Genomic DNA, 144,179 nt, shown 5'->3' on the forward strand with positions numbered 1-144,179 from the left:
TGTGGTTATTTGCCACTGGTCCTCTTCAGACACGTGAACACTTCTGTGATGCAGACAGATCAAATCCCTGCTACAATGCTATGTACTAAAAATGGGCCATGGCCAACAGATTCCATGCAGGAGTTCAGTGATATCCTATGTTTGCTGGAATTTCTTACATTTTGTGCAATCATTTATGACACTTGTATTATTCACCTGCACATCCATCAGAATGCTACAATTCAACCTTAATTGCTCATCTCTTTCTTCTTAAATGATAAATCTGATGGAAATGGCCATCTTCAAGAACAAAGAACAAACTATATTTTATACATAGGCACACAGACATGTACACACAAGAATACAAGAATTAATGAACTTACCAGACCTACAGTTTAAAGCAAGAACATGAAGGCTACTTAAATAACTACATCAAAAACTACACTTTTAATATTTTTAATATATCTTTCAACAGATTTTAGATTTTCTACAACAATTCAGTGTAAAAAGCCCCGAGACCACATACAAGTGTTTGAGATTTGGAGTTAAAAAACCAAAACAAATCCAGTTTGGGGGGCATCGGGACATGTTGCAACTTGTACAATGAGTTCCATTTGTCTTTTCCCCCCAAAGGAAGTTACCCAAAGAAATGGACCAGACAGAACATTTCAGCCTAAAGATTGGTAAAAACAACCCCTTTCGCCTCGATCCCTTTGCCACAACCATGGCAAGAGATGCCACAATCCAAAGTGAGTATTTACAATCCTCTTGGCATCCAGAGGCATTGGTGGCCACATGGGTACCACGTTCTCACAAAAACTAGCCAGGCTAACAGAACAAAACTAGGAGCATGTGCAACCACCAGGGGGAGCAATTCCAATTTCTGTAATCTCAGGAATATAAATAAACTTTCCCCCCTCAATCTACACTTCATGGGAAAATATGGGAATGTTATAGATAGCATCCAGAAACTGCCTCTCTCCCACTTTGCATTAAGAAAGATCTGAGACAAAAGCAACAGCAAAGCCAACAAGACATGAGGCTTTTTTTTTCAAGTGGAACCAGCGAAGTCGTCCCCACCAGGTTTTGATATTAATCTGAAAGCAACTGTGATGGTCATCTGCAGACTATTTTTACAGCATAAGCAGTTCTATTACTTCCAGACTATCAGAATTATTTGTCTGCAATATCTTTTTTTCTAAAAGACCTGAAATAGCCACCCGGAAATGATGGCGCTACACTATATGATTTTTGTAAACACACACAAACTGTCCTGTGTACACAGTTTTCAGCCTTGGTGGGGCATGTACACAGGCATTTTTATACTCAGCTATGCACACAAACCCCAGTACAGTAACATGAGCCTTATCTGTTAACAGTGATTATGACAAAGTGGTCATTCAATGGGAAGTGGGTGCCTGACTACCTCCCACATGAGAATATGGACAAAGGATGATTTACAGTAGTGCAAAGCGTAACAGCACTGCCCTCTGTGTGAAGGGCATGCATAATAAATGCTTCTCTCTCAGAGCCTCTGTGGCATAATGGAGATGATAGTAGGTAAGAGTTGACTGTCAGGCAACCCAACCTCAAATGCAGTAGCATTTTTATCAAGACCCACTTCAATCAGGGGTCAGGAGATGAGGACAACAGACAACTGGAACTGCAAAGAAAGGGAAAAGCCTACCAAAGCTGCCTGAGTATATTTGAAAATACTTGGGACTTTGTATGAGTACCTTTGTGGGCTAGGTTCAGAAAAAGAGGAGACAGAGAGAGGACGAATGTAGAGCAACAATGAAGGATTGAATTTCAAAAACTGATACTATGTGATGGGAAGAAAGAGAGAGAGAGAGAATGAGAGAGACTAGGACAGGAACCGGAAGACAGGAAAGTACAAAGTCAGTAAGTGAAGCAAACATGTGGGAATTGGAGTCACGGAGACCATTCATGTTATGCAAAATATCAGCAAAAGACAAAACAAGGCAAAGAAATGAAATACGAAGAAGAAATAAAGGGATGATTGAAGGAGACAAAAAAAATACAACGTGCTCTCTGATGATGCAGAGTAATGAGGGAAACCACAAAGCCCATACATGGAAATTTATTTATTGATTTATTTGATTTATTTGATTTTTACCCCGCCCCTCTAGACCATGTCTAGAAATGACAACAAGCCAAAGTGAATAACTGGGACATGTCAGCACAGTGGCCCGATGGGAATGGGACAGGACAGAGACTGACAAGACTGATACAAGGTAGTGCTTGGACTTCTCAATTGAGGTGGCAACCAACAAGGAGCAACATGGACAGGATTTACAGTCACATTATAAAACCAAGGGCCGTGGCTGGAAGTCAATGAGTAATGGCTGGAACAAAATGGCTGCCTCACTTATGAGGTAACGCAGGGAACAAAATGGTTAAGAATGGACAACAGAGCCAAAATGTGGAAGAAAAGTGGAGCAATATTATTTTTTTAAAATGTGGAGGTGATTGTGATGATTATAGGAAATAAACACAATAAATGTTTGCTATAGGACCAATTAAGATGTATGTGGAGGAGAAAACATGAAATAATACAATGGGATGGGCAAAATGGCAGATTCAATTGTCTTGTGAAATAAAGATTTGACATATAAAGAGTAGAGACAATATGCTCCCAGTCAACTTTTTGAAGGAATGCAGCATTAGGAACTTGTGTGTCAATAATGTGCTGACATGACACACATCCAGCCAGGCATGTTAGGTTTGTGTTAAAAGCATGCTTAGAACTGTTTTTAAGATGAACATGAAGCAAAGTCAGCAGTAGCACCAACAGTTTGTGGTCCAAGCAGGAGGTATGATTCACCTCAACATATTGGAGGGCACACACATACACCACTTTTAGACTCTAAGCTGCCCACGGTCACCAGGACAGGTGGTGGAAAGAGCCTGAGGCTTGAAAGTCTGACAGAAAGACTTTGCTTATCTATTCCCACTTGAAACCCTAGAAATTCTGTTTGTATGGATAGTTCACTACTTGACTTTATTCTTTTAGGGGTGATTGTAACAGGAGTCTAATCACTGATCGACCACTTCTAAGACTTAAGGAGGCAGCATGATAAAGTGTGAGCAACTGCTGTCACTTGACTCCTTTTTATTACAAGAGAGGGGATGGCTTCCCTATAAAAGCCAGACAGCTGTACATGCCCCAGGTCCTACCAGCAGGAGGCAGAAACTCTGGAACACATTCTGTTTGCTGTGCCTATATTTAGCACAAGTACAGTATTCTACATGTACAGCAGGGCACAACAGCTCGTGTGGTGAGGAGGAGGGCAGGGTCCAGCAAAAGCAAACACTTCTGTGAGATCCAACATGAAATGTCAGAAGGGGAAACCTAGCCAATAAAACTGGCTAAACTCTGAGCCTAAAAATGTGATTATTTTGTTGTGCCTTCTACCAGATTATATCCGGTAGATTTTTTTTTTCTGTCTCATGTGAGACAAATCCCACCTTACCATGTGGCAGGATGATACAAACCAAGATATTCTGAGATTATAGAACTCTACTTGAGGTAATTTGTTCAGCTTCAAGGACTATTTTGCTGGAGTAAACCCATAACATATTTCAGTGCTGCAAGAGCTACTCTTCTTCAAGGTTGTAATGCCTCATGTATGATTTGCCTTATGGAACCTCAAGAAAGCTGACTGTCCCTACTTGCTCATTCCCTGTCACCACCAGAAACCCTCTTGCACCCACATGTGATGACAGGAGGTTGTAGGCTTAAACTTAAGTGGGATGCATAGGAACATGGTAAGATTAACACTTTCACAGATTCACTCCTTTCCTCAGAGACAGGGAGAACTGGAATATAGGACATGACCAACGTAGCCAGTTGTGTGGGTGGAAAGCTTAGCAACTGAATTAGCTCATATTGAACATTAATGTAACTTTTTCTTCTTTAAGAGCAGCCAGCCTGGTGGGGACATTGCTTCGTTTGGCCCAGTTTTTGTCAAGATTCTGGTGTTCCAAATTCAGGGCTGGGGGAGAAGAGAAGCCATTCTATTTAAAAAGTGTTGGATTGCACACAGTCCATGTCTCACAGGATTCACACAGTTATCAACCTTCCACCAACTCTGCCAAAGTACATCACAACTGCTGGTGAGCTTTGAGACCTAATGGCAATTGGCGCATTATTAGCAAAGGGGATGCGGCATCATACCTTGCCAGAGGCACAGAGTTGCTATTTGTGAATGATAAAATGTCCCAGTTTTTTAACTCCATACTCAGAAAATACCCAACACAGTTATTTACAGAGTCAGACAAACTTTAAGAATATACAAATAATTAAAAAGCATTTGTAAAACTGGGAGGAAAAAAAAATCACAATCTAAAAAAGAAGAATCTTGTAACAAACAAAACAAAATAAAAAAGACCCCAATGAAAATGCTAGAAACCATCCCAAAAAGGAAGTATTTACATCAGGAGTTAGCAAGCATTTTTAACCCCACTCCCTGCCCACCCTTTTTTTTACAAATTCATGCAAGGACTAGAAAGAAGCTGCTCCAGAAAAGCTCATCAGGCCCAAGCTGGGGCATGGTTAAGCTGCCGCTATCTGTGTTGTGTTGTGTTCTTCAGACGAGGGCAAGGCCGGCCTTCAGCTGACTGTACATGGAAGAACAGGAAGAGCCAGGCAGACCGTTATCTCTGTTTCCCTGGCTCAGTAAGGCGCTTGGTGGTGACACTGCAGCCTAGTTGCTACAAACCACTCATCTGCTAGTGGTTCACTGAAATACACAGTAGGGTGAAGACTGAGAACAAGGCCACGGATGAGATATCTGCATGGATCTTGCTGGCATGCCAAAAGGAAAACAGCTTGGCTACTACAAACAAGATGCAGCACTTCTCTGGGATTAAAGCTAAACAACAGGCTACACTGAAAATCTTGCAAGCCCACGGCTCTGAAGGCAGGATCCCAATATTCTCAGTGCCACATTAGTGTCCAAAGGCATGAGATTATCGTGGGCTTGTTGCAGTTCCTGCCACCCCTTACTCTTCATGCTTTTAGTCCATTGCCTCTTCTCAGTTGGACTTCCAACACTGCAGAACAGCCAACTATTATATCCCTTTAGATATCCGTGCCTGCAGAAGCAATCATGTCCCAAGCACCCGGTTCCCTCCAATTAAAGTCATGTGCGAAGAGGATTGTGGAAGGCACGGGTACTTGTGCAAGCAACTATAATGAAAGTATCACAGGAATCAGATCTGAAAGAATCCTAACAAGGCAGTGTCACAGCCTCTCCATTAAACAGAACAGAGTCATTTATCTGCACCCAGCACAAGTGAGGCTGATTCTGAAGGCTTTTGGCAGCATTGCTTCTGATGTTTTGCAGCCCCTTTCAAAAGGGCTTCTATTACTTCCAGGTACAGATAGCAAGCAAGTCCACAGACTGGCATACAAGGACAGAAACAGCTGCTGCTGCTCTGCACCTGCAATCTCATAATCCAATAGGTATTTTTATCTTAGCTGATCTTCTGTCTGGCTCACCTGCTTCCTTACCTTCAAATTTAGAGAACACCAGTATTTAAAGCAACTCCTTTGAAAGGAGATCAAGTGCCTAGGTTACATTGGTTACCTTGCTTGTGGTTGGTCTGGGCTCAATATAGCCTGAGACTGTGTCAAAATAGAAAGAATAGTGGAGGAGACATTTTCAATTAGCAACCACCATGCTCAAGTTTAACCTAATGGTTTAATACATTCTGAAAATAAATGATGACAGCAGTGAGGGGGAGGCAGGAGAAAACTAAGCTTGCTTGAATAGTTGTAGGAATTCTCATTGTTTGTCTCTTGTAAAACAGTTCTATGTGTCTGACAAAACATACACACAGATTATTACACTCCAGTATTGCTCCAGCACAAGCAGCTTGTGCAGGGAGCAATCAACCCTTCTGCCTGTTGGTGAATTGCTCCAGCCCAGCCCCCAAAAGTAATAGCCCTACAGCTGGTCCGAAAAGGTCCAGTTTGGGCTTGGCTGGAGAGCAATTCTCCGTTATGTTGTGTTATGCCAGGAAACAGATCACATCAGACCAGCCCATAACATGTCAAAATGTGATCTAGTTTTCCGTGTGATCACACTCTATATTAGTCATCTTGGACCACTATGATTATGACAACAGTTAAGCATAAAGCAGACAGGAGGAGAGCCATACACTGCTCATCAGATATGGTATAATAGCAGGTTAAGAGTATATTTTGACCCAATTTTGCTTTTCTTATTTTTAATCAAAGTTAGTGACACCCTGGACAGAATGACAGGCATACGAGTCTGTCCAATTTCTCCACATCTTTTTCTATGCCACTTTAGCTGCAATTCTGTGTATGCTTCATCAGAATGAAACATTACTGAATTCAGCTAGGCTTATTTCTGAAGAAAGACACAAACGCAGGGTAAAAGTGCAGATTCTCCCAAGGCATCTTCCTTGCTAGAAATGGCAACACAGATCTTTGACTACAAGTAGGAATATAACAGGTATGGGAGGCTGCAGGAAAGGCAGGTGCTTGTCACCGGACAAGAGAATCACAAGTAGAGATGGGACAGGATTCCACCAGCATGGCCTTGATCTCTGTTTTTGTTTATAGTTTTCAAACAAGCTCTGTTCAGTTCTGACTGACATTATAAAATAAAAAGGTTGCGTGCATATTTTGTCATCAGTTTCTGCCTCTTAATAAAATATGCTTGAAAGTATGTGAACAGTGGGTTGAACTGGCATCTTTCTTCCTGCCTCCTTCATGTCTAGGAGCGGCACAATAAACTAGGCAAAATAAGCAAATACATTTAGCATAATTTGTATATTGCAAAATTCAACTTAGCTTCCTGGAGAATTTAGGTTTTCCTTTTCGTTCTGTGTGTTCTTCAACTCTAAGGATGTCATCAGGTTGGCAGGGGGAATAGTTTTCCTGCTGGCAAGTTTTGACTTCAAAATAGGATATCATAGACATTTATTTATTGCCACAATGCCAAATTTACTAATTATTATTAAATTGAACTGGGAATTCCTGGATGTTATCACACAAACAAATTGAAAACATTATGTCACACTAGTGAGGAATGTAAACTAAAATAATAAACTGTGAAATATAAACTCAGCAATGTATTGAAAGTCAGCTAAAATTCACACATGTTCCAGAAGGGGGACCATCAAAGAAAATAGTTAATTGCAATAATATATGAATTTGAGAAGTTCCACCTTTTATATTCATTTAAGATTGCTGAAGCATCTCTCCAACCTCAGTAATGACAGAGGAAGAAAAAACTTAATATTCATTAATTAAGATGGGATATTTTAGTCCCCAAGGTCATGGTTTATCTTAGAATTCACACATAACTAGACCTACACGTACAATGCAGGTATTCCATGGTATTGTCATTTGCACAACTGTGAACAATGTACCACAAATATCAACCACCTGCCATGCAGGCTCTCCCTTATAAATAAAGATACATCTGTCACTAGTCATATCCCTAAATATCTACAGTGGTACCTTGCTAGACAGTTACCCCGCATGACAGTTTTTTCCCTAGACATTGACTTTTTGCGATCGCTATAGCGATTCGCAAAACAGTGATTCCTATGGGGGGATTTCACTGGACAGTGTTGGTCCCTGCTTCGCAAACCGATTTTCGCTAGACAATGATTTTGACAGCTCCCTCTGCGCTCGCAAACAGGTGTTTTCGGGACCTAAGCTTCGCAAGGCAGCTATTTAAACAGCTGATCGGCGGTTCACAAAGCAGCTTTCCTATGGCTGATCTTCGCTAGATGACGATTCTTCCCCATTGGAATGCCTTAAACAGGTTTCAATGCATTCCAATAGGGAAATGCTTTTCGCTAGACAATGATTTTGCTAAACAGCGATTTCAGTGGAACAGATTATCATCATCTAGCGAGGCACCATTGTATTGATTTTTATTTTATTTATTTATTTATTTGATTTATATCCTGCTCCAATTGGCCAACAGAGACGGGGATTTTTCGCCTATCTGGACTAGGAGCGTTGGCTTTGCGAAGGTGGTAGCATTTGGTCACACGGGGCGGGTAGTGCGGATTCAAAGGTACTGGATATTGTTTTATGCCAGGGGGTAATTTTTTTCTCCTTGCTATCTGGACAAAATATTGTCACCGGCCATTTTTCATGCAAACCATGTTGTAGCAGAAATGTCACGCTCTGCTTTTAAGTAGGTTAACCCTCTTCAGGGGCAATTAAAATTTTCTCCTTTGAGAGAAACAACCAGTTCCCTGGCATTTACCAAGGTCAAGAAATGGTCCACAATACAAGTGTATGTGCTGGTTTGTTTAAGCGTTGTCAAGCTGCATTCAACTTATGGCAACCCTACAAAGGGTGTCAAGGGGTAGGAGATGTTTTCATGGAATTGTTTTTAGCAGTGCCACTCCCCGGTGACTTTCTATGACCAAACAGGGATTTGAACCCAGCTCTCCTGAATCCTAGTCCTTCCCACTATATCATGCTTGCTCTAAAGTGTTATTTTACCTTTTTTTTCATACCTAGCTTTTTCTGCCTCTCGGTGTTTAAGAAAAAAAAATTCTTGAACATGCAAATATCTTCTGGACATGGTATATTTTTATGCCCTAAAATACACTGGAATTTTCACTGGTGTCAGAAGATTCCCCCACATCTTACAATTTTAAAAAATATCCTAATGCAGAAAATTTAATCTTCTTTATGGACTTAGGATAATAAGCTATTGTTTTGTAGTAACAATATTATCTAGCATTCCAATATGGATCAGCCAGGTTGCTGCACTTCTACTCAGAAACATTCCTTCCTAACCCTCCTGAAGATTGATATACAAACTTTAAAAATCAACATGGTACAGTCCCTCCTGTGACTATACCATGTCAGAGTGGAGGTAAGGCATGAGGCTTGGTTACATACTCATGTCAAATATTCCCTGCTTATGAAAAGTTAACAGCTCCAGGAGAGTATTCCAATTTAGTCTTCTCCTCGACATTTACATGTTCCATATGCTAGCAATTTTGAGTAGTGTTCTAAAAACAAATTCATGGAGAAGCACACAAGCTTCTAATCCCAAAACTCTATTCTCAAGTAGCTGAGTCCTACAAGGATTCTCCCTTTGGAAAGATAGCGCCTAAGAAGCTAATGCTTGGGCCTGCTTGTGCTCTACAAAAGTGATATAGCTCCAGGTAATAAAATAGGCAGCATCTGATGCTGAGGGGATCTGTTCCACGAGCATTTTCGGTTCCATAGGAGCGTGACTTAATGAGAAGCTAGAGTACAGGGTTGTTTTTCAAGTACTGCAAAAACAGGAGAAGCATCAAGACACTTTCATCCTCAAAATCCCTTAGCAGAAAAAAAATTCAGGGAACAAAAAGAACCATTGCTGGAGCTGCCGAGGTTCTCTGTGTAAGCAGGCAATGCCACAAATTAGAAGCCAAAGATTCACCAAACTAAGAGGCACCTTTGTTCTGTGAGAGTATCACAGGAACCAACTGTTCAATAAATGGACCATGGTCTGCAACAAATGGAGATCATGACATAAGAGAAACCCTGTCCTGAGATGTGAAGCTGGCCCACAAGCCTCCCAGGGATTTGGAATGTTCAATACCACAGAACAGTGCCTCCTCCACCCATTCACTGTTTCCCTGGTGTTTTCTTTCTATTAGACCTGTGCTTGCATACCGCAGACATTTCCCCCTGAAATAATCATTCTTCCAGATGCCTGTTGGTCACTGAGACCCTGAGAATTCCAACAAAATAAACAACAGAAGTGATTTTCGTTAAGAACAGTTGTAGTTGTCCAAGGTGTGGTGAGGGCAGAGAGAAATAGAAATAAGACTGGGTTTGGTGACACAGAGTGTTTAGTACTCCCTTTCTGTGAACTCCCCAGGCTGAGCAGTACCCTGGCCAGCCAAGCACAGAAACAGAGGCTGATATAACAAAACAACAATTGTTCTAAGCTACAAAGATGACATCAGTGGCCTAAAAAGGAAAGCTCAGCTCTGTTTATACATTTTAGCAACTATGGGAAATTTGATGCACACAAACAGGAAGACAACACAGGCCACACTGGCCTGGCTGTTGTCTCTTGCACCTGGCCTGCACAAACGCAAGAAGGTGTTTGTTTTGCGCAGCGCCTTTGTTTCATCAACAGTTGACACCACTGCTTATTTCTATAAGACCATACTGCACGCCTAACTGCCGGGTAGCAGCCCAGGAGTGATGGCACAAGCTGGCTGCACATGTGGTAAAACCATCCATACAAACTTAGTGACAGAGCAGTCCTGTGGTGCTCCCGACCTATTTGTACACAACACCCTAAAGACTGGCATTATGACAGCATTTCATCAGCAAGACTTGAGAACAACTTCCAAGTCCTCTCTCTTGTTTGTACACCAACTCAGTATCTCATTATGGGAAACTCCTTTAGCAATGTTGGACTTAAAGAGTTCTTAAGGCTTTGAAATCAGCTCTCTGGTGTTTTTGTTTCCCTCAGATGAAGGCAGGCAGGCGAGCAGGCGCGGCTGAGCCATTTCACATATACTTCCTCACACTCCCTGATCCCTCCCACTGTGGCGCTGGTTACAGCGGGAAGAGATGCATCTCCTCAGATTTGAAGTCTCTCTCTCTTTCACTCGTACATGCAAGTGCAGACATCTCACTCACTCGGGGGCCCTGTTTTCTCTTCTGTCCGGTTGCCGTCAGAGGGATGCAACTTGCATTTGGAAGGGGAGTGGCGGACAGCTGAGCGTGATGGGCGAGCGAAACAGGAGGTCAACGACTGGGAGCTGCAGTCACAGGCAACATCCTGCAAAAAAAGAAGAGTGGCATGATGACAAAGAAAAGGCATTGACAGAAGAGTGGAGCCTGAAGCTGTTAAGAGTCAAAAGCACTGCACCAAAAACATCTCTCGGCAGAGAACAATTAGTAATACAACACTGATATTTACTTCTCTAGTGACCTGGCTACATCCTCAAATTTGCTCTGGTCTTCATAGTTCCGGAAGACTCCCATGTGTGCACACACTGACTGAGGTTTCCTACAGCATGGTGGCTAAGAACATGAACTGCCTTCCAATTTCTCCTCAGCCACAAAAGTTTTCGGTTGGGTGGCAGTACTTCTGACTAGATTACAAAAATGTTACAAATAAGGCAAGCTTTTGGATTCTCCAGAACTCACCATGCAAAGATGACAAAAGTAGTCAAAATAGGTAAAAATGCTTACTTGCAAATTTTCAGTCATATTTGTCTGAGGAAGGTTTGTGAAGATATAAAAGGCTCCCCTTACCTCTAACCTTTCAATGACCCAATACAAGTATTAAAGAACCAAGAGTGCTTTACATGGTTACTTGTTATATCTGTTGTCGGGAAGTCTCAGCAACCAGCTTCCTACAGAGTCTTACAGAATGCCACTATGCCCAAACCCATCCTGGCTCAGAATGTGCAATAAGAAGATAACAACATACCTATCCCACAGGGATGCTATGGTGATAATGTATTTGAACCGCTCTGATAGACTGAAATAAACATTAGCAACTCCTGCTATGGATATAATGCAATAAACACTCTTGGCTCAAATGCAGCTTGATATGCGATCTGCTTTACTTCATGACTTCCATGCCCTTTTAGTTTACAATTCATCAAAGACAATCTGCTTGCAATTTCATTACTAAAATACAAGAAAGCAGCTGAATGGCTGCTGAGGTCAGCACTGCTTATTCTATACATAAATCCTGATTTGAACGCAGAAATGGTAGGGTCTATGACATGCTCAATAAGTCCTGTTGCTTTTGTACAGTCAAAATGGACCACTCTCCTTGGGTCTTCTTTATTTGGCAACCAGACTTTTATTTGTGGGGCAGTAGCAAAAACCCCAAATGGTGGAGACTAGAGATGGAGATATCCGTATTTGTAAACTAATATGAATATTCTCATTGGAAGTGTATTTAATGTGAGTCCAGCTCTCAGTGCCAGCCCATCTACTCACATGCCAATGCACAGCCAGCCTCCCGCTCTTTTTTTGCCAACCATGGAAGTAGCTCTGCTGTCTTCTGGCTCGGCTGGCCACTCAGCAGCCATGTGGGGAGACTTGTCCTCCCGCCTCCTGCCTGGAGTGGCTAGCCAAGCCAGGAGATGGTGGAGTTACTTCTGTGATTGCCGCAGTGCAGCAGCGCATGAGTGGACAAGCCACTTCCAAGGGCTGGACCCACATTAGGTGCACCTAGGATGGGGATATTCATATTTGTTTATGAAAACAAATATCTCCATCTCTAGTGGAAACTAGCAACATCCTTACCTCTGAACCATCCAAAATTCAGAAGATGGAAGATGTGCAAGGCTCACAGGAAGAGCCTGGGGGAAGGGATACCAGGTGTTCTCTGTTTCTAGGGTTCCTATGTTATGTCTTAAAACTTAATAAACAAATGAACATTACCTCATTGGCAATAGTCGCAGAGATGACATCTAGATCTTTGAAGGGTCTCTCCTTGCCACTTTGACATGGGATGGACAGCTTTGGTTCCTCGCTGCAGCTCTGCTTTGAAGGTTTTTTGTCAAGGACCTTGGAAGTGTTTTCAGATGGATGGAGCACAGCTGCAGAGGAATGATCTGGCTTCTTGCTGCTGCTGCTTTCTCCTACTACTGACTCTTTCTTCTCAGGAGGCAAAGTTGGGCTCTGAGTTCTGCCACACACATTCCGGAAAAACTCTTGCACAATCCCATACTTGGGTGCTTCCGATTTGACTTTGCTTTCCTGACATCCAGGCTTCCAGATGGACTCTGTGCTCCCAGAATGCTCCACAACGTTGAACAAGCTGGACAGGCCATCGTTAATGTTGCTCAGAACGGGACTGTCTCTGGTTGTAGTGGAGCGAGCCCAGGCAGACCCATTTTGTTTACTCTGATGGAGGTTCCAGAGGCTTCGATCTTTTGAGTTATCCAGCTTAGAAGATGATCTTCTTTGCAGTTTGGGGGAGCCATACTTTGGGGAGCAACAAGGGCGTTCAATCCTGGAGTGTACTTTGTCTAGTGATGTTGAGATCTGCTTGCTCCGCACAGACATAAGGGAGGAGCTTCGTGGGGACCAGCTCTTGCTACTGTGGATGCTGCCTCTGGGCATATCTGTCTGCAAACCAATGCTAACAGTCTGGATAGTCTGAGTACCAATGCTGGTCAACCCAACTGTTTGGCTAGAAGTGCTCTTAACCTTTCTTTCCAGAGAGCTGGAGCGGATAGCTTGCCGGACACAGTTGGTGATCTCCTTCATGTCATCACTCATGTTACCAGAGATTTCAAGGTTATGCAGGGAAGGTGGAAATCTGGGGACGGGGGCAACTACTTTCTCGCTAACAGTACCACTATCAAGCAGTTCTCGGTGCTGCTTAGAGAAGTTGCACAGCCACTGGCTGTACGTGCTTTCTGAGTTGTCTGACTCCTCCTTGGGCTTAGCCATTGTGAACAGGAAACCAGGTTCAACCATTATCTTCCCCTCTCTGTTGTGGACCAGGGGTGCTTCCAGCCTGCGTACCACTGGTGGGCTGTAGTATATGCGGATCCCAGTCTTGTCTGGGGCTGTGTGGCTCCTCTGCATATGTTTCTGGGTCTGGTCCTGCACAGAGAAGCTGCTCATCTGGGTGCAGTCACATGCAGAGTCACCCAACTTCTCTGCGACCAGGCTTTCAGATGAAGGTTGCTCACTATTCACATAGGCACAGTTCTTGGAGGTGAGTCCTGCAGAATCCTTTAAAGCATCAGGCAACACCTGTGACGCTGAAGGCCCTTTTTTACCGCAAGCATTGTCCGTGATCACAGGACTGGTTTTGCCAGGAAGGTATGGAGAACAGTCAAGCAAGCTTTCGAATTCAGACATTGAGGAAACGGACTTTGTCCTGGATGGGAAAGAGAAGGGAATGACTACACCTTACACGGAGGAATATTGCTTAGGCTGCTTTTTAGCATTGTCCTTTCTAAGCAGAAAGTTTTTTCTCAACTGGGCTATATTTATTTTATTGCATCAGAACCACTTCTCATGTTATTTTCTTATTTGTCTCTTAAGATGTCTGGGGGGAAAAGGGAATAATGACAGGGAACGTATGCCTTCATTGATGTCAGAAGGACAGAGGATAAATTGAGGCAAGGGATTTGTGGACCAGCTTCTGCTATTTTTCAAGTTCAGTACACCAAACATACATCTCCATATTTTTATATCCTTCATTATCCATCAAAACATGAGCAGGAAAACTAATGTTACAAATATGAACCTAAGTGCCATTGTTTACTATGCTAAAAGATAAGTGGGAGTAACTTTTAGTTGAGTACATTGCATGTTCATTTACAATGCAAGGAGTTTGAGTCATGTTAATGAATCAGTGGCTGATATCCTTAGTGGCTGATATCCAGTAGTAAGTCACAACCAGAGCAGCCCATTGAATCAGTGGGGATTTGGGGAATCAAGATTTATGTAAGTTCCACTGATTCAATGAGCCTGCTCTAGTTGTGACTTACCGTGGATTTCAGTTCATGTATGGAACTGGACTAAACAACCCTGGAGTGCAAGGATGAAATACTTTGTATGGGGTGCATACAAAAGATCTCAGCCTCAGTCCTGGACTCTCATCACTCCGGATGGCTATGCCTCCGTGCATGCCTGTGGAGCTCCCAGCTAGAGAAGTTGCTCTACTCCATGCAGTATAAAGAGGGGAAAATGTCTATTTTGCATGAAGAAACCCGTGCAATTGGAGTGAGCAAAGTACACCTCTTCATATGTTGCTAGACTGCAATTCCCATCAGCTTTAGACAGTGTAGGCAGCGGCCAAGAACTTAGGGAGTATCCTTTTGCTCAGACTTGGTTTAGATTGATTTGTTACACTTCTCAAAATTTCCCTAAATATTCAGCTACATGAGACACAATGAAAACTAGTGGCACCATTAAACAGCAAGCTTGTGGCACTTAAAAAACAGTCTCATTACCAAGTTAACCTGTTTTAGCCTGCCCAGCATGACCAACCTAAGGAATATGGACAGCCTCTCCCCCATTTTCTAAGCTGGAAAGCTTAGTCTCTTTGATTAAGAAGATCAAATAGTTGCATGATGACTGTAGGCTACACATTGAAACTAGCTGACAGCATTGCTTGAAGCAGTGGTTCCCAGCCTTGGGTAACCCAGGTGTTCTTGGATTGCAACTCCTAGAAACCTCAGCCAGCACAGCTGGTGGTGAAGACTTCTGAGAGTTGCATTCCAAGAACACTTAGGTCACCCAAGGTTGGGAACCAATATTGGGCCTAAAGCCTGGCAAACTGTGCAGTCTGGACCAAATGGGAACAATCTACTATCGTCTCACCAGGTATTTACACATGCCTGAAGCCTTTCTTCAAGAGAAGGAAGGGTTCCCCCCAGTTATGGCCCTCTTGTTCTGGAATGCTTGCCTGCACTTACACCATCATCTTTTCAAGTCCCAGGTAATCTGTTTCCACTATCTCAAGCATTTTTGGTATGTCAGTACTTTCTGTATTTTATACCTACTATGTTAAGCCCTGCAATGCTGTTCAACTCTTCTACTGGCTGCAATCTTGTTGCATAGTGTAGTAAGTTACAACTAGAGTAGGCCCATTAGAATCAATGGCACTTACAGAGAAATTGATTCACCAGTTCCCCACTGACTCCATGGGCCTCCTACCCTAGTGTGACTTGCTAGGCTAAGCAACAGGATTTCAGCCACTAAATGGTTTCAGCATGTGCAAATTTTAGTTTATGTACCCATATTTTATGTTATGTCAGTGTATGTCTATTGGTTTTTACAATATATTGGATTTTAAATGTTTTATTGTGATTCTCTCTTATTATTTCACTTCATTATGTACTGTTATTGCATTATGCCAAATTGAATTGTACAGCAGGGCAAGGAATCTACTTTATGAGACACTGAATAAACACTGTAAATAATCCTATATTCAGAACAGAACTGGGTATGCCACATTCTCTGTGGCATCAGAAAAAAGCCTAGCATAACACAGGAGGAGCCACATCCTCATTCCGTTCCATGAAATGGGAGTGCTCTCTCCTTGATTGTGCTGTGTAGGTACAGCAAGAATCTATTTTAAGATACACAATGAGGAGTTGAAGAAAGGAACAAAGCATATAAGCTGGTGTCATGCTTTGCAAGAACCTAGCATGAATCTCACCTTTTCAAATTACTTCCCTTCATGTCCATTTCAGAAACAGTTTCTTTGTCAGTGATTTTCTCATTCAGAGTCTGAAAAAACATCAGACAGGCCTTCATCATCAGCTGTTTTCCAAAACATTATGGCAGGATCGCAGATAAAGAGATAGGGTGCCATGGTTAAAAGAACTAGATAGTTATTAGCACAAGATGGCCCACATCCCTTCCAGCTTCTGACCCTTCCAATAATAATCATCTGAACTAAAGAAAGTTTAACTAGATCCTGGAATTTATAACGCTTGCCAAACCTGTGAGCACTTAGCAAATACAAAGAAAGGGCATAGAAACTCTACACATGCTTGTTAAATTCTCAATCCCATCAGCCTCAGAGAACATAGCCAGTGGTCCAACATTCAGAGGCCCACATGCTCTCCATCCCTGCCACAGGGTTAAGCAATTCATAGGGTTTCTGTATTTGGGAGAGTTTAGCCTTCTATTATTAAAATTTAATCCAGGGTCAAGAGTAACATTACACTGTTCAAACAGTTACATGGATTAAAACACAACTGCAACAGCAACAACAACAAAGCAAGGGTAAAGGCTCCAATCTAGCTTGGGATAGTAATAGTGGTAATAATGTGTTTTACTACTTCAGTTCCCTTCCCAAACTAAGACACCCATCCTCAGGCACCACTTGTACAGCATTGTGAGGAATGTCCCATTGATTCTGGTCTTTCATATATGATAATCAAGTTCCCACTGCATCTTCAGGAAAGAGGAATCACAATGTCTATGTGACCAGAATTTTCTCAACAAAAAGCCATGTGGCAGACACATTCAGTATGTAGTAAATTCCATGGCACAACACTACTGCAATACAAAAAGCTACACCTCCTGATTTTCTGTCTGCCACGTAGTTGTCAAAACCAAGGAAGCTCCTTTTAGGGATATACATCCCTAAACTACTCGTCGCAGATAGTAATGTTTTAGAAAGTGTCTGCTTGCATAAGATTAACAGTACACATTAACACATGGCTCACAGAATCAGATCCACTAAAGTCCTGGGCCCAAGAAAAGCTAGTCAAAGGCTTCTGCAAGGCTCACAAGCATAGCAAGCAGCCATTACATCCCACATGTCCCCACTTAATCCTGCTAGGATATGATTTCATTTCAGGCCCAACATTGGTCATCCTTGTCTCAGTCATGCAGATTATGATGAGGTGATTTTTGTACAGCTTACTTCTTTCCAGCTACTGCTGTGTTTCTCTATTTCAGAGTTTTTCAAAGGCCATCGGTCAATTCCCTTCTGCAACTGGAAGACAGCAAAGAAAAAGGAAGACATTATTCAAGCACTTAGCTAACACAAAAGAGCCTATTTTCCTTGGCATGTCACCAGTGTAGACAGTACCCTTATTTATCTCTGTGTCTAGGAACCTATTGCAAAGTTCACTGCCTGCAGGGACCTCCCACTGACATAGTAACATCAGATGAATATTGGTTATCCCATACTGGACCTATGTACTTCTAGCAGATGTGCTGTTCTAAAAATCAATCTCCATTACAAAAACTGGGACTTATTGGGGATGTCTAACTTAGGATCCATTTTGACAGAAGCATGCTAAGGACAAGTCAATAGAATATTAATTGCTGGTAAAAGAATGCATTCAGTGTGCCATTGGGAAGAAGCTGGACCTATCCAACCATTGGTAATCATGGAAAACCTATAGAGGTTGCAGTGGCTTTGCTGGAACATCTCATTTTATTTGCATGCCTCAGATATAAACCACCAAGTTGCAAAACATTTCCTTTTTCCTGATTTTTCAAGTGAGAGATTCCTTTTCAGGCGACGGCACAGATTGCCATTATCAGAGAAAACATAGTTAGACAGCAAGCATCTGCAACTCAAAGCAGTGTTGCTCTGAAAAATGAATAGGCTTAGGGACTGCCAGCAACATGATAGGACATGGCACTTTTCTTCTTCTGTAGGGTATACCTTGATTTGCTATCTGTGATGGGTTGCTTTTTCTGCTCTGATTCTTTGCTTGGGGGGATACCTAGCCAGGTTCACTTGAACCTCTTAATGCACAAAACAACCCTCTCCTCAGAACCATATAGTAGAGGAGGTTAGCCTGGGGCAAGGGAGAGAGAGAGAGAGAGCAGCCAAAAGTCACCCAGTGAACCTCAAGGCTAAGTATGGATTTAAAGGCTCAAGTGACAAATCTGACATTCTGTCAAATCCAATTCTCCTGCATCCATATATAAGTCTGCATTCATACACTGACACTGACATATTTATAGCTGATAGCCTGTATTGCTCCTGGTAAAAGTAATCAATATTCACACCTGCTAAATTAGCAGGATTTATATTTAAGATGCCTGATGCACGCTCTGTTCCAACCTGGTTGATTTTGTTCTGTAGCTCCCGCACTTGCTGCTCTGCCTGTTGCTGCTCATCCTTGAAACGGGCCAGGAGCTCCAGCTTTTCCTGGTTCCAGTTCTTCTCACTGATCTGCAGCTGCTTAGTCAGATCCATGACTGCGCTATACGATTCTGCGAGGAGGTGCTGATGCTCTTCTCGCTCCCTCTTCAGAGCTGTTTTCCAGTCAGAGAGGGCTCTCTCTGCCAGACCTTTCCCAGTCTTAGATTCAAGCTGTGGGGAAAAAACAAGAGTTGACCATGTCAAGAACCCAGTTATACCAAAGGAATCAGCTCCTTTGTTGGTAGGTCTGAGCTTCCTCATTTTGAAGTTGAGGAAAACCTGAGAGGGGAAATGGCCCACTGCTCATTTCATTCCCTACCATGGAGGTGAGGAACCTTTGTCAGTCTAGTATTATTGAATTACACCTCCCATGAGTCTTTATCTTTGATATGGTACCTGCGTGAGGCCCTGTTTGAAAGCTTCTAGAATTGAAAGCTTGCTCACTGTGGCTCCACCGTCTCCTTGCACCTGCTTTGGCACACTCCACAGTTGCCTCCTCAGTTCCTGATTGCCACACGAGGTAGTTCCAACTGGCTGTGACCATGGGGAGATGGGCAGTTTGTGTGAGTTTCACAGATGATCAGTTGAAGAACAAAAGTTGCAGGTAAGCAACCTGTCCTTCCTTATTGTGGTCTCTATGACTCACAAATGTGGGTGAATGACAAGCTGTTCTTATTGGTGGAGGGTGTCACACCAGGACTGCATAGTATAGTTCTACTGAAGGCTGCATCTCTGGAAGCTCAGGTATCAGTTCTGCAGTGAATGATGAAAGTCATCGACTTAGACCACATAGCGGCTTTGCGAATTTCGGGGGGGGGGAGTGCCCCACAGGAAAGCCATGTAAGTTGCCATAACTCTTGATAAGTACACGCTTATCTTGGAGTTGATAAGCTAGCTTGACAGTAGCCACAACCCATTTGGCTAATCTTTGTGATGATACAGGTTGCTGTTTCCTTGGCACTTGATAGCAGATAAATAACCTCAGTGTCATACAAATAGGGCAGGTTTGTGAGATGTAGAATGAGAGTGCCCAGCAAGCATCTAGCATGTGCAGAGTCCGGTCAAGAGGCATGGCAAAAGAGACTTGGAAGGCAGGTAGTATCACAGGTTGGTTAAGATAGTAATGCAGTGGTCCCCAACCTTGGGCCTCCAGATGTTCTTAGACTTCAACTCCCAGAAATCCTGGCCAGCAGAGGTGGTGGTGAAGGGTTCTGGGAGTTGTAGTTCAAGAACATCTGGAGGCCCAAGGTTGGGGACCACTGTAGTAACGGAAGAAGACCATGGGTAAGACAGTGAGTTTGGTACAGAGAACAACCTAATCTGGGTGGAATCTAGTAAATGGCGGCATAGGTTTCACTGGGTCAACACAATCAAGATGGTATTTGGGCCATCACTCCTGAGTTTGATCTGGTCTTTGTGGAGAAGCACAAATTGGGGTAACATGTAAAGAAATATTTTCTTCCAGGTGAAAAGAAAAGGACTGCTGAGGGACTGTTCCCTCTGCTTGTTCTGGAGTAGAACAGGGGATACTTGTTTTACTGAGATATAAACAGATTCACTTGGGGTTCTCCCTATTGGTGAACATATAGGTGGGGATGAGGCATTGGGTGGTTGGGGGATTGATGAGATGATTGAAGCATCAGCAGGGAATCAAACTCCTAACCTCTGTCTCTGTAGCCAGATACCTAAAGCACTGAGGTATCCATGTAGAATCATAGAATAATTGAGCTGGAAGGGGCCATTGAGTCCAAACCCCTGCTCAATGCAGGAATCCAAGTCAAAACAGATCTGGCAGGCAATTGTCCAATTTTCTTTTGAATGCCTCGAGTGTTGGAGTGCCCATAACTTTCTAAGGTAATTGGTTCCATTGGCTTCCTGATATTTAGCCTAAATGTGGCTTCCTGTGACTTGAGCCCATTGTTACGTGTCTTGAACACTGGGATGACTGAGAACAGATCCTGCCCCTCCTCTGTATGACTACCAAAATTCTTGGTAGATAGGACACTGGATATTTTTGTGGACCTCTTCCAGACAACAAAGATACCCATGGTTATCAACATGGGAGACCTTTCTGCTCCAGGCAGCACATATCTTAAAGAGGCCAACTGGGGCCATGTAAGTCCAGAGGGAAGAGGAGGAACACAAAAAACAAAAGGACGAACCATGTGAGAGAGATGAAAACTATTTACATGAAGTAGAGAAGGTAATTTTTCTTTCACCTTACAAGCTCCTGCTCTTGGTGTGGAAAGAAATAAATGGACGAAGCAACCATGAAGTGCACCAATTCAGGGAGAGGGTCAGAGAGATAGAGAAAGTGAGAGAGCGCACTTTTGATTCTAGAAGTTTCTGAAGAGGGCTTTGGGTCGTTGCTCTGAAAGGCCCAAATGAGGCTCTGAACCCTAACTAGGTCTAACACTGCATAGTTTCCTATTAAGAAAGAAAGCCCCAGCTAGCATTGGAACAGGAACAGAAAGGTTGGGCAGAGCCCAAGTAGCTTCTTGGACTTTGTAATCCAAAAACCTCACTTTTCCAAACTCTGTGGAAGACAGAGCCTACCAGAAACAATAAATTAGCAGAATTGTTTATCTCTATGTAACAGTGTCCATGAGCACAATTATCATACCCTTTTACCTTCTGCAGCTCCCACTGATAACACAGTGCAAAGAGAGCCCTTGTTTCTGAAGGATGCCATGCTCAGAAAAGTAGCAAATTAGCTTTCTCTATAACAGTAAATATCTCATAGAAGAAAAGCAGAAGCAGCATAATATTTGAAGCTCTTTGGACTATCGGCAGTGCAGCAGCCAGAACAACAGAGTAATACACAGTGGTACTATTGTCCTTGTAACAAGCATTCCAGTAAAAGGTACCAATGTCAACAATTCATAATTTCCAAATGGGAAATTGTTGTCATTGATAAAAGACTGAACTATGAGAGGAAATAGGTTTCGGAATAAATGCTGCCTCACAAAGTTAGCCTGCACCTAAACATTGGGTACAATAGGCTCAAGAACAGAAAATAACTTCCCTTTGGGACAAGTTAAGCCGAAACATCTTAACTCTCATCAAGTGAGTTCTTGTAATCATTTTACAATCAGAAACACACACAGGAATTCTGGTCATGGAGATGTCAAGTGAAGCACCAACAAATCTTTGAATATGATAGAGATGAGTTAGCAACCTTTGCCAAAACCACTTAGGAGTGTCTTGTAGGAGACTAAAATACTACATGTTCATGATGAGCAAGTCTATTGCATAATTTGCTATTTGGAAAGATTAATAATAAAGGGTTAATAGTCTTAAGTACTGTCCACCCATTGCTCCGTTTGTGTAAGATTGGGCAGCCACAACAGAGATAACAGCAAAAAAATTGCAAGGGAAGAACCTTTCAAAGCCTTTTTGTTTAAAATCTGGAATGCTTCTACATATTCACTAGGGAGAGGGTGGGGGTCTGAGTAGAGAAGCAAGTTGAACACAGGGCTCAGTAAGAAACAGGCCACGGCATTGCAGCTTCGACAACAGCCCCAGAGAACACTGAGCTAATTCCAGAAGTCCCAATTCCCAGGCCCCCCCTGGAACCTGACAGCTCAGACAGCTGAAGAGGAAATGATTATTCTAATCAGAGAATAATTGGACATGTTTGCTGTGTTTATGCATAACAGCAGCTCAGTGCAGATGCCATTCTGGGTGAATAAAGAGATAATGGGCATCTGGGGGAATCCACAGAAGATCTAATAATGGCATCTCCAGAGCAAAATGCCAGCAAGTGGGTTATTAGTTGAGACTTCCATCATTATAATCTTAATGTATCTTCATGCAGCTGTTGAAATGAGGCTGTGGTTGAATAGAAGTAGCTTCTGTTTAAAACGTTCCACCCATGGCAGCTACCTACTTGTATTAAGTCATCTATAGTTCCAACTCCCCCTGCCCATCCAATCAATGGTAGGGCAAGGCTGGAGGGCTTTATCAAAACGTGGAAATTTTAGAGCAGTTTTTTTTTCAATGTTCACTTGAACAATCATCATAATTCCCACTCAAGACCTGTTCACGTAAGCAGATAATGCAAAAGGAGTAGTTTGTTGCAGCAAAACCAGCAAAAGGTCTTAAGGAGCTTTATTTGGCATAATCTTTCACAGACTACAGCCCACTTCTGCATTTTAAGAAGCAGCCCATAGTCAGAGAGCTCACATCAGATAGCAATATTTACTCAAAAGCAAAAAGGCCTGTGACACGTGTAAGATTTTATTTTTTAAAAAAAGAACTAGGATGCTATTATTCTTATCCTGCAGACTCTACCATGTGCCCTGCATAGGTGAGGTGCCAGGCCGCACTGCCTACCATCAAATGCCAGTGAAAGATGAAATGATGCTAGCATTAAAAGATCAGAAACGTCCCTGAAGGCAAGGCTAGCACACATTCTCCATATATAGACTTCCTTGTGGGGAAAATGGGTCAAATCTGTTAGAGTGGGGGGTGAGAGAGGGCAGAAAATCGTAAGCTCGCTGCCTGCTTTGCTGTCACATAATTGGTTCCTATCTCTGAAGGTCCTCACTTGTCGTTTTTGTTTGATCAGCACAACAGATGGATAAATTATGAATCATCTCTGATATACATGCCTATACAATATTCATGCAAGCAAGGAATTTCATGTGAACAGTGTAACTGCTGACAAAAGACTCTTCAGCCCTTACAGTCAGGGGAGGGGGTGGGATCTTGAGGAAAAGAAAATATTGGATTGTGGAAGTTCCTGCTCTTGCATCATCTGAGAGCAAACTTTTCTAGGACTCTGCTTTTAAATGGACAAGTATCTATCTTCACTCCATTATTCTGACTTTTGCTTCTGGTTATTGTTGACCATATCTTATAGCTCAACATTCTAAAAATTTGTAAACCATTCTGAAATAGCTTTCCCTAAAAAAGTGGTCTAAATTGGTTCACAACCATCACCTATTCACTCTAGCCTATAAGCTTCACATTCACTAAAACAGATGTAATTGCTATCCTATTCTTGGAAGATATATTTAATGTCTACAGCACCTTGCCTAATGCAGAGCATGTACATTTTCAGTGCTAGAAACCCCAAGACTGCTGCTACGTTTCTCTAGATCACTTTAGCAGGAACAAAGTATTGATCCTCATGACCCTGTAAAAGGACAATGAGCTGTTATTTGCCTCTTAACACACATACTTCTCTAGAGAACCAGGATGTGATACAAATAACACTGTACATCTACTTTTCATGTTAACCAAAAGGGAGGGGAGAGAATGAATCAATAAAATGGGTGAAATGACCCATCTTTAATTGGTGCCATTAAGATTCTGATTATGTCAGACAGTTAGGTTAAAATAGCAACAGCTTAAGCGCTGCACCCAAGTGTTTCATGTGGTGTTGAAAACTTGGCTCACTACAAGAGCAGTATTTATAGGCAAGATCAGTTGGTGTTGGAAGGCAAGGTGGGGCCAAGCATATTCTTTCCTCTTTGGGAAAGTCCAGAGCACAGCCAGAATTTGAACTGCTACACAGATCATCAATGCCAAGCTATGTCGGCACTAGGTAAACTTGCAAGATCAGTCATCTTGATGGAAGCTTGGCATACACTATGAAACAGAATGAAAACTGGGATCAACCAGTTTGGGGTACTGAAGATATGAACCACCCAAAAAAGCCCTCAAATTCATTTTAAATCATCAGTATGTTTCTCACTTTCCGAGATGAGAGGAGTGGTGACAAAAGGAGGGCTTCTTAGTAGTGACCTAGTGGTGACCTCCTTCCCACCTTTCTACTGTGCAATGTTCTGCCTGTGTAACTTTGATTTCAACCTTTACACATTAGGTTAAAAGTGCACTGATTTCTCAAGTCTTAAATTAAACCATTTTATACTCAGCTGCTCCTTTCATGTTCTTTATTCTGTTAAATGGACGCATTAACATTCTAACCTACTGTGATACCAAGATGTATCCTCCTGTCTTGCTAATGTGAAGACCTTCCTTCATTTTTCCTTGCTCCAAGACTACAAGAGGGCTCTGCCTTGCACAAGACAACTGGAAGATCCGCTGAGGAGCCAAGCCAGGCTCTTTATCTGCAGCAAGGGGGACACTGCAGAATGGTACCTTTGTCACCTATGAGTTTTGGGAAATCTACCGTAAAACTCAGTTTCAACCATAGGCATCACATGTGGCCCGATTTTTGAACTATTTGCTTTAAGCAGCAAGTTTTTTAACCGTCTTTATGTGAGGAAGAATTCCAGAGAACTGAAAAGATCTTATTAACTCCTCAGTGACCCAGTAAATGTACCACCTAACTTTGGACTTTGTTTTTATGACTAGGCAAGGATTTTATGGGGGGGGGGGGAGAGACGTCAAAAGTTCCTTGCCCAAGACTCTCAAAAAGCTGACAGGGTGTCCCAAGACACTACTTATCAACTGCTTTATTCCTAGACTAACTTTCCTGAAAGTTCCCAACTCTGTGCCTCCAGATGTGTTTGACTACAACTCCCATCACCTCCCCCCCGGTCTGCACATCTAATGTTGTCTAGTCCAGATCTGGAGTGCATTCCCTCAGAAAGGCTGAACTAGACAAACAAGGCATCATGTTTTATTTTGATCTCAAAAGTTTTATTTTTCCTTTAGCAGCTGGAATTCATGGGATTTCTTTCATGCTTTGCTAAGTGCGGTTTATGGTTAAGATCTAGATAACAGTGGCTGGAATTCAGTAGTAAACTGCAACTAGAGTAGGCCTATTGATTCAGTGGCGTTTACATAGCTACTGTCTCATTGACTCCCCACTGATTCAATGGGACAAACTCTAATTGCAACTTGCTACTGGATTTCAGCCATTGTTTACTATAAGGGCAGAGTACAGTATTTGCTGGTACTGCTGGACAGCTGATACAAAACTGAAAATGTTATTTGCATAGCACAATGGGAATTTGTCTGTCCTAAGTTATTTTGGAGAGAGAGAAGGGGAGGTGACTCAGCAATTCACATGGGTAATTAGGAAGTTACTGTTCACTTTAGCCACAGACCAGCCAGGATGTAGACATAGTTGTCTCATTTCCCTTCTCTAACTCATAACACTCTTTAGAAAGCTTCTGTATAAGCAGCCTGTACCTATAGGCATGGACCTACATGTATACAGGCAGACAAGTAAAAAATATGCTCTGTAATATACAGGTGATAGTTTTACAGACATATGTTCTAATATAGATCTGGGAAAATATTCTTACACCCCAAAATGAGTAGGTTGCCAAATTATGAAAACACCACCTGTGTTTCCTATTAAAAAAGGAAAACATACCCAGCTTAAGGACACAAGAGTTTAGAAATAAAACAGAAGAAGGAAGGCACATTTAAAAATGACACACTCTCCTCCCTTCCTGCTTTGCTTTTACCAAAAGATAACCAAATACTGTAAAGACTGGGAAGTTGTACTAAATTTTCAGCACTGCCAACTAGGGCGGCTGCTGGAGATGCTATCTAGGAGGTTCTGGTGGCTGTTAATTTTTATGTACCCTGCAGATAACTAACTCTCAACAGCAAGAAACAGCCTGTCAAATTGTTACAAGGTGCCTTAGACAATGCCCTTGCATGTGCTCTTTTGCAGAACATTTTACAAAAAAAGTAATAACATGCATTCCTGCACTAACCAGACTAATTTTAGACACCTGGCATCTTTTGATACTTTTAATTAGTTAAGGCTATTGCCTTAGAAACAAAACAAAAAAAGATGAGGAAAAAGAAACAAGGGGTGTCTACATGCCTCTGTGCTTCATGCAAGCATACTGAAACTCTTGGCTGTCGAGGAAGCAGCCAACAAAAGAATGAAATCTGCTACAGATATCCTCACAAAAGTCAGTTTGCACCCAGGGCCTGTCATATTGTCAAGGGCAAGGTCTTTAGCCACTCCTCTGAACATGTGTCTATGGGTTTCCTCATAAGCATCAACTGAGAAAGAGCATTAGAATATACACAAGGAAAGTTGCAGGGCTAGCTTATAATAGTTATGGTGTGATCCTGGCTAGCAAAAGACCTTTCTTGCTGAATAGATAAGACATACAGTGAGGGCTGAGGAAAAATATCAATACAAGAGGAGAGCATTCTCAGCCATTTCTGGATGGTCTTATGTATGTACCACCCATACCGTCATGATATAAGAGCCAAATAGACATTGAAAGAGGAATAGAGCACACTCATGTTTTTATTCTTCTTTCTTTTAAATTAGAGAACCTTAATACATGAGAGCAATATCTGTAAATGATATCTGTCTGCACCAAGGGTGAGGGGCCTCAAAGTTGACACCTGTCCAGGCCTTACTGAGGTTCTTTTAGGGCTTCTCTGTTCTATTCAGCAGTGTCCCAAATCACAAGAAATGTCTGAAGCACAATCGCTCACACAACAGGCTGGTTCACACATAAAACCATAATGCGACATGCCTGGGTTTGCCTCCTCCTTCCTCTGTGAACCCTTAATTCTCTTCTGTCTGCCTTATTCAGGCAAGCCATGATTTGATGTTAGATCCAAATTGGCAAACTATGGCTCACACCTGCCTTCCAAGTTAAGCGATGATTGGAACCATGCAGGACAAAATAGACAATGAGAACACAAGGACCAGGTTACCAACCCATGGCCATTATATCTAACTTGGCTTACTTGCTATTTGAAGGCAAGGTCAATTATAGATAGGGACTGGATATGGATAAAATGTAATTCTCGGATGTCTAACCTGTGTGATGAGACACTTGAGTTCAGTCCTCTCCATCTCCCAGGTGGCTTTGGCTTTGGCAAACTGCTGCTGCAACTCGTTCATGCCTTGTCTTTCTTCACGCAGCTCAGTGCACAGTTCCTTCAAGATCACTTTCATGTCTGACAGAGTCTTGATGTATTCTATGGGCTACAAGAGATACAAAAAAGAAAAAAAGCATGACCACTGGGATGTACTGGGAACAATGGAGACATTGCCATTATCTTCCTAATCATTGTGATTTTCAGAAAGAGATGGATTCTGGAGCAGCAGTATATACTTACAGCTAATAACAGAGAGAACTATGAAGAGCCACTGTGGCATAATGCAGCACTTTTCACAGACAGGTGTGTGTTAAGTTATTTTAGAATGCATAACAAAAACCAAACTAAAAAATGTAGATGCTTGCAATCCTTGAAAGCTCACACTAAAATAAACCTGTTCATTGTTAAGGTGTCACAGTACTTTTTAGTTTTAGCTTGGCTTTTGTCATATATGCAATGTAATGGTTAGAGTGCAGAACTTGGGAAAACTGAAAATCCATTGCCCCTAGTGACTGGGAAATGTAGTTTAATAAAACTCTAAACCACTCACAATTTCAAGTTCCATTAGAAAGTTGCATTAAGACTTGGGAGATATGAGTTAAAATACCCATTTAGCTTTGAAGTTCACCTTGACCCAATCATGGTCTCTCAGACTAACATATCTCACAAGAGCTGTCTGGAGAAAAATAGTCATCTCATTAACTTTAAAAAATGTTAGTTGGCAATTCATCTTTTCTACAAATCTGAGTTCAAAGAAAGTTAACTACTTCTAATAAACAACACAGGGAGAAGAGGAACAGACATTCTTGCTTTGCCTAGCTTCAAAGAGCAAGTCTCTGTGTTTTGTTGGGTATAATCAGGAGGAATAAGCAACCCAGGGCTACAAAACAGATTAGCTGACTGAAAATCCAAATGTATTTCCCTTGGCCTGCAAATCTAAGCCACATTTAGGCCTTGCAGGCGGAAGGAAGGCCGAAGTGCAAAGATCAGGCTTTGAAACTCAGATGTAGCCATCTTGGGCAATTCCCTATAAGATCGGTCTTTCCTCTTCTCTTGATACCACCACTGCTCAGAAGTTTCAAGGTTTGTACATCCAGGATTGGCAGAGTCTTTTTTTTAAAATCAATCTATGCCCTGTGTTTGCCTTTTTCTGGGATGGGGTGGAGTAGGGAGGGGAACATCACAACTGTGGTTCAGAAGTAACATTCTGCCTCAACAGAGAGGAGCAAGTGAGGAGTCCATGTGGAACTGCTGGGAGTGTTGGCCTCACTCAACACAATAGTAAGGCTGGCCCAGGGATGGTTCCAGATAAGCAGAACTTGTGCTAGGAAGAGATTACATAGAAATCTCTACTGGAACAGTTTACATACATGAAGGCTCCCCCTCTTTTCACTCCTCCCCTCTCACCGTGTTCTGAGACCAGGTATCTCCAGTACATGTCTTATTATCTGCTTGCTGCTGGGGATTTAGCTCCTCCTCTTCAATCAGAAGGTAGAGTTCCTTCATACTGTTTACCTGGAAAGAATGATACAGGGCAAATAATGAATGGGAGTCTGCAATGGCTGTCATCACATGCTTTGTGCATAGAAAAGCACCCAACAATATATGGTTCATTACAATGGTGGACAACCTGTGGCCTCCAGATGTTTGCGACTTCAACTCCCTGTATCCCTAGCCATAGGCCACACTGGTTGGAACTTCTGGGAATTGAAGTCCAAGTGTCTAGAGAACCACTGACCTACTCAGTCTTTTAGAGTGTTATAGGATGTATCAGGAATGAGATAAAGCATACAGTGGGCCCTCAACTTACAGACGGCTCGACTTACAGACTTTTCAAGTTATAGACTTCTCTGGCTGCAAAATTTAGATTCGACTTGCAGCCGGAGAATCGACCTACAGACCAGGAAAAAAACCAAAATGGAACAAAAATAGAACAAAAATGGCCGGTTATGGGATTGATCGGTTTTCAATGCATTGTGGGTCAATGGAGACTCGACCTACAGACTTTTCGACCTGCAGCCACCGTTCCAATATGGATTAATTCTGTAAGTAGAGTGTCCACTGTAAGAGCTGTAACCTAAGGTTGGAGCATGCACTTTTATAAAAACACTTCACTATCAGAGCTCCCCTTACTACCCAAATTTCTGTGCCAGGCACCTTTCTGTACATCTGTGCTTGGGCAGAATAATCATTTGCATTTCATACTAGTGTGTGGATTATAAAGAAGCTTTTGTTTCTAAGTCTAGAACTGCTCAACTGTTCACTGATCATGGATTCTGCTGTAATAAATCTACTGTTCTGTAAATGGTGAGGTACATTTTATTCATCTCCCTCAATAAGGCTCCTTTCTCCTTACAGTAATGCATTAGATTATTTAATAGGAATGTTTCTGCAAAGTAAACTCAGTTCTATTAATAGTAAACATAACATGGATGCATGCTAAAATTGGGCTGTCCAGCTACTACATTTCTTTTTGAGGCAGTTTATGGACTACATGAAATGTAAAGATGTGTCACTGGAGATGAAGACTAAGATCATTCACACTATTGTATTTCCAGTCACTATGTATGGATGTGAAAGCTAGACAATCAAGAAAAGCTGTCAGAAAATAAATTGATTTGTTCAAAATGTGGTGCTGAAGGGGAGATTTGCGGAATCCCTGCTTCCAGAAAGGCAAAAACAAGTAGGTTCTAGATCAAATCAAGCCTGAACTATCTCTGGAGGCAAAAATGTTGAAATGGAGGCTGTCCCGCTTTGGACATATCATGAGAAGACAGGATTATTTGGAAAATGATGCTAGGAAAGGGTTCAAGGCAGAAAAGAAGAAAAGAGGAAGACCAAATACAAGATGTATTGATCCCCACAGGCTTGAGTTTACAAGAGCTGAGCAGGGCTATTGAAGACAGGACATTTTGGAATCACTCATTCATGGGGTCACCATAAGTCAAGGGCAACTTGATGGTACATAAAAAGAACACAATTGATTACACAGCCTTCTTTGTATTTATGCAAAAGGACCTTGCTAAACGCCAATTTACTTACAGAACTTTAATATGGGGAAAAGTGTATTTTGTGTTCTTTGGCTGTAACACTTGTGCACATTCTCCATACAGGACAAAATTCATCACAACAGAAGCAAAATTTACATTCTATCTGATGTAGATTTCACATATATGTAGGGAACTCAACATTCACATTAGAAATCTAAAACAGATTTGTTTTAATTCTCACATGAGGAAATTGGCCAAGATTTCAGCTGATGATCTTTACCAAGATGTGCTTCAAGCTTTCAGAAACTCCTCCACATTCTGAAGGCTAGATAACACCTCTTGCCTCCAGAGAGCAAAAGGTATACAGAAGATAATTGTCAATGGATAAATCTTAGTTTATATGAGCCCCAGTCTTGGCAAGCTTTAATAAGAGCACAAAGAGAAAAGCTGTAACACTGCCCATCCTTGTCTTAATTCAATAAAAGCAATAAAAACAGAAGCAAAAACAAAAATGGAAGGGAAATGGCTTTGTTTATCTCCTTTAATGTCAGCTGGACAGTTTGCTTAGGGAGAGAAACCCATACTCAGAGTTTGTAATACCTCCAAGAAGTCACTCCCTTCATTCTGGAGAATCTTCCCCTGCCTCCAATGCTTCAGGAACCACTTCAGCTTCATGAAAAGGAGTAAGAAATTCTGCTTGAACTGCTGGGATTCTTGTACCAGAAGGTTCTTCTCTTGGCTCCAGAACTTTTGTTCCAGCCTCCTCTGAAGATTCAAGCTCTGCAGCTCAAATTCTCGCCTCAGGAGGGCCTTCTGGTGATCTTCCTTCAGCTGACAAAGAACCAGAAAAGATGGAAAGCAAATTTTTGAAGTAACTGAGGCCAGTTACACATTATATGAGATGGACAAAAGTATGGCCCATAAACTGCATATAGCCCCAACAACATGTTTTCCTACCCCCACACCCAGGAGCTCTCCCAAGTCCCCCAAGTGAAACAAAACAACACAAATGACAAAATAATATTGTTATGCTCTTGGAAGCTTCCAGGAGCAGTAATTTTCCCATAGAACAAGTTGGGAAGGTTCCTAAAATCCCTAAAAATCCAAATCAGAAGCACAGATCCTGGCACTTTTTGGGGGGCATTTGAGGGCATGGTGAGGCCCCACATTGGTGCTCAAGACAAAAATTTAGCATCCAGGCCCACCAAAGGTGTCTAGATCTGCATCAAATGAATGGAATTTACAATTGTAGGCCAAAACATGCTCATTTTCATAAATTTGCAACTCGTATATATTTTGTGAATATAAGTGTAATTTTAGACTAATCTAGGATATTTTAATAAGGACAGAGGTTGCAACAGAGAAAGGAGAAATGAAAGAGTTAGGGCTCTGCTGACACAATATACAACATGGCTTATGGGCTAGTACACCATCATCAGATCTGTACCAAACATACACAGAAACACTCCTAATTCACTAAACTACAGTGGTGCCTCGCACAACGATGTTAATTGGTTAAAAAAAAACGTTCTGTGAAAACATCGTTCTGTGAAACACCATTTCCCATAGGAATGCATTGGAAACCGGTTAATCCATTCCAATTGGAACGGATTGCCGTCCTTAAGTGAAAATCGGCATAGGAAACATCGTTGAGGGAAACGCAGTTCCCCAATTGAAATGCATTGAAGCCGACTCAATGCATTTGAATGGGTTTGCGAAGTCCCTTTTCGCTCCTGTAAAAGTGCCTTAAACTGTTTGAAACCTGTTTTAAATGCATGCAATCGTTAGCCCACCTCCTGAAACCTATGCAAACTTAATTTGGTGTTGTTCTGAGTCTTCGTTAATTTTTGGTGAATTTTTTTATTCTCCACTGAAAGCCATTGGACGGACACTTTTAAGGCACTTTTAAATGAGTGAAAAGAGACATTGTTGTGCGAAAATTCCCCATAGGAAACATCGTTGTGTGAGGCGGCAAATTTTTCAGAAAAAGCCATCGTTGTGTGAATTTATCGTTGTGTGAGGCACTCGTTGTGCAAGGCACCACTGTACTTTCAATTGACATCATACAAGCTAGGAAACCAAGCAAATCTTGATTGTTTGAGCCTACAAGAGAAACTCTTGTTCAACACTAGTTCTATTGCAGTTATTGCTTCTTCAGAAATACCATATTGCAATAAGTTACTCTTTAGCAAAATAAGTAATGGCAGATTGACTGAAATCCCGTTGTTTAGTGTAGAACGTCACAACTAGAGTAGGTCCGTTTGAATCAGTGGAACTCACCAAATCCCAATAGATTCAATGAGGCTACTGTAGTACAACTTATTACTCTAAGCAACAGGATATCAGCCACCATTTCATAGAGAAAAGGTTCAGAAAGGTTACCTTTATTTGGAAGCAAACATGTCTGCAGGTAATCCCACAGTTGTGCTACTGCTAGAGAACCAGAAAGTACCTGCCAGGTAACATAACTGAAGTATGTTATCGCAGCATGCTTGTTAGCAACTGATCCAGGCAATGAACTCCCAGCACATGGAAATCCCAGCTGGAGACACCTGCCTCTTTGTTCATAGCCAAAGAAGGCATAATAAAGTTGCTCTGTGCTTTCGCAGACTGCTGCAACTATGATTTGCCTGAAGCAGTGGAAGGGTCTACAGCTTGTGCTAAAGTCCTCAAGGGCATTTGCTGCAGGTCTCTCTCACAGCCCAGAGGCTGGCTCCAGGCAAACTTTACTGACCTGGCAGATTTTCTGGGTGAAGTTCTCTGCTTCTTCTTTCCTCAGCTGCCTCTCCTGGGAGAGCTGTTCCTGTAGGCCCCTTAAGCTCTCATTTGCCTCTGAGAGAACCAGTTGCAACTCCTTGATCTGCAAGGACAGTTTAAAAACCAGCAACAGTTAAAGCTGATATCCTCTTGTATCCTAATTCTCTGCATCATTTTGGAGAATACATGAAAGACAGCCAACTTCAGGAAGGCATGACTAAGGCCCATGTTTATCTCCAGTTTGAAGATCTAATGCACATACAACTTACAAGAACTGAGGGTTTTGGTTTTTGCTATTAAATGTACATGTATCTATGAGAGCGCCATTCCACAATCTACCTCAAATGCCTGAAACTGTGGATAGTATATATACAACATAAAAGGGGACAGGACAAAGGCCACAAGGCCCACCCCCTTGTATGTTATATATATGGCTGTGATAAACTGCAGATAACTGTAACTGCACATACTGATCCCATAGATATGGGGGTCCTACTACATACAGAACAGGAACAAGAAGCCCTAGAATTACTGAGTCATCTGTGTTTATTTTTGGCTCAAACTGCCATTGAACACACCTAACCCAATACAAATACAATGCAACTTGAGTTTCAGAAATACACTGTCGATCCAAAAATCTATATTTCAGAGATTAATAAAGCTTAATAAACCATTTGCTCATTTTCCTGTAATAATATAGCCATGTTGTATAGAAATATATACATCAGTGAGCACGCGTGCTTTCTCTACGCATGCACCCAGAGCAATACATTGAAATGGGTGCATGGCTGTTGTGACCCAGCAGGAACATCCACCTAAGAGAAGAGTAATGAGCCACTGGCTGCAGTGGGAGAAAGACATCTATGTTGTTGGGGGGGGGGCAGGGTACCAACCCTATGGGCACTCAGGGACTCTGGCTCCAACCTAGTGCTCCTAATCTACAATCTGAGACATACTCAATTGTTATGTTTATATCCCAGCTTTCCTTCAATATGGCCAAGATGACACCTATAGCTCTCCTTCTCCCCACTTTATCCTCACAACAACCCTGTGAGGTATTGTCAGACTGACAAAGTACCCTTGGTGCAAGATCCTTCATGGCTCTTTGGGTATTTGAATCCAGTTCTCCCTAAGTCCCAGTCCAGTGCTTTCACCACTACATCACACTAGATTAAATCCACCCTTTTTCCCCTCATGGTACTTGCACATCCAGTGGTCTAGATCCACTGCTTCAATTTGGAAGCAGGAGGTTTCCAGGTGGCTGAAAAGATATGAACAAGGGTTGTACCATGTCCCTCCCACCCCTCTTGGAAAGAGTTAAACTATTATTTCCCCAGCCAAATTATTCTCTCCCCTCCCCCTGTGGAAACAAGAGTGTCTACCTCTGACAGATAAGAGTCCTTCTCCTCCAGTTGATATGACTTGTAGCTCCGGTCGCGTTCCATGTTGGGATCCACATCAATGGTGGTTGTGTTGCTGCTGCCAATGCGGTACAAATCGGAAGGCCTGCTCTCCCCAACATCCCAGTCTTGGGCCTCCCTAAAGTCAGACTGCTGCATGCATGGGCAAGTTAATGAGAACAAACCAAAAGAGCAGAAAAGAAAAGAAAAAACAAACAAAACAATGGGTCTCAGGAACAATAAAGAGAGCTACAAGACAACAAAAAGGATGAAGAGGAGGAGGAGCTTTACTACCGTGGCAGAAGACAAAGTGGAAAATAAAAGGAGACACAAAATGAGCAGACACGTGGACTGGATTGTTTGGGGAGGGGAAAAAGAGAGAGAGGGAAAAAATGTGCAAACACCAGTTATGGTGCCATGCAGTGCCAGGGGTGGGGGTGGGACTAATTGGGGTTGGGGAAGGGGCCAGTTGCATGCACAAATATAGGACTCTGGAAAAGTTGGAGTGTGCTTCAGGAGGTTGCAACCCGGTCACCTCACAAGAACCCCTTCACTAGAAGCCTTTCCTGCGTCTTCTTTAGATTTGAACACCAATCCCGTCACTGTCTCAGCTAGATTTCCTCTCACAGTGTGTCTGCCCCATCAGAAAGGCTGAAAACTTAAGGGATGTGCAGCCAAGCTTAGTTAAGATGCTAGATGTACTATCTGTTCACCAAAGCAATTTCTATCACTTTCCCACTAACCCACTCTATATAACAGAACAGGGAACTTAGCACCTTTCCTGTGTTTTTAGATCCAATGCTCTCAGCCCCATAATACAGTACTGATCAAGCTGGTAGGAACTGCTGGCTGCAGTCTGAAATATCTCAAGGACACCAGATTGCCTATTCTCTTCTGGAGTGTCAGTTGCTTTGCTGTATAACTTTAAAAAAAACTTTCTTATAACAGGATCAATAAATATCCAAAAAAGATAATTAATTGAGCTTAGCAGTTGAATCCAACAGTTGCCTTCTGGTGTTCCAAAAGGCTGCCGAGCTTTTTGAACTAGGCAACTGAGATAACATTTCAGCTCAAATCAGAAACTGTGGCCTTCCATGTTCTTGTATCTCTTCTGCATTTATTAGAAAAGTAATGGAAGTCTTCTCCTTAGGACTTCTGCTTTGAAATTTGTACTCTAAAACTATAAGTAAGTACAGTCCCATCCTTCTAAACGAGAATGTTGAATATTCTTCATCTCTTGCACACACACAATTGTCTGTGGGCCAAGAAATAAAAATAAAGAAAACTGATTCGATATCCTTGAGCTCACCTAGTAAACCTCTCTTTGGGTTATGTTTAGGATGTGAAAGAAAAGCAACAGCGTGCATGCAAGAACCTCTCTCCCTTCTCCTTTCAGTGAAACACAATTTAAACTTAAACCATACGGTATCTCATTTGACATCAGGTGTTTGCTTGTGTAACTAAAAGTCTCACTTTTAGCATTTCAAATGTCAGCTACTGCAATAGAAACTGACATCTCAGGCACAAAGCAGATGAGATCAACGAAAGATGGCCTAACAAAGGATATTTTTTCACAGTTTATTCCCCTTGTCTTTCTCCAATGTTATTTTTACCTATCCCTATCCCCCGCATGCTCTACCATCTCTGTACTGTGAGTGGTAAAGGGTGGTAAGTTGTATAAAAACAATTCTCTGGCCAAAACAGTTGTGGGAGAGGCATATGGGGGTGGGGGCGCAGAGAGAGACAGAGATGAAAGCTGTAAACAGTTAAAACACTCCCTCCAAGACTAATCTAATTTGCTTATCTGCTTCACAAATTCTGTAACAGATCCTAATCAAAGAGTCGCTGATCTATTTGAGATCCTAATTTTGATTCAACATTTAGTTTTGGGTGAGTTAACTGTTTGGTATTTCAGTTGATTTAAACTGATGCGTTATCAATTAATGTATTTTTAGTTGGGCAGCAAGCCACTTTTCTGTAGCAGCTTTCCAAAATTACGACATCAGGGGAAGACTTTCAGGTCTATCCTTTTCACTCACCTGGTTAATTTTGGAGATTCAAGTGATATTGGTGGTAGCCATTTTACTACAACTCTCTCCATATGTAAAAATGGCTTGGGAAAATCATTGCGCATTGGCTTCACTACCATACAAAATAAATGAGTAGGCTATCAGTGCAAGTTCCTCTGTGTCATTCCTCTGGGCACAAAGAGACGGTGACATTTCTCTTTGCAGCCAAACACTTGGACTTCATCTGACTCTGTCTAAATCTCCCACAGTAGCTTTAATAATGACATGCACTTTTCCATGCAATTAACCTCCTGTCCCATGCACACTCTGCTAATCCAGAATCCTATCTTCTCACTGGCCTCAATCACATGCAGTGAGCCAGTTGTTAGTTTGTCATTTCACTCTGAGGAAGCAGAAAAGGGAAGTTACATTAACAGGTTCAGGTTCTGATTTATTAAAGCAGGAGAAAAACAGCATGGCAAATAAAGCAATAATCACTGGCAAAGGAATCACTCTTGACAACTTGGGTAAATCCTCACCTGGAATTCAGAGCTATGCTCCTTCCGCAGGGCTTCTTTAGTGGAGTCCAGAGAGCCACAGCTTGGCAGGGAGTCCTTCTGGTCTTTCAAGCAGTCTCCAATATGGTCCACCTTCTTCATGAAAGAGTTCAGCTCCTGCTGAAGAACCCCAAGCCGCATCAAAATGGCACTGATCAGCTTAGAATCTGTGGTGCTCTCGTTATCCATGGCTTCACTCAGCACCAGCTCAGCACAGTCGTTGTCCATGCACAACTTGAGGCTAGAAGTGAAGCCATTGGCATCAGAGATCAGGACATCAATGGCTTTGCCGACAAGTGCAGCCTGGTCCCTGATGTCAAGGAGGGTCTCGAAGTCTTTTGATCGCAGAAGCCGGATTGGACTGCTATCATGAGACTTGCTGAAACCATTGCCGGGTGCTCTCTCCTTAGCATCATTCTCACCCCCAATGGGCATCTCCCTCCAAAGGGATGTTGGAATGCATTGGGCAGAGTCACCGGCCTCCGCATCTGTCTCTAGCATGGGCCGGGTGGTCTGGCAAGAGGCAAGGTCGCAGCGCTGCAGGTTAGAGAGCAATACGCGGTTCTCATATTGAAGCTTCTTGACCTTGCCACTCAGCTCATTGATTTGGACCTTGGCAGTGGCCAGCTCCTCTTGGGAGGTCTCACTGATCACTGAACAGCTGTCCTCAGACAAAGTGATGTCCAAGTCATGGTCTGATTTATACTTATTGAGCTCATTCATAAGCAGCTTGTTCTGCTCTTCAAGCTCCATCAGTGAGCGCCTCAAAAGATCAGCCTCCTCCTCCACAAACTGCAAGTGTCGCCTGAGCTCAGCCACACTCTCCCCAGATTCCCCACAATTTGTCATGGAGAAGGCAAACTGGATGTCTTGACCCAAGAATTCTTTGTCTCCTTGCCCCTTCATATCATCCATCTCTGCTCTCAGCCCTCGATTTTCAACCTCAAGCTCCACAATCCTTCGACTCAAGATGTTGGCTTCTTCTTCTACAAGCTTTAGGTGGACCTTTAGCTCTGCTTCTCGAGAATGAGGGGAGTCAGCCAGCTCCTCTATGGAGAGGGAGCTATCCAGGTCTCCATATAAGGACCGATATTTTGTCAACTCCTCTTTCATGCTGTCATTCTCTTTGGCTAACTTTGTCAGTTTCTTGCACATCAAAGCCGATTCCTCCTTTGCGAAATGCAATTGACACTTGAGGTCTGCGTTGTCCTCCTAGGATTGAAACAGAAATGGTGCAAGCATCACAAAAACGGTCCTCTGGAAAACTACTCTGAGCAGAAGGAGACTTGTTCTCTTCTCTCTTAAGACGCAGAAGCAGTGTTTTACATGTATATCCATATCATACAGCAGATGTAAGGCATCCGTGGGCCTACAGTTATTTTTTCACAACTCCCATCAGTCCTAGCCAACATAACCAATAGTGAGGGATTATGGGAGCTACAATTCAAAAACATCTGGAGAGCAACAGGTGGCCAATTCACTGGGGGAGAAGGAGTATCTCTCTCAAGTAAAATAAACTTCTCTTCTAGCCTACATGCAATATAGAAGAAACAGAATGACCAAATTTTGCAGTGGAACAGCTTTGTCTCAAGTCCACAGCACTCCTCTCCTCTTCTTGCTTGCTTAAGTCTGAAAGAGGCTATATTTTAGTCTGTCAGTAATCACAGAGTCTGCTTGTAAATAAGGAACAACAAGACCTGTTTTGACTATTATTTAAATGCACCAGAGGTACAGAAACACATAGTCATGTTAAGCAGGGAATTCTGGGAATAATAATCCCAAACAGCAATTTTTCAAGACTCTGCAACGTGCAGAAGCAGCTCTCTTTTTGAGGCTCCATAACATGATGGAGAAGGAAGAAGTTAGCTTTTACTGTGGGAGTGTGTTTTAGGCTCTGGCTAAAAGTGAATGAAAAACACATTGCTAGAATGCATATTCCTAACTGTTGGATCTGGTGTGTGCTTTCTGTTTAAAAAAAAGGAAGAGGGAAAAATCTCAAGTCTACTCTAACAGACTTTGTAACTCTCTCATCATCCCACCCCCACAAAGCCTATTAAGAAATACTATAGTTTGGAGACTGCTTTAACTCCCAGTAGCTTTATGGAAATTTGAAATATTTTTCCCCTCAAGGAATATTACCTCATAAAAACGACTGTTGCTTATAAAATTAGTTCATTTCCTGTTTTCATAACTCAACTGAGGGAGAGAAAACTCTCACAAATCCCTCCCCAGAAAGAAAGTCCCCACCAGGCACTCAAGACCTCTTTTCCAGATGGCCAAGACAGTGGAAGCATTCAGTTGCAACGGCCATGCCTCACATTGCATCAGCCACAGTTGAAAAAAGGCAGCTATTATTAACTCTCAGAAATGCCCTACACTGTTGTATTATGCTTACAAAAATTCACTGTACCAGATTTGGTCACGGCATAAAGAAGGGAGTGTGTGGAGGGGACAGGAACAGAAAATCACTGAGAAGCAAAATAAAATGGTTTTTCAAAAGAGAAAAGAAGACAGTGACGGTTATTTTTCAAAGAAACAAGTGAAACTTATGTTGTCTTGCAATGCTAAGCACAGCTTCCCTGTTGGAGTTCAGTGGAAGCCTGCACAACAAAGCATTTAATAAGCCATAATCAGAGATTGGAAATGTAATATTTTGGACTACAATGCCTAAAATCCTCTCAGCCAGATGGGGATATTCTGCAAGTTATAGTCCAAAAAGGAGCATTTCTAAGCTCTGTCCATAATGCTTTTGTATAGTCTTATTTTTCCTAGTTTGATGTTTTAATTCTAAGTGGGACATCTGGAAAACATTTTCCCCAGAAGCCCATATAGGGGTAGAACTGTCAACTGGACCAATATGATCAGTCTGTTGCTGATTTGGACAATGCCTACCATGGATTCCTTCTAGCTACCATATGAACCATTAGTCGTAATAAGTCTGGGCTCATCCAGGGTGGATTTGATTTAAATGATTTTTTTAAATCTAATTTAAATCAGAGTGGATTTGATTTAAATATTATTTCTAATCAAATGGGTTTCAGTCATGATTTAAATTTTTAAAATCAGACTGATGATTTAAATAGTAATTCAAATCCAAGCGAATTTTTAAAAAATGATTTTTATCCACCCTGGACTCAGCTCAGATATCAGGTGTTCTTAGTGCATTCATGGAGTCATCCTAAATTATTCATGTAGATAAATGCTCCATTGCTATTCTAATCCACCGGGAACCCACCAATTGACGTCCAAGTGCAGGAACATAGGAAGCTACCTTAACCTGAGTCAGACCATTGGATGATCTGACCTACTACTGTCAACACTGACTAACAGTAGTTCTTGTTTTACCAGTTCTGACACTACTTAGCTTCTGAAATCAAATGAGACCAGATGCGTTCAGGGTAGCACGGTGTTCAGTGATAACACCCACAGTTATCAGAAACACTTGCATTTATTTCAATCAATAAATTCGAAGAATTTACAGTTGCATCTGATGTATTACAGAACACAAAACATGGCCTCTTTGTTTGGGTGTAGAGAGAGCAAATATCACACTTCATGAATTCAAACTGAGTAATACTGTATACGGTAGCTATGCTTTCATGGCAGGAATAACACCAGCAGCAGTGGCTGATTGCTGCTAAATAAAGGCTTACTTCCTCAATTTCAGGTTGCATGTGACTTCCTCTCAGTGTGCACAGGTCACACACAGCACCAAATCAGAGCAGACTTTTCAGTTAGTAGCATCTAGCACTGCCTGTGACATCATTCCCAGTGCAAGAACAAAGCTATGCAACAGGAATTGGGCAATGTTTGTTGTGACAGTTACATGCTACTTTCTATGAACATATTTCCCAAAGCAAATTACGATGCAATTTAAAATACAGTAAATAAATAAAGATGTACAATAACACTAAGGAGAACAAAGAGGAAGAGGGCTTTAAATTTATAAAGAACAATTTGAATTCCCTTCCATGAGGTCCTGTAAGTCAGCGGTCCCCAACCTTTTTAACCCCGCAGACCAGCTGGGGAAGGCGGGCACCCCCCTGTGCATGTGCGCATGTGCGAAGGTGTCTGTGCATGCTTGTGCGCATGCGTGAAGGGCGGTGTGGTGCTCAGGTGGGCGTGCGCACTTGTATGCATGTGCAAAGGGCAGCGCAGTGCTCGGGCGGGCACTCGCATGCAGGCACAAACAGGCTGTGGGGGAGTGCGTGCAGGGGTGGGGGTGGGGTCTCTATCTGCGGCCCGGTCGGGCTCAGGCCACGGACCGGCACCGGGCCGCAGACCGGGGGTTGGGGACCTCTATTGTAAGTGAAGGGGACATTCAGATTGCCACTCACAGTTATCTAAAGAGTGTCACTGAAAAGCTTTCTGGCAAAGAAAAAAATGGAGTCCATGTGTTCTCCTGTGGCCATGAACATGTATTTCCCCTCCATGCTTCTTTGTGCCTTCCACCCCCTTTTCCTCATTCTCTCTACAGAAAGGAAATGTTTCAAAGCACTACTATCAGAGCCTTGTGGCACAGTGGTTAAAGTGCTGTACTGAAGCCAAAACTGTGCTCATGACCTGGGGTTCAATCACGGGTAGATAGATCAAGGTTCACTCAGCCTTCCATTATTCCAAGGTTGGTAAAATGAGTATCCAGCTTGCAGGGAGGGACAAGATATAGCCTGCATAATTAACTTGTAAACTGCCCTGAGAGTGCTTTAAGCGCTATGGGACGGTACATAAGCAGCATGATTTGCTTTGCTTTATTACAACATGTAATTTATCAAAATGCAGAAAATATTTATACTGAGTTCATCTTTGTACTTTGCCCAAATTTGTACTACATGTTCAAAGAGAACAATCTGGCATTTTCACCATGCAGTGTATTATAAAGACTTCTAGTGGACCAGAGTGAAGACTGCATCACTACAGCCTTTCAGAAGCAGCCTTATTCCCCCAGCCAACAAGCCCTCTGACTGGCTGACTAGCATGGCAAGCCAAACCCCCATACAGCATGTTATGGTGGGTCACACAAGAGCAACTGTCATGTGGGGAAGATGACAGCCAGCCAGCAATGCTATCTCCAGGCCACCGCACTGCAGATAGGGTCCCTGATAAGTTGGGCTGAAAGATCTTGGCTTTTCATTTCAAATGATATATTGAAGTATAGTTGGCCTGTGTAAGTGAACAAGAATTCTGGACAGTAATATCAAAGCAACAGAAGGACAGTTTATCCTGAAGGGAACTAGGGTTTACCCATATTGCCATCTACATTCTACAAGTCCTTGAAAAATTGGTTGTTGTGGGTTTTTCGGGCTCTTTGGCTGTGTTCTGAAGGTTGTTCTTCCTGACGTTTCGCCAGTCTCTGTGGTCGGCATCTTCAGAGGACTGGAGTAGGAAGAGCATGGACTGAGTTCCTATTCCAGTTCTCTGAAGATGCTGGTCAGATCCTGGCCATGAAAGCCTTCGAGAATTCCTTGAAAATTGCTTCTGTAAGCTTTCCAAGAAATAAATCTTTATAAATTGCTTTCTCGCCAGTTTTGCATCCTTCATTAAAAAAAAAACTATTAAAGGGTTAATTAAAAGGCTTCCAGAGCTTCTGACACAGTAATGAAGTCTTAATAGGAACTGCTATAACGATAAGCTCTCTTGACAACAAAGATTGGTTCCCAATAACACAAGCTCTACAGGAAGATCACAGAATCACAGAAAGCAAAGGAAAAGGAATACATCTGATCAAATTCAGTCTTATGTCATCTGGTCTGTGAGAAAAATAAAAGGAACAGCACTGAATTAGATAATCCTGCTTCCATGTGAACAAGCCCTGAGTTCATAATGCATAACCTTCTTCCTCCAATTGATATGTTTTCTTTTGTCTTGAGAAGAAGGACTGGCACTAATGCACAGTTAACCAGACCATTCTTCTAGATATGCAGGCAATTTTTTAAAAAGCTCTATCAGTGGAGCATCTTCATAGGACTGCTTCAAACATTACAGAATCTCTACATGTTTTATATACATTGCCAAATACAATGGTGCCTTGCACAACGAGCGCACCGTATAACGACGAATCCGCATAGTGATCCCTTCTCCGGGATCGCTAATGCAGAGGCATAGCGTCCGTCCCTATGCAAAAAACTCGCTTACCGAAGACGGGTGCCAGGAAGGAGCCGCCGCCGCCGCCGCGCTGGCCGGGAAGAGGAACGCAGGCTGCAAGGCAGGCAGGCGAAGGGAGGGAAGCCACACGTTCGCGCGTCCTCCCCCCCGACTTTCCCTCTTTCTCCTCGTTCTTCTCCTGACGCCCCCAGGGACGAAGGCAGTCTGCGAGGCAGGCAGGCAAAGGGAGGGAAGCCGCGCGCTCGCGCGTCCTCCCCCCACTTTCCCTCTTCTTCTCCTCTTGCTGCAGAACCCCCAAGCCTCCCACCGAGTCAGGCGATCAGCTGTTTGGCGGGTCTAAAATGGCTGCCGGACGCCCGAAATGGCCGCACGCAGCGTTTTCGCGCCCTCCCCTCGCTTACCGAGGACGCGAAAATGGCTGCCGCTATGGAGGAAACTTCACTGACCGGTAAGTTTAGGGCCAATTGGGCTTTTACGTTCTGTTTAGCGACGATTTCACATAGCGAGGGATTAACCTCGCTATGCGGGGCACCACTGTATATATAATCTTTTTAAAGACAAAAGCGAGAGAGAGAGAAGATTGGCAATCCTTCCACAGGTATGTGTCCCAGCTTGTGTAGCTTGACCAGTTTAATAAGATTTATGTGACATATAATTATACAGGGAAAATAAAAGACCCAGGCTTGGTCCCAAAACACAGGAAGGCCTCTTCTCAAGAGCCATGTGCTTTTGATTTCAAAGAACTAGGCATGTTAATCTGTGCAAGTATCTCCAGACAAAAACAGAAAACAAAAAAAAGAAAGCAAAACAATAAAAACAAACTGCAAATCTTGCCAGAGTTCCCATTTGCTATTAGCACTAACTCCTTGGATCTTAGCTTTTATCATGTTAGTTTGGAGTGCTTGTTCTTGTGCAGCAAAAAATCAAGCCTTCAGTTTCTTTCTTAAAGGTCCCCAGTTTTAGCCATGCCCATGTTGAATTATAATCATGCTTTCCATCAATATTTCTCAGGTGTTGTCCATGCAGAGGTTTATTTTTCCAGCTGTTTAATTTCTTTTCAAATTATTGTTTCTTATATTGCATTTTTGTTTCTGTTGTTTTCAAAATATTCTCCATTTTCACTGCTTTCAGTAATTTTTCTCTGCTTGTACTGATATAATCATTCAGGCTTCTTCTTCCTCTACTATCTCCTGTATTTGCAGTAATCTATAGCCTCCAATTTTTTGTGGTAAATAGAATCTGTCCACATCGCTTTTTGGATGCAGTGTATGGTGCATGTTCATTAATTTCCATGTTTTTAGATCCAGTTCTTCTAGTTCGTTTTGAGTCCAATCTATTATTCCAGCTAGATATCTAATTACTGGAATGGCCAATGTGTTTATGGCTTTGATTGTATTTCCCCCATCTAATTTTAATTTTAAGATTTTCCGCAGTCTTTAGCTATATTCTCTTTCTGTCAGTTCTTTAACTTTTGTGTGCATGATGATGATGATGATTATTTAATTTATCACCATCATTATCATCTTAGAGGGGGGTTTTTTGGTCTGGATACACTTAAACAGACTTCTTTGAGGTGCCACAATGTTTTGTTTTAAAGTTTATGTTTGTGTTTAGTTTGGTCCAGGTAGTCCTCTGACTATTTCTGTAATGACTATAAAGCTGCAGTTGCTCCAACATGTTCTGTGCTATAAACACAAACATGTACAAGGTCTCTGGACAAAATATAAATATACTGGCAAAGTTATGTAACCAGGCCAAAATCATGAACGTGCCATCAAGTTCAATAGAAATATGAATATTTTCCTGAACCACAGATTGAACAAGTAGTTATGAACAGAATACAAGATTGATTTAGGCCTAGTGCTAACTTAGAGAGAGGCATCAACTCAATTTAAAAACTATCAATGCAATGTGATGCACTGGAATTCCCTCATTATGTTTTGCCACCAACCTATTTCCTTTTGCATCACTGCTTCTTTCTAATGACACCCTTTGGCACTGTTGCAGGGGATCTGGATAATGTATTCCAGATATTTCAGTGCTATTCAGGGTCAGCCAATACACTGCAAAGCATTTAACTACTAGAATCCAAAACATTAAAAGACTATGTCAACCTGTTCTTCTATTACCATGATTGTTAGCTTTCAATGTTTTAAAACATTGAAATGGCCGAGGAGAAATGCCCAAGGAGCTAAACCAAATTGAAATTGAAATGCCCAAAGAGCTAAACAAATGTCACTGCTTTATGGTTTCAACATCATCTTTGATCCTTTGCATAATCATAGCAGATGACACTCATTTTCCTTCTTAGTAAACAAAATATGTTTATGTATCCAGACAAGTTGCAACTAGAAAATATGCTGAAGCAGGTGGATGGGTTGAGACATCTAGAAAGGTACAAATTTATTGGCCATTCCTAACCAAAGCCTTAGTTACAGCACACACCTCTGCCTGAATCGTAAGATCTATAACAGCATCCTACATAAAACAAGGAAGCTCTTCACCTTCCTTGCCTACCAAGTACCCTTCTTCATTACCAACTCACCCTATGTATTTACCAGATGGGCCCACTTCCCACATCTTTATGATCATATGCAATGATCATAAAGATAATGGCTAATCTTATCTCTCTACATCTTGAAATTTTATTTATTTAAAATTTATGCCACCTTTCTCCCCAAAAGGACCCAAGGCAGGTGGCTTCCATTACTAAAACAATTTTTAAAGCTAAAACAGCAAGTATACAAATTAAAAAGGATTAAACAAGTACTATATTAAAATAGCTCTCTTCATAGCTTTCCTGATAGTAGGATTAGCACCCCATGCTAGGCTAAGGTGACCTAAGCTTATCTAGTCGAGAAAGCTACATTCCACGTTGTTTTTATAGCAGTTATATTTCCCACATTGACTCCTCAAAGGCTGAAGGCATTTTGACTATCAGTTGAAACATACATACACATAGACTGAGATCTAGATTGAGATCCTTAGTCCATCAAGCCCACTGTTGTCTACTGAGATTGGCAGTCACTTTCTAGAGTTTAGGTTACCACCTGTTCTCAGAGGTGCCAAAGAATCAACCTGGGAACTTCTCCATGGCAACACGGTTGCTCTTTCACTAGCCTATAGGACCTGCACCCCACCTTTTCAAGGTTAAGTGAAGGGACATTGTCCCCCAGTCCGAAGTTAAGCAATTTATCTCTTCCACTATCCTGTAGTGCAGGATTTAAGTCAAGCACATACTGCAGGAGAATGGCAATAGTGGAAAACCTATGTGTTCAGTGTGCAGGTACCTGAGCAGAAGATTTCTTGTCTGCCTTCCCAAGGGATCGTGATCCTCTTTTCTTCAAAGAATTCTGAAACCAAAAAAAAGGAAAGAATTAATGCAAACAACAGCTGGGCAGTATTAACTGTCATGGATCCCAAAACCAGCTCCACCTTCTTTTCTACAACCGTGGGTATCAGCTTTCATTCCCACTCTACTCAGATGAAACTGACAGCACTGGAGTGTATTTTTCCAATGTGAATTTTTCATTCCACCATAAGAATGTGTGTGCCCTCTGCAGGAGTTAATTTACATTCACCAGCAAATGGTGAGTGGCCGTGTTAGCTGGAGATGATGGGGGCTGTAACTTGATCTGGAAGGATGTCACTTTGAAGAAAGCTGCCTTAGTGAAATTGATAAGGCTTTCTCTGAACCATATCAATTTTTATCAGAAAATGGGGGGGGGGGAGTGAAAGCAAAACAGCAAGTATAACCAATGTGTAGCCTGCATAACTAACTTGTAAATCATCCAGAGAGTGCTTAAAGCGCTATGGGGCAGTATATAAGTAGCACGCGCATGCTTTGCTTTGTTTTGCTTTTTTTTTTTTCCCCTGACCTTGTCACTTTCACCAAAATCCAGAGACAGGGATGGACAGAATGCTGAAGGAAGTAGCAAAGAAGCAGACCTTTTGATCCAACTTGTACAATCCCTGAAAGCTGTGCCAAAAGCATGGCATAGTTAAATGACTGCAGCTTCCATGACAAAGAAAAGCAGAAACCATTTAGCATGGAGACTAATAAAGGTAAGGGATATCGTCTGATGCTTAAGATGTAACGGAAATGCAGTGAGGAAGAGGGAAAGAAGAAAAGTGTGTTTTGCCAAAAATACGATGCCACATCATAACAGAGGCTTGAATTGCTTCATAGAGGATTGAAACGCTTTGTCGCTCCTTGATCATACAGGCAGAGCCTGGCTATTCATACCCAAGAGACAGGCTTGCAGCTTGAAGAAAAGCATAAATCTTAAACACTCTGGCGGCAGCTTTACAGATGAACCATCTTTTGCAAGGCACAGAGGAACTCGAAGGATTCTTTCAAGCAAGCAGACAATCATCCACTGTTTCCAAGGCAGTCCGCTCCCCACACAAAGCATAATCTCTTCCTCCTATTCCATTTATGCAGTAAAAGGATGTTCTGAAAGGATCTGAACACTCCCGTTTTGTATAAAGATTTTCAAGCAACTAGAAGATCACATACATATGAAAATGTTCCACTCCTTCCTCATGCAGCAAGCAACAGGAAAAGCAAAATAGAAGTAAAAGGAACCTGTGTTCACTGATAATTGGAGGAGGCAGTTTCTGCCTCTTCACCTTTCATAAATAAATAAATAAAAATCAAAGACTTCTAAAGCAGAACAATGTTCAGGAGGCAAACTGGGAAGATCAGGAGATTCAATCTGCTTAACAAAGCAGATTGTACCATTCCTGTATTTTGTTCTTCCAATAAAACTGTGCTCACATACTCTCATTACAAGACATAGAAGTGATCCTGTGGGGACAGTAAGTACTGAAGCCATCATATCGTGCTTGCATTATGATGTATATACAGGAATTGACAGTTCCCTTCAATGAAACCTGTACTGTGAACCAAACGAGTACTGAGGGATGTGCTACGGTACTGCATATTCAGAACTGTATTTGGGCATATACTGTGTTTCCCTGAAAATAAGACAGAGTCATATATTAATTTTGGCTCCAAAAAACACATTAGGGCTTATTTTCAGGGGATGCTTTATTTTTTTCATGTACAACAATATGCATTTATTCAGATACAGTCATGTAATCTTCTGGTTGCTGCACAATGTTGCACAATTGTGGAGGGTAGGGTTTCACTTTGTTGTTGTTTAGTCATTAAGTCATGTTTGACTCTTTGTGACCCCATGGACCAGGGTTTCACTTAACTAGGGCTTATTTTTTGGGTACGGCTTATATTACAAACATCATGAAAAATCATACTGGGGTTAATTTTCAGGGAAACAGGGTATTAGTAATATTCTGAACTAAAATTTAGGGAAGAAATGCCTCACATCAAACAATGCACCTTAAAATGGGTCACCTCTTCAACCACATTCTAGGGAACTTGTGTCACATCTGAATTTAAGAGCTCAACTAGATTGGACCCAAAGCCTACCTAGTCCAGCATTCTGTTTCCCATATAGAGGCCAACCAAATGCTTAGAGGGAGCCAAGAAGCAAGATATAAGAGTAACAGCCTGGTCTGAATGTTGTACACAAGAACTATACAAGACATATTGTCTCTGGTGCTAGAGATGTTGTATAGCTATCATGATTCGCAGCCTTCAGCCTTATCCTCAATTATGACATGCCACTGTAAAGAAAAAGAATATTGCACTAGTTGGACAATTGACTTGATTCAACAGAGCTTATTATGTTCATTTGATGGGCAATAAAGGTTACCAACTGCTGTGACATATCCTTGGGAATCTGGAAGCAGAGTTGTGGCAACTGGGCTTCTTTCTTGTTAGGTTGAAACATTTTGCTACTCATACCAGTAGCTTCTTCTGTATGAGGAGAGTTGGTAGGAGATACCTGATATATCCACCACAGTTGGTTCCACTTCCCCCTTCTCTGAATAGGCTCCTTAGAAGGACAAAGTCCTTCTCCACCCATTGTCATGGGTCGTTAACAGTGGTCTTTCTGGTGGGTGTGGTCCTAATCTTTCTGGGGATGGAAGAAAGGGCAGCATGACAAATAGGAGACAGATTGTATCTAAGGCCTCCACCCCTGTTGAGTGAGGGATTTTTTTATATGCACATGTATGGCCTCCCTGACCCCTTTCTCAAACCACCTATCATCTTGGTCCAAAATTAGTACATCTTGGTAATCAAATGAGTGCTTCAAATGAACAAACACTGCTGATTGTGGTCCTGAGCCATTGCCCCTCATGTGCTGTTCTCCTGTTTAGCGGCTGTTTGGTTTCTCCAAAGTAAAGCTCCGAACACTCCCCTTTCCATTGGACTGCATATACTATATTGCCCCTGTTGTGTTTTGGTGCCTTACCTTACTGCCTTACTGTGTTTGTGGGTTTGAAGTATACTGGTATGTGGTTTCTTCTACCAAAAATCCTTCTGAGCTTTTCAGACACACCTGCCATGTAAAGAATGGTTTGAGAGCATACACATGCATATAGAAAGTCCCTCACTCAACAGGGGTGGAAGCTTTTATGTAGCCATGACCACCTGGTATGCTCACAGGCAATGAATAAAAATCACAACAGCTTCGAATGGAACCTCCAGAGACAGTATAATTACTAGATCCTAAGGACAATGAACAGCAGTCAGCTCTTGCCTGCTCCAAAGGAATGAGAATATTACAATAATTTAAAATTGAAACCTCCCATATCTGATTCATAATTTCTTTCTTCTCAGCCTCTTGCACCAACTTTTTGCCAAACTCTGCCTGAAAGAATATGTAAGTGTTTGTAGGTTAACAGGTTTTTTTTTAAATGGAGGGACCTGAGATAAAATCACAACTCACCCCAGGATCTATAGACACATCATCAAGACATGATCCCAGTTTATAAAGCTGGAACAAGATATGCTGCTCTTCCTTTTACTAACAAATCTCTCCCCTGATACATAAAATCTGGAATACAATTAGTTCTATTAAAACACACCCTATACTCAAGCGCTGAAAAACAATCTGTCTGTTCCATCCTCCAGTACCCACAGAAAGTGTTTAGCAAACTGAGTAGAGATACACATCCATAACTCATCACACAGGTCAGATCGATGCCCCTTGGACGCCTTTCTGTCCACAAATATAGAGCCAAAAACATTCACAAGCTGGTGCTAAAGCTCTATAGCCAAGAAATACAGCTATGAAACATGAGCCAGTCCTGAGCTGAGGCTCAGGGACATCCAGACCAGTCCTATTGTGGACAAACCAGTCCTATTATGGACAAATCTACAAAAGCCACAGCTTCCCCGCACTCCAAGCAACAAGCTACAGGTATTGTAGAGGCAAATGGCCCAGGGAGGGAAAAGCACATGAACAGAAGCTGCTTAATCCCAGCTCCAGCAGAAATCCTACACAGTTGTATCACAATGCTGACTGATCCCTGATGAGGTAGCGTGAGCCAGCCTTTCTAGCTCTTACCCTCTGACAAAGCAGAGAGAGAGAGAGAGACAGAGAGAGAACAAGGCAATGATCTAAGTCATATCAACACGAAGAGCACCAAACACAGCCATATATGTCACTCCTCCTTATTCTAACATTTCCCCTGCTGCATGAGACCTGCAACACAGCCAGTGCTATTAACATGCTTCTTATGAAGTAGGGGATTTAAGTTAATATGCATAACCAAAACCTTTAGAAGTTCCTTCTACAATAGTCTAAAAGGTCTTGTAGTGTTTTCTGACACTGCCTCTCTATATGATATTGCAACTCATACTGGCACTCTGCTTTGAGGGATACTCCTTTTCTGCCATTGCATCATCATGTTGTAATCATGTTTTCCAGCATCTGGAAGGGCTTGCATTCTTTGCACTTAAAGCAGAGGTGGGGAATGTGAGTCTCCAGACACAATTGGGCTGCACCTCCCTTCAGACACAGCTAACAGAGTCAACAGCATGATAAAGAAGGAGCTGCTGCCTAACAACATCTGGAGAGCCACATGTTCCTCAGCACTTCCTTAATAGATGCCGTGTATGTGTGATGCATGGTGCGAGAGCAGAAGGCACAAGGGACTAGAGGACTTCCAGCAGTTTGGGGTATGTGGGTTCTGGTGCCCTGCATGGCTCAGGCTTTTTTGTCCTGTGGCTACCAGAAGCAGAACTATGCAGTAACTGATCATATGCATGTGTGCACAAAGCAAAACAGAACTGACATTCTCCTTGCATGAGGAATTCGTGTGACAAAAAAGTTGTGCTTATTTATTTTCAAAGAATATACACAGCCATACTGCCAATGTATGTAAGCAGAGAAAAATTTCGCCGAGCCTGTGAACAACAGACAAATAGGGGATTAAAAAAAAATTAAACCCAAGAACAAATGGGGATTTTTTAAAAAGGAAATGCACCTGATTTCTTTCCAGGAAAACCTCCTGCCTACAGACATGTCTCAAAAGTGGTGCAGGGCAACTTGAGGATTATGGAGTCATCACAGCTTGGTGTCACCATGACCACAACTGCATTGCGTAATTGATTGCCAGCAGCACCAGACAGACTAGGCTGGGCTTGTTTTATTACTGCTTTTCCTTCCCTGCTGCTCTCAATGTGTTTTTATGCTGTGATTTGTTCATATTTGATAGCAAAAGCAAACCCATCTGATTAGACTTGACTGTTACCATGTTGATACTAACAGACATACACATAAGATCCCTTTCTCTTCCATTTCCTAGCTCAAGCATAAATAAGTTCTTCTGAATTCCTCCCTGTAAGACAAATGAAGCCACAGGTGCAAATGGCCATGTGCATGACAATTAATTGCCCTTTCCAACACTTATCCAATTATCAGAGATGCTCCCTCCAGCTGGAGAATAATCAGCACATAATCCCCTTAGGAACAACCCCCACCTCCACCCTCTGACAGTTCAAAGCCATCCTATATGTGTGCTTGTGCACGCCTGTTAGCAGGCAATAACAAAGCACTAGGTCTACCAACCTGCTCATCAAATACTATTGATTCAATAAATACAAAGTACCTGAAACTGCTTGGGAAACAAAGTAGACCCCCAGATTCATAGCACTTTTAAAAACATGCAGCTACTGCAAGCTCATATGTACTGTACAGGTTTCATAAATGTGTGATATCTTTCTTTACAGGAATCTACAACAGTGCTGTAATTGAGACCTTTGCCAAAGGAGAGGGAGCTATAAATAAGTTTGCTGGGAAATGTGAATTTCTTAAGGCATGTCAGCTGGATCTCATAGGCCATTATCATCCAAATATTTATACTAACTACACATTTTGAAAAAACAACCATTCCTGGGACAAGGAGTTTCCATGCATCACCGCAATTTTCTTGTGTGCTTATCTCAAACTACACATTCAAGAAGTGGCAGAGTCACTAAGAAGTTGAAGTAAGACCAGATGACCCGTCTTTGGTTAAACTGACAATTGTATGAGAAAGCGAGGTCATGCAAGCCCCCTTCCAATACAAAACGTGCAAAGGAGGCCATATTAGGAGTGGTGGCACATTGATAGCTCTGCAATTGGTATACATAACCCCCTAAATACTGCATTGATTGAATTTCTTTACCTTTACAGAAATTTTGTTCTGTATCCAAGTAGCCTCATTTTACTTGATTATCCTTTGATCTTCTTGCTTTGCATCAAAATCCATTGTGACTTCCAGATGATCCTGCTAGAGTCCTTTCCTGGTGGGAGACATTCTTCAGCATTCATTTATTTAGCAAGGTGTGCTGTTTTTGTTCTCCACAGCCTAGCCTTTTAGGAATAAGACCCTTTCTTGCAACTCAAGTGCTGGGACCTAATACCGTACCTGAAACCCCATATTGAGAAATGAGAGGCTCTGTATGTAAGCCTGAGAACTTTTCAAGAGACTGAATACCATAGTATTTATCCTGGGGTACCCAGGCAAGCATAGGGCAGAAAGTCAGCATCTTTTTTGTAACTTTCTATTCTCATTTTCTAAGCTAAATTTTTATCAGTAGAAGAGAGGAGGGAGTGACAACAGAAAGTAATATATATATTTGTTTAGTGGCATTATTGTGGGTTGTCTGTTCCAAACACATTGCTGATCGTTATTACTTTCTGTTGTCACTCCCTCCTCTCTTCTACTGATAAAAATTTAGCTTACCATATATATAAAGTGCAAATACTAAACCCAAATTATCTGTATGCAACACCACAGCTCAGGCCCCTTTGTCCATACATCACATGACTCCAATTTGGCACATCGGCCACAGGACACATTTCTCTTCCTCTCCATCACCAGTCTCTTACTGACAGCTCCTGTGCGTCTTTTCATTTACTATTCAGATCATGTGCTCTGGCTGCTCAGAAACCAATCTCATGCCCATTAGTCCTGCCTGCTGTGCAGCAGGGCACAACAGCCTGCCTAAAGAGCAGCACTGAAGGAATAAGCTACTAGCCATGTTCCAATACAGAAAGGGTAAGCAAACACTTCTAAGCTACCTGCCTGGAAACCTGCTTTCCAAATTTCTTAGACATTACAGCTAGAATATATACAAGCCCGTTTACAGTACAAAATTGCCCCATGCAATTGTACCAATGGACATGTAATTTCATGGATAACAAAATTATTGGGGAAACTGGGCTCTATGAGATCATCTATCAGCCAACTCCAATGTTACGACTGTCCTTCTTTCAGTAGTTATGATTTGGACAAATGGCTGTGGGTTTATGGTGTGCATTCATTTTTAAACTGCCCTTCTTCATACAACTGTACAGTATATCTCCAAGCACAACTGATTGGTAGAATGTAGCATCATAAACTGGCTGAATTTCCTAGCTAGAAAACCCTAGTCATCTGCAAAGAGAGAGTTGAGTTACTCAGAGAAATCTTTGGCACCAAAGTAAGCTGCACACACCTTATTTTGTTCATCATATTCATATGCCACATTTTCTTCCGTTAGTTTAATGCAACATGCTCAGCTTTCTATTTTATACTCACAACACCCAGTGCGGTTTGGTCATGCTGACTTACTGTCCCAAGACCACCCAGTTAGATTCATAGCTCAGTGAGGATGTCTCCCAAGTCTTAGAGCAAAACTGTAACCACCACAAGAACTGCTATATAGCTTAATACAGTAGTTTAGGTCGCTAGCTGCAGAGCCAGAGGCTAGCAGTTTGATTCCCCACTGTGCCTCCTTGACAGTGGCTGGATTTGATTATCTATAAGGTCCATTCTAGCTCTGGAGTCTAAGATTATTGTTGTTATCATTATTTTGCTAACAGGAAAAAAATTGCAATCTGCATCATGCACAGGACTCCCTGACATTGTCAACATAAATGCATGAGAGAGTTTCCTAAATGTTCATATCATTTGCTACAAATAATTAGTTTAATAAAGAATACAGTGCATCCAAACAGTTGGCAATGAAGTACTGCTCTGGAAGAGTTTGATTTTATAAGAGAAAGATAACACCAGAGCCTGTTGATCTTAGGCTGGGAAAGTTAACAGAGATTTTTTTTAATAATGCCAAAAAGAGCCAAGACAGTTGTCTGGCCCAGTTCCAACTAGGGTAATTCCAAGCTGCAGACACACTAACCTCCTGCTGTGATTGCAAGTGGATATCACATTCCTTTTGGCTTACTGCTCTTACCTCACACAGTTTAACTCTACAGCTCCAGTTTTTAGCAATTCTGTATGTACCAAGAGCTGGCTGATGTCCCTTAAAACAATCTTCTTGGTCAAGGATGGGGAAGTTTTGGTCTTCCATTCCCAGACACTCCAGATAGTATGGCCAATTATAAGGGACTATGGAAGTTGTAGTAAAAAACATCTGAAAGACTAAGGTTTACCAACCACTAGGCTTAGCGAGTGAATGCATCTGCTTTGTGAGCTTCACTACTGCTATATCAGTGAGCCCAAGCTATATTCATTGCTTCTTTGTTGATATACTTTGGTATTTATCTGCCATTTAATTATCATGCATAAATAAAAGGCTGTGAGATCTGGAGTGCATCATGGTAGAAGAGGAATGCTGACATATAAGACCCAGGACCTAATGCATATGAAACCTTTATTGATTCGACATCCATAAACATTCCTTCATTTTCATAAACTCTCTTCCAATAACCGTATGACAGCAAAACATAACATTAAATCTAAGACATGACTATACAACCACTTTGGTTTTTAGGAAGAGCAAGGAGTATGATGCTTTCCAATTACTGAAAACAAACACAAGAGCCAATAAAGCAGGCAAAGCAGAGTGGACACAACATATTTTTGAAGGTGAAGTGAGTGAGAAGCAGCAAAGAGAAAAGTGGCCTGAGAAACAGTAGTGTTTTGGTCCAGAAAATAAGCAGAAACCAGTGATTTCTCTTCCAGCAATTAATTCACTAATACACATATTCTTTGTGACAAATTATAATCCATATCAAACTATAAAGCAATGTCCTTCCTTTTGCATTCATGAAGATAAGCCATATAGACATCTAGGATAACTTCTCAAGGGCAACTTGCCTGCAGCAAGTTGTGGTTTGAAAGTGAAAAGATTAGCATGTGTGAAATCTTTTGACAGAAACAAAACACTGTTGGACTATTAATAGCCTACTGATATGCCTAGAGAGTAGGACTGGGATGTGCAAAATTGAGATCAACACCACTTTTCAAACATGAAGTTCATTGGAAGGCCCTGAGTGAATCCCTTCTACTCATCCTAACCCACCTCAGATACTATTGAGTTTTCCACATTGCTGTGGTCAATCTGTTGCCTAAGGTTGGTTTCAGCAAAAATGTGACTCCTCTTGCTATTTCTAGACACAATTTGAAAGTCCGATTATGACCGATAAAGAAGTATATGACTTAAGAACAAGCTACACGAAATGCCCAATTCTAAATTTGTTTTGTGTCTTATGATCTTTGAAGGAACTCTTTTCTTTGTTCTTAAACTTTTTTTATTATTATTGTTAGCTATTTGTTTTTATTTGAGTGATAACATTATTGGCCACTTTGAATGCCATTTTTGACACAAAGGTGAGATATAGACTCAACAGACAGTGAGACAGTTTTAAACTCTTTGGAGAAAAGGGTTAGTACAATAAATAATACAATCTATAAATGTCCTCACAGAAAGGCACTTACCTCCCTCAGCTTGTCCATCTCATTCTGCAGCACCTGCTTAGCCAACTCACTCTCAATGAGCCGCTGGCGCAAGTCCTCATTCTCTTCCTCCAGTTTAATCCGTTTTTTCTCCACTGCCTCAAGTTCATTATGGAGCCGCACAGAGACATCTTTGGCTACCTGTGGACACAGCAAGGGGCAGCATGAGACTAAGTCTCAAACCTGAAGTACGGTGTTCAGCTTCATCACCATCATTTCACACCAGTAGCAACACTGCGCTTGGGAATCTTCCGTTTCCAACAGGACAATACATCCCACCCAGAAAACCTCTGCTCAAAAACAGTCCTCAGCTCCAGGCACTAACAGTAGCCTCCCTAATTTAGGGAGGTAAAAACACTTCCTTAATTCAGACAGCATAGACAATCTATCATCCTCTGGATCTGGTTGGACTGCAATTCCCATATTCTTCACCACTGGCTACCCTGGCTAGGACACCTGGAAGCTGCAGTACAGCAAGATGTAGTGGGTCTCATATATTCTGCCTCAGGTTCAGAAAGAGTGAGCTGTTCTTCCAAAACATGCATTGACATCCCACACTGTTAATGAAGAACCCATGTCTGTTTTGAAGCTTGACTGAGCAAAAATTAGACAATGTTCTACAAGTAGATCTCTAGATTACTTGCAGTAGATCAAACTAGGATTTCTGATTTACACCTTTTTATCAATAACAACCTAAAGGCTCTCAAGCTCACCTTAAATAAGGCTGCTGAAACAAATGAAATTGGGAAGAGAATTTGTAAAAATAATTTTCAGATTGCATTTGTCTTCAAAAATTGGAGAATGAGAGATCTGCTCTTGTATCAAAATCCTGAGCACAGCTTTCAGAGGCACCTTTTGCCCTTCTTCAATGTGCACATGCATGTGGGTGATCACGGAACAAAGGAAGGCTAATTGCCTTAGAGAGAAAACAAAGGAGTCGACAGCGGATGTCCGAGCCAGCAGAGCCAACTGGCAACACCCTGAGAGCTCTTTTATTTACTTAGCATGATTACATAGTATGTTATGAGAGAAACAGATAGGATACCAGTTACCTAACTGTAACTAGGATTGGCTAAAATAACCCTTTGATCTTATGCTCTACCTCTAAGCAAAAGGGCAGAATAAGGGGTAACCCCACCTGCTGGCAGCTGCTGCTTTCTGCCAGAAGTGTATGTACGTCACTGGAACAGAATGCAGCTACAACTTTTAAGCAGAAGTTTCCCACTCATGTGCATATCTGCCCAAATGCAAAAGTGTGGCGCCATTTCCTGCTCTTATGTATATAGCTTTTATTTTAAAAAGGAGATCCCACAAACCTGAACTTTGCTTAGCTCTGCCTTATAGCATACAATTCACTTGTTTCATTTCTAAAATGCCTGAATTGTGTTTTGCTTTAACATGTATACTCAGCTATATAACTGGAAACGTTATCTATATAGCTTGTTTAATTTTTAAAAGATGAGAAAGTCTCTGACCTTGCAATCTAAAAAAAAAGACATCACACAAAAGGAAACAATAATGGAAAGGGAAAAGAAATACACTGCTTTGAGTTACACTGACACAATCATGTCCAAGATATAAAAAATTGGCCAGGATTCTATTAGCAATATATACTTCTGTTAAGGGAAATAATGCACATCTTGGTAGCAAATTGGTGCTCATTAATGAATGATGGTTGTATTTCTAGGCAGGAATGTGATTTGCCACCAACACTTATGCAATTTCTCTTACACAAACAATAGCATTCTGGCCATGGTCAAGTAATAAATTTACAGATTCCATGAGACACTTCTCATCCAATAATACTGTGCAACATCTCCTGTGGATAAATTTGCGTCCTGAACTTTGCAAGCAACATAGTGGCTTTGTATGTTTTAACAAGAAACTAGCACTGAAAGCAGAAACACAATAAGTCACACTTCTGGACTAATGTGCAAAAGTGTGATGAACATCCTTGGTCGGAGAGTATGTGATCTGTGCCTACAGGGAATATACACATCACTGTATTTGTACAAAAAAAGCAGACAAATGCAGAAAAGAACGTGTTCTTTCCACATTCACTTCATTTCCAATTGCTTGTTGTAAATGTGAGTACTGAGCGCCTCTCAATATTTCGGGTTTTTTTATTCTTTTATGCTGCAATGCACAGTTAAAAAAAACAAGAGCTTTTGCAAACCAGACCCACAGTGGTACTTTGAACACCAGTTTCTCTGGGTATAGGAGAGAAAATAACTGTCATAAACAAGAGAGGTTCACTCATGGCACCAGTGGGTTTTAGATATGTACATCAGAAGGTTTCAGAAATATCTCTGAATATGTATTATAGGCACTCCAGATGTAAATGCCTTCCATCAATACATCAAAATATACTGAAGTCATGTCCTGTTATTTTTTTCAGAATCTGCAACAGAAAGGGAAGCAAGCTCTTGGTGATACATTATTCTCCAAGGGTTTTCTTCCATGAATAAGAACAGAAGAGTCCCCTACACACACACCACTTGAATTAAAGATCATTGGTCAAAAATTAAAGGACGCGCCTTAGACAAACTCCTAACAAATTCACAAATCCTGGCATTAGGAACAGAGGACGTTGCCTCATGCTATTGAGTCAGACCACTACTGATCCATCTGCCTGGTATTATCAGCAGAGCCTCTCCAGGATTTCAGGAAAGATTATTTCCTAGTCCTCTCTGGAGATCTCTGGCATTTCTCTGATGGCCTCCCATCTAAGAATTAACCAGGGTTGATCCTGCTCAGCTTCCAAAATGAGACAAGATAGTGAAGCTGGTGTGATGTAACAGTTCAATAAGCAGCCTAGAGATTTTGGTAGCACCAGCTGCTGCCATAACAGAAATCACTAAGGATATTTAAAACCAAAATTCTCCATCATGAGCAGAGAAAACTCCCAACAAGTTTTGGAAACAGCATTCAGACATTTTGTGTACCATAAATATGGCAAGGAAGCACATGTTCCCAGGGCAGGTTCCTCAGCCTTGATGGTCTCTAGATGTGTAAGATTATAACTCTTTTTACCCAGAATGGCCAGCCAGGCTAGCTGAGGAAGATAGGTTTTATAACTCAACCCATCTAGACATCACCAAGTTAAGGAATACGAAAGTGACATTGTTGAGCAGCCTAAACTGAACCTCCAGCTTTTCAACACTCAGACTCTTGCTTCAACTCTCACTGTCAGAAGAAATTTTCAGAAATGGGGCACAGCAATGCTTTTCTTTCTGTTCAGTGGAGTATGGAGCACTGAATAAGAGGCTTCTCCTTTAACCCCGGAGGTGCTGGCTGAAATCCTGTTCCTTCATTATGCAAGCAGAAGGCAAATGACATAACATTTACACTCCTCCAACTGGCAATTAAAGGGTCCCCGCTGGGTTTCTCAAGACCACGCCAAGCCAGGCATGTGATGGAAAAATCCATATGTGTTAACACTTACAGTATTCTGTCCATAATTTCTTATTAATCTTGTTATTTAATGTTAATGATGGAAACTGCAGAACTGATCATCATCCTTACTTGCCCTTAGGGATGAAGTAGAAAGGAGTCTTTCCACAACAGACTCAATTCTAAAACTATGTACACCTGTATGGACAACTATTGCACACAGTATCGTTGTATGGCAGGTACTGTTTTGTTCTCCAGGACACTAGTCACTTGCGTATCAGGCAAAAATAAAAAAATAAAAAAAATAAAGAAAACATTGTGGCACCTTAAAGACTAACCACTATATTTCCATGTGAGTTTAGTGAACAGAGGGACGTGGTGGCACGAGGGACATGGTGGCGCTGTAGGCTAAACCGCAGAAGCCTGTGCTGCAGGGTCAGAAGATCAGCAGTCGTAAGATCGAATCCACGCGACGGAGTGAGCTCCTGTCACTTGTCCCAGCTCCCGCCAACCTAGTGGTTCGAAAGCATGCAAAAATGCGAGTAGATAAATAGGGACTACCACGGTGGGAAGGTAACAGCATTCCGTGTCTAAGTCGCACTGGCCATGTGACCACGGAAGATTGTCTTCGGACAAAACGCTGGCTCTATGGCTTGGAAACGGGGATGAGTACCACCCCCTAGAGTCGAACACGACTGGACAAAAATTGTCAAAGGGAACCTTTACCTTAGTGAACAAATCCTCAGAAATGTTTTTTTCTCCTTTATTATTATTTTCTTTTCTTTCTTTGCCTGATATGCTAGCAAAGACTAACACACAATTAAAACTACTAGATGGACTTGGTGTTTCTCCCTTCCTGGGATTCTAGTATAATTGCAAAGACAGGGAAGGCAGTCACTAAACTTAAATCCAGGATGATGCCTTCAGAGGATGTAGGCTCATTTGCCACCTTTTTGGAAAAGTACCCTTGGCATGGGTCTTCAACCACAACAGATGTGAAGATCAAAGTTGGAAGCAAACTAGTGCATTTCCAAAGTAACTGTGATGGAGGAGACAGGCTGGAAAAGAAAGCACACGGTGGAATATGGAAAGGAGAAACACACAATAACCCAGGATGTAGCTGATAGTAACAAAAGAGATTGCCCTGTGCTTCACCTTTTGCATTTACTTATACAAATCCCCACTTGTGTCCTGACTATACCGTTTCCCCACAAATAAGATGTAACATGAAAATAAGTGCTAATATGATTTTTAAGGACGCTTGTAATATAAGCTCTACTCCCAAAATAAGCCCCAGTTAAGTGAAACCCCACCTCCACCATTGTGCAGCAACCAGAAAAAGATATGACTTTATTTGAACAAATGTAAATTGTTGTACATAAAAAAAAATATCCCCTGAAAATTAAGCCCTAATGCATTTTGGAGCAAAAATTAATATTAATTAAAATATTAATATATTTAATATATTAAAATATATTTAATAATTAAAATAATTTTAATTAATTTTTTAGTATTTTAATTCCCTGTCTTACTTTCAGGGAAACACGGTAGGAACCGAAAACTGAGTTAGCAAAGGTCAAGTAGCACCATAGCTACTCAGAATCACCTTAGCTTGAAGCTCGAAGAACACCATGAAGGAGGAGAAAAATCATTCATTATGTCCTATTCTTCTTGCAAGCAAAACCTTTACTTGTGGTGAAGGCTAAGGCAACTGGGAGGCAGCTGTTAGTGGCTTCAGGGGAAGAGGACAGAAGAAAAATGCAGCCTGACAAACATATGGGAGCTATCACGCCACATCCAGCTCAGAGGAGAAACAATCCATGCAGTGACCAGTCCGGACAAAACAAGGGGGTGGAGGGAGCACAATATATGCCACATTTCAAATCCTGGATGCTCTTTCCAAATGCAATGTACCTTTATTTATTTATTTATTTTATTTATTTTATTTCTATCCCGCCTATCTGATCGTATTAGACCACTCTAGGCGGCTTTATGTTGCTATATAAGAATCGACTTCTGGATCACACACAGGATAGCAAAAATTGTAACATTTCAAGTACTGTATCCCTAAAAAGCCTCATTTTCATATGATTTAGGTTCAGCAATGGTCTATTTATGTATCATTAACAGAGGATACAGATTACTCAAAATTATAACATTTCTAATGCTTTCAACATTTCCAATATTTCTAATTTATTACTTTGTATTTTCATATTCATTTAATTATTTATTTATAATAATGCCACTCTTTGTACCTTTTACATTTTTTTTCAATTAGAATATGTATCGTCTCCTATGCACATAGCTATGCACAGCAGTCATGCTGGACACAGCACACTTGCAACTGGACCACACCATGCTCTACAGCAGCCTCCTCCAACCTGGTGCTCTTCAGAGGTGTTGAAGCAAAACTCCTATCATGCTCAGTCAGAACAGCTTGATCACATCGGCTTTGGATGGCGACAGTTGTAGTCTACCACATGGAGGAAAAAGGATGCTTTACAGGTAAACTAGTAGGCTCATGGCTGTCCTGATTCAATAAGCTGTGTGCACTTAGAGAGGTTTCACTTACAAAATGATTTAACCTCAGAACAGCACCAGAAATGAAGATACAAAACTCTCGGGCATATTGGAGCATGTTGCTAACCAATTAGAGGCAGACATGCTTAAGATGGAAAAAAAACAGCCTGTTCTTAAGCCTTTGGCTCCTTTTAAGGAGCTAATAAAAAGGATCCTGGAAATTGAAAGAATGGAAAAAGGATAATTAACAAAACTGCTGGGGTAGTTCTGTATATTCTGAAGCAAAACTGGGAGAAAATACACATTCTATTATTCTCGTTAAATTTAAAGCAACAGGCTGTCATTTTGTAGACTTGCCACAGTGCCAGAAAATCTCTGAGTAATGTCTGACACAAAAATATGTGGCAAATTTCAACTTCAGATTTTTAAGAGCCACCAGTTTTTGCAGGTCCAAAATAAGGAGGGTTTTTTTTTTACAGGCAGCAAAATAAGAAGGTTTTTTCAGCCCCTGGCCAGTGGGCAGTCTGTATTCATCTTAGCAGGATATAAACTGCCCGGTCCTGACCAAGGAGCTCAAATACTGTATTTCACATGCATAATCTCAGTAAGTACAACTTATTATCCCTACACTACATCTGGGGGCAGGGCAGAGGCTGAGAACTGGGGATTTGCCAAAAACCACTTTCTGAGTTCACAACTAAAATGAGTTTAGAACCAGAGGGTACTGGCACTTTGCTCAGGTACTAAGCCACCACTCTAGCCCTTATATTCGAAATCCTAGAAGCAAACCTTAAATGTATGGATATCTGTGGAGTTTTCCTGCCACCAGAGATGCAGCATTTGGAAGCACTGTTTTGACAACTGCTCTGCATACCAAAGGTCAAAGTTTCAAGTTCTTGCATTTTTAGTTAAAAGTTTCAAATATCAGGCAATGGGGAAAACCCTTTTGCAGGAGGCACCAGAGATCTACTGCAAGTCAAAGCATATCTACTGACTAGACATACAGCTTCAATGAAAAAAAAAAGGATTTTCATAATTTGAATTGCCTTCTGTTAAAAACACAAAAGGGATAGAATTAAGAGTTGATTACATTCTTCCAGTATGTTTCAGCATACAACAGCAATTTCTTTTCTGCACTCCTCAAAGTAGTACTGGTTGGGCACAGGAAGCACTGAAAGGAGTTGAAATTTTATTTAAAAATACCCAAGGAAACAAAACTCAGATCTCAGTATAGAAGCCTTTACTTCTATAAAGTGGTTAAGCTGTTTTTGCTTCAATCCTTGATAATAAATTTGGTCTTCCTGCAGCTCCTTTTTTCCCCCTGAGTGTGGTAAACAGGCTAAATTTTTACTCCTCAAGAGAAACCATAAAAACTCTTGTTGGAAACCCAGGAAGGCTCTTCTCCGTATTGACAATACTAGGCAAACAGGCCCATCATTTGAGACTACTGCTGGATAGCTCAGTGGGTTGAGAATTTGATTCCACACTGTGCCTCCTTTATAGAGGCTGGACTCAATGATCCATAGGGTCCCTTCCAGCTCTGCAGCGCTAAGATTTTAAGATCTGATTCAGTCCAACGCAACTTTGTATGTTGCCATATACAACATACAAACAAATCTCACTGGGACACCAATAGATTCCCCCCTTGGCAGAACTAGATCTGGAAATTTCCATATACTAACAGTTCTGATCAAGAGAGACCAAAGCACTACTGTGCCGATGGGTAGAAAGATGCCAGAACAGGATGGTAATGTAAGCATAGCAGAGTTTTAACTACCTCTCCCCAGTGGATGCCATCTCTGTTTTATAGGTCCCCAGCAGGTGTGGATGGTGGCTATATTTGTGTTTAAGCAACCATGCAAGCCTGTCCTCTTAATTATAGAGCAGTTAGTGGTGGATGCTTGGGTGGAGATTGTCATCAGTCACATGTGGCTTACTTCATTCCAGGATCAGTCATTTTCTGGTGCCTGGGGCATTTGGCAGAAGACACACTTCATTGTGTAAAGGCCTCTTCTTGGTTCAGTTTCAGGTTTTGTTCAACTCCTCACAGCAAGAATGAAAAAGCATTTTGCAGCCAAAGAAAAGTGACATGCCAGTGTAACTGGAGAGGCTGCTGCACCCAACTCTCTGTGAGGTGGAACCAATCCAAACATAAAGGCCGTCTATTTAAGAGTTTACAAACAGAAAACCAGGAAAAATGGTGTGCATTAATTTTATTTCCCTCCTTGAGTTGGCTAATGTTGGAAAGCACAAACTTGAAAAGTGAAAATAGCTTAACAATTGATTTTACAAGGGAAATGGCATACTTCTGCACTGGTTTTCTAGAGAAGTCTTTCTCTGGATGTTATTACTATTTTCTCTTTTGGTCTCTCAGGCAACCCAACTGATGCAGGTGGGCAGAACACAACCTGGTTGGTCAGTTCATTTAAAAGTTTAGCCAGGCGAATTGGCAAAACAAAAGTTATGTCTCTTATTGCCAGGATAGAAGGACCACAAGAGGCGAAAATCCTCACACAGCATAGTGTCAGTGACCCCATCTTAAATTATTCTCTGTTAAAACCACAGTATAAAAGTCTAGAGAATAAGATATGTTACAATACAGTAATTCTGTTCCCTGGAACAAGGCTACTCAATTCCACCTCCTCTGCAAATGATCCAACCTGTACCTAGTCTAGAGAATCACAGAGGGTCCCCATGACAGCAACATCTCCTTGGTGAACTTGCAGGTTCATCATTAACTAGAAAGGGGAGGAACAAGGAATTTGCTGAGAATTTAAATCCACTGAGAGGAGATTTAGTGAATGCTAACTGTGCTGGACAGTTAAGAAAGTCACACTCAGAAAATGGTAAAGGGTCTAAAACTAAAGCATCTTGCTTTCTGGAATCATGGGGAAACAAATCCATCAAGATGTGGGCACAGTTAAGTATCCAGTCTGTTTTTCCTAGCAGTCTAATTTTCCCTAGTTCCTTCTCCTCTCATTCCAGTCACACCACCCAATAGGGATGTGCCGGACATGTTACAGGATGTCTTTTCCTGCCTTTTCCTACCCCAGCAGCTTGTGCTTCCAATCCCTATCGACATACTTATACCATTAGATCAAAATGTTGTAGCTGAGAGACCATAGCAACAGAGCAAGTCTTAGAAGCAGCAAGAGAAGCAGGATTCTCCAACAGCCAGTGTTGCTATGCAATGCCAAGAAAGTGCCACACTAAAACAGCACATGCTGCACCACCCAGCTGGCCTGTACACTCATCATGAACTAGCTAAGGTCTGCAGGCAGCTCAAGGGAGGGGCTTGGCCTCTTTGGTCAGCTGCTTAGTTCTCATGATTGTAAACTGAGCTGATGAGAAAGCATATTCTTGCAGCTAGCCCCTTTTCCTGGCCTGCACATTTTCCAGGAGCATAAACACTGCAATGGAAAGAGACTGGAAGGGGAATGAAGGGGGAAACGTAGAAGAACAGAGACAGAGAGCCAAACTGCAGTAGAGATTTGAAACGTCTTGCACTAGATCCTTCCAAATGCTCAGATCAGGGAGGCTACAGTCTTTAAAAAACCATTATAGTTCCAAGCACTGGATCAAAGGCTGCAGCGATTGCTTAGGAAAACCAGGTTCACATTCACCTGCAGCTACAAAATTCATGGTGTTGCCATCAGTAAATTATGTTTTCAGCTCACAACAACCTTGATGGGTAACAATTTTCTACAAAAAAAACACCAATAGTGCCTTCTCCACAGAGAAGGGATAAGCAATGCTCTAAAATCCATTCTGCAGTACATGCTATGAAATACTATACCAGTCTCTTCCTAATAACCCCATGCAAAATCCCACAGTGAACTCAGCTGAAATGAAGAACTGAAGGATGTCTATTGATCAAAAAGAATGTTAAGCACAGCAAGTTCCCATTCGTTCTCACTGCCAAGGCTAGAACCAGAGAGATCCAAGATATCTGTGTTGTTGCCTCTCTGCTTTCAAAAGAGATCAGAAGGGGAGTGGGCAAATTGTGGTCCTCTAGATTGGTTAATCTGCAGATCCCATCATTCCTCGCCATTGGCTATGCCAGCGAAGACTCAAAGGAGCTGCAGTTTAAAAATACCTGGAGGGCCACAGCTTTCCCAGCCTTGATTCAGCATTCTCCACGGACTTTAAAGTTTACCTTCACAATCAGAACAGCAAGAACTATACTTTAGAAAGCTTAAAATTTTACGGCATTGAGTTCTACAGCCAATGCCAATTTCAATTATTCATAGAGTGGAATCCAGAATGAGGAAATACACAAACAGTGGTATCTTCTGCTTCCTCTCATTCCCACTACACAAGGCAAACAGATAGCTTGAGCCTACTTTCCCAGAACTCCATTTATTTCTGTTTACTCACTTGATGTTATCATGCCTTAATTGACTAGGAAGAGGTAGACAATGTTTACGCAAAGAAATTCAAGCATCATAATTTGTGCCACTAAAATATCAAACAGTAACATCACACACTCTTCCAAGAGAACATCCTTGGCTCTCCCCTAGACCAGGATGTTACCCAGATTCATTTATTAGCAGGTTATTTAAGTAACTTTTCTTCCAAATCACATGGTCTGTCCCAAATATCTGGGGGGTGGGGGTGGACAGAGCACATACTTTCCATGTACAAGAACCTACATTAAAACCCCATGGTCTCCAGTATAAGGAACAAATATATTTGAACTGGAAATGGTCTCTACCTGAAATCTTGAAGGAATACCCACAGTTAGAATTGCCAGTACCAGATCTCATGAATCAATTGCCTAATATAGTACAGTGATACAGGGCATACATTTTACAGCACTTAATGTTTCTGCAGAGAATTTCCTGTTTTTGTTGTTGTTGTTGTTTGCTTGTTTGTTTTTAAATATTTCATAAAATTCATCAGTAACACTGAAAGCCAAATTGCTTGAATCTGAAAGTGAACTAACAGGACAAGTTCTATAGAGGGTGACAATGAAACTGGAAAGGCCTCAATGACCTTAGTGGAAAAGAGTTCCACTGTTGGAAGTACTGTAGACCAGAATGGACCAAAGAATGTCAAACATAACTTGCTAGGCAGGCTAAAATTAGTCTACCAACAATTCTCAGTGGCTTTCCTCCTTAATTTTTATTTTAATAGTAAAGGATGTACATTTTGTTGTAATAATTTAAAAACAATTTATTCTAACAAAAAGCAATTTCTGCATACGTATTTGAATGTATTTGAATGTAATATTTAAAAAAACATTAAGAGTACTTTCTGTTTTCGTCTAATTAAATGGATCAATTGAAATAATTTGGTTTATTTGATCATTAACCTTTGTTTTTTAAAATAAAAACAAATCATATAAACAAATTACTCAAGTACAATCTACATAGGAATCTGTAAATTTTTGCAAAACATATCTGGAAAAATTTGCCATAACAATTTTTTTCTAAGAAACCCCCAACATTGGCATAATACAAAGGGGCTCCTTACATCTCGCACCCATTCATTCACCTAACGCCTTCCTCATGATGGGAGGAAAGGAAAACTCATAAGCACAACTGTACCTTGACATCTTGTTCAAGACTGTGGATGAGCTCTCCATCCACCTGGCCAGTCTGTGCCACAGGGAGGCTACGTCGCTCAGCTTTACGGAGACGATACTGCAGGATGCGGCAAGTTTTACTGGCTTGGTCTAGTTGCTGCCGGAGCTCCTGTAACTGATAAACATCTTCTTCCATGTAGACATCTCTCATCTCCAGCATCTCAGCACGTAATTCCTCAATCTCATCCTGCAAAAGACAACATTATAGTCAAATGGTGAACAGAACAAATGCTACAAAGCTTGCACATAAAATATATTTTATCCCCTCCCCCACAGAAAAGGAACAAGAGTGGAAGAGGCACTTAATGTATATGTGGGTGTGCATGTGTGCATGTTTTATTTTAAATAGCTAAGATTTTTTAAAAGTTTAACTGATGTATAGCCCCTTCTTTACAAAACAGTCTAGGATAGAGGCAATGGTTGTTTTGGACACAATTCATAAGAAGTGAACATGAAGTGAGATTCTGCTTATATACAAGTGCAGTAGTGCCTCACAAGACAAACGCCTCGCGGGACAAAAAAACTGCAAGATGAATCTTTTTTTCGATCACTATGGTGCCTCGCAAGATGGCTTCTTCTATGGCCGTGCTTCACAAGACTTTTTTTCCTGCGACAGATGCCTCGCAAGACGAAAAAATTTCATTCGTCTTACAAGGTTCCCATAGGAATACATTGCAATGCATTCCTATGGGAAATCGCTTTTCGCAAAATGATTTTTTCGCAAGACAGCGCTACTCGTGGAACGAATTACATTCGTCTTGCGAGGCACCACTGTATTCCCTGTTTAATATTAAACATTTACTATTTTTCTAAAACAATGGCAACAAAAGGATAATTGCATATTTAATATTTATCATCATTTCAGTTTGAATATAATTTCTTGTTTTGTGCTCATCTGTACATATATGTCATAAGTGGCAAAGCCTGCAACAAATAAGCAAAGATTTCTCTACTAATGCTTTTCTCTCTCTGGATAATTCATACCAAAGACAAAAAAATTAATATATCTTCTACTTTTCTGTCAGAAATTAATTATCACTTCTAAACACATTTTTCATTGAAGTAACTGCCAATAGTCTAGAAATAATTCCAGGACAGCAATAAGAAAAATCCTGCATACTCCTAATTAGAGTGCTACAGCATTCAGAATGACATTTAGACAAACAAGGAATAGGAGAGATTAACAGTCACAAACAAGCAGTGCACAAACAGCACCACTGGAGTCACATGCAGAATTTAGCCATTTACTATGCGCCCGAAGCTAAGGAACACCATTCACTTTCTCTCCTAACCCATAAAGATGACATATGGGGAAGGCAAATACATTTCCCAGCATATACACAAATGAATGGGTGGCCCACTGGATGTAGGCTTTAAGATTTAAATTATGTGCACCCATTTCATAAGGAAAAGATGGTGGGAATTCCATACCTAAGACTGTGAAATCATTTGCAACCTAAAGAATACTGTCAATGCGGATCCAGCTAATTAGACCATGGAGACTGGAAACAAATGCATTGATCCACTACATGAAAGACTAAGTAAAAGACTGCATAATAAGATAACAAGCTACACTCCACCAGCCATGGGGATCAAGGTTTGTCTTCCGAATCCATAACAAAACTGTCCTTATACCTTCAAGGATGTTAAAGGGTGGCATTCTGCTTCTAGAACTAAGACATCTTTCCCAGATCAGCAGGAAGTTTTAGATGATTTCTGCCTCGAAATACCTCCTTTTTTAGACAGCTGGGAAGAGATTCCACACACAGCCTCCAAACTGGCTGGTATAAACCACTAACAGATACCTATATTAAATTATACAAGGCATTTTGCTCAGGAAATCTTTACGGATCATGCATTTCTATAAAATCTGTACTATATGTACACTGAGTATCTATACTATAAATATTTCTCACATCCACTGTGATACAGTTTGTGCACTAGAGCTCTCTAATAAATCATTGAGCCATGGCAGTCTTCTAAAGTGGTATCAAAGCACTGTGACTGTGAAGTACCTGTAATCTTTCTCTCCTTGGGTATCTATCTGTCACGCCCACAGCTATATATTTCAAATGGAATTCACAGCAAGATCCAGATTTAATTTATTATGCAGCCACCTATCATTTACAAGGGAAAACAGAAGCAAGAGGACACTGAATTTTGTTTCCATCAAGCCCTGCATAACTGTCATTAACAACAAAAATTGTTAACCTTTTCAATACTATCCAGTTAGCAGAGAAAAGCCTACAATAAAGTAGGATCTGAAGCACCTCATGAGTATCAGCCTAAAACTCCCGAAGTCTTTATCATTAGCTGTGCTGGCAGGATTTCTGAGAATTGTAGTCCAAGAACATCTGGGGACCAAGGTTGGAAGGCAATTGTCTAGACCACTGGTTCTTAACATTTGTTACTCAGATGTTTTTGGACTGCAACTCCCAGAAGCCTTCACCATGAGCTCTGCTGGCTGGGGTTTCTGGGAGTTGCAGTTCAAAAACACCTGAGTAACCCAAGGTTAAGAACCACTGGTTTAGACTCTAGACCAAGAATGGGTAAAGCATGGCCCTCTAGATGTTTTGGACTGCAACTGCAGTCATCCTTCACCATTGGCTATATGGTATAAGGCTAATGAAAGTTAGTGAGGCCAAAAACATGAGCACCTGCAAGGGCCTCAAGGAAGTCTTTCCAAGTGTTACAGAATGGGATAGTGAAGAGACAACCCCCCCCCCCAAAAAAAGCAAGCACTGTGAAAGGTAAAAACTAGTAGAGACAAATACTTGATTCTGCTATATGAAGTTCTTTGAGGCCAGATTCAGGCACGCATACCAGCTAACAAAAAATGCACTGGGAAATGATGGGATTTTGTGGTTAATCAAGAATGGGGTTTTCTAGGAAAGGCTTGGTTCAGAGCTTGGAACTATTACCATCATGGGCCATAGTTCTTCTGAGCCCATAGCCAGCATGGTGTCTAGCTCTACATTTGGGAATAAGCATGTCTCAAATGAAAATAGTCATAGCCACCTGACCAAGTTACCTACATACCCAGACCCTAAGAACAATGAGGTTCATAAATTGTTGTCCAAATACTGGAGCATACATAAACCGCATAACAGCATGCAAATTTCCATTCCTGTTCATTTTGGTGAGGTGCACACATGCATGCGCGCGCGCACACACACACACACACACAGAGAGAGAGAGAGAGAGAGAGCGCAAAACCATTAACCTTCCAAGGGTATTCTCTCCTTTTCAGATACATAAAACTAAACCTTCAGCTTTTCTAAATAGCCAGCTGATCTATTTTAACCAGTTCAGCAACCAGGACATCATTCTGACTCATTAGGCTCAACCACTGAGACCCTTGACAATCTATTCTAAAAGAATATCTCTAATACCAGAAGGAAGCTCAGTGTGCACAAAGAGCCTACAGCAAGGATGGTCTGAGATATATATTTATTTCTATAAATATTTCATTGGGCGATAAAGAGCAAACTGTGGGTGGAGATGGGATTCTCCTCCATGTACCATTTGGATGGCAGAAACAGCTAAACCAAAAAATGTAGGGCAGCCATAGAGGATATTTCCTAGTGAATAATATGTGTATAAATAGTTTATGAAGGGACAGGGACTGTTCATCTACAAAAGGTAGTCCACAGAAACCTAACATGCCTCAGAAGAGTTTGCAACCTTTGGTCTGCAACAAATAGAAATTGATAGAACTCATTCACAGGGCCAACAAATAAAGTTTTTCAAACAAATTCACTCTAAGCAACTCAAACACAATATATGCTGAAGACTATGCACATTATTGGCAGATCAAGAAATTTCATGAAATTTCTTAAGAAATTTCAGTATTTGGTTTTATAAACAAATACAGTGATGAACTATTTATGTAAATATCTATGCCTTTTGAAGAATAAACATTTGCAGACATATTTTATTTTCATGAGCACTAACAAAGTAGGTTTGGTTTTTTTTCTGCTTTGTCTGACTTCATGGGGAACAAGAACTGGAGTAAAACCCCTTGCTTCCTTTAAAAAGAAAAAGAATTTTTTTTTTTGAAAAGTCAAAATTACATGAAGAGAAATGTGTACTAACGGGGAACAGTCATCCCTAAGCAGAAAAATCAGAACTGTAAGGAACATAGTATCAGTTTATCTATTGTTGTTTAGTTCTTAAGTTGTCTGACTCTTCATGACCCCATGGATCAGAGCACACCAGGCCCTCCTGTCTTCCACTGCCTCCCAGAGTTTGGTCAAATTCATGTTGGTAGCTTCAATGACACTGTCCAACCATCTTGTCCTCTCTCGTCCTCTTCTTGCCTTCACATTTTCCCAACATCAGGGTCTTTTCCAGGGAGTCTTCGCCTCTCATCAGATGACTGAAGTATTGGAGCCTCAGTTTCAGGATCTGTCCTTCCAGTGAGCACTCAGGGTTGATTTCCTTCAGAATGGATAGGTTTGTTCTCTTTGCAGTCCAGGGGACTCTCAAGAGTCTCCTCCAGCACCACTATTCAGAAGCATCAATTCTTCGGCGGTCAGCCTTCTTTATGGTCCAGCTCTCCATACGAGGTTCTTTAATTGCTCCTCACTTTCTGCCATCAGAGTGGTATCGTCTGCATTTCTGAGGTTACTGATATTTCTTCAGACAATCTTAATTCCAGCTTTGAATTCATCCACTCCTGCCTTTCACATGATTTATTCTGCATATAAGTTAAATAAGCAGAGAGACAATATACAGTACAGCTTTGTCGTATTCCTTTCCTAATTTTGAACCAATCAGTTTTTCCATATCCAGTTCTAACTGTTGCTTCCTGTCCCCCATATAGATTTCTCAGGAGATAGATAAGGCGATCAGGCACTCCTACAGTATTTCTTTAAGAACTTGCCATAGTTTGCTGTGCTCCATACTCAAAGGCTTTTGCACAGTCAATGAAGCAGAAGTAGATGTTTTTCTGGAACTCTCTGGCTATCTCAATAATTGTGCGCATGTTAGCAATTTGGTCTCTAGTTCCTCTGCCCCTTCAAAATCCAGCTTGTACTTCTGGGAGTTCTCGGTCCCCATACTGCTGAAGCCTGCCTTGGAGGATTTTGAGCATAACCTTGCTAGCATGTGAAATGAATGCAATTGTACGGTAGTTGGAGCATTCTTTGGCACTGCCCTTCTTTGGGATTGGGCTGTAGACTGATCTTTTCCAATCCTCTGGCCACTGCTGAGTTTTCCAAACTTGTTGGCATATTGAGTATAGCACCTTAACAGTGTCACCTTTTCAGATTTTAAATAGTTCAACTGGAATGCCATCACCTACACTGGCCTTCTTGTTAGCCATGCTTTCTAAGGCCCACTTGACTTCACTCTCCAGGATGTCTGGCTCAAGGTCAGTAACCACACTATCTGGGTTGTCCGGGACATCCAGATCTTCCTGGTATAATTCCTCTGTGTATTCCTGCCATCTCCTCTTGATGTCTTCTGCTTTGGTTAGGTCCCTCCCATTTTTGTCCTTTATCATGTCCATCTTTGCACAAAATGTTCCTTTAACATTTCCAATTTTCTTGAACAGATCTCTGGTATTTCCCTTTCTATTATTTTCCTCTATATCTTTCAACTGTTCATTTAAAAAGGCCCTCTTGTCTCTCCTTGCTATTCTTTGGAAGTCTGCATTCCATTTTCGGCAACTTTCTCATCTCCCTTGCATTTTCTTTCCCTTCTCTTCTTTGCTAGCCTAGTGGGTTTTCCTACTTTCTTCAGTTTAAGCTTGAATTTTGTATAAGAAGCTGATGATCAGAGCCACAATCAGCTCCAGGTCTTGTTTCTGCTGACTGTATAGAGCTTCTCCATCTTTGGCTGGAGAGAACATAATCAATCTGATTTTGGTATTGCCCATCTGGTGATGTCCATGTGTAGAGTCGCCTCTTGTGCTGTTGGAAAAGAGTGTTTGTGGTGACCAGCTTGTTTTCTTGACAACACTCTATTAGCCTTTGCCCTGCTTCATTTTGAACTCCCAGGCCAAACATACCTGTTGTTCCTTTTATCTCTTGACTCCGTACTTTAACTTTCCTGTCCCCTATAATGAAAAGAACAGTTTTCTTTGGTGTCAGTTCTAGAAGGTGTTGTAAGTCTTTATAGAATTGGTCAATTTCATCCTCTTCCACATCAAACTTGGATTATTGTGATGTTGAAAGGTATGCCTTGGATTGTATCAAAAGACAGAGGTGACCTGGAGTTGCAATGCAGCTTGATAGAGCAACATTTTGATAATTGTGTAAATAAAAGGAAATGAAAATCCAAAATTGCTTCCACACAGTAGTGTTACAAAACAATAACAGAAGGCACTTGTGGGAGGTTACAGGATAACCCAGGAGAGGATGCAAAAGCCAGTGTTGGCACTGTCTTTAGACAATTTACCGCTTGCAAGCAACACAGGGAATACTGCAAGTAACCCAGGGTTTGAGCCATCTGTTGCTGCCCGTTTCTCCTACGAGGCTTTCTGAGCTGCTGCTTTTGCTAGGTGGCCATCTTCCCTTCTCCCTCTGGGAGACCTTCAGACTCTTATCCATTTGGAGAGCAAGGGCAGGTAAATAAAATCCTTTCTAGTCCTTTACGGATCAGCGGTTTATCTGCCTATGATGCACAGAGAAAAGCTAGTCCCAGAACGTCATCCATTAGGAAGCCTTCCTATTGACCAAAGAGAGTACACAGACAATGGCTTTGCAGGCCTGCCTCCCAGTCAACATGTCAAATCCGATGATGAAATGAGGCATCATCTCCAGGGGCACCAGAGGATTCTCTGCAACATCCCAGCAAAATGACACTATAGAGCAGTTTTTCTCACCCTGCTTGCCTTTGATCTAAATTCCATTGGAAGAAACAGAAGGAGGTCTCTCTGAAATGTCCATAACAGCAGCACAAATTATGGGGTGAGCTCACACAAGGGAAATTAACACATTTTTATCACAAAATAAAACCAGAGTGCAAACAGATCTGCTGAGTTCTTGTTTTACTACCACCTAACTGTACCACAGAAAATGTCTGCCCATGTTGTCTTCCAACGAACTGTATTATACACTGAGCAAGTTATAAATACATGCCACTGTGTTCAAGGCAGAAGCGGTCTATGGACTAAGTAGAGTTTCCTTACCCCCTAACTTCAGAAGAAGCAACCCCAATTCTCAGGTCACAAGGTACTTGTAGAAGATGTACATTGCACTGAGTATACAAAAAATGAATTATGCATGTGGCAGTTCTATCAGGCTGAGAGGGACACCATATAAATTGCAAAGTATAAACTAGAATCTCCATTTCATAACTTAAATTAGATGATAACCTTTTTACTAGATAGTACTAATCATCTTTAAATACATTAGACTGTTTGGAATGTAACTAATATTTTAAAGCATTGCTAATTTGACCAGGGAGCATTAAAAATATTTGACCAAGTATCATGTGGGCTTCAGTGGGGACTAAAACCTCAGCACAGCTCCCTAGCCACCAAGCTGCCAATTCCAGACTGGAGGATTTTATATATATTTTGCACTCACTGGTGCAATATACAGTACAAGCATTTTCCTGGAACCACTATATCACCTGTGCACTCCTAAAACAATTAGATATTTCTTTACCTAGTCTTACTACCCACCTGAAATATCAGCCATTATCATGCTGACTGGGGATGATGGTAACTATTGTCTAACACATTTTGGGAGGCACCAGGTTGAGGAAGATACACACACTTAACATACATTTGCCATTTCCTTACCATTTTAGATATATACATAAAATGATTTATACATATGTCAGGTCCCTCAAAAATGGCATCCATTTTCTCTCCTGCTCAGTCTGCAGTCTTTCAAATGTAAACACACAGACCATGAACTATTTCAAGGACCTGAGGAGTATTTTAAAAGTTTAGGAGTAAAGCTGGACTGCTCTGTATGAAAGCAATCATTATTTTCCTTCACAGATAGCAAGAAATAACCTTAGGATCTATAGAAAGCCATTATACCTCCTGACCCAGATCTGAAGAAACGCTGAGGAAGCAACATAAAAGGAAAAGAGAACACGTGCATGCAGTAAAATAAAACCTGTGAACATTTACATCAGAATTCCCTTATCCAAAGCTCACTGTTACTACATCACATCTACCTCAGCGAAAAGGCTCTGCATGAACCATGTTGATCAAGTTGCATTAGGTGATTATAATGAAAGGCTATATCATAAGAACACTTGGCCTTCTTTGAAAGACACTACAGTATTATAAGAATCCTTAAATCAAAGTAGAGGCTGGAGCTTTGAACAGAAAAGAAAAAGAACAAAGCAGTCCAACCCACCACTTTTCCAGTCTCAGCATCAAAGCATTTCATCCAGGTATTTATTTCATTGGAAGGGTGGAATGACTCCTCTAACAGCTACAACCAATAACAATAAACAATAGAAATTATTACCAAACAAATCTCAACCTCGACAAATGAACCAGAGCTTCAGAAGCCAGAACAACCTCACAAGTAGTATTGGCCATTTGTGCATCGTTATTACAACAGCATCACCAAATACTGTACAGAAGATGAAACAAGACAGAGTTTTGGGGGGGGGGTTTTCCCCAAGGCATATGCTAATTTACAGGGGCCAGTTCATATTGTTCAGCCTGCTGTCCTCATGCTAAGTGCTAATGGGAGACTTCAAATACTATATGTGTGAGTGAGAGAAGGTTGTGTATGTGAATCTGGGTGCCCTATAAGAGGGGGAAAGTTGTGAGGTGCCTCTGTGTTGGGGAGGATAGCAGTATGAGGGGAATCCACCAGAAGTGCTCACATACATTGGGAGCATGTACAGTGCTAGATGCACTGGGTTTCGCAACAAAACAGAATCCAGCAACAGTAAACTTCCTCAGCTCTCTAGAGCACATTTTTTGGGGGGGGGGGGTATACAGAGGGAGGGGAAAATCTGTTCCATTTATTCATGCTATCAGCTTGTTGACAGACAGACAGAACACCACTAGATGCAAACCGATAGCCATAGATGTATTACCAATTCTTAACAAAATACGGGAATATTTACAATAGCAAATTTCCAGTAACTATTCATTTACCACCCACGTAATTAGATATACTCCATAAATACATTTTTCTGCCCAGCTGCCATATCACAGAAGTGTGAGTTCACATTTGTATATAGAAACCACTACAGCTGTAAGATGCCTTTAACCATGCCATATGGTGGGTTTATGCTTACATGCATACTATTACAAGAGGTGGAAAAGCCATGCTGTGGGGCATATCAGCTGGCTACTCATCAAGGATACTTGTGTATAGAAACCCAATGACCTCATATCCTAGTAATCCCAGCATGTGCTATATAGGTATTGCTAAAGATTTGCAAAAATAAATAAATAAAAATCATAGAATCATTAAATAACTGAGTTGGAAGGAGTCTACAAGGCCATCAGGTCCAACCGCTTCTCAAGGCAGGAATCCAAGACGAAGCAGATCTGAGAGATGGTTCTCCAATTTTCTCTTGAATGTGTCCATGTTCTTTGATATTGGGAGGGAGAGAGGAAAAAAACCCTCCAAAATTATACCTCCTAAAACAGCACTTTCCCCACTTAACTCAAAATTCAGTCCACAACCTCAAAATGTGAGGTAAAGGTAAAGGTTCCCCTTGACAATTTTTGTCCAGTCGTGTCCGACTCTAGGGGGCGGCGCTCATCCCGCTCTTCAAGCCATAGAGCCAACGTTTTGTCCGAAGACAATCTTTCCGTGGTCACATGGCCAGTGTGATTTAGACACAGAACGCTGTTTACCTTCCCTTCGAGGTGGTCCCTATTTATCTACTCGCATTTGCATGCTTTCGAACCGCTAGGTTGGCGAGAGCTGGGACAAGCGACGGGTGCTCATTCCGTTGCGTGGATTCGATCTTACGACTGCCGGATCTTCTGACCCTGCAGCACAGGCTTCTGCGGTTTAGCCCACAGCGCCACCACGTCCCTGTTCAAAATGTGAGACCCTCCCTCTATTAAGATCTGAGGTTCGCAAGCAGTTCAGACTTCAGACGAATCCATGCTACCATCCATCTGAACCGTAGCAAACTATATACAGAAGAAGCGAGAGCATTTTGATTGTGGCACCATTTTAAAAAACATGTTTCCAAGAAACTTTGCTTATGTCAGTTATTCTAAACATCAACTTTAAAAATGCAATCCCATGGAGTTCAATCGTAGGAACCTTTCCACAAGCAAGTGGATACAGACTTGCAAATTTAGATACAGTAATTTAAAATTTCTATTCTATTCCAATTATAAAACATCACACTCATCCTAGTTAAAAGTACCAGACTGTACATTTTGGAGGCAAAAGAAATCACATAGCTCTGTTTTATAGTGAATCAGACTACTGGTTCATTTACTCCAAGTTACAGGTAAATCACATTCTAGCCTGCCTAGGAAGGAAGTCCTTCTTTAGGTCTTGCCATTATCAGAGGAATGCCTGGTGGGGAAGGACAAGGTGCAGGGGAATGCGCTGTAGCTTTGGAACTCCCTGCTGCAGGAGTCAAGGTTTGCTGCCCCTCTGTTGTTCTTCTTCTGCTGGTAGGCAAAAGTCTTTAGCATACATACTAGTCACTACACTTGATCTTAGCTAAAACACCAAGAAGTTTTGAGGTATTTTATACCCTTTTACTTTTGTCAGGGCATAACACAGACATTTTATACAATATAGCAAAAAAATTTAGCAGCTGCTATTAAAATTTGTGAGGGGAAAGTTTTAAGGAATCAATGATAGGTTTTAGCTATCAGTGAGAATCCTTAGAAGAGATTTGAGCCAGCAAGTACTTATCACTTCTGTTAGAATATATTTAACTCTTACACATACACTTTTTATATAGCAGAATTTAGTATTTTATATGGGAGAATGTAGTATTTAGTTCCACACACCAGAAAGACCACTGTTAACGACCCATGACAATGGGTGGAGAAGGACTGCAGAAGTGGGATTTTCAGTCAACCTTCCCCCCCCCACACCTTTTGTCCATCTAACAAACCTATTCAGACCAGGGGGAATGGAAAACAACATGGAGGATATATCAGGGGCCTCCTACCAACTCTCCTCTGACTGAAGAAGCTACCTGGATGAGTAGCGAAACATTTCAACTGGAAATACTGTAAATCCAACTGCCATGACTCAACTTCCAGATATTCTGTGTATTATTTTATTTGTTTATTTAGATATTGGTCTTTGTATTAAAGGTGATTGATTGACTGACTGATTGACTGACTGACTGATTGACTGACTGACTGATTGATTGATTGATTGATTGATTGATACAAACTAGCCCATGGTTGAAGGTCGGTTACGCTATTTTGGTATCAGCTATGCCTTCTATTGGACTTTTGTCCATTTGTTACAATTTTAATCTGAAATTTCTTTTCAACTTTTGTTTCATTGTTGTTGGCTGCCTTGAACACTATTTCTGGCACAATATTATATAAATTTTTAAAAAATACTAAGATTGCCCATAATTTTTTTGACTGTCAAAGCAGAAGCCCCTCTCAACACTAAATTGCTTTTAAGAACTACCTTTCTTGGGTAACTATGCTGATAACCAGAAAAATTCAAGAACCCAGGGGGCTAATAGCTTTGGGAGCACAAAAGTATGCAAAAGTAAGCAAACTGTATGTAAGGTTTCAAGGACCTACATCCAACTGCTAGTCTGAATTATAAGAAATTCACTAAATTTATGAGACTTTGATGTTTCTTCGTATGGCATTTACCCGCCTCCGCTTTGAGCTAATGCAGACAAAGATGTTACAAGGCCGATATCAGGGCATTCCCATACAGGATAGACTGTGTATTTGTGGGACATCAAAAGTTGAAGATCTGGCAGATTATCTATTACATTGTCAACCATATGCTAACGTCAGAAAACTCTACTTAACACCTTATTTGGAGCGTTGGGGGTTGGGGATGTAATCTGACTTATTTACTGCAAGGGGATAACTCCCGTTTAACTCATAAAGTGGCATTTATTGCTATAAAAGCAGCAATTCTGAGGAAACAAGAAGCCAGTAAGGGGTCTGTTTAGTTGAAGTATGCCACTAAAGAGATTCACTACTTGAAGAGCCTCGTGGCACAGTGGTTAAACTGCTGTAATACAGCTAAAACTGTGCTCATGACCTGGGGTTCAATCTCAGGTAGCCGGCCCAAGGTTGACTAGCCTTCAATCCTTCCGACATCAGTAAAATGAGTACCCAGCTCACGGGGGGGGGGGGGGATGTGTAGCCTGCATAATGAACTTGTAATCCGCCCAGAGAGTGCTTGAAGCACTATGGGACAGTATATAAGCAGCACACTTTGGTATAACCACTAAGAAATTACCTGGAGTGTCAATGGGGTTTGTTTTAAATAGTTGTTTTAAAGACAGTTTTTATGCACATTTATTCTTGTTTATTGTCATTTTACACATTTATTTATGTTTATATGTTTTGCAATGTAATATTGAAACTGTCTGATGACTTATTCAACAAAAATGTGTGGTGACGATGATGTTTGTTGTTGGCTTACCATTCAGCTATCAATTCAGCGGATATAGTCTAGCTGTGACTAGCAACTGGATTGAGGCCAAGTTCTTTGATCACTTCATCAAGCAAAATATTCAAAAAATCATGACAGGAGGGAAAAGGAGAGCAGAAAAGGCCGACTTGAAGTTTTGATTGCTAGCTTCATAAAATGGAATGCAAAATGGGCTTTCAGACATTTACTTTAGGGTCTACCAGGTGCTGTGGTGGTTTCAGGTTGCACCTAGGACTATCCCTAAGACTGCTCAAAAGAAGAAGCAAACAATAACGTGGATCTTCCATTTCCAAAAAAATATATAACCTAGCTATTTCTCAGAGCTCTCTCTCTCCTTAGGCAAAACAATAATTTTCCTTGGTAACTAAAAAATAGAAATGGAGAAATACTAGACAATGTTTATATTGACACAATAAGACAACATTTTACTGTTTTTTCTTTTCTTTTTTTTAAAAAGAAAGTCAACAGAAGCCAATTTGAGTAGTTTCACCTTTGAATTGACCTTATAATGGCATTCCTCTAATACATATTTTGGAATATCTCAATCCTGTCTCCAAATATCCTTTTACTGGAGACACCAGTGACTAGACATGAGACTCTGTGCATACAAAACCTGTGCTCTAACAGCAAACTGTAGCTCCCAATAATCTTCAGAATATTTCAGTTCTGACAATAGCAAAACTGACTATAGCATCAAATATTGTAAAATGAGATTAAAGAATATTGCCCCCACCATGCTCACAGCCCAGCAAAGTCAAGGACTTACAGGACTGCTGTTAACAGGTGCTAGCTAGCTACTTAGGGAACATCTGTACCAAGTCTCATTCTTTTATAAAGGGCTTGAGCAAGAACAGTACTATAGATTTTTCAAATATTAAAATAATATATGTATATACAGCCTATAATGCCTTATGCTATCGCCATGGGCAGTATTAGTCTGCTACTTAAGATTCAGAATTATCTGTACAAAAGAGAGACACTCATAAATCTGAATGTTCCTCTTTGCAAGACAAGGTTTGCTTTGCTCTGGCATGTGCTCCCAAGAGGTCAATGGGAGGACACATAGGGAAGAATTAATCTCCCGGCAACATCAAATTGACTGTGGGATCAGGGTGCGTTCCAAAATGTCAATAACAAATTCATCAACCTGTCTGCAACCCTAGCTTCATAGCCTTATAACTCCATAGATCTGTATGTTGCACACGAATAGCTCATTTGATTTTTTACAAACAAATGGGCCATAATAAATGTCATTTGCACTAGATATTGGCCGGGAGCAAGGGAGGCAGAAAGGAAATGGGTCAGGACAAATTACATATGTACAGTATGTATGGGGCTACAATAATTGACTTGTGCTAATTAATACTGCCCAGTATGCACACTACAACTTTGTTAAGAATGTAAGAACACCCATGCCAGGTCAGATCAGAGTCCTCACAGTGGTCAAGCAAAGCCACCAGCAGGACTTGCTCCTGCCCATTAAAGTAATCGGGGGGGGGGGGAATCCTCGAGTGATGCCAAGTCTTTTAATAACATAGGAACCTGCTTCTTCTTAAAGGAGGTTACTATTTCTGGCTAATATTGGGCATTGCTGGCTAGTAAAGTAACATCACACACCCCAGACACCAACCTCCGGCCCCCACATATTCTTGGATGACAACTACCAGAATTCCTGGTCAACATAGCTGTCAATGAAAGCTTTTGGGAGTTTTAGTCAAACAGCATCTCAAGACCTTTGGCTTAAAACGAAGGTAACTCAAAATGCCAGATGCAGAGGAGGGGTATCAGAAGGCAGGTATCTAGTTGTCTTGTGTGCTTCCAGAGGCATCTGGTAGGGCCACCGTGAGATACAGGAGGCTGGACTAGATGGGCCCTTGGCCTGATCCAGCAGGACTCTTCTTATGTTCTTACGTCTTACACCACGACACGAACACCTTATAAATGTGAGCAACAACCTCTTCTCTAACAGTGTGAGCTGGACCTCATGGCACTAGTTGCAAAGAAACAATCCCCAGACCCAAATTATAATGAGTACAAACCTGTCAACCAAAGGTCCTTGAATCTATATATTATATCTATATAATCAATTTTAAAAGTTTTATATATTGGGTCCCACTTTTCTTGCCCTTGCCCTCAATTTTATGGGGCTCCATATATTTCTGTAAAGATTTTTTAGCTTAGCCTACTACTCAGCCTTAGCAGATACCATCATAAAAATCCACAATTCTCCTATAGGATTTGTGTCTCCAGAGATACATATATTCTTAACAGTGATATATAGAGATGAGAAATAAAGGTATATGTGCAACCTTTTTTTCCAGCTCCCACCACAATTATTCTTGGAACTTTTTCTTCCTGATATGATACAATGCTGAAACTTCTTGGAACCCTATTAGAATCTCCAGGATTGCTTCTAATAACTTCCTTGAATAATGCTGCCTTTTAAAAAATGAAAACCCTATGACCCCTCTATAATTTTATGTAGATAAAGTCAGTCTTTCCCCCTCTAAAATGCACACATTGAGATCCTGGAAGTGTCAATGAATAGGGAATTACCAGAGGTGGAATCAATTATGAGCTAGGAAATTGTGGAAAATATGCATTGCAGTTATAAAAAACAAAAGTGAACTGGGGGAAGGAACACTATAATTTAATTCAGTCATTCTGAATAACTATTTAAATCCACCTTGAATCAATGGTAGCCCAAGACTAACTGCAGTTCCATGACCTGACTTCGGCTGGAGCTTATCCTCTGATACTGTTCCTCTTAGGTATCCTTCAAATGCCCAAAGGGCTTCCATTCATTGTCATGAAAGAACATTAATACTGTGAGGAAAACTGATATGGGAGATCCCCTCCTTCTCTGATTAAAATGAATGTTATTTTCCTTTTTATGTTCACAACTGATTTTAGTATTGGTGCTGAAGCTGCCCATTTTATATCCATGAAGATTGTATATACCTGTTACTATAGTAACATTGGGTTATTTTCATACAGGTTTTCTCTTAAAATTGGTGGTATTACAAAGAGGCTACATTTCATAAAACATGGAAATCAAAATGTTGCCTTGATCTGATCTAGTCCAGCAAAAGTGGAACATGTGTTCTTATGATCTCTCACTATAACATGGAACTCAGCACCAGGGAATAACAAGGGAACATTTCCTTAGAGATTAAAAGGAACAAAAGCAGCAGCTTTCAATTAACTCCAAGCCACAGACTTGCAAAAAGAACAATGCTATAATTTACTCCAACAAAATAAGAAAATATAGCCACAGGGAAGTCATAAAGTGGCTCTCCAGTTGGGTGGAGTGGTCTCAGGACACCAAGATGGGTTAATGTGATTTATAAAAACAGATTTTCCCCCTCAACAGAAGCTGTTGTGAAATAATTTTGTGATCCATAAAGCCAGAGTACAGATTTAGCTCACTAGCAGAGCATATAGTTTACATGTTAAAGGTTGCCAGCCTTCCCCAACCTATTGATCTCTACATTTTTTCAATTACAGCCATGTTTCAGATTTTCAGCCAAGAGGATGAATGGTATTTGCTCTTGATTATGCTGAACGTGGACAGGAATTGTATTCCAATGTATTTGGGTGTTCCAGATCAAGGAAGGCTGCTACAGACACTAATGGGCTAGACAGACAAATAGTTTGACTTGGTATGAAGAACTAGTATTGTGTGGCCTGTGTCAAATCTATAAACTGGATGTATATTCAAATAGTCTCCACTGAAATTTACCCAACTGCAGTGAGTCACCACTGAAATTTACCCAATTTCTGAAATGCTTGATTTTTAAAAAAATAAAAGTTCCTGGGGACTTCTAAATTCTCAAAATTCAGATACCTAGAACCCAAAATATAGGATTCAGTGTCAGCTTCATACATTTTAAAATTAATATTTTATTGGATATCATGCTACTACTGCTTTATTTCCTAGAATGCAGTTTGCCCTGGCTGGAGAGTAAAGGGTGGGGTAGGGGTGGGGTGGATGGGTGATATTAATTGTCTACCCTAGGACAAAGCACACAAAAGGATAAGGGAAGCAGTGAACATTTATCTTCACTTTGAGAGTCTTTTACACCAGTTGGTGAGTGCTCCAACACTGGAGGCATTCAAGAAAATCTTAGATAATCACCTGGCAGATATGCTTTGGTTGTATTCCTGCATTGAGCAGGGGATTGGACTTGGTGGCCTTGTAGGCCTCTTCCAACTTCACTTTTCTATGATTCTATGATCCCTTTGGGCCTTTCATTGTTCTAAAGGATGAGAGATTCTGTGCAACCATAGCTGAATCCTTGTAACTTCTGGGGTGCACTGGATATCTTGTGAAAATGAAGATCACATAAATCTTCCAACATTTCTTAAATAAATACTGGCATATTTCTTATATTCCCATTCTAAATATTAAGAATAATCCTGCCGGTTTCACTCACTATTACTCATATTTGAGAACTCTACTCAACCTGCTGTTTTCAATGAATTGGAGCCAGACTTAGTCACACCTAAAGTTCAAATTAGTCAGAATTTATCCATCCTATTTTTTATTTCAGTGACTCAAGCATCAATCTAGCTCCAACTTACTGTGTCTGTAGTAGTCTGTCCTCAGTTGGTACAAATATCAAGAATGTGACAATTGCTGTTGCTTAAAAGTATTCTACAATACAGAGCCTACCATTCAAAATATAGCACAACAGCAAAGCACGTGTACCAACAGCAAGATGATTTAGGGTTTACACATAAGGATTTAGAAGTATGTGCATTGGAAATAAATTTATCCAGTCCACAAATAAAGATTCAACATGTAGAGAATCAGGGAGGAACACTAAAAAATAGCAACAAAAGCAAAACATACTAATAACAATGGTTGTATGCCCAAAGCAAAAACCTATTCCCAACAAATAAAAAATAGAATATAGAATATCATTATTACATAGGGAAAGTTACAATGCTATCTCATTCACTGGAACAGGCGTGGTGTAGCTCCACATCATATTCAGGGTTTCACAACCATCTCATGCACATTTGTATATGTTTGAAAGAGATAACATGTGGGAAAGATGTGGAAGTATCAATGAACACCTGCTTCTGCTGCTTGCTCACTCCCCACTGGTTGCTGCATCTTCAGTTCCACTAACCACAATGGGTACCAGCTACAATCAGACAGTTGGACAACATTATTTCATAATGCCTTTATTCTACGAGCTGCACCCCAGAAATCCTATAGCTGGCTTTCTCACAATCCACCCTTGATGCCTTGGTCTACAATAACACCTGGTTTGGTTGAAACATCTTTTTTATTCCACATTTATGCCACCTCTTTCTTGCTTACTTTACAGTATGTCATTATTCGACACGTTATTTATTTATTTATTTATTTATTTATTTATTTATTTATTTATTTATTTATTTATTTATTTCATTTATACCCCGCCTATCTGGTCAATTGCGACCACTCTAGGCGGCAATTAATTAACCATGGGTTAATTAACCATGGTTGTTGTGGGTTTTTCGGGCTTCTTGGCCGTGTTCTGAAGGTGGTTTTTCCTAATGTTTCGCCAGTCTCTGTGGCCGGCATCTTCAGAGGACAGCAAACTGTGCTCTAGTGTAGTTTGGCTAGGGCGTGGAGTATTTATGGCTGTGAGATGGGATGATTAGTGTGTATTGTTGTGGGTGTATTGTCTTCTGTGGATGGGTGATAAGTGTGTTTTGTTGTGGGTGTATTTTTGTGATAAGGAGATTATCTGTCACTGTGGTTGATGGTAGTGATCCCCTTGACATTATGGTTGGGTAGAGTTCGTGACCTTTTGCATGCTGTATTTTTGAGAGCTGGGAGCCAGGTTTTGTTGAGTTTCAAACTTTCCTCTTTTTTGTTGAAGTTTTTCTGGTGCTTGTGGATTTCAATGGCTTCCCTGTGCAGTCTGACGTAATGATTGCTGGTGTTGTCCAGTATTTCAGTATTTTGAAATAGAATTTCATGTCCAGTTTGTTTTAGGGCACGTTCAGCTACTGCAGATTTTTCTGGTTGTTTTAGTCTGCAGTGTCTCTCATGTTCCTTGATTCTGGTGTGGATGCTTCATTTTGTGGTTCCAATGTATAACTGGCCACAACTGCAAGGTATCCGGTATACTCCTGCAGTGGTGAGGAGGTCCCTTTTGTCCTTTGCTGACCGTAACATTTATTGTATTTTTGTGGTGGGTTTGAATACTGTTTTTAGGTTGTGCTTTTCCAGAAGTTTCCCCATGCAGTCTGTGACCCCTTTGATGTATGGCAGAAATACTTTGTTTGTGGGTGGCTGTTTTTCTTCTTCAGTTCCGTGTTGTTTTCTTGGTTTGATGGCTCTTGTTATTTCATTTTTGAAGTAGTCATTTGCCTCTAGGGCCCAATTCAGGTGGTCAAGTTCAGTGTTGAGAAACTGAGCTTCACAGTTCCGATTTGAACAGTCTACCAGTGTTTTGATTATGCCTCTTTTTTGCAGTGGGTGGTGGTTGGAGTTTTTGTGTAGGTACCTGTCTGTGTGGGTGGGTTTTCTGTAGACCTTGTGTCCTAGTCGGAGGTCAGTTTTGCGTAGGACCATGACATCTAGGAACGGAAGTTGCCCCTCTGTTTCTTTTTCCATGGTGAATTGTATATTTGGGTGGATGCTGTTGAGATGGTTGAGAAATTCTTCCAATTTTTCTTCACCGTGACTCCAGATTGTGACTCTTAGAAATTAGAGTTTTCAGAGTCAGAAAATGAACTTGTTTCTGTTCCAAATAAAGTTCCAAATACTGTAACGACTTGCTGAAAGAAGCTCAAACCATAGTTTGGATTCTAAACCATGATTTATGCACTGCTACATAGTACAATTTCTTAATTTAGCCACAGAGCACAAGCTGTGTTCTAACACCTGAAATACAAAGCAAACTGCCAACTTCCAAGCTGTGCTATACACAGGACTTCTCTTTAACTGGTGTTGCCAAAAAACAGCAACCAGTTTAGAAGTTATAATGATCAAGAGGGAAGAAACAGAGGAAATAATGTCAAAAGTTTACACTTCCATGTATAAATTAACAGCCAAACAACCAGGACATTTCAAGCAATTCTAATACAAATAAACTGTACAGTACTTAAAAAAATTAAAGGAGTCACATGCTGCCTTTTTCATGACATGCTCTTTTAGGAACACACATAACTCACATGTAATTTTAACACAAAACTGATATCATGTATTGGGTGCAGTGAGGACAGGTATTGTTGCTCTGTGATCTCTTTGCATTTGAAGTTTTAGCTTCAGCCATAACTTTATACTTCAAACCCTCCCCCGCCCCTTTTGGGAATACTTTAAGAAAGAAAGCACTGGCTATTTGCCCACAAACATTCCCTGTTGCTCTGTTGCCAAACATCCCCGTCTGCGTATGGAGAGGAAAGGAAAAGCAAGGCTCATCCACAAAAGCCAAGTTTTGCTTTTTGGCAAGATGAGGAGGTCACAGTGGGTGAAGGCATATGATGGTCAGCATTAATACAGGAGTCAGGGAGGAAGAGCAGAAAAAAGGAAAAGCCTGAATCAGAAGATGAGCAGAAGGCCAGTTGGAACCCCTGAGCTACAGCCGGCCCGAATCCCATCTGTCAGTTACCTATGGCATATGCCTGTTATTTTGAAATGTGACTGCCATGAGGATTTCTCCTCCCCTTATAACAAACGGAATCTCCAGTGCCCTTTCTTTGTCTTCACATCCCTCGGCAGCTGCTGCCATATCACATCTCACAGTTTCCATTCTGCTGAGCAGGGACTCTGAGCTCTTGTTCCCCACACACTGGGAAGTCAAGGCAGCGGCTGGCCGCGGTGCACTTAAAGGCACAGAGGCTCTAAAGTACAGAAACACTGCCGTCAGTCAGTTTTTGTCAACATATCTCTTGATATCTAAGGAGATGCCAGAGAGGAAAGGGCAAAGCAAGTACTTTCAAAACTACCCAAGTATATTTACTGCAACAGCCAAACAAAGCAGCTTACTTTTCCTCAATCAGTATAGTCATTCAGAAACAGGAAGGTAAGGTTCAACTGCAAAACTCAAAACAGAATTCACACACACTGCACTATGGAGTGAATAATACATAAGCAATAATGCAAAAGCAAACATGTACTAAAATAATTTGAGATGGACATTTCTGCCACCATTTTGTAATTTCCCCAGAGACAACTAGAAATTCAGGGACCGCCTCAGAAATGAAAAGAAACTATGGTTGGTATTTATATATGAATGCCCATTGCAGTAGTATTGACTATGTTTTGTCCATGTTATTGCAATTTTGGAGGAGGAAGGATAAAAAGATCAAAATGTTGGCCAAATGACACTGAAGAACTAAATTTTTTTAAATCATTAGTCACTGAAATTTATTATTCATTGTGACATTCATGGCTTGTCAACTGTCTCTGCAGAAATGTCTCAGAAAATGGACTGTAATCTACAATAACTCATGCCGAAATAAATTTGTTAGTCACAAAAGGACCAGAAACATGTTTCTGCATTTCATTTTGTATTTTGTTGTACATATTGACAAGAAGTATAGAGTGGGTAATGCTTTTACTGGATCACTGGATATAAATATGGAAAACTTTCAAGACTGGTTTGTGGTTTTATAGTGATCTAATAAAGCTATTATCCAACTCCAAACTTTGTTTCTATCCATCCATCCATCCACCTACTCCACAGCCCAAACAAATGGTGGTCTAGCTTCTCCAGTCTTACCTCCCAAGGTTCTATTTGCTCTAAAAGGAAATATACCATTGGGACCAACATTCCCTCTAAGGTTCATGGTGCACATGCGCACACAGAGCTCCATCAGGGCTGCACATGGGCAGCCAGCAGGTGGTTTGTTTACTTCTTCTTTTGGATGAAGCCCTACCCCTCCACACATGCATGGGGTGAGGTTCTTGTGCAGCACAAATTAAAATTACAGGGAATGTTGATTGGGACCATTACACTGACAAGGTGATAGGATAAAAAGCTGTGAAATCACATTTTTAACTAGCAGAGTGCAAAATATTTGGACTATACATCATCTCCCAAAAATGTAATTTATGGAGGCTCAAGAACAAACAGGGATCTATGCTGTAGGCAATGTTTGCAGAAGTACTAGAAAGGGATGGAACAGGAGGCTCTTCCACTACAGAGCTAATATCAAATAAATGTAGTGCATACAGAAATATGTACTTTAAGTTGTGATACCCCAAAGGAAAAAGGAGCCAGAACAAGGAAAATTACACTTACACACTCGTGCTTCACATCCAGCCTAAAGGCATCTTCAGCTGTCTCATGATGCAGTTCGTTAGCTACCAGAAGGCTGGACTTTACTAACTCCTTCTAAGATAAACACTGCTTTCAATTCAATTGCTAGTCCCAATTGGAATAGGTCCACTTAATCAATTGTAGAATAAGTCAACACTTCTGCAAATCCCATTGATTCCATGAGCACTAACAACTGAATTTGAAACCATTGTTTTCAAATAAATACTGTAACCACAGATTGGCCAACTGGCTATGCTACAATGTCTAAAATATAAGGTATCTTTTATCCTGGTTTGTCTGAAACAAGATTTTAAAATTATTATTACAAAGGTTATTTTATCTTTACATTTCTTTATCTAGCATTTGCATTTGGTTTTTAGAACTATTTCACAGGCCCACAATAATAATCAAGCAGTGGTGGAGTGATTTATCAAATGCATTGGGCAGAGTGACACTTAAGTCGAAAAAAATCACTTTCACCTCTCTCTCTCTCCATCCTAAAGACATGGATTTATCTATCAGATCACCAGGAGGTCTCTTACTTTCTTTCACCAACCCAAGCAAATTTCTTCATCTTCCTCATTCTCCATATTGGTGCACAAGAGAATACTGTACAAAGATCTGCCCATGGACTTTTATTTGCTGTGAACAATGGCACCTCTTCATTAATATGGACTCAAAATTCAGGTCTAGACATGAGATCACAAAAGTAAACAACTGACCAAAGGAAGGTGCTGAACGTGCATTTTGGAACAAGATCTCCCCAAATTTTCAGTCTCCATGGCTTCAGCTGAAAGACTTCCAAATGGTGACCCATGTTTAACCCCAAATGAGGGTGGATAAAAATCAATAATTTTTGATTTAAATGACAGTTTAAATCTTTTAAAATGTTTTTTATTTAAATCATTTAAAAAACATTTTTAAAATTTAATTTGTGATTGAAATCAAATCCATTCTGCACAAAATAACATATCAATCTTTGGAAAATATAGAATCCTCCCAAAGTGGCCAAAACAAGAACAAATTCAACCTCCTAGGATAACTTTAAACAGAGGAGGTATGCTGATGAGAAAGTAACACTAATCCTTTTGTTTTCTATATTCTCTACTATGTATTGGCAACAGATTCCAGATGAAAGGCAATTTTTAAAGGCAGATTTTTTCTTTGTCACAACTATAAAATATTTCAGGTTTTCATGTATATAATACATTGCCCCATGACTACAGAATTCCTGGTATCACTATCTCGCCATACTTATTTTCTTACTATAGTGTTCAGAAATTTCTACCCAAGCCATGCAAACTATTAGACTAGTACAACTGAAGCCAGCTAGCCACTGCCTGATTCCCTGTTATGCTTGTGTTGTGCATAGATGTGTAGTAAACACAGTATTTAATAATTCATTATAAAAAAGAAAAGCCAAGCATATTTTACTACCTGTGATATTTTCATCTACTTAGTAGGACACTGAGGTACCCAATTCCTTCTCCTGCAGATCATGGATTTTGCCTCCAACTTAACCCACACAATGCAATGTATGATTAACCCTCAAAGGTATACTAGATAGTTGATCAGCAACCTGGAAAATGTTTTGGAGACAGGAAGACACTCATCACTATATTTACAATATATGCAAGAGCAGACTAATGGGAGAAATAAATCAAATGAGGTGGAAAATCTGTTCCTTCAAATAAAATCAAGCATGTCAGTAAACACAAATTATGCTACCTGGATGAAGATTCACACTGGCTATGTTTTATTCTTTCAACAGACACTGTTGTGTTTGTATACAAAGCTGTAGCAGCTGACAACTGTGATTCAGTTTATACAGAACTGGGAACAGAATAAAGGCTAACATCAGCTTACAGTTCTTGGACTGACAGCACAAGACTTAGAAATCCCAGACGTCTTGACCCATGCTGAAAGTAAATCTAATGGACTGTATTTATTTTGATTTCTTGAAATAAAAGATAATATTATGGTACTTTTTATCACCATACCTTTAGCTAAACATAAATTGAAGTAGTATTCATCTTTGTACTATTCCTTGTTAATATTTCACTCTACATATTTGTGAAGTTATCTTAATCTGATTCCTTAACATAAAGAGAACTTGTGTTTTTGTAAATACATCCACTTTTCATGTAAGAGATCCAGCCTTACAATGCACATCTTCCCCATCCTAGATTCTAACTGTATCTTCAAAGAAATCTATTTATGGTGGATGGAGGGCGTGAATAGCCAAAATTGACTAGCACAAAAGCAAACTAGGCTAAACAAAATGATTAAATAGGAGAAGGGTAAAGTTACAATAATAAACTAACATCAAAGGAATGGAACTGACAACTGTGAACGATAAAACAACCCTTGTACATGATTAAATAAATCCCAAATAGTTTAGTGACAGGATTAAAAACATCCTCAACTGTCTGCAACTGAAATCAATAAAATAATATAATCCTGTACCCACAGTTATGAAATTATGTTCCACTACACTCAGTACAGCTCACATCTGAGCACTGAGTACTGCTAATGACAAGAGGCAAGACCAAAGAAAGTAAGGGCCAGGGCCAAACGGAACGTTTATGAATAAGAATATTTTCCCACTAAGTTCAGATAAAGTCTATGTATGTCTACTCAGGAGTAAGCCCCAGTTTTTTCAGCTTCCTGGCACATGAACCAAAGTTGGGTTCCAAACAAGAATTCCAGGCTTTAAATAGTTATTCAATTATTTAAAAACAAAAACAAAAAACACCTCCATTTATTAATGTGGGATATTGTTCTTCTGTACCCATGATTCAAAATGCCAGGAAATGGTCTGCACAATAATGCACCCATGTTACGAGCAGGAAAAGGGATGCCAAGCTTTACATATTCAAGGCAGCCTGAATATTGACAACACCAATGGCAGCAGTCAAGATGGTCTACAGTAGCTATTCCACACCTTTTTTTTTTTTGGTCTATGGCCATAAACACAATACTGTATGAAAGAAACATAGGCCAGATCATGATTGTATAAGGTACATAGCAAACCTTATAAGGTAGTGTGTGAAGAATTGTTTCCAGTCTGTGCCCCCCCCTTCAAATGTGCCATGGCCCCTATTAAGAATGGCCAATCTACAAGACTTCTTCTTCTTCTCACTACAATTCACAAAGTGACACCAAGCAAAGAGAAAACCCCAGAACCTGACTCCTTTTTTCATCAGTTCACCACTTCTCACCCAAACACAAAGCAACTGTCCGGACTTTTTTTGACAAGTATGACCGGTAGCAAGTGGAAGAGGGTATCTTGTCAGCAGCATCTTATGCCTCCCCATCCCCAACACATACTAGAAAATATGTCTTACTGAACTCAGGATTCACTTTTAAGTAAAGATGTACTTGATAAGCAGATTTAACTGTGCCTGGATCATGCCCATAATGTTTACCATAACTGCCGTTCTGTATTTCTAATTAGTGTCAATTGTTATTACATTACCATGGCAATGCTGAATCCCCACAGCCGTTTTCTATCAGAACAGTGAGAAGGGTCAGTCTAAATGAAGTCTTGACTTCCTGCCAATTTTCCTTTAGTCAGTGATTGGGGGGGGGGGGATAATCATCTACTTTATTTAGCTTCAGATGAATTAACTCCATATAAGCAGAGTGCAGCCATTCGACCAAAAGTTCCCCAGTCTCTGAAAACTATAACATGTCGGGACTCTGTAAAATGTGTGAACGCAGTAGATTCATAGCATAAGCCTGTAATTTCCATTTAGACATTATACAAAACATGAACTGCAGGTCTGTGTGTTTGTGTGTGAGAGAGTGTGTGTATGAGAGAGAACAGAGTGCTAGCTTCAATGCAAGGCCATCAATTAATTCTGTCCCTTCATGGGGGCAGATTTAGAAACATTTATCTTTGTGCCCTAGTGGGTCCCCTTTAAGCATGGCACCGTACATGGCTGCCTAATTCTCTCTTTGCTTACAAACGTTATGGTGAGTGGGATACTAAACTGTAAAGAATATGAACTCAGCTGTTTCAAATTTAAAACATCAAAACAACACTTGTTTCCCCCATATTAGATCCTAATGCTTCCAACATTTGTCTAACAGCATGGAATGCCTGCAGGCAGAAAAGGAGCCAATATTCTTTAAATGTGACGGAGCTACCACACACTTTTGCAAAACCAGCAGACAGATTCAAGATATATATGGGAGTGAACAAAGCCCAGCATGGCAATACTAAGGAGTTTTGAGTGCTTAGAAACCTTTCTACTTGAGGATTTGGGGGGGGGGGGGGGGAGAAAACAAAGAAAGAACCTTGCAGTGTTCATACTGTAGGTATTTTCCAGCCCCGAATAAGAATTTGAATGTATTGTTGGTTATAAAAATGCCCCCCCCCCAGTTGAAGGAATGTTTGTGTGTGCAGAATCCAGCAAGTTCCACTCAGCTACCAAGAGGTAGGAAAAACAAAGTGGAATTAAATTTTGTTCAGGTTTAAAAAAATACAAATCTACACAAAAGAAAACTTAAAACTTCTCATGTTCAGAGTTTTGCCTTATCCCAAAGAATTTCAGTGTCTCCCACCCATGAAAGAAATTTCTGTGCTCCACCAGTTTGGTTAATCTACTCACAACCAGAGTTTGTCACTTCAGTTTCTCTGAATCACAAGTTTCCCATAACTTGGGGGGGGGGGGGGATATTAGAATTAGAAGTATTAGAAGTGACTGATTTGGGGGCATATTTCTGCACCAAGCAGATTTTTGTTGTTGTTGTTGTTTAAAGAAAGCTGTATACTGCAAATGGCTGGAATTTTTACATTGTAGGCTCACTTCCATAAGATAAAAGAGAACCTAAGGACCTCCTATGGAAATGCTACCCAACAATTTTTCAATAACTGATTACTTTTCCCCTCCCCCAAGCTTTATTACACAAAATGGGATAGCAGACCAGGAGTGGACTTCCTGAACTTACGTAGAGTTCTTTCCCCCAGAAGGTTTAGTGTATTAGGGCACATAGATACACCCCACAGAACTAAACAAGAAGATTACTTCTGAACACGAAGCTCAAACTATAGCTCAAAACTGAGATAACAGTCCTTTCCTATGAAAACTGACTTCTAACTTCCCCCAAACCTTTTATCTGGAGGGCTGGAAGCCCTTTTAGTTGTTGTGGCTGTTAGACAACTGGGAGTCAACAAACACTTGAAGACCTTCTGCAAACCCTCAAGAGACCAATCAGAAAGTCCTGCTTTATCTTCCATGCCTCTCTGGAGTAGCCCATCTTATTGGTTTATATTAGGAAATTGTTATTTTTCAAAAAATATTCACACTTTTACACTTCACAGATTTTTGTTCTCCAATTTTTAGAGACTTCTTAGAGCTACTAGAAACCTCTGCTTTAAGGAGGGACCTAATTCTCTAAAAGAATAGGCTGTTACACACAACCATTCAATAAACACCTACGGCCCGTTGCCATGCCAACTTCATCCTGCAAAATAAACCATCAATGCGGCTCGGTAGCACAAGCAAAAAAAGCAAGGCAGAGACTAGAAACTGGCAACATCCCTCCTATTCCCCCAGACCATCCTCATCCCTGTTCCAGAAACCAAAGGCTACCCATCAAAAATATTCTTACAGTATGCAAACAGTATCCAAATGGTTCCCTTTAAGTTACTCTGGGGATACATCAACAAAACTGATTTACATTCTACTTATTCAGCTGAATGAGAAGTAGGAAAAGCAAACAAAGAGAGAAAAACACTTAAGAAAGCAGGTACATTTCCCCACAGTTTGAAAATGGAAAGTACACTGGGCACAGAGGCCAGAGAGATGATGATCTAAATCAGTGGTTCTTAACCTTTTTGAAAGAAATGCCCCCTTGAGCCATTGAGGAAGTTATCATCGCCCCCCCCTCCCTGCGGTGATGATATCTTATTTATTGATTGATTTATTGATTTATTGATTTATTGATTTATTGATTTATTGATTTAAGACGTTTACATCCAATGACCCCTGAAAACAAAATTCAATTCCAAAAAAATGAAATGCCCCCCAAAAGTAACATTTAATGATTTAGTTGCAAGCGAATTTTAAGACGCAAAAAGAAATTAAAAAGGGCATAAAAACAAACCGCAATGCAGGAACTAAAAATTTCAAGATGAAAACTCTGAAACTAAATTAAGATTGGGGGAAAATATATATTCATGCACATTGTAAAAAGGCTGCAGCCATTTTCACAGGTTTGGCTTGCTCCAGCGCCCCCCTACCGCCCCCTTCTGCTCCAGTGCCCCCACGCCGCCCCTTTTCGTTCTACCGCCCCCCTGAAAAATGAAATTGCCCCCTGGGGGGCATTATCGCCCACGTTAAGAACCACTGATCTAAATGACCTCCAGTTCATGTTGAATATGGTCTCCTAGGAACATAAGAAAGATCACCACAGTTTCAGCAACAACATGTGGATACACAGAAATACTCATGTAGATCAGGTATATGTTTGGAATTTTCTAAGATCAAATGAAAACCAGCAAATACTCAGTTATCTCTAAAATAATAAATTCCCACCCAAGGATAGTGCAGTGCTAATTTAGACTAGGTGTAGTGGTTGCTAGATTAGAAAATGTAACACAAAAAATGTAGAACTGGGAGATATATAAAAATATAAGAAGAAAACTATGCATACTAAGATGTGGATTTTCCAAGCACAATTCACTTAAAATGGTAGTGGAATGACAGGAGCATTTGCAAGGTTATTTCATGTAGAAAAGGGATGACAGGACAACTGCTGATTAATTGACTCCTATAAATCTCCAGATATTCTCCATAATTTTTTGCTCAGTCAGGCTCTGAAATAAGAACTACAGTGGTACCTTGACTTGAGAACGTCCCTGCATACGAACGATTCGCGTTAAGAACGGCTCCGTTCGCAAGAAGTTGCTTCAACTTGAGAACGGAGCCTCAACTTAAGAACCAAAAAAAGGGAGGGGAGCCTTTTCCTTCCCTTTTTTGACCTAAGTTCACCTTAGGTCAAAAGAAGAAAATTTAAAAAAATTCACCCCCTAGTGGTAGATACAGATTAACCAGCTTTGCATTAGTTCCTATGGGAACTAATGCTTCGACTTAAGAACAGCGCCTTGATGTAAGAACGAAAAACAGCAGATATGGATTAAATTATTTTCAGTGCATTCCTATGGAAAATGGTGCTTCGACTTAAGAACGTTTCAACTTAAGAACGCAGTCCCAATACGGATTAAGTTCTTAAATCAAGGTACCACTGTATGCTGCCATACCAGAGGTGGCAGGATAATTTTGAGGAGTGACTAATATATGAATGATTAGCACCCCTTCCTGTACCTTGCATTTGCATTATCTTAGCAAGCACAGATTTCAGGATGAATCTGTCCCAGTAACATGCAGTTCTGCCCAAAGCACTTTGGTGTACACAGTAAAGCACACATCCACTCTGCTTCTGTACATCTTCATGCCCCAACTGCCATACCTTGCCCTGCTCTTTATACAAATTCTATTATTCTACACAGGCTCGTGTCAATGCTGGATATTCCAAAAAAGCATCCAAGGAAGTGGTCTTTATGGGGATAAGACAACTTTTAACCAGATTCTGTAACCGTGAGTATCACGGAATGCCAGGAAGATGACCAAGTGAGTCCTAGACCAAATCAAATCTCAACTCTTCCTGGAAGCAAATATGATGAAACTGAAGCTATCACACTTTGGGGGCATAATGTGAAGACAAGGCTTACAGGCAAAAAAAAAGATAATGCTAGGAAGAGTTGAAGGTAGCAGCAAAAAAGGGAAGACGAAACATGAGATGGGTTGACGCCATAAAAGAATGATGGCCTTGAGTTTGCAGGAGCTGAGCCGGGCTGATAATAGGCAGAACATTCCTAGGGTGACCATGAATCCGGAGCAACCTGACAGCACATAGGAACAACAATAGCAACGTCCCTAGGGATATCTGCTTATTAAGGTCAAGTCTTCCTTCCTTGAAATAATGATGTGAGCAGTAGTAGGGAGCTGAGCTATCTATAATTCCCTGAAGAGGCCACATATTTGATGGGTTCAAGGAATATTTTTTCCATGTGGTTCTACAAAGTTATGTCTTCTCTGAGCATGTGAAAAATTGGTTTGCTCATGTTTTTATGATAAAAGAATAAAGATTTTTATGTCTCTATGAGGCATCTGATTCTATATACTGGATCTCAGTGAAGCCTCAACTACATATGCCTGGGAAAGTTTCAAGCAGATAGCTGTGTTAGTCTGATGTCACAAAAAACAAGAAAGAACCCTGTTACATCTTAAAAGATGAACAAGTTTTAATTAGCGTACGCTTTCATAAATTGTAGGCCACTGATAAGGACTGAGAAACATATTTCCTGTTTGGATCTGAAACAGAGAGGCTGTCAGTGTTACAGAGCATTTGTTGCAAGGAACCAGTGTTTGGAAGAAAAGATGCCCCATGAGACATGCCAATGGCAATTATAACAAGGAAGGCAAGTGCCTTTGAGAATGAGAAACGTCTATTCCCATAACCAACATCCAACACTGCAGAGACCAGGTCTCACCTAAAGACATTCAACAGGTTATGCTCATACATGCTGGTGGGTATCTGTTGCAAAAGGACTTGGAGCTGGGCATACAATGTGGGATTCAGGGAAGGAGGCAAAGGTAGGAACTGATGATACAGAAAGGTTTTCTGGCCTGGAGGGGGGGGGAGAGATACAGTGCTCCACCTCAACCTGCAAAATACATTGTCCTCTTGACTTCACACCACCCTGATCATAGTCAGTCACACATTTGCTTTTGGGAGCTTAAGCAGATTTGGGCCTGGTTAGTTCTTAAGCAGGAGACCAAGATGGAACACCAGGGATCTCCAAGCAGGGCTAGGAAAGACTCTTCCAAACCCTGAAGACAAGTTGAGTTGACAACGCCAGGTTAGAGTGAATGTAAACCAGCCTCCTAGCAAAAATCAGAAGGGAGATGTCTGGTATGTGGAGAGCAACCTGTTGGATATATAATTTTAAGACGCCTTTGCCACGGTTGTTGTAACATTAACGTTTTGCATTGTCTAAAGCCACCGGTTCTGTTTCGCTATGATGATGCAGAGAAAGGAAGGTCCTCAATTCTCCCCCCACACACACATCCGCTGAAGAGCAGGGGTGTGTCCGCGTGAGGGAGGCTGACACATCTCCCTCCCTCCCTGCGGCGCAGCCTGTTCACTTGTTCCACATAGCCCGGAGACATCTACAGTACAGGCCGCGCGGCCTCAGCTGCCAGAGGCGGTGAGCAAGCGAATCCGCCGCAGAGTGCTGTGTGAAACCGGAGGCCGTTCTTTTGTCGAAGCGGCGCGCCTACCGGCTCCCACAGAGCTCTCCCCCTCAGTCCCGCCCTGCAACAAGCCTGCCTGCCTGCCTTCCCCAGGCGGCGGCCCCATCTCACCTTCAGATAGTCGTTCTCGGAGCGCAGCTCCTCCAGCTCCCTCGCCACGCCCGCGTCCAGCATCTCCTCGGTGAGGTCGGAGAAGGCCAGCGAGGTGCTGAGGGGCAGGCGGCTACTGGCCAGCGAGGCGGCCGTCGACGGGTCCTCGGGCAGCGGGGAGACGCCGTCGGCGGAGGCGCTGGCGGGCTGGGCCGGGGCGCTGCTGCTCCGGGGTGACTCGGTGTCGCTGCCTCCGCCGCTCAGCCCGCCCAGCTCTAGCAGCGAGAGCACCTTGGCCTCCTCGGAGGCGCTGCAGTCCGACACCTCCGAGCTGCTGTCCGTCAGGCTCAGGGCGGGCGGCGGCGGCGGCGGGCGACGAGCCGACGGCGCTTGGGCGGCCCCGCCAGAAGCGGTGGCTCCTGCTGCCCCCTCGCCGGCCACCGCCAAGCGGCTCCGCCCCTTCATTCTGGCCCCGGGCCGGCCTCCCGAGCCCTTCCCGGCGCCCCTCGTCCCCATGGGCGGCATGGCCTTGCCCTTCTTGTCGCCGCGGCCATCCTTGACGCCCCCGGCCCGCCGCGCGTGGCCGCCCCCCGCGCCGGGTTTTCCGGAGAACAAGGCCGGGGAGCCCGGGTGGCTCCCGCGCCGGCTCTTGGCCAGCGACCAGCCGGGCACATCTTTCGGCCTGGCCGGGGAGGGCGCCCGCTGTAGCTTCTTCTTCTCGAGTTGAGGAGGAGGTGGCGGCGGCGGCGGCGCGGGGGCCGAGGCGAGCGGGTGGCTGGACTCCGCCTCGGCCGGCGCTGCCATCCCCGCCCGGGTCGAGGCGCGCTGCTGACTCTTCACTGAGGCCCCCGGAGCCGTTTGGGGCTGGAGTCACTCATGCTCCCGCCTGCGAAACCGAATCGCTCCTCCGCGCGCTCTGGCGGACTCCCGGTCGACGTGTGCGCTCGCCCAGCAGGCAGGCTCTCCGGAGAGAAGAGGCTTGCTTCGCTCTCAAGGGATGGGAACCGGATTAGCGTGACCGTTAAGCTCTGTGCCGGTGCTTCTTCCGTTGCCTCCGGGACCACCACCAGCAGCAGCAGCTTTCCTGATCCCTCGCCCGCCCGCCTGCCTTGCCTTGCCTCCTCTCTCCGCCCAGCCGCTAAGCCGGTGACGCGCACGGTCTGGGAACAAAAGGCGGAGAGAGGCGCTGGAGGGGGCACCGGATCCTCAAGGCAACAGCGACCCCCTTCTCCGGGCGGCTGAGAGCCGAGAGGGATTTTCCCTTTTTCTCTCTCCACTGAGTAAATAAACAGGGGCGCGAAGCCCTTCCTCGCGTTTCTCCTGCCTGCTCGCAGCGGAGAAGTAGAGCTAGTGCCCACCGTGAGTGGTGGGGCGGAAGATGCAAAAGCGAGCATTCATGTGCTTACTTACACTCACATGGTCAGCCCCACCACCACCACCACCGCAAGGATAGACAAGAACTAACAGGCACCTGAAAGGATACACGCATGTCGCCTGCTTTTCGTTAAGGCGGCAGACTAGACTGGGAGGGCTTGAAGGAAGCCAAAAAGGGGCAGCATCCCACTTGGCTTGGTGGACCAGCTGCTACTCTGCAGCCCAGAAGCCTCCTTTTATGCTTGTCTTTATTCCTGATACCTTCAGAAAATACTTCTCAACATGTGCAGAACAGCTTTCTTATTCTCTAGCTTAGAATACTACAGTGTCTGGGATTAAAAAACTGCTGAGGCCAGATGAGAGGAATGTAGCTGCTAGCATGCTTAAGGCCTGTGTCTTTAATAAATGGGCCAAAAGGCAAAGAGAAGGTTATTCCCCATCCCTGCAGACACCCATCAGATTTCCCTCACGGGAAGCAAAAAGAACCAACCTGTTGAAAATGTCTCTGATCTTTCCCACTTTGGCCCCCTTCAAGCCAGCCCAGTCCAGTCTGCCTTCTTAACCAAAGGCAGATGTCACGTGTGTGTAGTTTCATGTGTGTGTTAATTCTTGCCTGTCTTTGTGGTGGGGGAGGGGGCTGAAATCTGTGTGTGTAAGCAGGTACACGAATGCTGATTTTTGCCCCAGGCTCCATTAGTTCCATTCTGTGTCTTCCGCACCACCACCCACGATGGGCACCAGCCACCATATGTAACCCCATATGCAACACAAGCTGCAAAATCACAGTTCAGCCCTTCGGCAGTTGTTTTCGATCAGGAATAGAATGGACAATTCTGTCTAACCTGGAAAGGCAAGAATACACGAGCAATTCGGTACAGCTGGCTTTTGTTTCTGAGGAGGAAAACTTCCAGTATACATGTTTTGCTGTTGTTATTGCTGTTTTTCTTTTATTTCTGAAAGCAGTAGCCTACTGAAGGGAAATAAACAAGTGCCCACACCTTGTTCCTAAACCCTTTCTATATATAATCTCCCAGGCTTCACCTCTTTCTTCCCATATCCTGCTTTATTAATGTTATGTAAATCTGCCTTCTAGCCTTTCCTGAGCCAGGCTTGCACGAAGCTGAGAGTGTCAGAACTGGAGGGAAATAATTATATTAGAAATCCCAAGGGAGTTATTCAAATAACTAGTTCAAGGGCCGTCTGGCTACACCGCAGCTGGACACTTTTAGGGGAGCTCCTTAGAGCTTTCTTCCTCACCAATGCCAGCAGAACTTCTTTGAAGAAACACGTTAAATGCATCTCAATAACCCTGGCAACAACCCCGCAAAGTAAGTCATTATTATTAGACCCCCAATTATATTTCAAAGGTGGGGGGATGGTGATGCCGGGAGACCACTCAGTGAGTGAAGAACCAAGCCGAGACCTGAACTGTTCAGATTTATCACATTTCTTTTCGCCAGACCAACAGGAATGGGCAGAAGGTGGATGTGATTCTCCTGGTAGAACTCGGGGGACATGCAGTAAATAGACAAAAATTTCTGACCCCAATTATTTTAACAAGAGCAGCAACCATTATCCTGAATTGCACTTCTGAAATGAAGAAAGTTTGAGCTGGTAGGTTTTTGTGTGGAAGCACTGAGGGTTCTGTCCAGCTCCAGCACAGAAAACAAATTCCTAGATGCTGCATTTTTAAGTCTTTTGTATCTGGCTCCAGCCAGTGGATCTCAAGGCTGTAAGTATACGCACAAGAATAATGCAAATCCTGCAAGGCTGCCCACCCTACAATGTACTGTAAAAGTCCCTAGTGAAAACATGTTACTGCAAAGGGCTTCAGGGTGCCATTACGTAGTTGGAATTTTATTCACAATCTTGCATGCTGTCTGTAGTTTGAGTGATTGGGAGGGACTTTATTGTTGTTCTCTGCTGTCAATGGAGGACTGACTTATAGCAACCCTAGTACATTTTTCTTCTGGCAGGATAGCTCAGTGGTTTAGGTATTTGGCTGTGGAGCCAGAGGTTGGGATTTCAGCTCCCTACTGTGCATCTCAGAAGAGCCAGCCTGCGTGGCTTTGGGCAAGCTGCACAGTCCCAGAGCATCCTCACAAGAAGGGAATGGTAAACAACCTCTGAGTATTTGCTACCTGGAAAATCCTGGAAAAGGTCACCATGAATCAGAATTGATTTGAGAGCACATGATTTTTAATATGGTTTTCAAAGTAAATAAGGCATTTAGGGAGTAGTTTTACCATTTCCACCTACCAGTGACTTTTCCATGGCAGAGCCAGGGAATCAAGCCCAGGTCTCCTGAGCCCTAACCTATTATTCCAGCCACCACACCACACTGGGAAGCCCAGAAGTAGTTTACAATTTCTTTTTTCTGGGGGCACTTTAAAAATGTACAGCTTAACCAAGGCGGCTTCACAACCTGCGTCTTCTCAAGGGATAAAGCGGTGGGAAATGGAACTCCCAACCTCTATCTACAGCAGCCAGATGCCTCACTGAGCTATCTATTTAGCTTGAATTATTTCTTACCCAAGCCAGGTATCCCACTTCAGCTCTATTATCAATCTTGCTTCTGTTTTCTTTACATACCTTAGTGTTACTTCATTGTTATTTTAATATCTGGTTCATCTCTCATTAATTATGCAGTAATCAAGATGAGTGTAGTCTTCTAACTACTTGTGTAGACTAATCTGATGTGGGTTCTATTGTTCCATAGTCAGTCTTCTGATTATCACAGTCTAACTAACAGACACATAATTCATGTGAATTCACTCAGCTTCTATTTACAGCATTAGCAATCCTTAGGTCATCTTGCCATTTATTCTATGGAATATGATTGACATGAAAGAGTATTGCAGTTAATTACTAAAGGTGTATTCCTTCTGCTTCCTTAGAGAAGCTTCTCTAATTCTCTTCCAACGCAATTATTTATTTTTTGGCAGGTTCCATTCTTTACTTTCTATCTATAGCCTTAACTGAGCTGGGAAATTATTCAGGTTTTGTTTTTGGTTGTTGTTGTTGGTTTTTTTTAAACTTTTCCCCCTCTTCCCAGATCCTCATAATGCAGAAGGAAGTATAACTTCTTGTGATTGCGTGTTCATGAATGGAAACATCAACACCTTAAAATAGTTTCTAAAACCAATCTGTTTAAACTGACATGGAAACTTTAAGACTTTTAATTATCTAATTATAGACTTTAACCTATGAATAGAATAGCTTAAAGTCTAGGTTATTTTAGTTTATGTTAACTATTACATCTATAACCCATCTTTGCTCTGCAATGGTCCACAAAGCATATATGGAATCCCCAGACAATCTTCTACAATCCCTGTTCAAACCTGACCTTTGTAGCTTTAGTTCAGTTGCTGAACCACACCACCTTTCAATTATGCTTTCAATTATGGCTCACTTCTTAAATGGTGAGTGAAACACATTATTTTACACAAAGTCACTCAAAATGATTGTTGACATTGCGCTGACATGCCAGGGCTTTTTTTCTGGAGACCCGTTTTCAGTTCCCTACCCAGCCATGAATCCCACTGGATACCCTTCAGGCCAGTCACTCTGTTTCAACCTCACCAGCATCACAGAGATACTGGAAAGAAGAATTGCATCAGCGCCACTTGAAAGCCCTCTAAGAGGAAAACTGCGCTCATGAAACATCAGTTTAGGAGACACACTCATGGACATCATGGATCAATGCAACATAATCATCCACAGGAATAAAATTTATTCCAGTGCCTATTGGTGCAAGGCAGAACAGAAAATAAACCATTGGTGCTTTGTGTTACAAACCTGCTGAAAGTAAAGCTTTTTGCCTCACTTGGTCTTGGTTGGTGCATTAAATCTTTGCATTGTGAGGACAGCAGAAAGGTACCGGTACCATTAGTTCACTTATTGAAGAACAAATCCTTGTGTGGACAAGCTTGTAGCTGTTAACAGTTAGATAGATACACTTCGCTGAGTTGCATGTTAATATTCTTTCATATTCTTGCCTCAAAAACTGAAGATGGCATTTCTTTGGAGAAAACATAGTGAGTCCATTTTAGAAAGATAGAACTCCATGGCTAGAATTCTGTTGCTTAGCGTAAGAAAATTTGTAACATTCAGTCTTTTTCTAGCTGGCAAAGAAAGAGACCGTGCCACATCCGTGCATCAAGCCACTGTAGGCGCATCCCCAACAATCACAGTAGAGACTCTTTAGATACTGGTTAGGGTAGAACAACATGTTAATAAAAAGTTTTACACTAAGCAACAGGCTTTTAGCCAATATCTTTGGGGCTCTTTTATTATATTGAGATTACTGAACATCGGTTTGGCAGAAAAATATTTTTTGTACAAATCATACCATGGAAATTCTTAGTTCTATCCACATTCTATTTATATGAATATGAATTCAAGTCACCTGTGGTAATTTGATGCAAAATTTATAGCCTATTCTTATGTATGGATGCAAATTCCTCATGAATGCATCCATACATAGGAATTTGCTCCCATATGAATGTGCATAGGATAGCAGCCCTATGTGTTTATCCTCAAAGTCCAGAAACTACTATAGTAAATACTGTACTCAGACGAACAAAAAAGATCACACCTTTTCACCTTTCACTCTGTCCATCACTGGAATCTGGACCCCAATAACTCTGAAACTGAAATCTGAAAGTTTGTAAGAAGTTTCCCAACTCTTGTCTGCATATGCACCTATTTAATTTGTAATTGTTGTATGTGATCAAGTTAATTCAAACTCATATGACCCCAATGGTCACTTCCAGCTTTTGTGACCCTAATGGGGTCACATAATGAGTTATTTGACATGTTCCCCACTCAGCAGAAGATAACTTTGTTATTTCCCTCCAACACTATTCTACTCTTTCAGAGGTACATCTTTCTGTCTTCCTCCCTCCCTTCCTCCCACCCTCCAAATGTTTTATTACTTGAAAGAAATATCTCATAAATGAATGTGTTAGAGATGGTACTTGTCTCCTGGATTCTTTATTTGTTTTTTATCTTATTTGCATTTATAACGTAGCCAGTGATAGCTACTATTCAGCGTATGAAATCTCTTTAGAACAGGAGGTTTCTTTAGAATTTATTGTGTTTGTTAACCATTAATAAATGGGGAGGGAGGTCACATTTATCTTACTCAGAATTATCTCAAAATATGAGATATGGATGGGGAGAAGAGCAAAGAGTCCTTGCTCAGAGCCAAGGAAAAAGCAGAAGTAGCAGCTTTATCTCTAGCCCACTTCCAATTTACCACAACAATGCCTGTGTGGTGAGCTGCCCAATGCATTTAGGAAGGGGCAGTGAAGTGCATGAGGATAGGTTGTTTGAGTTTACTGAAAAGGTGTCCAGGATAGCTGATAGGGCCACACAGAGGTGTATGTGTCAATCTGAAAGACTTTTTACTGGTGGGAAAGGTTGTGTTTCCTAGTGGAATATTTTCAAGGACCGATGGCAGCATTTCCCCAATATTTCATATATTTTTTAAATGCCCTATAGATTAATGTTTGCTTCATTTATGCCAGCAACCTAGGAATAAACCCTGGCAGGGCTGTCCTTCCCATCAGTATGTAAATGGCAGCAAATTGTAGGGCCACAAATTACACAGATACCCTGCCACTCCAGAGAGTCCTCTGCGCCCACACAGCCAGCATACATCTGTCCAAAGCAGGCCAGGACATAAATACCTGACTCTGAAGGGGGTTCTTCCCCAGAACCAGGTTTTGTGGTTGGAGATCACCTATGTCATGGCCAAAAACAAACAAACAAAAAAGAAGGTAGGCAGTGATGATAGGGAGATTGGGCTTGAGTCATCACTGTTGTGCTGGTAACATTCAGCCAACATTAGGGGTCAGTCCTTGTTTCCCCAGTTTTGGGTATTTGCAGTAAAGGCATCCTGACTACCTCCATATTTTTAAATAGCAGCAGGAAGTGTCACTGTGAAGGATTTGCCTTCAGCAGCCCTGGAGAGCTATCTGTTCTCACCCTGGAAGGTCCTCTGGAAACAGAGATTATCAGGCCTCGGGCGGGTGCTGAGGCCAGTTGGCTAGTTCAGGGGAGGAGAAAGATAAGATAATGAGGAACACCTAAAGAAGGCGACAGGAGAGGGCAGGTCTCTGCCAGCAGCTGGAGCAATAAGGCTGAGGGAGATAGAGATGCAGGGCCAGGTGTGGCCAAGGTGATGAAGGAAGGAGAGATGGACACTGGGGAATTAGGGCAAGAGGAAGTCCAGGAGGACTTGGTTTTCTCTGGTTCTGTTCTTTTCTTGATGATCATTCCCAGAGGGTTCAGCTCTTGCGTGGTTTTTTGACCCCCTGTGTCCCCCATTATGGTGTTCCTCAGGGCTCGATCATCTTCCCCATGCTTTTTAACATCTGTGTAAAGCTGCTGATTGAGGTCATCTGGAGGTTTGGAGTTCACTGGCATCAATATGCTGATGACACAAAGCTCTATTTCTCCTTCATTACATCTGCAGTGGATGCTGTCCAGGACCTTGCGTGCTGCCTGGCATTGATAATGGACTGGCCAAGGGCGAATAGGTTGAAGCTGAATCCTGACTAGACAAAGATCTTGTTGGGTTCAGAGGACAGGTTCAGAATCTCTGACAGGTTCAGAGGACGTTTGCCTATTTAACAAGGGATAACACATCCCTAAAAGACCAGGCACTTTCAATGGAATGACAAATTTCTGCAATAATCAGGATCGTCTTTTTCCAAATTAGGTGGACTGCTCAATTGTGTCCTTATCTGGACAGGAGATCCCTGACAGTATTGGTCCACACATGGATAATCTCAAAAATCGACTACTGTCATGTTCTCTATGTGGAACAAAAACTTCAGCAGATTCAGAATGCAACAGCCAGACTGATTTCTCATGTGAGCATATTTGATCAGATCTCCCCTATACTGGCTCACGTGTACTGTTCCCCTGTTAGTTTCCATGCCAGAGTCAAGGTGTTCATGCTGACATACAAAGCCCCTAATGGTTTGGGGGCCTTGAAACCTGTTGGATCATCTCTCTCAAAGAACAGCTACCCATTTCACCCAGTCCTCGCTACTTACGGTAGGGTGGCCACTGAGAGAGGTTAGAAAAATATCTACTAGGAAGCAGGCCTTGTTGATGGCCCCTTCCCTATGGAATGGACTTCCAATGAAAGTACACTAGGTTCCCTCCCTCCTAACATATAGGAAACCAGTGAAAGAATAGCTGTATGTTTCAACAACATACTCCTGTGAGGTTAATTTATGACCCATAATTATGCATTATATTACATGTTGCCATATAGTTTGTTGATTTTTTAAAAATCTGGTTGTGTTTTTATTTTATTTGCTGTGGGACGGGGTTGGAGGGTTGATGGGAGTATATGTTCCTTTATTTTTTTTTCGGTTCATGTACACTGCCTAGAGTAGTGACTTTCCACTAATTGGGGCAGTATAGAAATATAAATCAGGGATGTTGGTAAGAATTTGGGACTTTAGTTCCAAGTCTCAAGTCTGAGTCTGAGTCTTTGACACCCAGGTCCAAGCCCCAAGTCCAAGTCCCTATTAAAAATAAGCTTTCCCCCTGCCAGAAAAAAGGAGGGTATAGGTGGGTGGGTTCTGAGTCGCAGGTCAAGTCCAAATCATTGGGGGTGGGGGACCCAGCTCAAGTCCAAGTTGCATTGCCGGTGTGACTTAAGTTCAACATGACAGCAAATCCCACGACTCAAGTCCCCATCCTTGATATAAATAAAGTAAATTATGCAGCTATGTGGACATCCTACTGTAAAAACATAGATTGTGATCAAAATTTCTATAAATGGAGAGACGTGGCTTATCTATAGCAACTGCCTATCAAGCTGCCTGGGAGAGTGCAGTTGAAGGGGCGCGCATTGTGCTAGTAACAGGACACAAGCCTCTCCTGTCTTGCTGATTCGATCTGGCATTGATAACACTCCATACTGTGGGCGAAGCAACAGAAGAGTATGAGACACTAGCTTTGCCACACGTTATCCTTCTAGACACATGTTCCTTCAAAAATGCCATGTCTGAACACTCAACTTGCAAATGAAGTTGTTGTTTACCATCGAATGACCAATCACCAAACAAAAACAAGCTAATTTGCAACTTTTAGCTCTGCAGACATTTCATGCTAAGACAATCCTTTATCTTTTAATAAAGCTCCACTTCTAATTCTGAAGTTTGGTTTTCAGTTTTATAGGTGGTCCTGTCTTGGGACTGCCCTGTTCCATCTAAGGTGTCATACTGCTCTTTTGTGATTCAGGAAGAAGAGAGATTCCAGTTTTTTTGAGCAGTTTGTGAATCTAGAGATTACATGGGTTCCTTCAAACCTAGCTCTGCAACTAATCCCTAAAGTTCCTTAATATCAATAGATATTAACATCAATAGAACCAGGCTACTTGCTTTTTATGTTTGCTTGCATACTAAATATCTATATCTAGTACTGTAATATTTGTTTAATTGGTACTGTAAAATGCATTCAGAATAAGGTGCAGATTCCAGAGTGACAAGTTCACACTTACAGTGTAGATACAGATGTGAATGTTTTTTTAGAAAAGCATTTGAATATTTGAAGGGAAGGAGAAACACGTTACTGTTTTTATGTGTTCTCTACTTGGCTGCCTTTTCTTGTGTCTGCGGAATTTGTAGCTTAGTATTTCTGTAAAATGTTTCATTATCAGCATGCAAATCAAAGCTGGCATTCAGCATTTCTCAGGAAGTCATGTGACCTGCACACAGCAGCTGCAGGCAGAGCATACTAAAATAATCAATGGAGCTGTCTAATCTACCATTGTATTATATCAAAAGATCAGGCTGCAAAGCAGTTGTCTCTGATTATTGCTGCAAATCGCTTTAAAACCATCATTTACATCTGAACCATTTGGGGAGAGTGCTGTGAAATCTTGAGTCCTGACTCCTGTTTGATGATGATGTCACAGACAATATCCAATACGTACCCATGATTCTTATGTGGCCAGAGTCCATAACACAATGAGAAATGTTGTAAGCTGCCCAGAGACCTTGGGTAGTGTGGGTGGCATATAAATTAAATAAATAAATAAATAAAAGCACTGTATATTCTCTGAGAAAAGGAACAGTATTTTCCCAGACGCAAAATACAAAGTACTTGTACATTATATTTGCAAGAGAACATTTTCTAGTGCAGAAATATGTAATATCTGTGTGTGTGTGTGTGTGTGTGTGTGTGTGTGTGTGTGTGTGTGTGTGTGTGTGTGAGAGAGAGAGAGAGAGAGAGAGAGAGAGAGAGAGAGAGAGAGAGAGAGAGAGAGAGAGAGAGAGCAAGCATCTGTGTGTCTGTGTCTTCTATGTGGTCAAGTTGGAACCATCTTACAGTGACCCTAACAGGACTTTCAAGGTAAGTGAGATAAGGGTTGTTGTTGGTTTTTCGGGCTCTTTGGCAGTGTTCTGAAGATTATTCTTCCTAATGTTTCGCCAGGAAGTGCAACCTTCAGAACACGGCCAAAGAGCCCGAAAAATCCACGACCATTAGATCCTGGCCATGAAAGCCTTCGTGAATACAAAGTAAGTGAGATATTTCCACTCCCTCAGTGAGTTTCTATGGCTGAGTGTGGCTATGAACCCTGTCCTCCAGAGTCCTAGTCCATCACTCTATCCATTACACCACATTTTTTTTGTTATATACCGCAAAATGTATACAACAATAAAGCTGTTTTTGTTATGCAAAAACTGTCTATGTGTAGAGTCCTAAGAATGGCTCCCCTGTCATCCAAAGTATAGTTTTGTATGCTGTATTACCAAAGAACAGAGTAAGCCTGCAAAAGCTGTTATATACAATGACTCATATTTAACATGAAAGCTACAAGTGTTGTTTTGATGCCTAGTAATCATAAGGTGGCTGCTATGTCTCACCCTTACATACTTAGAAATACTTTAAAAGAGTAGGGTTTTTTTCTATGCAGAAAACTAGAGAAAGATGAAGAGAAGTGGGTCAGTATTAACTCAGTTTGAAAACACAAAGCCACAGGAGGATTGGGTAGCTAGAATTAAAGAGAAACGTTATCGTTCCCTGAGAAAGGCAAGGTATGTGGTGCATCTTGGTGGCGTCTTTTTTTTTTCAATTTATACAAATGTGATAAAGCAACAATGGTGACATTTAGAAAGTAAATTAGAAACATATAATTGAAATTGCTTAACATTGCAATAAGAGGTACACGTGTGGTACACAAACATTTCCATGGCCATTTGGAAAAGTAGATTAATAAACTTATCCTCCCTTGGCCACAATAGTAATTTTAATTTCACTTGCAACTTAAGTTGTGTCTATGTGGAAGGTTGTCGAACATTGGTGAAATTGCTCTATACTCACCCTGGCACTTATATTACTGTCATTGTACACATAGAAATGTTTATTTTACCCTGGGAAGGTTTCAAATGTCCACATATCATACAGCCCTCTTGCCCTTTCACTCTTCTCTGCCATCATGAACACCCTTTTACCCATCTCTTCCACCTACATTAGGCATGTAACTTTAGTTTATTTGAACTGCAGCTCCCAGAATTCTCCAGGAATTCCCCAGGTCGAATTTGGGAGCTGCCACACAAAAAGAGTACTTTAAAGGAGGACTTTTTTCAGCTCCATGTTGGGCTTCAACACTATTTTACTGGCCTTTCAAGAAAAAGGAAATTGTTCCCAGTGGTATTTGGGAGTGGTGCAAGGGTTTGTGCTAGTCTCAGAGGAGGATGGGTTGGGTAGTTCTTTGAGAGGCTCCCTCTCTAGAGCCTAATAGCATTAAGACTACCCATTCCATGCTCCTTTGCCTTTCTTTGGTGGCCCATTCTCTTTTTACAGTTGTCTCCAATAAAAGATTTGGGAACAAGATTCAGTGCCCCACAACCCAAAAAGTGGCAGAGGCTCATACAGAAAGAACAGCCATGCTGGATCAGACCCCAAGCCCATCTAACCCAGAATCTTGTTTACACAGTGCCCAACTTGTTGCCCATTGGAAATCCACAAACAGGACATAAGTAGGAATGTAAATCTTCACTTACTCCATTCTCACAAGTGGGAGACTGCTGTGTCTACTGCTTTTTCAAGACTGAATTGAACCCCCAGTGACTTCCAGTTTTGGGGGGGAGGTATTTTTAGATGGGAGGTAACATAGGGTCACACAAATAAACTTAAGGGCTGCACGGAGCTTACAGGGCTGAATAACTCAACTCTTTCTCTTAATTTTCCAAGCTCTGTCTCCTGCCTAAGTGGGAAAGTTATTTGACAACAAGAGGTCTACAGCTGGGCAGTGGGCAGCTTCTAAAGAGGACATTCAAACTGAGTAGTTAATCATCTTGAATGATCTAGGTGTTCTGGTGAGACTGAATTGGTGTACAATAGAATGGCTAAGTAGCTTAGTGGTTTAGGTATCTGGCTGCCAAGCCAGAGGCTGGGAGTTCAGTTCCCCACTGTGTCTCCTGTGAACAAAGCTAATCTGGGTGGCCTTGGGCAAGTGGCACAGTCTCAGGGAGCCTCCAGAAGAAGGGAATGGTAACCACTTCTGAGTAGTCTCTGCCTGGAAAACTATGAAAAGGGTCACCATAAGTCAGAATTATATATATTGGGGGCCAGGAAGTTGGAATTGTTACACAGATTGGCACTGATGGTAACAAGATCATGGTTCAGGAAAGGCTGTAATATTGCAGGATTTCCAATTGACTCTAAATTATCAAATAGGTATGCGATGCACTTCCTCTGCAATGTGCCCATTCAACCTCAGGGACTCCTGTCCGTTGATATGTACAAAGTGAGCAAAAGAAAAAGAAGCCGGTTGTTTACCAGTAGGTGTCTGTATCAGTCCTTCAGCACAATTACATTTCTGTGGAATGAATTTGAGGAACCAATTAATGCCACAATTAATTTTGTCTCCAAAAGTAGCAAGCAAGGCAGAAGAAAACTGGGCAATGAGGGTAACCTAGGATCATGTGTAACCTCACTGTCTCTCCATTCTATTCTTCCCAGCTTGTGAAATTAGCAGAAGAGTGGGGGTGGGGGTAGGGGGTCTTAAAAATCAGTGAAGAAAGAGAAATTGCCAGGTGTTGTTCCCACCAAGTTTCCCCCAAAATAAGATACGGTTTTATATTATTTTTTGCTCCACAGACAGGTACTCTGGCACTATGCCAGCTAGATGTAACTAGTTACACAAAGTTTACATGAATACCATTAGGATTCATGCCAATATCTAAAACTGGTGCTTGACATCAACAGGAAAAAATTGAGGTTGTGGGGGGGTGGGCTGGATAGACAGACTCTCACCTGCCAAACAGACCAAATGGCAGGGCCAGGCTCACTGTTACACAGAATGAGACGTTAGAGATTTGGAGCAGTAATAAGGTGTTGGGGAATATAATTGTATGTACCACACAACCTGCCCTAAGTGCTCTAAGCTAGCCTGTTGCCTTCAGGTCCAGTATAGGGTCTTGTCTAGCATCATTTATCAAAGGACAGGATGCTGAGTTGTGACTGCAGTTCTGTGACTCTATGCATTCACACATAATTACAGAGAACCCATGTTATGATGCACAGAGACCACTGTGAAGTAATAATATTCAACTAACAGCCCAATCAACATTTGTATATGGAATTTGTATATATTCTTCCCAGATACCAAATGTCGTGGGCTCGTCCAAGAGACTAATGAGTGGATTCTTTAGCATTGGATTAATTCAGAGCAAATAATATTCACATTGATTTGGAAGTCATTTATACATTTAGTACTGGGCAGACATGAGTAAACAATGTGCCAATAGTAAATGGAAGACTGAATTTATTTTTCTGGATGGTTTAAATGTTTAGTTAATTTCTTGTACAGACCAAACATCTGCTCTTTCAGACAGAGATGCTTCTTTATTTTGGCCTGCCCTGGCAAATCGGGTTGCTTGTCAATTCTAACTGAAGAAAGTCTGCCTTTTTAAAGAGAAGAATGCTTCTCAGAAGCATCTCATCCATTCTTCTGATGTAGCACAGCCTTCCCCTGCTACTGAAGAACTGATATGTATTTAGAGAACTTCCCCAACTACCATTGTTGTAACCACAGAACACAGAAATTTCCCACAAAAGTGGTAGAAACGACACAAATTATTTTAGAGCAGAGTGGCTGACTGGAAAAAGCATTCACTGCAGTGAAAGAAAAGGAAAAGGAAAAGGAAGGAAGGAAGGAAGGAAGGAAGGAAGGAAGGAAGGAAGGAAGGAAGGAAGGAAGGAAGGAAGGAAGGAAGGAAGGAAGGAAGGAAAGGAAAGGAAAAGAAAAGAAAAGAAAGTCTTCTGTCCTGGAATGAGCTCTGAAAAAATTGCACTATAACCTGGAGGGCCTCTATTGGCTAGAACCTGTAACGTCAAGAACACCATACCCCTACCTTGCCTCAAAGCAATTTCTTTGGCAACCCTTTTCCTTCAACATGCCCTCTCCAAAGTTGGCAAAGTAAAGGGCAGCCAAAAAAAAAGCACAAAATTTTTCCATCTGATGTATAAAGGGAAGTTCATGACTCGTAACTGATCCAGCATTCAACTTGCTGTAATGACAATTTGTAAGGGAAGTTGCAATATCAGGCTTACACTGAAAACACTATGACTTTTCTAAAAATCTAATGCACATCTTTGCCCTTTGCTGCCATATCATAGGAGGTACTCCGCATCTCACAAACTAGCAGGTGTTCCAAAGAGCTGCTCAAAGTCAGCACATGATGCTACATATGCTGTGCATACTCAGCATTACCTCATGTGAGTAACTGTGGAAAGTGTTGCTGACTGGAATTTTCTGTTTGATCTACTCTAGCTTAATTTGTGAGCTGCTCCATCCACAGGCTGATAGTCATCATCACACACCTCCCTTCTGTTCCTTTCTGTTATCTATGAGAATGCCCCTCTTTCCTCCAAGAACCACCTTTCTATCTCTTCTTAGTTCATCTGTTTACTAGAGATTCTTGATTCACAGGCTCAGTGTTAGAGGAGAGTTCAGAGAATACATGAAATGTCTCTGAGCTAATGTATCATGTGTGTCCTGGTCATCTTTACCCAGAATATCATTTTGTGCCACCATCAACACCACTGCTGATAACAGTGTGTAGAAATATAAAGTAACTTTCATCTGGTGTGTGCCAGCAGGACTGTGGCTGAAATAGGGCCATGAAGGAATAAGAGAGAGGTATCATCATGCTTGGAAATCCTGAAGTTTGTAGAAGTAATGAAAACCTTCAAAGGAAAAAAATATAACGGGGAATGCAAACTCAGTGATCAGGAATGAAGAAAGTGCATTGAAGAGAATGAAAAGTTGAGTGGGAAACAATGTACTGTACAGTATTGGAAAAAGGCTTGCCTGCCTGACTAGTACCTTGACCAGGAATACTCTATTACAGCAATATATTGCAAGTCCAATTTGTGAAAATTGATGGAAGCAACTATGCTACATAGAAACATTATACTGGGCAAACAATAAAGTGAACCAATACCTAAGCTTTCTGCTCTAAACCAGCTAAACCACACAATATTCCACATCTAGGCTTAAAGTAGACTTTAGTCCCATTCTACTAGCTCAGGTCTCCATTTTATTCTTAATTCCAAGACATTTGGAGAGCTTTAAGAGATAGGAAGGATTTAAGCCATAGCCTGACCTAAGCACTTGCAGAGCCTTTGTACAGCCTGGAGATCAATAGGAGCCTCCCACACCTCGCGCTGTGCTTCCTTTCAGAAGCCACAGATGGGAATTCACTTCAAAGGCAGAGAGGTTAGTCAAAATGCTCTGCCTTGAGCACAGATCATTATGGCTCCAGAAATCTTGTACAGCTATATGCTGCTTGTCACAGGGCTCTCTCTCAATACAGCACAGGCAACCTTAAAAGGCAAGAAGAGGTTTCGATGATACCACAGTCTTGCTATTGCATTCCCTCAATCCAACTTACAGCATAACTACACTGGATTTGATGTGTAGCTTTTTTCATGTTTGAAATCTCAGTCAGTGTTCATACAGGTGCTGAGGATTGATTTGTAAATTCACTGTTCATACTCGTTGTGATGTGAGATTTCAGCCCACAGCCCTCTGAGTCAGCTGGGGGATTCTGGGATTGTACTCTATAAGCATAGCTTCTTCCACTTCTGAATTACTGTACTTATTCATATGTCAGAGTCTTTACACAGGGAAATGGGAAAGTATTTACCTTTATCTGTCAGTGAGCACCTGCAATCCTCTCTTGTAGACACCAAATGCAACCATCATCACTTTCCTCTGAAGTGTCTTGAGAAGTTTTCTTAGGTCAGACTTCCATGGGATGTACATTCTAGTTCTGTTTTTTAACTAATCAGCAGAAGGAATGATACACCCTAAGGTATGAACCAGTTCACCAGACCACCAATTCTCTGCATCTGCCCTACAGATGTGAAGCACAGGGATCAAAGCATGACCATATGCAATCCCTGCAGAAGGCCCCTTTGCAAACACAACCGTACATCAATGGCAATTAAACATTAGGCCATCTGTGCTTACAGAACAGACAATGAGGAACTTGTGCACTAGTGAGGTCATACGAAAGAGATCAGAGTCAAAAGAACTAACACTGTTTCTTCTATTTCTCCCTAACCAATCCCCTATCAAGTAGTTGACCTCTTGTGTTTTACCAAAAAAAGAGAGAAAAGCATGGTTGGGAACGGACAAAAAAAGATATAAATGATCATAAAATGCACATATATATGTATATGTACAGAACAAAATATAACTAACAATTATATGTAAAATTATAATATGCATATACAATATTATACATGCAGATGGCTGGAAAGCTCAGTCATTTAGGTAACTGATTGTGGAGCAAAAGGCTGGGAGTTTGATTACCCACTGTGCCTCTTGTGAGCAGAGCCAGCCTGTGTGGGCTTGAGCAAGCTCCGCAATCCCAGGGCACCCCTTGAAGAAGGGACTGGTAAACGACTTCTGAATATTCATTCATTCATTCATTCATTCATTCATTCATTCATTCATTCTTTCTTTCTTTCTTTCTTTCTTTCTTTCTTTCTTTCTTTCTTTCTTTCTTTCTTTCTTTCTTTCTTTCTTTCTTTCTTTCTTTCTTGTATACCATACCCATTAGTGATGCAGCACTACCTTGGGTAGTTCACATAAAGGGTCACCATAACTCAGAATTGACTTGACAGCACATGATTATTTTTGCAGTTTTCTTCAGCAAAGTGCACTCAAGCAGGGACTAGAAAAGAAAGAATTGAGAGTCTTTTTGTTGAATTATTTTCAAGCAAAAAAAAGTCATCTACACCTTCAAAATAGATGTTCCATATGTGCATTTGGTACGTGGACATGTTGATTGACATGGAATAGGCCCCTTGAATCAATGGGGATTTGATGAGTACAACTACCAGAATCTACCCAGACTTTCTTGCTAACAATTTCAAAGAGGAGGAACAGCATATTTCCTTTGGCCAAAAATCTGTTGCTTAGTGTAGTAGATGGCACTACAGTAAGCCCATTGCATCAGTGGGCATTTGTTGACTCAACTTCTCCATACATTCCACTGATTCAAATACACCGACTCTGTTTTTGACTTGCTATGCTTTTTTTAAAGGCATTCTTCAGTCTCAAGAGACTATGGTAATGTGCTCTGTATGGAGGACTTGGAACAGTGTCTGGTGTGGCTGAGGAGGCCAATTCGAGAGTGACAATCCCTTCCACACTGAAGACAAGTACAATCTGTCCCCTGTCCAGCTCCCTGATTTTGCTGCTTTCATGACTGCCTCTTTGCCTCGGCCTGCTGGACAAGGGTCTCTTCAAATTGGGAGAGGCCGTGATGCACCACCTGCCTCCAGGCTGACGGCCAGATGTCAGGGTTTCCCATCTGTTGAGGTCCATTCCTAAGGTCTTCAGATCCCACTTGCAGATATTCTTGTACCACAGCTGTGATCTCCCTCTGGGGCGATTTCCCTGCACTAATTTTCCATACAGGAGATCTTTTGGAATCCGACCATCAGCCATTCTCACAACATGCCCAAGCTAACTTAGACGTTGCTGTTTCAAGTAATGTATACATGGTAAAAATTCCAGCTCATTCTAGGACTACTCTATTTGGAACTTTGTCCTGCCAGGTGATACCAAAAATGTGTCAGGGACAACGCATATGGAAGGTGTTCAGCTTCCTCTCCTGCCGTGCACAAAGGGTCCAGGACTCACTGCAGTGCAAGAGTGTGCTCAGGACACAGGCTCTATAGACCTGGATCTTGGTATATATCGTCAGCTTCTTATTGAGCCATACTCTCTTTGTGAGTCTAGAGAACATGGTAGCTGCTTTGCAGCTCAACATCTAGGGAGAGAGTGTCAAAGATTGTTGAGCCAAGGTACACAAAATCATGAACAACCTCCAATTCTTGCGTGGAGATGGTAATAGAGGGAGGTGAGTCCACACCCTGGCACATGACTTGTGTTTTCTTCAGGCTGATTGTTAGTCCAAAGTCTTGGCAGGTCTTCCTAAAATGATTCATGAGTTGTTGGAGGTCTTCAGCAGAGTGGACAACAATGGCTGCATCAATGGTGAAGAGGATGTCCTACATGCATTTCAGCTGGACTTTGGTCTTCGCTGTCAATCTAGAGAGATTAAAGAATTTTCCATCTGATCTAGTCCGGAGATAGATACCATCTGTTACAGTTCCAAAGGCGTGCTTCAGCATGATAGCAAAAAAGATCCCAAAAAGGGTTGGTGCGAGGACACAATCCACTTCGGATGTCAAAGGGATCTGATGCTGAGGCATCAAAAACTGCAGTGCCCTTCATTCTTACCATAGATTTACTATGCTAAGCAACAGGATTTCAGCCAAAGGAAGTATGTTCTTCTTTTTTGAAGTTATTACTATATGGACAAGAAAGCTGTGCTGTCTGGGGGATCCTGGAAGTTGTGATCTGAAAATAACTTGTCCACTCTCTCACCAGAATATAGGTGGGGAACATTTGGGTGTCCAGATGTTTTAGATTACATCTCCCATAATCCCCTACCATGGGACCATGTGAGTTAAAGTTGATGGGAACTAGAGTCAAAAATATCTGAAGGGCCAAAGGTTCTCCATCAATGAACAAGGATAGCCAAGCATAATGAAGCAATCTACAGAAAGTAACAGAACGTACAGGCTTTTCTCCCTCCCTTCCTCTTTACCACCCAATTTGGTAACAGACACACCTTGGAATTTGAGTGAATAAACAAGATTCAACACTGGCAGGCAGAGTTCTAGAGAATCTGATAAAGTCCAATGAACTTAACTACCTCCAGTGAGCCACTGGAGAACTGGTAACTATCCAGACAGTGGCTTCTGAGCTAGGCTGACTTGTGTTTGTTGCTGGCACCTGTTGCAAATTCCCTTGAGGGTACACCTAGGTAAACACACAGCTTTCCCCATCTACCCAGCCTGATCTCTGGCAGCTTTAAAAAAACTATCTGGTGTTTCAAGATATAGCAGTATTTTTAAAGGGCTTTTTTTACAGCCTTCCCTTGCTTTGGTGTCATCCATGAGTTGTTTCTACATATGGGTGTGAAAGCTGAGCAGTGAAGAAATCTGACAGATAAAAATTCAATTCATTTGAAACATGAGATTGGAGGAGACCTTTGTGGAAACCATAGGCAACCAGAAGGACAAGCCTGAATTCTCAATGGAAACTAAAGGTGTGATTGCATGGAAAAATAGATGGCATTTTGGACCACATGTAGAGTACAATACTCTCCAGATATGGCTCAGTGGTTTGTGCCAGTTCATCTTTGGGACAAACAGGTGTCCGTTGCTTCCCAGCCCCACCCCCTCCAATGGGCACCAACTCAGAGGTATTGCTCCAGCTTCCCTGCCCTGCCTCCTCCATGCTACAATAATTATCATTTGAAACTAAAAATCAGAAGCTCAAAACATAGTTCTCAACCTGGCACAGATACGAGAAAAAGGACTGGATGAAGAGGCTGGTTTTGAACGCTGCAGTTGGCACCTCCCAAATATCTGGGGAATGGGGCCATTCCAAGAAATGAGAGGCCGTCATGGAGAGGGATTGCTTCCAGGTCTCTGCCAGACAGAAATTTGAGAGAATCAACCAGCAAAATCTCCTTCAATGATCATATCGGTTTTGTACTAAATTCAGTCTCCCAGGCAAATTGTTTCCAGACTTGTTCAGAGCTACTACATACCAGGAAAGCTGGCATAGCTGCTGAGTGTGAGCTCTTTCTAACTGCTACTGGTTGGGGTTTTTTGAAGTATTTTATGGACATTTTAATTCTGCCTGTTGTTTTTATATATTGTGGTTGGGCTTTTCGAAGTAGTTTATGCAGATTTTAATTCTGCCTGTTGTTTTTATATATTGTGGTTGGGCTTTTCGAAGTAGTTTATGCAGATTTTAATTCTGTCCGTTGTTTTTTATAACTTTTATTGTAAATTTATTGTATTTGTAAAGCACTCCATGAACCTTTTGGGTTAGTCAAGAGGCTAAGTGTTAGAAATAAAAATTCTGTTCCTTCTTCTCCTCCCCATCCCAGTTCGCATTATTATTACACAATGAAAACAGAATTTGAAGCTCCATCCTATTATTGCCCCACAGTGACACAATACGCTAAATCCCTTTTCTCCTATCCGGGATGCTTATTATCAAGCTGGCCTGCTTCTCCACATAAGAGCCATTGCCATGGAAACCATCTGAGGCTCAAGGGTGCCTGGCTGAGGCAATAAATGATTTAACTATTGCACAGAATGATGCTGGGACAATAGCAAAAGACCATTCTCTGTCGGAAGGCTTTTGAAGGAACTCTTCTTATGGAGTCCTCGTCAATTGATGTCCAGGTTCCTTGGCAGCATGTGATGTGAGACAGGGATGTTATGTAGCGCTTATGCATGGGATTTGCCACTGGCCGTGTAGCTCTGACATTTGGCTTGCTGGCCTCTATCACATCGATCAGTGCTTCTCAAACCTTTGGCTCTCCAGGCATTCTTGAGTTGAACTCTCAAAAGCCCCAGCCAGCATGGGCAAGGATCAGGAAATATGGAAGACATCAAAAATGCCTGAAGGGCCAAAGACTGACAACCTCTGGCATGGGTTAGACTTATCAGCAGGCTTGGCAACCAATACCACCACCACCAATAAGAAAATCTACCACTTAATTCCATGCAGCTAGCATGCATGAAAATATGGTGACTTAAAATGAATTAATATAAGCATTTTCTCCCAGGTTGTGGAATGCACAAGAAAACATACTGGTTTCTTGGTTGTTGTGGGTTTTTCTGGCTCTTTGGCTGTGTTCTGTAGGTTGTTCTTCCTAATGTTTCGCCAGTCTCTGTGGCCGGCATCTTCAGAGGACAGCACTATGATCAGAGCACAGAGTGCTGTCCTCTGAAGATGCCGTCCACAGAGACTGGCGAAATGTTAGGAAGAACAACCTTCAGAACACGGCCAAAGAGCCCAAAAAACTCACAACAACCAGTAGATCCCGGCCGTGAAAGCCTTCACGAATTCAAATTGGTTTCTTATTTCTTATCCTTCTGCCGGCAGGCAGGGATTTTACTTTTTAGGCAGACTTTAGCTAATTTTCTTAAGTGGAGATTTTAGGAATGTTCCATGTATCAAATTCAGAGAATTATTTTTTTAAAAAATGCTTTTAAAGTATTTTTAATGATGGTTTTTGGTATAGTTGTGTGTTAAATATTTTCAATATTTCTCATGGTATTTTTGATTGTGATTATTGTGTTGTTTTAACTGGTTGTGATTCCTTAATGTAGATAAAGGCAGCATATAGATAAAATTAAATATATACTAAATGTTATAGATACAACCAGTTTTATCAGTTATATTGTAAATGATTTTTGGAAATCCATTTCATTTGATGAAAACAGTATTGATAGTGAGAAAATTACTCTTCTTCACTCCTTATTGGTAATGTGCTTTTGTCAGTTTTTCTAGTTCTTATCCCAGGGCTCCCAGAATCCTCCAGTTTTAGATAGTTTTATTCACCCAGGACACACATCTTGCAAAGTTTTAAAATTTTTATACCCTAACATTTTGAACCGGCTCACAAATCATTTGAAAATACAAATTGGTTAAACAAATCCCATGCTTTTTGTTCGTGGGGAAGGGATTAAATTTACTGAATAATTTACATGTGGACAGTATGACTCCAAGGAAATTCTACTGATAGCAGATAATAACCTGTACATTTGCATGGAAAGGAGAAGTAGAACAAAAGCTTCTGATGACTGAAATACTAACTTTAGTTGCAGGTTATATTAGCTGTAGGCATTCTGGGCACATATAATAGGAAAAGTTTCTTTTGGGCAGACAAATACAACATAAGAAAAAATGTCATACTGTATATATGTAAATTGTTCATTAAACAATGGCAACAATGGCCAGAAATTATGGGTGGAGTAGTCCAGAACATCAAGGGAGAGCCAGTTTGCCCATTTCCCTCTCATAGCATTGTCAAAGCATTTAAATTTTTTTTAAAAAAATTGTATACTAAAATGCCAATGCTTATTCTGTTTGTTCAGAAGGAGAACAGGCCATTTCTCTCACCCTTGGAATAGCCATTAACCATCCAAGAAGGATGTCATGCATTTAGTTTGGACAGAATTGCAGTTAGCATTTTGGGAGAAGATGCCACTGTGTACCAGGGATGGGGACTCAAGTTGTAGAATTCGTCACGTCAAACTTAAGTTGCACCAGTGAATCAACTTGGACTTAACTTGGGTTGTTTTTGTCCAAAGAACTGGATTCAACTCGCAACTTGGAACCCACCCACCCCTCCCTTTTTTCTGAGGGGCAAACCTTATTTTTAATAGGGACTCAGACTTGGGGCTTGGGAGTCAGGACTTGGTACCAGAGACTCGGACTTGATCTTGGGACTTGGACCCAAAGGCTTGACGGCATCTCTCTCCTGCGTACCATTTCTTTATTTAACTGTTCACCAAAAGTTAATCCCACTATCTATGGCTGAGGCTTCTTCCATACTTTATGAAAAGCAGATTATTGGTGGCTAAGGCACAGGCAACAAAAGTTTCAATCTACGGCCATAAATGCTTTCGGTTTATCTGTTCATGAGATTCAGTGCATAGGGCGATGCAGCTTAGGAACAACAAAGCTAAAAATGTAACAAAACATTGACACTAATAAACAGCCATAACAATTATAACCTTGAAATCAATCCAATAAGGCAAGAACAGACACAAAAAGAGAATCAGAGCCAAGGTTAAGCACTGTGCAGAAAGTCCAATTTACCCACACAAAAGGCAGATCTGAGCCAAGATTATTAGTAGCTGAGTAAACTATCAATGAGAGCAAGAAATGGAGCCAAGCAGCGGCCACAACACATGCAACACAATTTTTCTCCATTAAAACTCATGGGGTACCTTGAGAGCCTTTCTACCAGAGAAAGCTACTGGTGCTTAATGAGTAGAGTCATGTGTCTTTCTTGCCAGAAGTAGCTGCAAGGGAGGAGAAACCTGTATAGTCTGCTAAATCACTACCTGCTTAACCTAACAAGGATAGAGCTTGTAACTTTTTAAAAATTGTAATTCCCAGAATCCTCCAATCAAAATGGCCAGGCTGATTCTTGGAGTAGTCAAAAGGAAAATAAACTTTCCCCAAGGTTTGCCTAAGGACGCAGACTTAAAACTTCTGCCTCTTGTGTCCAGGATAGAAAAGGAAGAGGATTTTTTTCCCAGATGGAACTTCTCATGAAAGCAATGTGATATAGTGCACGAATGGGCAGCTTCGGTGGGATGCAGGACCAATTTTCCACTCCCAAGATTCTCCAGGGGCTGCATAGACTTCCAAAACTGTGAAAAAGCAAAATCAAGTGTGTTTGAAGGCCCACTTCTGTTTTTTAAACATTGGCAATTTCTTCAGTGCCAAACTGCATAAAAGTCTGTAACATATTTAAAAGATTAATTGCCAGTCTTGGGATGCTTCCAGGAGTAGCCCTTCACTATTCTTTGCTGGGGAAAGGCATTTTTGTCAGAATCAGAGGAGTCTGATGGGGTCAGGGCCCACAACAACAGACCTGGCGACCACTTATGGTCCCAGGTAGACATTTTAGTGGTTAGGCTACTAGAGTAGTGGCAGTGTGAGAGCAAAATTCTTGCATGTCCATGGAGGTCCCTTGGTGGCTGCCATATTTCAGCAGCCTCATCCATCACACACAATTGCTGCAGAGATAAAATGGGGTGGAACTAAGTGATAGGGGTGCTTAGGATAGAACAAAGAAATGTATAAGCATCCTTCCGAGGACACACTTGGCCGGGAAGGCTAACTAAGTTTAGACACTGATGCGGAGATACTGTTCCATCATCTCTTCTAGCCTAGAATGAAAATTTTGAAGCAGGAGCTCCCAGACCCCCCAAGATACACATTGTGATATGATGGATAGAATGATGGACTAGGACAGTGGTTCTTAACCTTGGGTTACTTAGGTGTTTTTGGACTGCAACTCCCAGAAACCTTCACCACCAGCTGTGCTGGCTGGGGTTTCTGGGAGTTGCAGTTCAAAAACACCTGAGTAACCCAAGGTTAAGAACCGCTGGACTAGGACTCAGGAGGCCTGGGTTTGAATTCCTGCTCAGCCCTGGAGGTATGAAACTGGATAAAACATTCCTTAAATATCTTACTTACTGGAAAGTAACCCCATTAGGGTTGCTATAAGTTGGTTCAGACTTGACAGCACATAACAACAGCCAGATCCTCACTCAGCATCCACACCATCATGGGCATCATCAGCTGTTGTGTTATAACTAGGCTGCAGCCTTCCAATATGAACTGTGGATCCAAGGCTTTGAATGAATGTCATGATTTCCCCTCTCCATACCAGTTATGATTTTGGAAGCTAAAAAGGTCATGCCTGGCCAGTACTTGGATGAGAATACCAAGGATTTCTAGTAGGATTGAGAAGCAATCTTCCCTGAAACACTGTCAATCAGAGTAGGCAATAATAAGCTGGATATACCAGTGACCCTGACTCAGTATAAATCAGCTGTCTATATTCTCCCAAAACAATGCCCAGCATAGCTGAAATAACCTGAGAATGCTTTATTTACCTATACAGCATAGAAATCTAGCTGTGGATGCATATTGAGAAGTGCAGCTTGAAAGAGATCAATACAAGAGAAAGATCATGTGTAATCTCTGTTATAAGACAAAACAAGGAAATAGAAATTCTAACCCAGGCTAGATACAGTTTAAAGGAACAGTGGATCAGACAGATGTCAGAGCAAGATCATCCTATTTGTCCCAGTCTTCATCAGCCCTGTAATACCAGCAGTCTTGTAGTGAATGCTCTGTATCCAGTAAATGGAATTATGAATTGTGACATGAATAACTAGATCAGCTCCTGCAGTGCGGGAACATAAAGTGAGGAAAACAAGAACAGGATAGGGTTAGACCATGAGAAAGATCAACTCTCTAAAACTTCAGCTATTTTGATTTGGGGCTTAAGACTGCCTGGTATGGAGGGAAGGTCTAGTTTTTCACTAAACTTGTTCCAATACAACTGATACTGTTGAAATAGGAACAAGGGTTTAATGTACCTCAGCACACAGTTTCCTTGGATATTAAATTCAAGAAGTCAAAATAGAGTTGTTGTCTTCCCTACCTTATGATCTTTTGACAACATTTTGAAGAACAGGTGGGCTGATAGTGAAACTAACTGCAGAAGACACTTAGAGGATGGGGGGGAGGAGGAGGGCTTTAATCCTACACTAGCATTCTAACTTTTATTGCAATACCAATCCTGCCTTCATCCAACCCAATCCTACTGAAAGGAAACTTTCCAGGTGAGATGTATTACCATGTGTGAGTTCACAGCAGCAACAGATTTAACATTCTACCCTAATGCTGGCACACCACTGCCAATGCATTCTCCAGCCCCCATTTCCATTACCTTGGCAGTGATGTTTGGGGAATATTTACTAAAGCCTAAGCTTTCAGGAACCAATTCTCACTTTATCATTGTATTGCTGCACTAGGCGACCACAATTACCCCTTGCAAACTACCAAAAAAAAAAGGTAATTTCATGTGACAACTCTTGGTATCCCTTCCAGTCGTACAATCCTATGTTCTACTATTATTTTACTTTTGTTTATTATCTTACAGTATCTAGTACCAATGCTGACAGAAAGCCACACTTTCCTTTTAAAGCCACATGGCCTATTTAGGTGCTCATAAAATCTGTTTATTTGATCATAACAAATACACATCGACCCAGTAGGTCGGCCAGATAGATAAGGACCCTGAAATATAATTACATGTTGACTGAAAGATTCCCAGCAGAGCATCTCTTCCTCCTTTCTAAATAATTTTGGAAACCCTTACTATTGGATCACATGTCTGCTACTGTGTAAAGGGTAGACAGGTGAAACTGCTTATGTCCCATCTTGATGTCCCTGTTGCTATGTTCCAGGAATAGGGACTTGAGAATTGAGACTCATTGTCAAGTTAGACTTAAGTTGCACTGGCTACTCAGTTCAGACTCGACTTGGGTTTATTTTTTTTTAATGAGTTGCACTTGACTCATGACTCAGAATCCATCCACCCACCCACCCTTTTTTCTGGGGAAAAATCTTGCTTTTAATAGGGACTTGGCCTTGGGGCTTGGTACTCAGTACCAAAGACTTGGACTCAAAGACTTGCCAACATCCCTGCTATATTTTGACAAACCAGTGAGTCAGCCATTTTGTTTGCTGCCTGCCTGTTGCTTGGGTAGTTGTTCTGCAGAAGGTTTGCTAACAATTTTTCAATTGTAAGTGGAGGTTACAATTTTCATTTGCACACGATCTTTCACAAACAAAATTGATCCAGTTTGAATGGAGAAACTGATGAACTGCTATTGCCTAAAAATATTAACAGAATCAGCCTTCTCACCATAAGGATTAAGCAAAAGCATCTCCTGAGGTCCTGCAGTATCTAGAATTCCAAACCACCAAGCACTGAAACTAATAACACCACTACCACGGCTGTATATACAGGAAACAGATTTGTAGCTATTTATAACTACATGCCATTTCTTATCTTTTGTCTTTTCATTAGATGTTTCCAAATTGGCTCCCAGGGTCCTGTCAAGAAGCATTATGTCAGAACTGTGATTAGGTTAAGTGTGCTGTGTTGATATGTCCAGAATGCTAAGGGCTTATTGGTGCTTTGTCCAAGAACTGCATACATTTCCAATGCAAATTTAATGCTAGTGAAAAATGCTGACAGCCGTTGGTCACTAAACCACAAATTTTCTCTTTCCTTCTTTCTAAGGAAAAGCATTACGGAGAGGCTGACAAACTTGAAGCCTTGTTAAACCAAAAGTTGCCCAACACTTTCCACTTAAAAACAATAAACCCAGCATGTTGTTATATATAGGCTACACAGAACAGCACCAACATTGGACACAGCCCTCTCCACACTGTTAGAATCAACTCTCATTCTTACCTGATTCTTATACTTACTTTCTCACAGAAATAGTTGGCTCAGTCCCATCTTGCACTTCCAAAAGGCAAAAGACAAGAGTGGTCATATAGACCAGATGGTCGGGATATAAATTTTAAAAGAAAGAGCCTTGTGGCGCAGTGGTTAAAATGCTGTACTGCAGCTAAAACTGTGCTCACGACCTGGGGTTCAAATCCCAGGTAGCCGGCTCAAGGTTGACTCAGCCTTCTATCCTTCCGAGGTTGGTAAAATGAGTACCCAGCTTGCTGGGGGGGCAATGTGTAGCCTGTATAATTAAATTGTAAACTGCCCAGAGAGTGCTTGTAGCGCTATGGGGCGGTATATAAGTCCAATAAATAAATAAATAAATAAATAAATAAATGAATGAATGAATGAATGAATGAATGAATGAATGAATGAATGAATGAATGAATGGCGAGCAAAACTGCCTTAAGAAAGCTGCTTGGAGAAAACTCTCTGGCCAGAGACTTGGTTGGAATGAGTCTCTTGCCCCTTTTCCAATGTGGGGCTTTGGGGGAGGGCTTCATGGGGTGCACAGGATCTTACTGGAAATCTTTATGGGCCACACTGAGAGGTCAAATTCAGCACATGAGATGGAGGTTCTCCATAGGGGCTTCAAAGACTGAGGAAACCTTTTGCATAAAGGAAGCAGCACTACAGGCATATCTTCAATTAATTTTAATTATTAAACATTCTGGATCAGAGAACAGCATCTTAATTTCTAAAAACCTGCCAAAAATTAACCTATTAGCCCTAGGAGACCTCTTGCCTCTGAGGAGGCGATATCAGCTGGAACTCCACCTATTAGCTACTTCCTCAAGCTAAAAAGATTCCTCCTGCAAGGCCTTCTGAGTTTACCTCTTAAAGAGATAGCACCCAACTCCCTCTTAGATGACAATGTGTATTATTTCACATAGGATGCAATAAGATGGAGAGACTATTCCAGGTTGATTAGAGGTTTCCTGTGGTAGTTATCATTTCCTGTGGTAGTTGTCATTTCCCTGTCATTAACAGGGAATATTTAATTATATTTAATTATCCCAGGCAATGTTCAGGGCAAAAGCACAAACAGCACCTCAGATTGGTAGAATTTTTACTGGGGTACTGACCCTCCTCTGTCATTAACGTTGCTCTCCTCCCAACCACTTTTTATTTACAGTATTTTTATTTTTATTTTTCTTAGAAACGACATAGCACTGGATTGATATAACATCTTATGAAGCTTCAGTGCTTATTTGGCATAGCTCGTTTCTGAAAAAGTACAAAAAAGTTTGAGAAGAGATGAGAGATGATCACTTGAGTTGATTTCCCACCCTACTGGCATCCCCTTCAAGGGAAATGTTATCTCCATATAGCAAGAATGTTCCGTGCAAGTGAGTGCCTTTTGTCTCTCCTTTGAACAATTTTAATTCTGTTTTTCCAGTATAGCACTGCGTCAGATAAGTATTATAGTTTCACAAGTTGTTGTACGAATTTAGCAGTATGTCTTCTCAAAGGCTTTCATGGCCGGGATCTGATGGTTGTTGTAGTTTTTTCGGGCTTTTTGGATATGGTCTGAAAGTTGTTCTTCCTGACATTTTACGTGTTTCTGTGGCCGGCATCTTCAGAGGACTCTGAAGATGCCGGCCACAGAGACTGGTGAAACGTCAGGAAGAACAACCTTCAGACCATAGCCAAAGAGCCTGAAAAACCCACAACAACAACCATCAGCAGTATGTCGTTTACCAATTTTTAAAAAGATGCCCCACTGTCAGTGTCAGTTGAGGAAAGACCTAACATTGCCTCTTTGGACTGATATAGATGATCGTACATGCCAGAAACTAAAAAACAGTGATGTAACCAGAATCACGAACAAAAAACAAAAACCTATTTTCTGCCAGCGAAGTAAAAAGCAACAATGCTGATGAAACATACCAGTCTTACTTATGCATGGCTGTACATCATGTACTCAATGGGAAATATATCAAATTTAACTGTGCCAATTCCAGCACCAACCATAACGTAAAGTGCATATTTTAAAACACGTGTAGGGAGCTTGTTCCATTCTAGATATTTTTGGATTGCACTTCCACTAGCCTTGTCTAGGATAGCTAATGAGGAAGAATGATGGGAGTTTCAGTTCAACATCTAGAGGGCCACAAGTTGCCCACACCTGCTTTAACAATGCACTTAGTCACTCCTGCTATGCTCATTCTACTGAGTAGAGCCCTGGTCTTCTATTTAGAAGTCCTGCTTTGATGGTGTTATCAATCCAACAGACCAGTTGCTGGGGCCCATCAAACAAGCTAAATTGATCAAAAGTGTGGGTGGGGTTGGCTGCGAGCAGAGTCTGATGAATACCAGAGACAAGCTATACACTTCTGATTTTTAATATTCCATTGGTATCACCAGAAAGATGCTAAATCTATTCTGGATTGGCTTTGACACTAAGAGGACACCCTGAAGATGTGTTACATTAGCACAGGGCATTTTATAAAATTTTCATCCACAGCAGCAGATTTCAAGGAGGGGACGTGTATCCAGAGCTTTTCAAAACTGCTGTGACCCAGATACTAGTGTTTTTGTGTTTTTTAAAGTCAGTGAGCCATAGCTTTCTGAAGGAGAAATCTCTGTCTAGGTAAGTATTGAACACTCCAAACGCTGACAGAGATGGTTAATAGGAAGAGTAGGGTGATGTAAATGCAACATGCCGCATCCGACAGCTGTAACCCACATTTTTAAAATGTTTCAGAACATTTGGGTCACTCAGCAGGCTTATATGAATATTAGGTTACTACAGTTACTATGTGCTTCCCTTTCTCTTACCTTAGCAACATCCATGCCTAGCAACAAGATGGCATGTGCTAGTACTACAGTTTCCACACACACTTCATTCTGTCACAGCAACATCTGAGCCTAGCAACAAGGCTGCGCACTCTCTGATGGAGAATCCACTGGTGAATGGTGGGCTATTTTTAAGCCAATCTAATGCTTCAGAATCCAAAGCTTTAGAGGTGGTGTTAATCTATCACATTCTTCTATAGTTCGTTCTACAAACCTTTTTTTTATCCCAACTTAAACTATTTGACATTTCCCCCTGTCACAAGATATATTAAGGCACGGAACTTCCATGAAATGACTCAGTTATTCAAACAGAGGGCAAAAGGGGATAGCAATATTCTCCTGAGCTGGAAAGAAGAGAGGAAATTGCAGCATGTGAGCTAAGGTAGCCAGGTTTCAGGGTATCAACTCAAGTCTCAGAGAACTGCTGTGTTTCTACACGTCTTCAGACTGGGAGACAGACCTCAAAACAAGTACTGCTGAGGGAGGAAAATGTTTGATTTCTGTGGGCGTGGTAGCCTTAAAGCCTGGGCACCCAACTCCATCTGTTCCTAGCTGGCATCAGAGTTTCATATTGCACTGCAAAGGTGGTTTTAGGTTTCTTGTGGTTCCACAACATTGGTACACCACAATGTCAGGAGAGAACCAGTGAGTACATACAGTTGGGCCCATTGTGCCATTTGGACAAAAAGCAGGAATGGAGAGCCAGCACTGAAACTCATGAAGCTTCTTGTTGTACAAGCCTTGGTGACAATTATGATGGATTTGGTGGTAGTGGGACTCCCCATGCATCATGTGTTCTGTACGTAAGGGCCATATGAGGTACAAATCCTAGCAGGAATGACACCAATTGCAGAACAAGGAGAAATCTTAAATATTCAACAATTACTGCCATCAGTACCAGCAGCAATGATTTTCAGACATTTAGGAGTTCCTGTCCTGTTGTCCCCAAAAACTTCTCCAAGACTTAAGGTAGCCTAGAAACAGGGGGTGGGGGCAGTACTAGGAAATGTTTAATTATCAAAGTACAGCAGCAACTGATGACATTATCAAACTTACACAGTATAGCTTTACTTTACTGGATTCAGCTGTTATATACAAAAGTACTGTAACTTGCTTTTCACTTGTTACACTTCTTTTAGGAAGTAGCCTCATTACATCCTTGTTACCCAACTCATTCCTTTCATTCATAGATAAAGACACAGAGATGTCTAGGTTCTTGGAAACTAGAAGTCAGAAACTGCTTATGATAATGGGACTTACTGAACATTTCACCTTTGCCATTTTGATGAATTTAAACATTTTGATGAATTTAAAATTATCTGAATGTACATGATGTGATGCTTTTTCACAGCACTATCCACTGAGTGTTTGCTCAGAAGTAGGTTCCGCTGAGTTCAAATAAGTGTGGACAGAATAATAGCCTCAGACCAGTATTGTGTGCTATGCAAGAAGGCACTGGGATTAGCGATGTTTCTGGGGCACTGACATGTACTGCCCTTTGGATTGTTGGATTAAATTCTGTATCAGGTCACACAGCCGTCAGCAGAGGGCAAATTAATGCTCATTTACAGCAATGGTGATTAACTCTCTCTCTAGCTTCCATATTTTCCCAAGACGTTAGTGTCTTTAACACGCCACATAACCTGCCTATTGGAAAGGCTGGAGACTCCCAGTAAATGACACAGGGCAGTGTACATATCTTTCATCTGGCCTGGGGCCCAGCTACTTGCTCTGACAAGCCAAGCCAGAGATACTAATCAGTGTTTTGCTAGGAAACCTTCTGCTTCCCCCGAAGTAAAGCAAAAGTGCTTTTCAGTCGCTGGGTAGGGACTCATTTCAACGCCAACTCAGAAGGGCTGTGGCATCCTGTTCTATTTTTCCTTTCATAGCTCTCTTATGATTGCATGTCTGTATCTGAAACATAATGAAAGGTCACAGGGAGTTAGGGATTCTAGGCAGAACCATCTTTGACCTTTCATGTATGTGTGTGTGTGTGTGTTAAAAAATTAAACAGTATATGAAAGTTGTCTGTATCAGTGAGATGAGTTTACTGTTTCTTAGTTCATTTTCAAGCAAAGGCAGAAAAAGGGAGGGCGAGGGCAAGATACCGGAAGCAAGCTGGGTGTACACTTTTGCCAGCCTTGTGTAGCATTTGGTTTAGAGTCTAGGTTTAATCCTCTAAGTTCTCTCTTTTTTTTCTTTTCAAATCTTGCAAGGCCAGCCCTGCTGTTATGCAAGGTGAAACAACTAGTATCAGGTAGCTTTTATAAGGTGTCTTTAATAGTTATTTCTTTTATTTATATTGTTTCTGTTTGTTACTCATGGACAGAGATCTTTGCTAGTAATTCCAAAATTTTTATTATTATTATTTATTTAAAATATTTTTACCTCACCTTTCTCTTTATAAAGGTGGCTTACAACATAGTTGAAAGACAATATTTGAAAGCTAAAAACCGTAAGTACACAAACAGTAAAAAGAATCAAACCAATACCACACTAAAAATGGTAAAAAAAAAAAATCAACACCAAAACCAGATTCAAAGCAGCAAGGTACAACACTCAATTTAAAAACCCCTCTCAGTTATGGCTATTATGCACCTTGACATTGGAAGCGGGTAGCAGTTGTTGTAATACCTCGGGTAGCAAAATGCCTTCAAGTCTTATGACAATGTAGTTGGAAAGGCCTCCATGTTGCCTTAGATCTTGAGATATACTTTAGCAAAATACTTTGAGGGAAGACCTCTTCCTCATCACTGTCACAAAATAGTTTTCTAGGCTGTTACAACTAGGCTGAATATCTACATGACTACTCAGAGGGATGGTGTAAGACAAACGCAAAGAGGATGCTGTGTCTCTTCATTTTCCATTGGTTCCATACTAGGAAAAGAAAGGAGGGCAGGCAGTGTTAGGGGAAGGAGGCAAGGTTCTGGGTTCACTGGTGGGATCTTGGAGAGGAAGTAGAACTTGGCTGGAGGTCCAATGTTGTAAACCAGTTGTGCTAGCCCCCATGGCTCAGTAGAACAGCCAGCTCTTAGGAAAGTTGCCTTGGGGCTTCAACTCTCAGCCAGAATTGCCAGTGACCATATTGACTAAAAGATTCTACAAGGTGTAATAAAAAGAGATTCAGAGAAAGAGGGGGGGAATCTTTTTCCAAACTGAGTGTAGAGCACATTCATTTTATTTATTTATTTTATAAAATAAAATAAAATAAATTACATGCTTGACATATGTAATAGCGAGGGCTGGCTCAAAATATTTTGTGGTTTCAGGGAAAGCATCAAACAATGCTTCCACAGAGAAGGTATTTTAACACACGAGGGAGAAAATTCCTAAAGTACTCTTTCCCATCCCTGTTGTTATGTGCTGTCACTATCTCTTTTCTAGTTCCTTCTTTCTGACAATCCTAGTCTCAGTCTTCCAATTTCTTGACTGCAGTCTCCCTTTGGATTAGTGATTCAACTAAGGTATAGAAAATCTTCCACTATTTCAGTTTCTTTACTGCCAGTGTTATAGTTGTGTGTAGCTCTTCTGAAGCCATTAATTTTGTCTTCTTTGTGTTCAACTACACTCCTGCTTTGGCATTTTTTTGTTCACTTTCACTAACAGTCATTTCAAGTCATTGCTTTTTTTACTTTACCCAAAGTAAAATGATAATAACTGTCACGATTCCACGTGGCCCCTGATTGTTTCACCAAACTAGGAGCTCACACTACGTACCCCTCAGCTGCCACCAGCTGATTACATCAACAATACCTGTTATCAATGACAGATGTCCAGGCCATATGTCATTTTAAAAGAACCAAATAGAAATTGTTTATTGATACAGGTGTTGAAAGAACAAGCAATGCTGTTAAACAAACATTCTTCTTTATCCACTCTCAACTACCATTCTCCCACCCAAACTCCACAACTCTTTCAACCCTCTAATTCTCCATCTCAAAACCCTATCTATGTCTAAACTCCTTCTCCTGCTATGTCTCTTATACCTCGTGACTCCGCCCTTCTAGCACTCCCATTGGTCTATCAAAATAACATATGAATAATAATGACCTGGGCAAACACCACAATAACTAATTAGAATAACAAATGTCATTTTATGACTCCCAGCATCTGTCACCTAAGGCAGCCACTTTGTCTAATGTAGGGTTGGGCCTATTAATAGACCTAACAATTTGAACTGCTCTTTTTCTCTTTGCCCTCACTCTTACTGTGTTTAACCTCTACTGGATGCATCCATCTTGCCTGCTCCTACTTTTCTAAGAAGGCACCATTGCTTCAACTGCAATCTGCTATTATCTTCATTGCCCAGTCTCCTGGTGTGGACAGCTGGTACTAGTTAGCATGGTAATCTGTCATTTTAAAAAATCCATATGAGTATTCCTGGACCAATGCCTAATTTAGATTTGTTCCAGTTTTTCTGCTTTATTACTCCTATTCTCATTTTCTTATCTCAAACAAACAAGTAAACAAGCAAACAAACAAATCATTCACTGTTTAAAGTGGAATTGTTCATGTCCCAGTACTGCAATGAGCAGTGCTTTCCCTTTTAAATGCTGCTCTGTATTTTCTCACAGCACAGTAAAATTGCCAAACCCATCGTACGTACTACTGTGATTCTTTAATAGCACACCACTGTGGGTAGGAGTTCGGCAGTGGTAATGCACTCTATAGGAATCCCAATTTCCAAAGATTCTGCCATCACAGCAAATTGACCTTTCTTGAGCAAAACTGCATAATTGAGCTCTCCTGCTGATACACATTTCTGTTCACTCTACTTTCTGGAGGTAGTTATTTGGAGTCACAACAGAATAAGGAAATTCTAATAAAAGCTCTTAAAATACGCAATGCTGGAAATTTCCTATAACAAGGGTTTTGAACCCCAACTGCTTGGACAAATTAATATATGGAGACACACATAAGCTGCTGTCAGCATTGTGCATGTCCCTTGTATCGTACCTCTTGTCAGAAGGAATGAAGAGTCCCAAATGAAAATTTCAAGTGTTACCATTTCTAATGGTCAGTATGAAATACTATGTGTCCATTTCCAGTTTGCATTGCACACTGCTTTCCTGGGTAATGTGACACACCTAGGAACAACTTAAGAGCTAGCCCAAGACATTTATCTGCCTAAGAAAGAGCAGCAAATGGCTCATCCCCTCACCCCTCCCATCCCACCTCACTCCAACATCAAAACAATAACCATTCCACTATTTTGACAGAAAACCCCTAAATATACCTCACCTCATCCCTGGAAATCACACTACAATAGTATTAAAGTAAATTACTAGCTGTTTGCTGACCTTCTGTGCCACCCCAAATCAAACTACCTGAAGCGATCATCTCAATATGTCTGTTGGTAAGCGCAGTCCCTGAGTCAAAATTAAAGACTTTGATGCTCCATTGAAGGCAAGCCTTTTCTCTTTGAAACCAAGGAGGACCTCAAGTTAACTTTGGTTGAATTGTATTGTTAGTATGCAGCATTTGAATAAATGTTTCACTGAGTTCCTTGTTAAGAGAAATAAACTGGATTTGCTCTTAGCCAGAGAAGGAATAGCAGTAGCGCTGTGGGCTAAACCGCAGAAGCCTCTGTGCTGCAGGGTCAGAAGACCAGCAGTCGTAAGATCGAATCCACGCAACAGAGTGACTTCCCGTCGCTTTGTCCCAGCTCCTTGCCAACCTAGCAGTTTGAAAGCATGCAAATGTGAGTAGATAAATAGGTACCACCTCGGTGGGAAGGTAAAACGGCGTTCCCTAGTCACGCTGGCCACATGACAACAGGAACTGTCTTCAGACAAGCGCTGGATCTACGGCTTGAAAACGGGATGAGCACTGCCCCCTAGAGTCGGACACAACTGGACTAAAAATGTCAAGGGGAACCTTTACCTTTACCTTTTAGAGAAGGAATAGATGGAGAATGCTTGGCCAAAACAAACTCTGCTTCTATTGCCACTTGCTTCAGGACTATGGAAGAAGTGGAAAGGACTTTTGGAGGGCCAACCATTAGCCAGAGTACAAAAGGCCACCAGGCAGTTACACCAAGTCTCTGTGTAAGCATGGGAAAAGATACCTTTGGCCCCATTTGGATTGGAATTTGGAAAAAAAGTAGATTTGTGGGGGAGGGTTACACATGCCATAACCAACTGTCCAACTTAGCTGTACTGGCTGGGTATGGAGGGAATTGTTATCCAGCATTGTTAGGAGGGTCCTGGGCTGGGGAAGAGTGGGATGTGCTTGTTACATACAGCACTGATGTTACCTGTCTGTCATGGGTTTGGAGGGAAAGTTCCATCCTATGGGGAGTGGAAGGCGGGACATCAGGAGGAGGGGCTGTACTGTATATATATGTGATGCGTGTGTGGAGAAGTTAGGAGACGCTGGGATGTGAAGAAGCAGCAGCTGGGAAGAAGAAGCTGGTGTGGGAGTCTGTGTGTCAGACAGGGTACTACTGTGTGTCAGAAGTACCAACCTGATAGGTTCAGGTGTCTGTTGGTTAGCCAGAACTGATAGGTTCAGGGTCTGTGCTTCAAGTTAAGTGTTCTGTGTGAACCAAACTGTATGCATGGATGAATGAGACTAAGCCACGTTACTATATCTTATGCACCTGATCATTTTATTTTCCCTGTGTGTTGTTTTAAATAAACCTTATTCTTTTATTTGTTGAAAATCCATCCCTGGTCTGTGTGACTTCTTATAGGGAATGGTTGGTGGCAGCTTAGTTAACGTGTGGCATATCCCAGTAGGTCTGGGTTTGTCACATTGATTGGTGTCCAGCGTGTGGGATACGACTGGTCCAGTTGTCCAGTGGTCCAGCAAAGCCTTGGCAAGTGTGCCCAGAGCAAGGGGGGTCTAGTCAGGGACAATCTGAGGCGCGTAGGTAATCTTCTAGGTGTACCTCACGGGGAGGTGCGCTAGGGGAAGAACGTGCCAACTGGGGAGACTAGATTAGGGTGCTCTGAGGCAGCCTGTTTTGGCGGGAAAAAGCTGAGGCAAAACTGTGAAATAGCAGTGAGCTAGCTTGTCTGCTGAGAGGCCCAGCAGAGGGGGGTAGACTCTAGCTCGCAACTGTTGCAAGTTACAGTAGTGCTGAAGAACAGCAGTAATCTATAGAAAGCTGGTTCTGAGGCAAAAGAGAAAAAAAAAGTGGTCGCTTTATTTTGAGGCTTGACTTTTGAAAGCAGCTTGTTCTGGGGGGGGGGATTATGCCCTTGACTCGAAGCCAAATGGCAGAAATGGGTGAAGTGAAAGACCCCCAGGTTGACCAAGGTTCTGAGGATGAATTTGGCTCAGTGCAGGGTGACAGCACGGGAGAACAGAACCCAGAACTCAGAAAATTGCTCATAGCCCAACAGCATGAACTGAGGATGAGGCAATTTGAAGTGGAGGAAAGATTAGAGAGAGAAAGAAGGGAGGAAAGGGAAAGGCAATTTGAAATGGAGGAAAGGGAAAGAGAGAAACAGAGACAGTTTGAGTTAGAGAGAGAGAAAATTGCTCTGGAAAAAGAAAGAATGGCGTTTGAGTTAAGGAAATTGGAACTGATGAATCAGAACAATAATAACAATAGGGATTCTGAGGGAGGCCAATTGTCTAAAGCTGACCTGAAGAAATTCCCTGTGTACCACAAGGGAGATTGTCCTGAGGTGTTCTTTTCCCTAGTGGAAAGAGCGTTTGTGGACTTCTCAGTGAGGGAAACTGAGAAGATGACCATCATGCGATCTTTAATCAGTGGTAGCCTGGCGGAAGTTTATTCAGAGATGCCACAGGAACTGATGAGAGATTTTGCAGAGTTTAAAAAACTGGTGTTTGCAAGACATGGGATAAATGCGGAACAGCTGAGGCAAAGATTCAGGTCCCTCACAAAGAAACCAGAGCAGACTTTTACCCAAGTGGGGGCCCAATTGGTGAGGCTGCTAGAGAAATGGCTATCTCAGGAGGGGACAGAGACCTTTCAGCAGCTCAAAGACTTGATAGCGCTGGAACAGTTCTATTCAGTCCTGCATGGGGAATTGAAATTCCAGGTGAGGGAAAGGAAACCGAAATCTGTGGCAGAAGCAGCCGAGATCGCAGATTTTATTTCCCAAATAAGAAAGCCCTTGGGTGAGGGGAAAGCGATGGGGAAACCCAAAGAAACCTACAGCAAGTACTCGCAGGGACCAGGGAAAAGCCAGCAAGGGGGAGGGGCCCATGGTGAAGGGAAGCCCTCAGACATGAAACTAAGACCTCAGATTTTGGAGGGAAAACCAAAACAAGATGAGAAAGACTCAAAATACACCAGAAAATGTTATTTCTGTCAGGGAAAGGGCCATCTAATCTCAGAGTGTGAGAAATTAAAGCAGCTAAAAGGAATTGTGCCTCAGGATTCGAGTGGAACCAAGCCAAAAGCTGTGTTCTGTGTCCAGAAAGAGCAAGGCTCATTGTCACTGAGGGAGCCTGCTGCCATGGCTACTCAATCTGGAACAGCTACATCTGCTGATCAGGCTGAGGAAAATGGTCCTCTTGTAGAGGTCAGGCGATGCCTACTGGTGAGAACAGATTCTCAATTGTTTGAGACAGCAGGGGTGGACGTAGGAATACTTGGACATCAGTATCGGGGGCTGCGGGACACTTGTTCCCAGGTGACCCTGTGCCATCCAGATATTATTCCTAGGGAGTATGTAATCCCAAATGAGAGCATGAAGGTGGCAGGGATTGAGGGGCAGGTGATCTCTCTGCCAGTAGCGGAGGTACCTGTGAACTTTCAAGGCTGGAGGGGAGTTTGGCGGCTAGCAATTTCATCGACTCTGCCAGCAGCCGTGCTCGTGGGAAATGACCTGGCTGAACATGTGAAAAGGGTGCTAGTGATTACACGTTCACAAGCCACCACGGGGACAGTTCAAGGGGGTAATGATGAGCCAGAGACGGAAGCAGAGGGGAGTTCAGAAGCTGTGGTGGAAACCTTAACCACAGACAGCAGATTTGGACAAGAGCAAAAGGCAGACGCCACTCTCCAAAAGTGTTTTGAACAGGTGACTGACGCCCAGCTAACACCTGAAACCCCAGTGAGATTTCTGGAGGAAAAGGGGATTTTATATAGAGAGACCCTGAGGAATATCTCAAAAGGGGGAGATGGGATCAGAAGTCAGCTGGTGGTACCTGAAAAGTATCGCCCCATGATCTTACAAAGGGGGCACTCTGACATGTTTGCTGCGCACTTAGGGGTGAACAAAACACAGCAGAGAATCACACAGAATTTCTACTGGCCTGACATAGGGAAGCGGATCAGGGAGTTCTGTAAACAATGTGATGTGTGTCAAAGGCAGGGGAATAGCCGCGACAGGACCAAAGCAAAGTTGTGCCCTTTGCCTGTGATTGACACTCCGTTCAAATGCATAGGGGTGGATATTGTGGGACCTTTGCCCAAGGCCACAAAGAGGGGGAACAGGTTCATTCTCACCATTGTGGACCATGCCACGAGGTACCCTGAAGCCATACCCTTGACTAACATTGAAACTAACACAGTGGCAGATGCCTTGGTGGGGTATATGTCCAGGATGGGATTTGCCTCAGAAATAATCACAGATTTGGGCGCATCGTTCACATCAAAGCTCATGAAACGCTTATGGCAAATCTGTGGAATTAAGCACAAGGAAACCACTGCCTATCATCCTGAAAGTAATGGGTTAACTGAGAAGTTCAATGGGACTCTAATGCGCATGATTAGGGCTTACTTGGCAGAGAATCCAAACAATTGGGACCAGAAGCTGCAATCCCTTTTGTTTGCGTATCGATCAGTGCCACAAGCCAGTACCGGGTTCAGTCCATTTGAACTTTTATTTGGGAGAAGGGTGAAAGGGCCCCTTGATTTGATCAAACAAAATTGGGAGCAGATCACCCAGGATGACCCACAAGACGTTGTGACATACATAGACACCTTAATAAAAGACCTAAAGAGAAACCTAGAGCTAGCAGCAGAGACCCTGCAAGCTCAAAAGGTCAGAAAGAAAGATTGGGATGACCAGGAAGGCAGGGAGAGGCACTTTAACCCAGGGGAGGAAGTGCTTTGGCCTAGGCCCTGCAAAGAGAACAAACTGCAGCTGGGTAGCCCAGAAACAAAATATTTGGGTCACATAGTAAGGGGAGGAGTGATAAAACCCCTCGAGGCCAAAATAGAAGCTGTTCGTGATTGGCCCAGACCCAACACCAAGAAAAAAGTCAAATCATTTCTTGGGTTGGTGGGCTACTACAGAAAGTTCATCCCGAGGTTTAGCGAGATTGCGGCTCCGCTGACCGATCTGACGAGGAAGAAGACTGATGACAGCATCCCGTGGACCAGCGACTGTGAGGCGGCGTTCCAGAGGTTGAAGGAGGCGCTCGTCCAGTATCCAGTGCTGCGTGCTCCAGACTTCGACCGGGAGTTCATCGTCTACACCGATGCGTCTAACAGCGGGGTAGGAGCAGTTCTGTGCCAGGAGGATGAGAATGGTGACCAGCATCCAGTGTCCTACCTGAGTAGGAAACTTCAAAAAGGTGAGAGACATTTGGCAACCGTGGAGAAGGAGTGTTTGGCCATAGTCTACGCGATCCAGAAGGCCAAGCCTTACATCTGGGGAAGACATTTTGTTCTGTGCACTGACCATTCACCACTGCAATGGTTAAAGACAATGAAAACCCACAATAGCAAACTTATGAGGTGGGCTTTAAACCTACAGGACTATGACTTTGAAGTGAAGGTGGTCAGAGGGTCAGTGAACTGTGTTGCTGACGCCTTGTCAAGAAGACCTGAAGAATGAAGACGGCGAAAGAAACATGGACTATGTATATATATTGATGACAAAAAGTTAAATGTACCTGTTTTTTGAACTTGGTTTGTATGAATAAAGGTAAATTGATGTAATGTATATGGTAAATGTTTAAATGCCTAATTGCTATGGTTAACTTAGAATGTAAGTATAAGTAAGTATGATATGGTGTGTATAACTGTTGTTGTGTGTTTTATCCAGGTTGTTTTTTGGGAAAAAGCACCTTAGCTTTCCCCCTACAAAACAACTTATAAAGAGGGGAGGTGTTACATACAGCACTGATGTTACCTGTCTGTCATGGGTTTGGAGGGAAAGTTCCATCCTATGGGGAGTGGAAGGCGGGACATCAGGAGGAGGGGCTGTACTGTATATATATGTGATGCGTGTGTGGAGAAGTTAGGAGACGCTGGGATGTGAAGAAGCAGCAGCTGGGAAGAAGAAGCTGGTGTGGGAGTCTGTGTGTCAGACAGGGTACTACTGTGTGTCAGAAGTACCAACCTGATAGGTTCAGGTGTCTGTTGGTTAGCCAGAACTGATAGGTTCAGGGTCTGTGCTTCAAGTTAAGTGTTCTGTGTGAACCAAACTGTATGCATGGATGAATGAGACTAAGCCACGTTACTATATCTTATGCACCTGATCATTTTATTTTCCCTGTGTGTTGTTTTAAATAAACCTTATTCTTTTATTTGTTGAAAATCCATCCCTGGTCTGTGTGACTTCTTATAGGGAATGGTTGGTGGCAGCTTAGTTAACGTGTGGCATATCCCAGTAGGTCTGGGTTTGTCACAGTGCTTACTTAACTGTGAGAAAGAGCTCTAGCTTCTGCTCAATGCATTTACAGATGTGAGCCCCTGGGGCTTTTTCACGTTCGTTGGTAAATCAGGTAGCTGAATAGGGGAGGTGTATTCGTCATCCAGATGGCCAATATAAATGTTATAAGCATGCTGTGTGTCAAAGTGAGGAGAAATAAATCTTCCTTGCTTTCAGATTCCTCAGCCATCACTTCTTTGGCTCCCCATTCAAGATTCTTGGGAAGACGCTACCATATTTAACGCCATATTTAACAGCAAGTATGGGAAATATCTGTGGCCTTAGCTTGTACACAGAGATGCACCATCTGGTCCACAGAAATTTGCAAGTAGTCCCCAAAGAACCATCCTCAGGGCAGCCAGCAGGGAGAGGAATCATTGCTGTTATCTCCAATTAGTGATCAGAAACAATGGTAGGAATTCCTATACTTCTGTTGCTTCCTTTCCAACCGAAAGGAAAAGCAGGTATGCTCAGCTAGGGGAATCTCCAGACTGTTCACAATGAAGGTTGCTTTTGCATGCTGTGTACCAACCCACTCAGGAGGAGAGCAGTGTATGAAGCTGGGTATATGCTTCAAGGAGCCATCTGAGCCTTAAGGATGTCATTAATCCAGTTCCTGGAATTGCAAGCTGAGTGCATGTTGCTCCTCCTTTTTTCCCCCTTCCCTGCACACTGCATAGGCAGAGCTCCGCCAGGATATTAAACAGCCGATGCTGCAGGCAGCATTGTTAATCTCTTCAAAATATAGGATTCCTCAGAGCTTTAAACAAACCATATTGATCAAGTACTAGTTTGCGGTGTATATATGAAAAGAGGACCCAGGCTTGAATTGCTTATTTGCTGAAGGCTCAGAAAGCAACTACATAGTGTATACAGTTGTCAATGCTGCCATCTAGTGACCGTTGGAATCACGGACCTGAACTACACATTTTTGCAGAACGAGGGCCAAACTAAATGTTACAGATGAAATCCATTACTGTTCCAGAGATGAGATTCTAGAAGACTGCCTGAGCAATCACACTTGCAAGTAAAGTCTGTACGTGCCTGCTGATAACCAGTCACAAAACAAAGCAAGTCAATCTGCAAATTTCAACAGGCACGTAAATTTTTTTCTCTTGTGGCAGCTTTTTCTCAATGACTAGAGTTGGGCTGTTCATTATTTTCCCCTTTCCCCCCTCCAGTTTTTGTACAGTATTCTTTGTTTTTAATATTGTAAGCCACCTTGAATCCTCTTGGAAGAGAAAGGTAGTGTAGAAATATTTTAAATAATTAATAGATTAATAAACTCAGGGAGGTATGAAATTGTTTGGTGTGACAATCTATTACTTTCAGCAGCTAAGAAATTATCTCTTCTGATGGAGGCTTATTTGTAATGTATTCAGTTGCCCTGCCATGCTTACAAGGTGGTAAAGTTCAATTCATGGTCCAGACAGAAGAGACGCCTCACTTTCAAATTTCAGGATAAACACGATTGGACTAAGTGGAGGCAAACCTTTTTCAGCTCGAGTGCCCAAAATGAGGGGGTGGGGAAGAAACCAGTGGCTGCCGTGCCACCCAGAAGACCAGAACCGGAACAGGAAGAGGCAGTTTCAGGGGGAATCATGGGGATGGACAGGAAGTTAAAGGGGGAATCATGGCGTCAGACAGGAAGTTAAAGGACCCAGAACAGGAAGATAAAGGGGGAATCCCAACTGCAGCCACTTCAGAAGGTTTGCCGGGTGCCAGAAGAAAGGGCTTTGTGTGCCAGCTGTGGCACGCATGCCATAGGTTCGCCATCGCTGGTAAGGGCTGACTGTGTTTTTAAAGTCTAATAATAATAATCATGTGCCATCAAGTCAATTCTGAGTAATGGCAACCATGTTCAGGGTTTCTTAGGTAGGGAATACTCAGAAGTGGTTTACCATTCTCTTCTTCTGGAGGGGCACCCTGGGACTGTGCAGCTTGCCCAAGACTACACAGGCTGGTTCTATTCACAGGAGGCACAGAGGGGAATTGAACTCCCAGCCAGATACCTAAATCACTGGGGTATCCAACCAGCCCAGGAGATTAGTGTGTGTATATAGAGAGAGAGACTGTTTCTTCCTGATACACTAGTGCAGCTGTGGTTTACTTACAGGATTTTAAAAAACCAAACTGGATACCTTCTAGAAATTGCAGGCCCAATCTGGAACCTACCTGACAACTTCAGTTGATGGCAACTCTTTTTGTTGCTTGCAAGGCAGGCCATAATCAGGCTACATGGCAAAAGACAGTAAAACAGACTGTCACTGTCTGAGGGTAACTTGCTTCACTAGATTTCTAGGTGTATGTGTGTAGCAAACAACCCTGCCCTCACCTATCTGTCACCACAGAACATTGAAGAAGGAGCCAATGAGTGGATGGAAGGCGGAGCCAAGGGGGGAGGGAGCTGGATATAAAGACTGGTGGAGAGATTTTGAGAGAGAGACTGTGTGTATCTTGAAAGTGACTAGAGAGTGAGTTAAAGATCTGTAAGAACATAGATTAGAACAGAGGGTTAAGAGAGTGTTGCAGTTGTACTTGATTAGATTCAAATATAAGTGATTGGCAACCTGTGATTGATCTAATGAATATTTATCACCTAATAACTTCCCTGCTCAAATAAAAACCTTAAAGTTTAAACAGCACACTTGTCTCTATATGTAATTGATATTAAAGCATTAATATCTGGTGGCAGTGAACAAGAAAGAAGAGCGAGAACCTCATGAACGCCTGGGGGGATAGGGACTTCAGAGGAGATCCCCACAATGTGTTAAGCTGCAATCTAAGATATTAGTGCAAAATATTTTTCTGCTATAGGCAGACTAATTAGAAATGTGGGGTTGGTGCTGGCTGCATATTTATTTTGAGAG

The 144,179-nt window shown here is 41.6% G+C and overlaps 1 protein-coding gene across 2 annotated transcripts; it reads right to left on the bottom strand.

Annotated features, from left to right (window-relative positions):
- Positions 1-10,514: 10,514 nt before the first annotated feature.
- Positions 10,515-99,988, bottom strand: MTCL2 (microtubule crosslinking factor 2). 2 transcript variants are annotated; one of them, XM_020782410.3, is made up of 15 exons: positions 99,084-99,988; positions 67,783-68,007; positions 56,303-56,461; positions 46,513-46,575; positions 37,103-38,332; positions 34,537-34,704; positions 33,132-33,257; positions 30,998-31,228; positions 28,815-28,922; positions 27,346-27,513; positions 18,546-18,797; positions 17,388-17,459; positions 16,170-16,240; positions 12,425-13,877; positions 10,515-10,799 (listed from the first exon to the last, which is right to left on the bottom strand). In XM_020782410.3, exons 1-15 carry the CDS (start codon positions 99,864-99,866, stop codon positions 10,650-10,652), a joined length of 5,259 nt encoding a protein of 1,752 aa, XP_020638069.3. In that variant the 5' UTR covers positions 99,867-99,988; the 3' UTR covers positions 10,515-10,649. The 2 variants fall into 2 exon arrangements, with proteins under 2 accessions (XP_020638069.3, XP_020638070.3); XM_020782411.3 differs by having other exon boundaries at positions 34,537-34,707; positions 99,084-99,987.
- Between the last annotated feature and the right edge of the window lie 44,191 nt (positions 99,989-144,179).

Source organism: Pogona vitticeps, chromosome 4 (genome assembly GCF_051106095.1).
Source record: "Pogona vitticeps strain Pit_001003342236 chromosome 4, PviZW2.1, whole genome shotgun sequence".
Taxonomy (NCBI): domain Eukaryota; kingdom Metazoa; phylum Chordata; class Lepidosauria; order Squamata; family Agamidae; genus Pogona; species Pogona vitticeps.

Excerpts from the sequence above, each read along its gene's own strand:
- MTCL2 (XM_020782411.3), bottom strand. The coding sequence starts at position 99,866 with ATGGCAGCGCCGGCCGAGGCGGAGTCCAGCCACCCGCTCGCCTCGGCC. Across the intron at positions 68,008-99,083 it reads CCGAGAACGACTATCTGAAG|GATGAGATTGAGGAATTACG; the intron begins GTGAGATGGGGC and ends TGTCTTTTGCAG. Across the intron at positions 18,798-27,345 it reads TCAAGTGTCTCATCACACAG|CTTGAATCTAAGACTGGGAA; the intron begins GTTAGACATCCG and ends TTTTCCCCACAG.